At 30.9% G+C, this 144,179-nt stretch overlaps 11 protein-coding genes and 3 long non-coding RNA genes across 16 annotated transcripts in view; 3 read left to right on the top strand and 11 right to left on the bottom strand.

The window, feature by feature from the left end:
• Positions 1 to 458, bottom strand: part of LOC114185824 (65-kDa microtubule-associated protein 3-like) — a 5,004-nt gene extending 4,546 nt beyond the window's left edge. For both annotated transcript variants that reach the window (XM_028073757.1, XM_028073756.1), the window contains exon 1: positions 332 to 458. The gene's annotated coding sequence lies outside the window, so the exon portion shown is untranslated. The remainder of the gene's footprint in view (positions 1 to 331) is intronic.
• A 16,717-nt stretch (positions 459 to 17,175) lies between these two features.
• LOC114185875 (LOB domain-containing protein 18) lies at positions 17,176 to 21,017 on the top strand. Its single transcript, XM_028073816.1, has 2 exons — positions 17,176 to 17,990; positions 20,507 to 21,017. Exons 1-2 carry the CDS (start codon positions 17,676 to 17,678, stop codon positions 20,888 to 20,890), a joined length of 699 nt encoding a protein of 232 aa, XP_027929617.1. The 5' UTR covers positions 17,176 to 17,675; the 3' UTR covers positions 20,891 to 21,017.
• A 3,100-nt stretch (positions 21,018 to 24,117) lies between these two features.
• Positions 24,118 to 27,310, bottom strand: LOC114184282. Its single transcript, XR_003604571.1, has 2 exons — positions 27,176 to 27,310; positions 24,118 to 24,451 (listed from the first exon to the last, which is right to left on the bottom strand). It is a non-coding gene; the product is annotated as an uncharacterized LOC114184282 (long non-coding RNA).
• Positions 27,311 to 30,862: 3,552 nt separating this feature from the next.
• On the bottom strand, positions 30,863 to 31,596 carry LOC114184229. The gene is made up of 2 exons (XR_003604555.1): positions 31,510 to 31,596; positions 30,863 to 31,203 (listed from the first exon to the last, which is right to left on the bottom strand). It is a non-coding gene; the product is annotated as an uncharacterized LOC114184229 (long non-coding RNA).
• Positions 31,597 to 39,818: 8,222 nt separating this feature from the next.
• Positions 39,819 to 43,469, bottom strand: LOC114185894. Its single transcript, XR_003604914.1, has 2 exons — positions 43,367 to 43,469; positions 39,819 to 40,156 (listed from the first exon to the last, which is right to left on the bottom strand). It is a non-coding gene; the product is annotated as an uncharacterized LOC114185894 (long non-coding RNA).
• A 1,398-nt stretch (positions 43,470 to 44,867) lies between these two features.
• LOC114185078 (brefeldin A-inhibited guanine nucleotide-exchange protein 2-like) lies at positions 44,868 to 58,567 on the top strand. The gene is made up of 11 exons (XM_028072578.1): positions 44,868 to 46,247; positions 50,920 to 51,237; positions 51,438 to 51,783; positions 52,378 to 52,800; positions 52,887 to 53,179; positions 53,574 to 53,847; positions 54,671 to 55,176; positions 55,709 to 56,030; positions 56,140 to 56,521; positions 56,706 to 57,385; positions 57,701 to 58,567. The coding sequence occupies exons 1-11, from the start codon at positions 45,052 to 45,054 to the stop codon at positions 58,310 to 58,312; spliced, it is 5,352 nt and encodes a 1,783-aa protein (XP_027928379.1). The 5' UTR covers positions 44,868 to 45,051; the 3' UTR covers positions 58,313 to 58,567.
• Positions 58,568 to 59,767: 1,200 nt separating this feature from the next.
• Positions 59,768 to 72,263, bottom strand: LOC114185389 (kinesin-like protein KIN-UB). The gene is made up of 19 exons (XM_028073086.1): positions 72,125 to 72,263; positions 70,795 to 70,895; positions 70,542 to 70,664; positions 70,162 to 70,347; positions 69,776 to 69,997; positions 69,476 to 69,629; positions 67,991 to 68,140; positions 67,676 to 67,764; positions 65,383 to 65,586; positions 64,550 to 64,666; positions 63,292 to 63,426; positions 63,075 to 63,203; positions 62,591 to 62,717; positions 62,426 to 62,518; positions 61,764 to 61,889; positions 61,495 to 61,620; positions 60,699 to 60,842; positions 60,355 to 60,483; positions 59,768 to 60,267 (listed from the first exon to the last, which is right to left on the bottom strand). Exons 1-19 carry the CDS (start codon positions 72,261 to 72,263, stop codon positions 60,107 to 60,109), a joined length of 2,655 nt encoding a protein of 884 aa, XP_027928887.1. The 3' UTR covers positions 59,768 to 60,106.
• Positions 72,264 to 86,764: 14,501 nt separating this feature from the next.
• On the top strand, positions 86,765 to 90,367 carry LOC114185923 (4-hydroxy-tetrahydrodipicolinate synthase, chloroplastic). The gene is made up of 3 exons (XM_028073887.1): positions 86,765 to 87,030; positions 88,606 to 88,686; positions 89,205 to 90,367. The coding sequence occupies exons 1-3, from the start codon at positions 86,948 to 86,950 to the stop codon at positions 90,127 to 90,129; spliced, it is 1,089 nt and encodes a 362-aa protein (XP_027929688.1). The 5' UTR covers positions 86,765 to 86,947; the 3' UTR covers positions 90,130 to 90,367.
• A 786-nt stretch (positions 90,368 to 91,153) lies between these two features.
• LOC114183588 (protein LITTLE ZIPPER 2) lies at positions 91,154 to 92,338 on the bottom strand. The gene is made up of 2 exons (XM_028070662.1): positions 91,778 to 92,338; positions 91,154 to 91,651 (listed from the first exon to the last, which is right to left on the bottom strand). Exons 1-2 carry the CDS (start codon positions 91,888 to 91,890, stop codon positions 91,423 to 91,425), a joined length of 342 nt encoding a protein of 113 aa, XP_027926463.1. The 5' UTR covers positions 91,891 to 92,338; the 3' UTR covers positions 91,154 to 91,422.
• A 6,812-nt stretch (positions 92,339 to 99,150) lies between these two features.
• LOC114185377 (lamin-like protein) lies at positions 99,151 to 107,806 on the bottom strand. 2 transcript variants are annotated; one of them, XM_028073069.1, is made up of 13 exons: positions 107,486 to 107,806; positions 105,850 to 106,022; positions 105,638 to 105,741; positions 105,057 to 105,137; positions 104,696 to 104,799; positions 104,531 to 104,617; positions 102,449 to 102,651; positions 101,954 to 102,155; positions 101,817 to 101,867; positions 101,624 to 101,722; positions 101,473 to 101,532; positions 101,133 to 101,257; positions 99,151 to 100,427 (listed from the first exon to the last, which is right to left on the bottom strand). In XM_028073069.1, exons 1-13 carry the CDS (start codon positions 107,684 to 107,686, stop codon positions 99,308 to 99,310), a joined length of 2,610 nt encoding a protein of 869 aa, XP_027928870.1. In that variant the 5' UTR covers positions 107,687 to 107,806; the 3' UTR covers positions 99,151 to 99,307. The 2 variants fall into 2 exon arrangements, with proteins under 2 accessions (XP_027928870.1, XP_027928871.1); XM_028073070.1 differs by having other exon boundaries at positions 101,133 to 101,254; positions 107,486 to 107,805.
• Positions 107,807 to 112,467: 4,661 nt separating this feature from the next.
• On the bottom strand, positions 112,468 to 118,223 carry LOC114185663 (ankyrin repeat and zinc finger domain-containing protein 1). The gene is made up of 7 exons (XM_028073527.1): positions 117,860 to 118,223; positions 116,917 to 117,332; positions 115,812 to 115,926; positions 114,262 to 114,936; positions 114,059 to 114,136; positions 113,411 to 113,524; positions 112,468 to 113,221 (listed from the first exon to the last, which is right to left on the bottom strand). Exons 1-7 carry the CDS (start codon positions 118,178 to 118,180, stop codon positions 112,958 to 112,960), a joined length of 1,983 nt encoding a protein of 660 aa, XP_027929328.1. The 5' UTR covers positions 118,181 to 118,223; the 3' UTR covers positions 112,468 to 112,957.
• Positions 118,224 to 121,240: 3,017 nt separating this feature from the next.
• Positions 121,241 to 122,826, bottom strand: LOC114185520 (fasciclin-like arabinogalactan protein 10). The gene has a single exon (XM_028073279.1). The coding sequence runs from the start codon at positions 122,809 to 122,811 to the stop codon at positions 121,447 to 121,449; it is 1,365 nt and encodes a 454-aa protein (XP_027929080.1). The 5' UTR covers positions 122,812 to 122,826; the 3' UTR covers positions 121,241 to 121,446.
• Positions 122,827 to 133,280: 10,454 nt separating this feature from the next.
• Positions 133,281 to 138,828, bottom strand: LOC114186241 (spastin). The gene is made up of 12 exons (XM_028074284.1): positions 138,390 to 138,828; positions 138,188 to 138,299; positions 137,830 to 138,031; positions 137,661 to 137,756; positions 137,440 to 137,555; positions 136,986 to 137,066; positions 136,093 to 136,216; positions 135,267 to 135,316; positions 134,530 to 134,620; positions 134,130 to 134,165; positions 133,882 to 133,979; positions 133,281 to 133,773 (listed from the first exon to the last, which is right to left on the bottom strand). Exons 1-12 carry the CDS (start codon positions 138,710 to 138,712, stop codon positions 133,657 to 133,659), a joined length of 1,446 nt encoding a protein of 481 aa, XP_027930085.1. The 5' UTR covers positions 138,713 to 138,828; the 3' UTR covers positions 133,281 to 133,656.
• A 997-nt stretch (positions 138,829 to 139,825) lies between these two features.
• On the bottom strand, positions 139,826 to 143,823 carry LOC114183561. Its single transcript, XM_028070631.1, has 8 exons — positions 143,690 to 143,823; positions 143,547 to 143,616; positions 143,370 to 143,460; positions 142,873 to 142,934; positions 141,490 to 141,707; positions 141,282 to 141,321; positions 141,058 to 141,189; positions 139,826 to 140,257 (listed from the first exon to the last, which is right to left on the bottom strand). The coding sequence occupies exons 1-8, from the start codon at positions 143,735 to 143,737 to the stop codon at positions 140,064 to 140,066; spliced, it is 855 nt and encodes a 284-aa protein (XP_027926432.1). The 5' UTR covers positions 143,738 to 143,823; the 3' UTR covers positions 139,826 to 140,063.
• Positions 143,824 to 144,179: the final 356 nt, after the last annotated feature.

Raw genomic sequence — 144,179 nt, 5'->3', positions numbered from 1 at the left:
ACAGTAGATTTGTTGCAAGTTGACCAAATGTCACGTATCATGCACGCTCTCTGTTTCTCTGTTCATGTATACAGGCATATACTTACACATACACATGCACATATACATACGCACGAACATTCGAACTACATACATGCTTACATGTTTATTGGTTGTTTACTGAAAAAGAGTGGTTTGTCTTATCTCTCTCATGGTAAGACCAAGAAAAATTACATATAAGAAATTTTCAGAAATTTTGAAAATGCTCAAATAAAAATTGTGTCTTTTTTATACCTTCTTTTCTGGGATACAAAAAAGAGCTGAATTGTAAAAATTGAAGAGGAAAACTGACCTTCAGGTTTAACACAAGACGATGAGTTGGGAAACTTTTTGGGGTTTCAGAAATTGAAATGCAATTTGAAGAGTTGAATTTTTGACAGTGACGAAAGGGCAAAGAGTGAGAATCAAAATTGGTTGGGAGGGGGAAACCGGTGAATCATATAAAATGCAGTCACATTTATAATGCATTCAGTCATTCAGAGAATTATAACCGTTGGATATAGATCAACGGCTCTTGTATCAGATGCGTGTTTTAACTTCAGTTTACGGTATAATATACATACCGTTCGATTAATATAAACGGCTGGGATTCACTAAATTAGTAAATGCGTAAGAAATCCAGTTGCAGGGAACTACGACAGTAAAGGAATGAGCCGTTTTCTCGAGATTCAGAAACGAACCATATTGACACGTCATCAAGGAGGCACAAATATTGATGACATGGCAAGAGATCGTTACTTTAATCTATGGACAATAATAGCCTTTATTCATTTTGAATTTCAAAAAAATGAAACGTAATAAACTCTCCGTTTTTCTTTTACAACGGTAAACTTTATATTTATTTTCATTAATCATGGTGGAATATTTTTAATTAATGCCTCTTAATGATTAAATACTTAAATTTTTAATAAATGGTCTGATTTCCGTTTTCTAAAAGTATAATTTTTTTTTTGAGACAATTGAATAGTGTGGTTGGAAATATTTGTCTAGATTAGATGTTTAAAATAAATCTAGCTTTTTTAATTAAAACTAAATTAGTACCTACATAATCGGTATTATTACCAATAAAAAGACATGTCCGTATGCATGTGTATTTAATTCTTTATGATCATAAGAAATTAAGAAAATAATATTAGTAGTATAATTATAAAATTAAATTTAAACATTTTTTATAAATATTTCTTATTTATTTTAAAGATAACTTTATAATTAAAAATATAATTAAGCTTAAAAAATTTCAAATAAAAAAAATTAAAGAGAATAATCACCTTCAAAATTATTTATTTTTCAGAAATTAAAAATTTTATTTATTATGATTTAAACTACTGTTACTGTAAGGCCCCATTTTCATGTTCTGCCCTAAAGTTGATGGGCTGCCCTTGTGAGTGGGCCTAAGGCCGGTCCAATGTATAAAATTCTTAGGTCTGTCCTAAACCTAGAGTTCCTTGCCATTTTCAGAAAAAGTTTTGCCTTGCCTTGAGCTACAGCCGCCACCCCCTTTCCGCTAGGGTTCCGTTCGACTGTCACGCGAGCTTAAGGGTTTCTATTCCACGTAAGTAACTCTAAACCTATTGTACTTACCTCCTAAAGCTTTACATTCGTTTTCCACCGATTATAGTCCGAAAATAATCGTGACCACCGCTGTTCCGCCAGTTCTTAGGTCCGTCACTCGAGCTGCGGTGCTCCGGAGTCCAGTGCCGAGGTCTGTACGAACCCATTTCCAGGTACGGGAAATTAGGGTTCAGTCTTTTGGTGTTGTCTTGGCTGTTCTTGAGTGAGTTACTGATTGCATGAATAAACCCTTCGTTTCGGTGTGATTAAATGCGTTGTATGCTTAGTTGGTTTGATATTCATGGTTGTTGCAGTGAAGGACAGTGGCGAGACCTGTAAATCTCGCCCAAGCGAGTCAATCTCGCCCAGGCGAGATGAAACAGGGAGCTCGCCTAGTGCTATTGCACGAAAAGTCGCCCAGGCGGCTCGCTCAAGTTTTGAGCGAGCAGGCAACTCGCCCAAGCGAGAGGGATCTCGCTTAAGCTAGATCCCGCGTTGCTCCTGCCCATGTTTTTGCGCTCTCGCCTAGGCGAGGGGGAGGCTCGCCTGAGCGAGCATGTCTCGCCTGAGCGAGATGCTGGGCGAGACAGTGCTGTGATTTGGATGTTTGATGTTTCCTGAATGATCTGTTTTGGTTGAGTATGATTGTATGATGATTGACCTGTATATAACGGAGCATGAAGTATATTCTTGGGTATGATTCATGAATTGTGGATGAATGGGTTGGTATGAGACTTAGCATGTGAAACGAATGTGAAGTTTGAAATTAAAGGAACATGGTATTAACATGAGATGAGACACTAGACCCATGGGATGGTGAGGATCAGAGGTATGAATTCAATATGCGATGCGTATGAGGAATAAATCTCATGGACGGGTATGGAATTGTAAACATGCTTTTGATGTTCTCCGAATATATTGTTTTATGAATGTTGGTCCGTGTCAGCGTGTAATTCCTTAGGGTCTCTAGGTGAGACCTCCGGGGCTACGCTTCAGTGGTCGGGACGTAATTCCATGGCCTCTGTTAGTGGGTGTCCATGGTGGTGCCCCATCTGTATAACTAGGTAAGGATTCAAGGTAAGGTTGCATCCTGACACTCTGAGGAGCCAGTTAGTCTCACCTAGAGCGGACTGACTCCTGTGGTGAGAGTAGCAGGAGGCCTGAAATCCAGTAAGGGCTAACCTTGTGGTGAGGGAGATTTGATTTATCGTAACACTTGAAACACATAGCTCAAGATCGAGCAGCTCAGGGTCGAGCAGAGGTATCCACCACAAGTGCAAGCATCCGCTGAATCCGACCAAGTTATACGTATCCGGATGAGTCGAGTCGAGTCGTAGTGTATTGAATGAAGAGTCATGACATGTTTGGTTGTTATATGGATGTGAGATGATGAAAATATATTTGACTGTATGATGAGTATGTGTTGGCTCTAGCTTACCCGTTTTGTTGCATGACTGTGTTGTATGTGGTTGTTCTTCCTTGCGATGATCATCAACTTGGTTGATGGGAGCAGATGGGCGAGGTTCTCGTGGTCAGCAAGGAAGCGGTGATTCAGTAGCTTAGCCATCTGGGCTGGAGGCATTTTATTTACGATTTCTTTAGGGCTACGGCCCCTGTATCATCTTATGATTTCTTACTCTACACTCTTTGTTAGATTGGTATCTGTTTTATGTCGGCATCGTGGTGTGCCAGGTTGTAGGGGTTGCGTTAAGGACCCCAAGACTACGCTGCTATACTTTATCGCGTGACGTTTCCTTTAATTTCGTTTTAATAATTAAATGGGACGTTACAGTTACCTTGAAATTTTTTGTTTACAACTATTGTTGTATGTAATTTTAAGATATCATCATGCGATAAAATATTTATTATTTTAATTTATGAAGCTAAATCTTTTTAAATTTAAATTCCATAACAAAATAAATAAAAAGAACTCAATAAATACTAAAAATGGTACAATAACTAATTGTGGTTGTAAGGTTGAAATATGTAACAAAATATATATATATATATATATATATATATATATATATATATATATATATATATATATAAGTGATAATTATGAAATATAATTAAATAAAATAAAAGCTAGGAATCAATTGCATTAGCTAATAAGTTATTTTGAAAATTAGGATTTTTGGATAAGTGAAACTAGTTTATAAGTTCGTAACTTCTTATTACACCCATCTTAAATGTGTGTTTTTTTTTTAATGTTTTACCCTCTTAAAAATTTTAAAATTTTAAAGTCCAATTAATTTTTTTTTAAATGTATTCTTATTTCTGATGTACCAAAGATGCAACATTAAAAATAAATAAAAATATTAAGTGAGAATATTTTAATTAAAATATAGTACTGTTTTATTTTGATTAACTAAATATTTCTTTATATACGTGTTTAATCTATTGCATTAATCATTAAAGATATAAGAGAAACACAAATTTCATTCAAAAGCACTTACAAAATTTTATTCTATTAATTTACTACCAGAATTTATCACCATTACTCTGTAGATACCAGTGAATCCATAAACAAATCCATGATCTTGACAGAAGAATCAATTTCTTTGGCTGTTTGAAAAAAAAAAACCCTTTTCTCTTGTTCATCATCACTCCCTTCTGGCCCACTTGCTTTTCCCATTTCTCCATCTTACACAACTATCACTATCAGGACCAACACTGCGCTATTAATAATATCTCTTTTTCTCTATACTTTTGAGTATAAAGTAATGAACCCACATACACAAATATATAATAATCCCATATATGTCTATTGCATGCTGTGTATAGAAACTTATTCACCGAAAAGATCACAACATCATGAGAGAGAAAAAGGAAAAAAAAAAAACTAATAAATAAGCTGGGAACCACCACATTTCTGGATACTTTGACTTAGATGCATTGAGAATAGATACAATAGATATTCTTTGATGCACTCAGTGACTGATATGGTCAACATCATTTGCGAACATATAAATATATATGTAAAATATGAATGTTAAGAAGATGATTTCGATCTAATTCAATCTTATAAAATTAATTATCGTAAGATAATATATTAGGATTGATTTTATTTTTAATTGATATAAAAATTTTAGCATAACTCATCATGTCAAGATATATGAATATAGATATAGGATGTGAAACTAAACATCAGTGAGTTGTCGGATACTAACCTAATAACATTTAATACGATACATTTAATAAATAACAAATCTCCTAACAACAAATGATACAATAGGTGAAATAATCAACAGATCTCACTAAAATATACTATAATGCACGACTTTATATTATGTTAAAAAATAAATTTTAAACTTAATTCAATTTTACAAAACTGATTTATAAATGAAAAATTTTGTATTTATTTATATTTTATAAATTGATTTTATCTATAATAACTTTTTCCTATATGTGTATATATTTTGGGTGATTAGTTAACACATTACTATAATGATGCATAATCTTCTGATCTTAAAAGTTATAATTAATATAATGATTTGCACCAGATGAATAATTATTAGACTTTAGGTTATAGCAGCTAAGTTGCCGCATATTGAGGTAACATCCTGTAGTTGAAATGAGAAATATTGAAACTTAAATTCCGGCAAGTAATAATGATAATTATAAATTCCAAGGTGTTGTTGACCACACGAGTGGTGGATCATGGGATTCTCCTTAAACAAGAATAAAAGATTTCAACCCTTTTGCTTCTGTCTATATTTTTGTAGAGTTAGGAGAAGTCATAGGTATGCAGGTCTACTTGAAGGACACTAGTGAGACAAACTTGAAACTAATTCAAAGAATATATCTGTATCTCATGTGCTTTGGGACCATGTTGCTTCAACTACCTACATCATAATGACCTTTTCAAACATATACTTAATATTGGTTACACATGTTTGGTCTTCAAATGTGGTAAATTTATTTGAATGACTCATTATTTGTTTTATTAAATTCATTTTGTTTGACTTAATTAAGGATTGATGATTGATTGCTTAAATGAACCAAAGTGGAAACTTTATAATAACTCACAAGCTTGTTGTCAATGTGCATATTCATCAACTATTTGAATAATTATACTTGTATTACTTGTATCTCCTTTTAAAAAAATATATTTTAATTACTAAATTTTGACAATTTTCTTTTACAACATGATGTGTCATCTCTTAATTGGTTTTGAAATATTGAGGATGAAAAAAGTGGAGAAATGGATAACCATTTAGAAAATGTCACCTAAGGTTGTAAGAGAAAGTTGTTCAAATTTAGTAGTCAAAAAATTATTTTTCTTTACTTAAATGTATAATTTTTTTTATTCATATTTTAATTTTCAATAGTTATATAGAATATTAAAAAAATATATTATATTTTCGTAATTGTTAAAATGTTGTTTATGCTTTACAACTTGTTTTGTTTTACTATTTTGGATGAGTTTAGGGTTTTGATCAATTCGATGAAAATGACTAAATTATTATTATTTTTTTTAAGAAGTAGATCTAATGAATAACTCTAAAATAATAGGATCTAATTAATTTGATATTGAAATAAACTTAAAAATAGTTGCGCTAAATAGGTTATTAAAGTCTTGTATTTACAAATTTAAGGAATACAATTTTTTTAAAATTAATAAAATATATATTAAATAATATATTAGTTTGATTTTTCTACATGCACATTGATTTTTCACATATATTTTTTCTGTTGCACTAAAAAAAAAACTTTCCTTTTGAAGATCCCTTTATGTTATTGAAAAAACATCAAATTAAACATATTAATTAACTTATAAAATGTTGATCTATATGTTAGAATCATAGTGAGGATCAATATCTTTGTCTTGTAAGGTGAAACATATAACAAATGAGATTTGTGTCATGTATTGTATACGTGTCATTATTAGGATCTAATAATTATATATAGTGTCTTATGTTATACATGCAATTTCAACTTTTACTATTATGTTGATGTCCTCTCAAAGTCGTTAGGTAATTATTGTTATGCATATTGTAGATAATATTACATTAAATGATTTGATAGTTTTTTGTGTAAACTTGTTTCATTATCTTGAGCATAAACTTATTTTTCTTCCTATGTACTTAAATACTATGATTAATTTATTGAAAATTTATGTTATTAATTATCATCAAGATATATATTATTTATTATCATCAAAATTATATCTGACAAAACAATATTAATCAGCGAAGGTTAGATTATTCATAAGAGATCGCGACGTATGAAATTGTTTATGTTAGAAATCATTGTTAGAGATATTTTAAAGTTGAATTCACTAATCAATTATGATTTTTTTTTTATTATAAATATTATTTTAGATACCAACAATTTTTAATATATAAAATATATTTAAATTAATTAATATAGTGACTAATTATTTTTAACTTATAAACTTAGTTATTATTTAATATTTTTTTGTGTGGATGCTTCTCACTTACAAATCTTATTTTATTAAAAATTATTTTACACATTGTTGGTCTTATCTATTTTTTTTCATCTATACCTATTAATAAAAATAATTTATTGTACATAATTTATTACCAATTAACCTTTATTCATATATTTTATTTTATTATTTTAATATTTAAGTTTTACAACTATTTTTTAAACTCAATTTATTACTTAAAATGAAAATTTACATATGATAAAATTATAAAAAATATTTACTAAAAAAATCTTATGAATTTTTTATTTCTGAAAATGAAATAATATTTTTTATTTTACTAATTATATTAAAAATTATTTTCTTATTTCTTATCGTAATAAAAAAAATGGAAACACCTTCCAAGAGTCATTATATCCGAGTATATGTGCATGCATTTCCCATGGTCATTCATAATCAATGTATATTACTCTCTTAATATATATAACCACATATAACCAATAACCAATGGTCACTTTTTTAAATTTCAACTCTCCTCAATTGTTACAAGAAACTCATTATTTAAACATAGAAAATAGTTGGTTCATATATAATCAAAGTAACTATTTTTGAAAAAAAAAAGATAATGACGTAAAACCTTATAGAAAAAAATATTTAGGTTAATCGAAAAGTTTTTAGGCCATTAAAAATATTTAATTATCTTTTTCAGCATATTTCTCATTACAGATGCATTGTCTATTTTCTTTTATTTGGGTGATTTGGATCCAAATTAACTTACTTTTTTATTTATACATTAAAAAAAATACTTCAAAGTGAAGAACAAGTGAGTATATCTTTTTTTTTTCTTATGGGACAAAGTTGAAACTCCACAAATTTTCTCTATCATTTTGTAAAAGTGGTGGATCTTAATTAAGATTTTAGGAGAGCCAAAATAAAACAATCAAAATTTATATATTTAATTATTGTCATTAAGGCAAATATAATGAATACATAATTTAGTATAACCATAACTATATAAAGAAATAATAATTATCAATCATTTGTTCTTTAATATTTTTGAACTCATCAATAACTAAAATTTTTAACTATTTTTTTTTATAATGTAAATAAACAAATTATCAGCAAAAAATTCACCTTCCATCTTTATTCAACAATTTTGTTTTGATAATCTTCATTACAAAAAATAATTTTTCTATTATAGTAATGACTCACCTGTAACTTTTTTAACTTTTTAAGAAAAAAATTATGATTGGACAATTGAGTTAGTAGTATCATTGTTCAGAATATATGTGAAAAAGTTAAATTTGTCTTATTTTCATCTTCAAATAGTTTTCCTTTTTATCATTTTTAAAATATGAATTTGTTATTTTATTCTTCACCAATATTTTTTTTTAAGTTTAAGACTAAAGAATAATTTATCATAATCTAATAAAAAATTGAAACATAAATACTAAAATAAAAATTTATGATAATCAAGTTACAATTAAAAATCGATTATGAAAAAATACATAGTACAATATTTTTTTCCTCTATATTCCTAAAAATGAATATACAAAAAAACTCGTTAGATAAAAAATAATTTTAACTATTAAACTAATATTTCACTATCAAGTAAGATAATTTTTTTTTTTCAAGAATGGAAGAGAAGATATAAGAAATAAGAGTAGAGACAATGATTATTTTTCTCTTTAAAAATAATAAGCAAAACTAAAATATGAGAACAATATGTGAAAAACTCAAGAGACAAATAAAAAATATCTTAATAATTTTTTATTCTTTATTATAATTGATTTCAAATTTTATTATCAATTAATATTAAATATTATGATTTATAAATCAAATACAAAAAGATTTAATTTAATTTTCTTTGATTCTTGATATACTACACATGATTTAAAAAAGTTTAAATACTATATGTAATTTAAAAAGTTTCAAAATTTGTAATTACATAAATTATAAAAAAAAATCAAAATTTTTGGAAATACATAATTAAAAAAAAATTAACTACATAAATTAAAAAAAATAAAATTTTAAGGGGGCCATGGCCCCCTCTCCTATTATTCTTCGCCATTGCCATCTAGTATCCAGTTGATGTCTTAATGTTTCTTCACTTTGATGAAGCTCCTATCACGACACATGTGTGCCTGCAAGAGATACTCTGATCCTTAAGTTAGCACTAGTGATGTCAGGGATTCAGAGAATATTTTAATGCGTAATGCGTAATGAATGCATAGAATAATGTAGGGGTGGCAAAACGGGCTGGGCCCAACGGGCCAGCCCGTCAGCCCGTGCTAAAAGGAACGGGCTGGGTTGAAGATTTCAACCCGTCAGCCCGTTCTGGCCCGTCCCGTCCAGCCCGTCAACTTGACGGGCCAAAGTACGGGCTGGCCCGTCCTGGCCCGTTGGCCCGTTTTAAAAAAATAAAATAAAATAAAAATAATTAAAAAGATTAACTTTTTAGATTATATATTTTAAATGTAGAAATATATAATAGTATTGTAATTTAAATCATCACCACCTACAAATTAAGTTTGAATTATTAGTTATAATTGAATAATTTAATATGTAAATTTAATAATTATTTTAACTTATCTAATTAAAAACATTAACTAATCAATTAAAATTTAAAATAATATTTTATTTGATTAAATATGACTTTAATAATAATTTATATGTATATATAAACAAATTTAAAAAATAAAACAAATTAAAAAATTTGAAAACTAATTAAAAAAATTAAAAAAAAACTAGACGGGCCAGCCCGGCCCGGCCCGTTAGCCCGTCCTATACGGGACGGGTTGTGATTATTGGCCCGTTTCTATTTGACGGGCTGGCCCGTCCCGGCCCGTTTTTTGACGGGCCACATACGGGCCGGGCCAAAACGGGCCGGGCTGGCCCGTTTGCCACCCCTAGAATAATGTGCTATTTATACCTTTTTACTTGTGAGTCCTACCTAAAATGGGCCTTTGGACCCAAAACACCTCTTTAGCTGCTCTGAATCTGGTAAAAATGGGTGAGATTACTATAGTAACCCTTAATAGTCTTTGATAGACGACCTGTGGATTGATTGGACTGGGTACCGCATACGGTCGCATATTGATGTCTACTTATTGTGTATCAAGGGGTTCCTTAGTACAGAGTAAGCGGCTTAGCGAGTACTGACATATGCTTACTGTGTACTAAGGAGTTCCTTAGTAATAGTGAGTGGCTATGGGGTGCTGATGGTCACTTACTATGTACTAAGGTATTCCTTCGTACAAAGTAAGCGGCTTAATGAATCTTGATGACCGCTTATTCTATACTAAGAGTTCCTTAGTATAAAATAAATGGCTTGTAAGTGTTGATGGTCATGTACCAAGGGGTTCTTTAGTACAGAATAAACAGCTTAATGAGTGTTGATGACCGCTTACTCTATACTAACTAGTACAAAATAAGCGACTCAATGCTTATTGTTCATAAAGAAAAAATAACTCAAGTTTAAATAAGAAATACATTAAACTGAATTAATTACATAACATAAAAAATTATATACGTGATAAAATTATTAAAAAAAATTATTTTATGAATGTTTCTTATGATTTTTTACAAATCTAATAATTATTTTAAAATTTTTTGGGCATGTATTTGTAGTGGTCATATGTACACATATATGTGCAGGTCATTAATAATCAATTTTATTTAGCTGATAAATATAAAAGATATTATTTTTTGAGTCTCTAACGGTAAACAATAAATAATCAATATTTTGATTTTTTAAATTTGAATTATTCCGCTGATAAAAGAAACTCGTTATTTTAACATAACCATAAAATACTATTAAAATATTAGTTCATATAAAATCAAAGTAATTGAAATATATTTTTAAATAAGATAAAACTAAACTTTTAGAAAAATATTTAGATATAGAAAAGTTTATAAACCATTGGAAAATGATTTAACTAGTATTTTAACACATGTTTTTATCATGTGATGAATTGTATTTTTTTTATTTGGATCCAATTTAGTGAGTCTCGCAACAAGTAAGATTATTATACTAATATCATGTATAAATAATACTTGTTTAAAGTTAAACACATATTCATTTAACCAACTTTTACGATGGTGTTAAAACAAGTTGTCAATAAATCAAATAATCTCTAATTATTCAAATCCTAGTTGGTATCTTGGATTTGATTTTGATTTACATTTTTTCTTTCTTTAAATTTTAACTTTTAGTTTTTTTTTTTAAAAAAATTTAACTGAGTTTCATCATTATTATTCATAAAGAAAAAGAAATCAAACTCAAACTTAAAGAAATTTACCTATCAAATAAGTTAAGAAACTTTAAAAGATTAGTTTGATAAATGCAAGAGTTTTTAGACCATTTAAATAGTTATATAAACACAAAGATTATTTTTATATAAAGATTTACATATATTTTAAATATGTACAAATAAAAAAAATAGATTTAATCAATTTGATTCTTATATTTAGTCATATAATTTACTTTACTTTCTATTTATTCAATTGAATCCTAATGTGTTTTAAATAGAATTAATTTGATTATAATGTTAAATTGACCTTAACGTTATTTGAAAGGTGTTACATATCAAGATTTGGGTCATGTTCGACCTTAAGATTTCTCTAGTTTAACACATGGCAACTTTTAAATTTTGACATGTGATACATTCCAAACGGTTTGACATGTGACATTTTTCAAATATTAATTTAACAACAAAGTCTAAATTTATTATATTTAAAAAAATTTAAGACTCAATTGAGTAAAAAAAATATAGGGATCAAAGTGAATGATTAGCTAAATATAGAAACCAAAATTATTAATTAAGAAAAAAAAATATATTCTTGTTTTTTTTCTAAGTTGCATATACTCAATATGAGCAATGGTATCCAAAATCCTCTCTCTTTCTCTCTCACTCATTCACTTATACAATCCAACAAATCTGAATTAATAACCTAAAAACATGCATTCATACCAATTTACTACCATAACTTTCAAGTCTAGGCATTTTGTTTGTAAAGAAGACAAAACTAAGTGGCCGACTCAGTTGCAACAAAGAGTCATGTAATTTATCCTAAAAGTTGATAAAACAAAAATAACCATATACAATGCACTATTGATTTATTCCCACACTTAAGAAAGATTTATAATATGGACAATTTTCTTATTTAGTTTTTGTCAGCCCCTCTTAAGTTTCAACATAAATTTGTTGTGATTGAAATTAAGAAACAAATAAAATATGTATTGGCTTTCTATTTTGTTAATTACGATTTTTTTATATTTTTAATGTTGTCTTTCTATTTTTTAAATACACTGGTGTACATTGATTTTGATGTTTAAAATATTTTAAAATCTTTTTTATATGTTAAAATTAATATATTTTGTAAATGTGTCAAGTGAGTCAACCTGATTCATACGGGTGAACTCACTATGAGTTGAGCTAAAAAAGGATAAACTCAACTTGATCGACTTTCTGGTGAGTCAAAGTTTTTTTAACTTAACTTGACCTATCATGGGTTTGGTGCTTAGGGTTAGACCTGTGCAATTGATTCAAAATGTTGAGTTTGTGGTTGTGGCTTTGCCTTGAAATGTTGGACAAAGCGACATCTTTGTCAAGTGTTTAAATCTATTATGAAATGCTCATTTCAATAAGCTTGAAGCTCATCATGGTGTTGGTTCTGCAAGGGCTCCATGTCTTTATCAAACTTATCTTGCATCCTAGATATCGCATTTTGGAGATTCTCCTCATTTTATGGAGGAAAGCCTCCATAATGGGTTTTGATTGCACTAACGAGTACATGATCCATCTTAGGGTATGATGATGATGATACAATTGTTAGGTTTATAGAGGGGGTTTTATTGGGGAGATACAACACCAATGAGACCTGAGTCCAACCACATAAAACATTAACACCACTCTCAACCCAAAACCTTAAAGTAATGGGTCTTTATCCTTATATAGTGTTCTACTTTCTCATTTCTAGCCAATGTGGGACTTAAACTCACACTTGGATTCCTAACAACAATTTCATTTCTTCTAATAAGTGCAATATTGGTTGTTGTTTAGGAATTGATTTACCCGAACCTGTACTAGATGACAAATATTCTTACTATAGAGGAATATTTTCCTTTTAAGGTGAAAAGATTGAAGCTCTAAAGAGTTGAGTTGATAGTTGAAATTGATCGAAGAGGATCATCTATAGAAGATTTTCTGGTGCTAAACTCACTACAAATTTAAAGAATATTGATTGTATAGTAATTCATGAAAGAGAATTAAATGTCTACCTCCTGTAATGATATTTTGTGTTTATAGGCTTCTTAGGACCATGGGTAAAGGTTAAGAACATATTCAATTACTTATAATGCTTTAGAATGTAGGTAATTAATATTTGTGTATATCCTAGTTGATCGAATGTATGCTATCTCTATTTGTATATTCTTCTTCTAATATCTTGGCATCAGCTCTCGTATAGGATATATTTAAGGTGTAAACTTGAGCTGTCAATAAATTGAATAAGCTTTAATCACCAAAATCCTAGTTGGCACCATTATTGTTCATAAAGAAAAAGAACTGAAGCTTAAATAAGAAAGACACTCAACTCCATTAAATACTTAAAATAAAAAAGAAAATTATATATGATAAAAGTATATGGCTCTTATTTGATTTGCTCTTTTTCTTTCTTTAAATTTTAGGCTTTTTTTTTTTTTTTTACTTTAACTGAATTTCAGCATTGTTGTTCATAAGAAAACAAAACAAAAAACTCAAATTTAAATAAGAAAGACATTAAATTGAATTAACTACTTAAAATAAAATATTATATATGATAAAATTATAAAAAAATATTATTTTATAAATGTTTGTTAAGAATTTTTTTAAATATAATATTTAAATTTTTTTAATCATAATAAAAACAAATTTGTTATTATAATAAAAAAGTGGAAAGACATGTTGTGCATGTGTTTCTAGTGATCATTATATGCATGTATGTGTGCATATTATATACACGTATGTGTGCATGTATTTTCGGTGGTCATTAATAATAAAGATAAAAGATATCATTCTTTGAGTCTCTAACCGCAAATAACTACTAATCAATTTTGACGTTTTACATTTTAATTGTCTTCTAATTCTAATACCGACAAAAGAAATTCATTATTTAAACATAAACCGAAAAAACATTCAAAAAGTTGCTTCATATCAAATCAGAGTAACCGAAATGTATTTTTAAATAAGATGACGTTAAACTTAAAAGAAAAATATTTAGATAAATAAAAAAGTTTATAGACCATTGAAAAGTGATTTAACTAGTTTTTAACACATATTTTCATAATGGGATGAATTACCATTTTTTTTATTTGGATCCTATTTAGCTTATTTTTTTCATTTATATGACAAAAGAATATACTTTAAAGTGAAGAACAAGCAAGTGTTATTTTTAACAAATGAAGTTATTATTCCAATAGTTTCTCTAAGTAATACTTGTTTAAAGTTAAACATGTCCATTTAGCTAACTTTTATGTGTAATGGTATTATTCCAATTTAGTTAAACATGTCCATTTAGTTAACTTGTTTAGAGTTATTATTCCAATCTTTCAAAATTTCACTATTGTTCATAAAGAAAAAGAACTCAAACTTAGAAAAAAAATTTAAACAACTTGATCACAATCAATATGTTAGTAACGGAAATTTACCTATCAAACAAGTTAACAAACTTTAAAAGATTGGTTTGATAAACAATGCACAAGTTTTTAGACCATTTAAATAGTTTTATAGACACAAGAGATTATTTTCATATGAAGATTTAAATATATTTCAATATGCACAAATATTAAAAATTCAATATGCACAAATATTAAAAATAAAATGTTTAATTTCTCATTTAATTTTTATATTTAGACATATGATTTACTTTATTTCCTATATTTTTTTTAATTAATTGAGTCTTAATATGTTTTAAATAAAATCATTTTGATTTCTTAATGTTAATACCATTTGAAAGATGTCATATGTCTAAATTTGAGTCATCTTTTATCTTGAGACTCTTATAGTTTAACCCGTGACACCTTTTAAATTTTAACATATGATGTCTTCCAAATGATTTGACACATAACATCTTTCAACATTAATTTAACATAAGAGACCAAATTGATTATATTTAAAAAATATTAAGACTCAGTTAAATAATATATATATATATATATATATATATATATATATATATATATAAATGAATGATAGCTTAAATATAAAAATTAAATTTTAAATTAAGCAAAATAAAACTAATACCCTTGTTTCTCTAAGTTGCATATATTCAATATCAGCAATGGTATCAAAAGTCATCTTTGTCTCTTTCTCTCTCACTTGTTCACTTATGCAACCCAACAAATATGAATTAATGACCTAAACACATGCATTCATACCAATTTAGTACCATAACTTTCAAGTTTAAGCATTTTGGCATTTTGTTTATGAAGAAGACAAACCTAAGTGGCCGACTCAATTACAACAAAAAGTCGTGTAATTTACCCAAGTAAAAGTTGATAGAACAAACTAACCATAGAATGCACTATTAATTTATTCCCACACCTAAGAAATATTTTTAATTTGCACAATTTCCTTATTTAGTCTTAATCGGTGCCTCTCAAGTTTGAACAAAAATTGTTGTGATTGAACTTAAGAAACAAATAAAAGAAATATTGAATTTGGATTTTTTTTTAAATTTTTAATGTTATCTTTCTATTTTCGAAATACATTAATGTATATTGATTTTGAAGTTTTAAAATATATTAAATTTTTTTTTAATATGTTAAAATTAATGTATTTTGTAAAGGTGTCACAATAATCAAGTTGATTCATAGTAGATTGCGGTAAAGATAGATAAACTCAATTTGACTTATTTTTTAGTGAGTTAAAAATTTTGTAACCCGACACGACTCATCTTGGGGTTGGTAGGTTAGATGGGTTAGCTCATTTAAGAGCTTTTTTTTTCTTTCATACAATCAATGGATTGACTTGATTAATTGGAGAAAGACAATATTGTTCTATTTTGAAAGAAAAAAGTAATGATTAACAAAACATGAGTTAATAATTATATAATAACGTAACATGTTAAAAAGTCATTTTTAATAAAACATATGGGTATAACATTTATATAAATGATAAATTTGGTCTCAAATTGGAGAGATAATATTGCCCTATTTTAAAAGAAAAGGGGACAAAATTGAATCAAAGAGACATAGGTAGGGGTTAAATTGAATCAAAAAGACATATATAACATATATAAGGACTAAATTAAAATAAAGACAATGACACTTGAGAGTGACACCGACACATGGCAATGTCTTATCACGTGACGCTGACAGTACCACATATCACAACAGAGACCTCACATTGACACGTGGTAACAAAATTTTTTGAAAAAAAAAATTAAAAATTATAAAAACTTAAAAAACCACATATTGACACATGACATGTCGTTAACACCGTTGGTGATTTTTTTTTCTAAAAGAGATCTAATTGAGACACTTTTTCAAAAGTTGGGATACAATTGAAACCGTTTTAAAAATAAGGACCAAGTTAAGACACCCCTACCAAAGTGGAGATCATCCAAGTAATTAAATCTACATTCAAAGTACTAATTTATTTCATCAAACATGATTATAAAGATATATATATAATACTTTAAAATTAAAGTGTCAAACAAATAAATTAAACATTCAAACTATTTAATATTATTGAACAATATTATAATATTTAAAAAAATTAAAATGTCAACTTGTATAATTAAAAATAGTAAATAATTATGATAAAAAACTTATGAAAAAATGATAAAATAGTAATAAAAAAATCGTTGTTGATAAATTAGTGATTAACCTGCCTTGAACTTTGTTTAATCATTTAATTTAAATTAAATGATCGAATTCCGTTTAATCCACATTTATAATTGATTTTTTTCTTCGATCTAATCCGTCTCAAACCCGTAGTTAGGTCATGAATTTTAATGTTTTGAAGTCACAACAATGACAACACCAAATTATCATCAGCTCTATTGTTTTTCTCCACATAAAAACAAAATAATGCAAATCAGCACATTCTCTCTCATGTTATATCATATTATAAACGCGTAAAAATAACAAAAAAATTTGTTCTCATTAGCTTGGCTCGGTTACAAAACCCTCTTTTATGATTACATCATCTCTTGGTCCAAATTCAAAGCTTCCTCTCCCAACACATACCTTTGCACTCACATGATAACAACTAGGGGAAGTCTCAAAAGTGTGTGTGTTTCGGAGAGAGAGCATGTTTGTGTGTTGAATGAATTCACGATCACGAGAGGAACGAAGACAAAAGAGGGAAAAAGGTGAAGAAGTTTTGAGGGTAATTGTGAGCAAAGAAGCCATAGCTAGCCACCTTATACCTCATGTTTTTCTTCACGCAAACAGCTAAATGTGGATGTTAAGCCTTTGCTCCCTCGCGTGCCTTTTAAGACTTCTTCTTTCCTATTAAATCCCCTCATTAAATCTCCCTAACCCCACCAAACGTATCCTACCTAAATTCTTCCTCACAACACTCCACCCTTCTTCTTCTTCTTCTCTTCCTCTTTCCACCAAACACACTTCACCCCTCTCACAAAATCCTCTCTCCATAACCTAATCATTCCCATACCCTTCTCACCTATATAATTTTACTCCAACATGAGCATGAGCAGTGGTAGTGGCGGCAGCGGCGGTGGCAGCAGTACTGGTAGCCCTTGTGGGGCTTGCAAGTTCCTCAGGAGGAAATGCATTCCGGGTTGTATCTTTGCTCCGTATTTTGATGCGGAACAAGGTACAACCCATTTTGCCACTGTGCACAAGGTTTTTGGGGCTAGCAACGTGTCCAAGCTTCTCCTTAGCATTCCTGTGCATAAGAGGCTTGATGCTGTCATCACCATTTGTTATGAAGCACAATCACGCCTCAGAGATCCTGTTTACGGCTGTGTTTCGCACATCTTTGCCCTTCAGCAACAGGTAAACTATTGATTTTGATTATAACTCTAACTCTTGATTGAATTATATATGATCAACCATGGTTTCTTAATGTGTGTTTTTGGCATGTGCATTATATATGTCAATTAATTGCTTGCTTTTAATTTGGCTACCTGAATTATCAGTTTTCAATTTCTTCTCCCCAACACTAACCTAACCAGGTGAATCACTTCAATCGGTATGCTTTCAAGACGTTTTCTATTGACTGTAGAATGAGAATCATATCAGAAATTAGAAAATTATCAGATTGAGAGTGTTGAGTTTTTTTTAGACTTTCTGTTTCTAGAAACCGTAAATTAAACATATTATATATATATATATATATATATATATATATATATATATAAATATATGTATGTATATAATATATGTGTATGTATATAATATATATGTATGAATGGATGTATGACTGACTCATGTAACGTTCCAGTTTATTTTGTTTGTTTGCTGGCCAATAAAGTGAAACCTAAGAAAAGCCTAGTTTTATAATGTTCACATAACACCACTCCGCCATGGTTTTCAATCTCATTGTATTCTCAAAACAATGAAAAAGAAAGAAACCAGTTTTTGTTTTAGTTTTTTTTATTATTATTAAATATGATTTTAGTCTATAAATTTTATCATTTTATTATATATTTTAGTTTTTAAACTTTTAAAACGAATATATATAATTTTTCAAACCTAATTACGTTATTTTTTTATGCGTCAAACTGCATTTCAAAATGATGTTTGAGTCCATGATATTTGATATATTCTGACTCAAATATTAATAAAAATATCATTTAATACCTAAAATAATTAATGAAACAGAAATAAGAGAAACATCATTTCTATTTATTTTTAAAATTTTGAGATTTAAAATGTATTAAAATTTAGAATATAAATAAATTTCAATAATTTTATATCCATGTTTGAAGACAACAAATATATTTAATAAATTTTTTATATGAAATCAGTTTGGCTACAGTTTATGATGAAGCCGCTGGGAAAAGGGACCCATCTGTGTATTTTTTTTAGTTTCTTTTTCTCTTGTGGCTCCGATCCTTCAAGTGAAGGAGAAGAAAAGATTAGCATGCATTGTAGTAGAAGAAGTAGTAGCTTGTGGTTTTGTGCGCTGAGAAAGAAAGGTGAGGTTTGAGGAAAGTAAGGGTAGGGTTTGGAAGGCATGGAAATAAGGGAGACAGTTTGAATGCATTTCAGTTAATTCCTTAACTCTTATTTGATTAACAAATGATGTTGGTCGGCTGTTACACAAATGCCATGGGCCATTACCTCCTTGCTTCTTGCAGCTTTTGGGGAACTGGTCGGTTAGTTCAACCCTTCAACCCAATTTCATACACATAATTTAAATAAACCTTTTTTTTTTGTCTATATATATCTTTTCATAAAATCACCTTCGCAAATCAATCTAATATATATTCATATCTTTAGTAAAATTTAGATTATGAAATCTTAACATCTCAAATTTTCTCCACCATTTTTTTTTCTATATGCATAGCCTGTGTTAATTAACTATAGCATGTGTTCTGTAAAATGTATATAATAATACATTTTTTTTAACTACAGTGCTCATAAAAACTTACTAGCTAAATTGAAATAATTTTAACCTAATGATAAAAATGTCGAACTTTATTTGACAATTGGACAAAATTATAAGCTTGTTCAGAAGACTATTTACATTATTGTGAATGCACGATGCTAATACTTTCTTTTGATTTTGATAATTAAGTTTTGGAATTACACATATTAATCCACTAATTCTTTGATTATTTAAGATTTTCTAGTAGCGTAGAATATGGTTTCGTAGAAGGAAGTTTTTGTTCCTTTTGCAGTAGTCTACCTAGGATTATATTTTCTTTTCATCTCACCTTTGCCGTAACAGAGTAGGAAAAGAAATAAGTTATAAATAATTTTTTGTTGAGTTTCTAGAAAATTTATATAAAAATGTTAAAAAAGTATGCTTACCATTTCTCAAATGGAATTAATGTATTTTTGTCTCTCTCTCTCCATATATATCTGTTCTAAAATAATTAGCTCATATTTATGTTGTTAGTATTGAAATTATTTCATTATTGTTATTTATAGAATCTATGAATTTCTGATTTTTAAAAGAACCATATATTGTTTTCTTCCTTCAAGTTTAATCATGTTTATTTATGTATCTTTTGGAAGTACCTTTGTTTGTACAAAACTCTTGCTTGTACATTTTCTAGAAGTTTGTTTAAAGTTACCGTGTTGATACTTGTATTATGTTTTCCTTAATTAGTCTTAATCCTACTCGGGATCCTCACCTTTTTTTATCCATAATTACTAAATTAATTAGAAAACGCGACATAGATTGAAAATTACGTATTTCATTTATAAATAATTCTATCTTTCTCTATTTTTCCATTTGAAGAAAAAGTTATAAAATAATTCTATCTTTCATTTATAAAATAAAATCATAATTTATTCAATGAGTTACAATGTTCTAACATTTTTTTTTGTTCTACATAAAGGTGGTGAGCTTGCAAGCAGAACTCTCATACCTACAAGGCCACCTTGCCCAGATGGAGGTACCTCATCCGCCGCAACCTCCTCCGTCTCAACCGGCGACGGCACTGCGATTCTCAATGGCTGATTTGCCGTCGGCGGCGACCGGAGTGATGGCGCCGGCCACCACTTATGACTTGTCTTCACTTTTTGATCCGACGGGGCAAATTTCATGGGCCATGCAACATAGGGCCATTGACCCACGTCAATACGTGGCTGCTCCTCCGTCAAGTTCTACTAGGGCTGACGTGGAAGCAGTGGCACGTGACCTTCCTCGTAGGCACGGGTCTCCACCATCACCTCCTGCTTCAAGCTCCAATGCTTCACCATCTCTATCTCTTTCCAAATGATCAAACATGTTTTCGGTCTCTGAATGAACTAGTTATTATTATTTTTCTTTAATTTGGTTGCTACATTGGAAATTAGACTAGCAAAGGGATCTTCAACTATTTATTTAATATAATAACTATGATTATATTTGTATATGATTGTTGTTTTCTTTTATCTTTTATTTTTGCGTTGCAGTGGATTTACTAAGATGCACATGAATTGCTTCCTGGTTTTCATTCAGTGGATTTCATTATATTGAGTTTTTTTTTTTTTTCTCGAGTTATTGAGTTCCGAATTCGTTGTCGAGTTTGAGTAGGAGAAATTGCAGGAAATCTAAAAACTTTGGATTTTGATGGCATCAAAGTGCTCATATCAGTGATTGATCTCTTGATGCCACAAGGTATGTGACTGTGACTGTAAGCATGATTTTATTGGAAATTTTAATTTCGTCTTTGTTACTCAACTTTCACTTTCACCCTGACATTTTAACGTATTTTAGATTGGCTAGGGAATTTGTAGTTAAAAGGGTGTTTTCTCTATTACGAAAAATTAAAAGGAAAAACTTATTAAGTGATGAAAAGATTAAGAACATGAGAATAAAACAGAGTGGAATGTTATTCTTTTAGTACACTCAATAAGTTTGACATTGCTTAGGAGTCAATGTCAAGTGTAGTTTATATACTTCTTTCTCCTTCCACCTTTCGAGGTGTCTTTTAAAGACAAAATAGTGATGAAATTTCATGTTCTAAAGTGGACAATACTTCGGGAACGTGATAATTATTCATAATTTATAGTCAAAGTTGAGGCCGTGGTGGTTATTCATAACTTGAGGTCAAACAAAGTTTATATACTTCTTATTTTTTCCACTTTCTGATGCCTTTTAAGGACAAAACTATGACGGAGTTCTATCCTTCAAAGCGGAGAATACTTCGGGAAGTACATTGATCCTAATTTATATTTTCAAGTACCAAATTTTCTACATAAATTAAACATTTTTAACTATGAGTATCCATTCCTTGTAAAATAATATGTTTGTTTGAATTTTCATTAGAAGAATCTTTTATATCAGAATTATATTATAGTCGTTTGAGTTGAACACCAAATAAAATATCGACTTTGATATTAGTGATAATTTTCTTAAGAAAAAATTATCAATAAATGTATGGATATTTTTTTCTTATAAGATATTCATTTTTTTTCATTTTTACTTAATACCAAACTTAAATCCATATTTAAATTTATATATATATATATATATATATATATATATATATATATATATATATATAAAATGGATGTCATGAGTTACATATAACCACAAGCATGATTGATCCAAGTTTGGTGAAACCGTTAATTGTTTGTACTAGGGCTTCTTTTTTTTTTTTTTATAGGCTAAATAAAATCATATGAATAAAGTCTTTTACAGTATTATCATTTGCATTTAAACTGAGCAAAGATCCATTTCATATTTAGGGTGTTTTTTCTTTTTTCTTAAATATTTTGAGCTTGGATTTGTTGTTAAATAGATTTAAAAAGTTTAAATTTGCTGCATAGTGTGATTTGATTATTTTTTTTCTTCCTCAAATAAATTAGTATCTCTTATACATTTATGTACAAATCATAAAATCCGATTAGAGGTTACTCCGATATTGGGAACGACGTTCAAACAATAGTTCAATCATTGAAGTTTACAAATTCGTCTTAAAGTTTGAAATAAATGATTAAGATATCTAATAATCGAAAATACTAATTTATAAACGGATTCACACTAATTAATATGTCTTTTATTATTATTGAATTTATAATTTTTTTTATCTATTTTGTAGATATTATTGATTTATCTTTTCTAATTTGAATATATGATTTTTTTTCTTTTAATTTTAATAAATGATACTTTTAATATTTATTTTAAATTATTTAGATACAAAATTTCTAATATATTTAAATAAATAGAAAGTTACAATATTAACTTAAATAAATAATTTATATTATAACTCAAATTTTTATTTGTCATTATCAAATAGTTTTATCACTATTAAACAATTTAAAATATTATTAAATCACAAAATTTCATTACAAAATTTCTTAAAAGATAAAAAATAATTATAAAATGTTATTTTATTATCAACTGCAATTCAATTAAATGTATTATTTGATATGTTACATGATTATTCTAATAAGATAATTTCAATATTGAATAAGTTTTTAAGATTTTATTGATAATCTACGCTAATAAATTCTACAAATTAAATAAATAAAGCTAGTATCAAATAAAGAAGTAGGCACAATTGAATTTACTTAAAGAAAATATAAATTTAGATTCTAATTATTAGGGTTAGCTAAATTCCGACTCTATAGATTGGTTTAGAAGATATTACATATAGATACAATTATTGTATGCAGACTTGTTGCATATTTAAGAAATTAGTGTGATGTGAAATATGATTACATCATCATACTAATACTTCAGATTAAATTCAGCTTTACACGATGATATTTGGATTACTTTTAGGAGAGTTCAAAACTTTTTTTTTTAAATTATAATGTAAAAATTTATAACTAAAAAATTGTTAATCATTATAATAACTAATTTATATATCAATTTATAAAATAAAAAATTATCACTACAAGAAAATGTCTTATTAGTAACTAAAAGTTGTTAGTCACTATAGTGACCAATTTAGATACCAATTTACAAAATTAAAATTTATTGGTTACTAAAATAGTCACTAATATAAATAAAAAATTATAATTGATCACTAAATTTGTCACTAATTAATTAGAGAGCAATTTAGTAACTAAGTTATTTTGGTAGCCAAAACTTAAGTAGCTAATTTTTAGTGACTAATTTTCTTTGGTAGCCAAAACTATGGTAGCTAATTTTAAAAACCAATTTAGTGACCAATTATAATTTTTTATTCATAATAGTAACTATTTTAGTAACCAATGATTTTTTTCCTTTGTAAACTTGTATCTAAATTAGTAATTATAGTAACTAACAACTTTTGGTCACTAAAATTGGTTACTAATGAAGCATTTTCTTGTAGTGTATTAATTATTAAAATAATCATTATTACAAATAAAAAATATAATTAATAATTAAATTCATCATTAATTAATTAAAAATTAATTTTTGATAGTAAAAATCTTGATAATAATAATTATTTTAATAAGTAATGATTTTTTATTTTATAAATAATATTTAAATTAATCATTATAATAATTAATAATCATTCCATGGCACATGTTTAGTTTAGAATCGAAATCATAAATTTATTTCTGTTTTGATACAGTAGAGGCAAATGTGCATTTAGAAATTGATTAGTTACTAGGGTTTTTGAGCTCCTTTCAGACAACACAGAGAAGATGAAAAAAATCGCCATTTCTTGTTTTCTTTTCCCCCTTCAATTTTTTTTTCACGTGAGATTGGGTTTTGGAGAGATTCGTTCATTTTGTTTTGTGTACCCATAATCTTCTCCCGCAGATCAATTTTGATCATTTCTGAGCTTTGGTTCCATCTGGGTTCCATGATTGGAGAGAACCCAAAACTCAAAAAACTGTGAATTGATCAAATGCTTTACCTGCATAAATATATATATAGCTTTTAGAGAGCTCAATTTTAGAACATTTCAAAGATATGAAGGATTACTCCAACAACCTATGCATGGGTTTCAAAGGTGTCTTTTGGAAGATGATTCCAAAAATTATTTTAACTTTGTTATTTTGAAAGCTATTTAAAAAATAATATAATTTTTGTTATATTAAAATTAAAATTTGCATACTTAGGGATAGAAAGAATGTAGAATTAAATTGGTGGGAGTTTGACCATATTTAATTTTTTTTTTTTAGTGAAAGTTCGTATTCATTTTCATTATGAATACTTAAGTATGAAAGTTAGGTTTTATCTGTATTACCGGGCATAACAATATCCACCTATATATTTTATTAAATACATTTTACATATAAAAAATAAATGATCAAATTCAATATCAAATCATCTATATTTTCTTCTTTTTAATTTTAAACTACAAGAAATTAATTATAATTGAATAAATTTAAACTAAAGTACGAAAATAAATTAAGTGGAGTTTTAGTTAAAGTTAAAACTTAGTGCCATGTTTGACTATTTCATTTTTATCCTTGAACCAAAATTTTATTTTCAACTCCATTATCAATTTTAATGGATATGAAAATTTTATTTCATCGAGTATGACCGTATATCCCTATCCATCCCTTTTCTGTTTCATATATTAATTAAATATATCTTATAAAAAATAAAAGAATCTAAAAAAACATGATATTATCAAGTTTTTAATGCAAAAAATATATATTTTTTCCTGATATCAAATATTAAAAAAACAAATTATAATTATATAAATATTAATATGAGTATTAAATAACAATTAAATAAAGGTAAAATAACTATAAAAGAAAAATAATATCAAAAAATAACAATTGGATAAAAGTAAAATAATTATAAAAAATAAAAATAAAAATAATCAAATATATATCTTAGAAATAAGTCATGAAAATAAGGATAGAAGAAAAGTTAATATTTTTTAAAATTACTTAAAAAATTAAAGATATTTTAATAATTTAAAACAAGAATGAATATAAAGACATTTATCGATGTTGAGATGAATATAAAGAGAAGAAGGAGTTGCAAATGTACATAATCATTATCCTCATGTCCAATTTAAAAAATTAAATATTACTCATATTAATATTTATGAGATCTTTTTATCAAAATTGAAAGTCATCCCTAAGTTTCATAATTTAAAATAAGAATGAGAGCTAGATATTCATATAATTTCTTATGCCCAACTTTATAAGATCATCTATATTCTAGATCCAATCAATTATTTATATACACAAATTTATTTATTATTGCTACTTAAATTATCTCTTATTATACTATAGTAAAGATAAAATATGGTCCTTGTTGAAAGGAAGAATAGACTATACACCTTTATGGTGTGAGATAAGTTATTAGGTTTTGAGATCCAACAAAATTTTGCATCACTATTTTATCCTTGAGTCTCTCTCTTTCTTTACAAATATAAAAATTAACTTTTTTAATGACCAAAATACTCCTAAAGTGGATTGTCAAATTAAATAATGTCAAGAAAACATTTTCCAATTCTAAATGTAAGAAACCAAATGAGAACCGGATAGTTGCATTTACTTAACATAAAAATTTCAATTTTTATTCTTAAGTTTCATGGTTTCCTTATAGATTTTAAGCTTATCTTACTTGTACCTCTTATTTGGTAAGAATCACTTTTCTTTGGAGTGAGTATATTATGATATGTTTCAAACAAACCTTTTATCAACACCAGAAAAAAAAATTATTTTTTTCATAAATTAAAATAAACTTATGAGTTTAAAGAATATTACTTTAAAATATTATATAAAACAATTTCTACACTAATTAATTTTAGTATATGAAAAATTATTTAATTTATTTTTCTCTATCTCATAATTTACAAAAAAAAAAAAATCAAATATAACTTCAGTAAAAGAAAGAAAAAAAAAACCTCTCTAAAAAATATAGCTACTCCCTGGTATCGTGTAAGTGATGCTTTTTTCCCCTTTATTTGAAGACATGGTTGGTTGGTCCATAGTGGGCTATAAATCTCAAATTTTAGTTTTAATAAGGAAAAAAATATACAGTGATATTAGATTTTATATAACAAAATGACTACTTATATATATATATATATATATATATATATATATATATATATATATATATATATATATATATATGTTGGTTAAAGGTCTACACTACCATTAAAATTTAGTGAAAAGTACAAAATTAGAAGAAATTCCATTAATATGAAATTTCAAAATTCGAACAATTATAAGAATGTTTAAAAAACATATATGCTACTAACAGTTCTCCTCTTTTAAAACAAAAACATTTCTAAAAAACAGATCTTAATCAAGTTCTTAGAGAACCTTCTTGAAACATGACTAAAAAAAGCACAACACATGCATCTTTTCGAAGCTTTGAATATTAGAACAATAGAATGAGTCATGTTATAGCAGTCTCAGAAACTTTGAAGCCTATTTGAGCTAATATTCAAACATATAACTAAGGAAATAAAGCTGAAATCTAACGTTTTAATAATCTTCATATCTTGTGACAACTTTTTTGTTATCTTTCATGAAACTTTTGACATATAAAAAACTATATTAACTGAAGTGTTGTTAGCTTTATATACATATTAAACATCAAGTTGATGAAAAGTAATGAATAATTAATGAACAGAAGTAATGAAAATTGAAAATCTGAGTAGAACCTGCACAACGATGTAAATGGATTATTGCTTGGATCTGATGATGAAACTAAAGACAATAATATATTTATATCAGATATCTCTGTGTGTGTGACCACTTTTGAAGTAATAATCAAATGGTTCATATTGTTGGGTTCGTAAGAGACTCTATAAATACACAAACTAAGATTCTTCCCTCACTGACATGAACAACTGTGGAATCTAATTCTCTTATCTTTGCTTTACACTGCATCAATATTGCAATAATGGTGTTGCTTTTTTCTTCACTTTTTTTAATTCTTCTATAAAGTGAGGTTCGCTTTGTCACAGGTAATTAATCTTCCATACACAAAAAACATAGAAAACACCCATTATTAACTATGTTACATTCTCCATGAATATTGAACATGTACTATTTATCTTATAAAGATGTACAAAACGCAAAAACTATATGACATATGTACATTCAACTAAAATATAATAAAATAAAGGTTAAATATTTTTTTTCTGTTTTGTTACTATGGCGATTTTTTTTTAAATTTTATTTCATTGTTTTAACTTTCTCAAGTTAGTGTGTGACGTTTAGATAACGAATGACATGTTATTAATCAAAGAAACAACTGTCAATATTACAAATGTGTCATTGTCTCATTATAATAATGTTATTACTTTGGATTTAATGATAAAATTAATTACATTAACTCATCTTAAAAGTAAAATTAAATTGAAAACATCCAAATATAACTACAGGTAACAAAATGATTGGATCTTACAGATTGATTTTTGAATTTGTCAGCTCGGTTCAACTTATATAACCCGTCAACCTGTCACATTATGGGTGGGACAACAGATTAGCCAGATTTAATAAATTTGTAATTTTTAATACATTTTTCCGATAAATATTTTAAAAAATTGGTATCTAAGTTTAATTATTTAAACTCTATTTCTTTCTAAAATTTTGAGATAATTAAAGTGACATTGGATTTAATGTATAAAGTTATTGAAATGATTCCATTAGAAAGTGATACTTGAAAGTAACCTCGTGAATGGAGTGCATGGTGGAGTTTAGCAAACTCGTACTGTGAATGGAAATCACAAAATAAAATTTTTTGAACATGAAATATAGAATTTTTAAGATATAAAGGTTTGATATAACTCTATTTGGTACAAGGAAACACTAAAAAATTTCAGAATTTTTTTACAAATATAGGTATATAAACTAAATGCCTTACAAAAAAATAAAATAAAATTGTACTAAATGGACAAATTTTGCAGATGTTGGAGATTGATCAGCATATTTCTCACCTTTTTCTGAGCAACTCCAATGTATGCATCTTTATTCGAATTTTGTAGCAAAAGTTATAAGTGTTTGAAAATTATCTCTATTAAATTTATGTATATGAAAATCTATGACTATCATATAAAAGGCAATGACTCTAAATCAAATATACACTAAAAGAAGTTACCAAAAAAAATCAATTTTTAACTATTTTTTTATTGATGTTTACAAAATCATGTGAATAATAAAAACACAAAAATACATCAAAATGGTTACTACGAAGGATACGAAATGTGCATATGGAAAACAAAATGGTAAACAGTAAAAAACAAGTACAACAACGAAAGATATAAAATACCTACCTCAATTAAACACTTAGACCCACAAAATCTCAAATCAAATAAAAAAAAATTGTCCACTACTACAAAAGACCCACACCAACCAATTTAGACTAGCAAAACGACTTTTAACACTTCTACAAACACTCACACAGAGCACCACCAGAGAAAGAATATGAGAGCAAGAGAGAAAATATGTTGGAGTTGCAAAGAAGAAAGTTGAGAACCCCACCAGTGCAGTAAGGGCTTTAGGCCCCGGTTGTTTTTAAAATTCTGTCCCGATTTTAGAACTGAGGCATATTGGGATGAGGCCAAAAGGGTTGGTTTTTGGCCTCGGTTGTCAACCGAAGCCATAGAGGCGTTTTTCTGCTCTGGTCACGCCTGAACCGAAGCCATAGATCTGCTTTCCATATCTGCTTCTCGGCATTCCAGATCTGCTTCCCGACATTCCAGATCTACTTCCCAGTGTTCCAGATCTGCCAGATGCGCGTTTTAGTTGGCTGTGTGAACGTCGTTTATGCAGATCTGTGTTGATGATGTAGTTGCATGAGGTAGACTCTCCGGAGAGGCTTCTTGTGAACATGGAAGAGTGCTTCGTCAAAGGTGTTCGACTCCAGGCGCGGTGGTGGGCTGCGTTTCATTCGACTCTAGGCGTTGCAGTGGAGGTTTCGTTCTTCTCCTTCGAGGCATGGTGGACCTGCTGCGTTTTTCGTGGATGAGGTGTTGCAATGGCTTCGTGAATGGTGGCTGGTCTGATGGAGGTGCAAGTGGCTTGGAGAGAAATGGAGCGGCAAAGAGAAATGGATGAGGAGATGGAGGCAACGAAAACCCACAGACGGCGACGACAGCTGGTCAGCGACAACGTTGGAACTGGTGGTGGCAGAGGGCGGCGCAGCGTTCGTGCAGAGAGAATTGGGGAAGAAGATGAATAATGATCGGGGTTCACGAATTAGGGATTTTAACCAGCTTTATGGCCTCGGTTATTTAAAGAACCGAGGCCTAAAGTGGCTCAATGGCCTCGGTGAAAGGGGACCCGAAGCTAAAGGGGGCGGCGCTGATGAAATTATTAAATTAGGGTTTATGGGCAGGGTTATAGGCTTCGGTTCTATTTCAACCGAGGCCTAAAACACCCCAATATTGCCTCGGTCCAAAAGCACCTGAGGCCAAATGTGTTTTTGTTGGTGGCAATTTTAAAATTTTCATTTCTGGGCTGCCTAATAGGCTTCGGTTCTTAATGAACTGAGGCCTAAAACTGCTTACGACACTGGTTGTTTGTAGAACCGAAGCAATATAGGTTGATGAAATTGTAAAATTGTCACCGTCTCCTTATAGGCTTCGGTTATAGCACTAGTGCCCTAATTTAAACCGTTTTAGTCAGATTATTTATGGTTCAATATAAACAAGTTTCATCTATATTGCAGATAGTTAGAGGTGTCAATTTGACTCAGTCCACAGGGTTTGGTCCTGGTCCATATGAGTTAGGATCAAAAAAATTCACATTGAAAGAAAGTCTCCATCAAAGAAATCCACAGGACAAAAATCCCCACAAAAGTCCTATGGGTCAGGGCCAACTCATGGGCTTTCTACTTAAACATGAAAATTTTATTATTTTTTAAAATATATTATTAAACATTCCGGCGACCTAGAAATACTCAACGACCCTGATTGGTCGAACGAACCCAATAATCTGGACAAGTATGAGATAGTTATGATTGTGTACTTATACATAAACATATGATATTGCATATAGTTATTGAAGAGTTATTCACATTTAGATAAATATTATTCTTTTTTTTTCAATATATTTGATGTAGTCTAGATGTCTTTTGAGAAGAAAATCATAATTAAGTTATGAGTTAAAGACAATATCTTGAAAGTGATTATTGACTATAACAATGTTATTCTAACAAAGGAGTAGGAATACAATAAGAAAATATTGTTATACCGGTCTAGTGTCATATTAATTGAATTCAAAAGTACTTTTATTTTAAAAACTGTGTTGAAATTCATCATCATTACGATTTTTTAGAATAATTCTTAAACTTTAACCTAAAAATGGACTTACTTCATGTTTAGATTAAAATTGAAACAAAATTAAAAAGTAGTTTCACTCGCGAAACAATAAATATTGATTTCTGGTTTCACACACATGAATTTTCATCCCTTTGAAGCAAAGGTGCACTTAGAAAATTGATTACTAGGCTTGTTGACCTCCTTTGAGACAACACAGAGAAGTTGAAATAAACTGCCATATCCTTTTTTTTTTTGTTCTTATAATTTTGTTTCCATGTGAGTTGTTGTTTTCAAGAGCTTCATTTTCATGCCCCTTCTTCTTCGACCGACCAAATTTGCTTTCATTCCATTTGTGTTCGACCTTAGAGACGAATGGAGCCATAATTGAAAAATGATTTTTTTGAACTGATCAAATGCTTTGCCTGCATAAACATATAGCTTTAGAGAACCATTTTTGAGAAAATCTAAAAGACCTCAACAAGTTTACTCCGGGTATGTTTGGTTGAGCGTTCTTGAATTGATTCAACTTTAATTAATTCTTCAACACATAAATAAGAATCAGTTATTTTTCATTCAATATAAATTTTGTACTCTTTAATTAATTTTGAAGACCAAATATGTATTAATTATACGTTAGAAAATTAATTCTACATCAATTTGATATAACCAAACACATACTCCAACAAACCAAAAATTGAAAATCTACGTAAAAATAGAAGGACATGAACCTGGAAGTGCAACTCAGCTACTTCGATCTCATGAACTGAAGCGAAATATTATATATTTAGAGTTTAAGATTTAAGGTTAAGGACAAGAGATTCTATAAATACACACACTAAAGATTCTTCCCGCACTGAAGGGGAAATGTTAATCTTACACTTAATCTGGGTGGAATCCAATGCTCCTCTTCTATTCTATTGATTGATTCGAAAAACAGTGTTGCTTTTCTTTCCCTTTTTTGGATTCTTCTATAAAGTCAGGTTAGCTTTTGTCACAAAATTCATTTAGTAATGAAGAAACAAAATATTAAATTTCTATTTGAAATATATATTAACAGAAACGGAAACAAAAAATCAATCTTTTCTATCAGTGTGAAAGGACAATGAGTGTTCCAACAATGGAACTGAAACAAAAAAGGAAGAAGAAGATCAAATGAATTTCGATAAGAAACTCTCTCTTTGTTAGCCGATGGCCAAATGGGCCTGGCCCAAATCATTAACCTTGGCATCAACCTTAGGGTAATTACTTTCTGCACCCCCACAATATAAGGAAAACATTCAAATACCTTTCACCATTATACCACTCTACAAAGAAGAACAGAGAAAATACTGAAAATTTTCCATGTGTTCTAGAAAAAGCTCTTTCAGAAACACATTTCTCATAGGAGTGTTAAAGAAAATTCATTCCAGAAGATATTATATACGTTCTGGAAACTTTGTTCTCGACATTGGTTTCAAAAGAGATGTTTCGGAATATATTTTACACATTTTGAAAATATTATTTCAGAAAATTTTATTCCGAAAATTTTATTTTGAAATGCCTGTTCCAAAATTAATAATGTAAAAGTTACTTTTACTCATTTTCAAAAATTAACAGGGTGCTGGCAGAAATTAATGGGATGAAGGAGACATGGCCGAAGAAGGAAACATAAGCACTAAAGAAGACAAGACAATGGGAGGAACACACATGAAGCTTATCAAAACGTTAATTAATTGATAAAAAAAATTAAAATTAGCCATAATTTAATAACACGAGACAAATATTAAATTCGTGAGTCATACTTATGTTATATCATTCAATCTTTTTTTCGTTTACTATATCTATAGATCTCTCTTTTACTCTTTTTTTAATCACTCTACTCCACACACCCAACTATGGCACAGACTGTGATAGGACATAAAACTATGATTATTTTCATGTAATTATACCCTAATAATTATGCTTATTGTTGGCAAATAAGTAGACACAATGGATTTGACAGCTTGTAGATTGAATATGAGTTTGCATGATTGGAGCAGATGAAAGCATAGAGTTGGCATAAATTTAATTTGTCACATCAAGTTATCATCTTCCCTTAAAATATATATTCTTTTTTTCTCCTAAAGATGCTACTACAACTCACATTATTTATATTCTCTCCATAATTGAACGCAGAAATTATCATCTATGTTGCTGTTTACCTTCATACAACAACCTCTATTAATTTGCTTGAGTTTGACTGGTGAGGGAGTGAAAACAGAGAGAGGTGAATTTAGTTTCCTTTTTCAGATTGAAAATAAATACAATTAAAATTGAAAAGAATATGAGTACCTTTTATCATCTTATCATTGTTAACTTTTACGCAGCAGAGAGAATAGACAGTAGGATTCAAAGAGATGAATGTATATTCAAGAATGAATTGTATCACATACACATGGACTACAGTGCTTTATATAGCAGCACATTATACAGAGAAACAGAATACAACAGAAAAACTGATAGTTGTTTTTTTTTATTAACTAACACGGCTGATACGTATTTGACTTAACTACCTAACACTCCTCCTTAAGTCAAACTGGCTTTAATATTCACAATGCCAACTGCATCCTTTAGCCAACGAAACCTCTCTGTTCTAAAGGCTTTTGTGAATAGGTCTGCTAGCTGCAACTCAGATGTACAATGCTCAACCTTGAGTTTTCCATTGCATACTTGATCACGTATGAAATGGAATCGTGTTTCGATATGCTTGCTCCTCCCGTGCAATGCAGGGTGCTTTGCCAAATCGATCGCAGATTTGTTATCTACCATCAACCTAGTTTTGCTTGAGAGTTCCACCATCAATTCTTTCAGCAACGTTTCCAGCCACACTGCTTGACAGCAAGCTTCAGAAGCTGCAATATACTCAGCCTCACAGGAAGACAAAGCCACCACGGGTTCCTTAGTTGAGTTCCATGAGATTGGAGCTCCCCCAAGAAAAAAGACGTACCCTGCAGTGCTCTTCCTATCACTCCTATCACCACACCAATCTGAATCAGAATATCCCACTAACTCCAATTCTGAATCAGCTTTTCCATGTGGGAACAGAATCCCACTGCCCATCGTCCCTTGTAGGTACCTAAGAATCCTCTTGGCAGCACACATGTGTGACTCCTTTGGATCTTGCATATGTCTACTTATTAACCCAACACTAAAGCTCAAATCTGGTCTGGAATTGCACAAATATCTCAAACTCCCAACCATTCTCCTGTAATCTGTAGCATTAACAGATTCTTCATCTGGTGTGGATTCCAGTCTCAGTCCAGCTTCTGCAGGTGTGACTGCAGGATTGCTATTCTCCATCCGAAATCGTTTCAGCAGGTCCTGTGTGTACTTTGTTTGGTGCATTATAATACCATGCTCTATCTTAGTGAACTCAATACCAAGAAAATAGTTGAGCTCACCTATATCACTCATTTCAAATTCATCTAACATTTGCTGTTTGAAGTGAGTAATATCCTCTTCATTGCCTCCTGTTACCAACAAGTCGTCAACATATAACAACACGATCAATTTGTTGGAGAGAGAATCACCAGGCCGACTTCTCATGTACACTCCATGTTCTGAACTACACCTGCTGAACCCAATGAACTTGAGGAACTGGTCTATTCTCTGATTCCAAGCTCTAGGGGCTTGTTTCAAACCATATAGGGCTTTTTTCAGCTTATAGACTTTCTCCTCCTGTCCTTTCACAACAAAACCTATTGGTTGTCTTACATATACATCTTCTTCCAGAAAGCCGTTCAAAAACGCTGCCTTAACATCCAGTTGGTGCATTGGCCATGAGAAGAAAACAGCCAACGCTATTATGATTCTGACTGTCTCTATTCTTGCTACTGGGGAGAAGACTTCTCCATAATCCACCCCTGGTTTCTGCAAGAAACCTTTCACAACCAGTCTGGCTTTGTATCTCATTATCTCCCCTTTTGGATTCATTTTCACCTTGTAGACCCATTTTAGATCAATAGGTTTCTTCCCATATGGAAGTTCAACCAGATCCCAAGTCTGATTCCTTTCAATTGATGTTATCTCTTCCTTCATAGCTTTCCACCAATTGTTATCTGTTGCAGCCTCATCAAAGTTCATAGGTTTAGATTCTGCAATTAGAGCAAAATGCACTAAATTGCCATCTGTTGTTATATCAGCATCGTGCAACACCTCGTAATCATCCAAATGTGTAGGCTTTTGGATGATTCTTGATGACCTCCTTACACGTGCATTCTGATCAGCATGAACTACGTTAGTATTCTCTTCCTCTATCACGATTGTGGGTTGAGAAATTTTACTACTGTGATTTTGCTTCCAAATCCAAGTAGAGGTTTCATCAACTACCACATCCCTGCTGATATGAACTTGGCTATTTTCAGGATCCCATAGCTTGTAGCCTCCTGTTGAGTGGAATCCAATCAGGATCAGACGTATTCCCTTATCATCCAACTTACTCCTGTGCTGGTCAGGTATGTGTTTGAAGCAAAGAGACCCGAAAATCCTCAAGTGGGAAACATTTGGTCTTGTCCCACTCCAAGCTTCCTCTGGTGTAATTCCTCTCAACCTCTTTGTAGGAGAACGATTTAGCACATAAGATGCTATTAAAGCTGCCTCTCCCCACAATTCCTTTGGCAGGTTCTTACTCTTTAACATGCACCTAACCATGTTCATGATAGTCCTATTCCTTCTCTCGGCAACACCGTTCTGTTGGGGTGTGTATGGAGGTGTGATCTCATGCTCAATCCCAGCTTCATCACAAAAATCCTGAAAATCTTTTGAGGTATACTCTCCTCCTCCGTCTGTTCTTAAGACCTTGAGAGCCCTTCCACTCTGCCTTTCCACCAGATTTTTGAATTTTTTAAACACCAGGAGTGCCTCATTCTTTCTTTTTAGCAAGTACACCCACATCTTGCGAGATAGGTCATCAATGAATGTAATGATATATCTGTTACCTCCATACGTTTCCACTTGGATAGGACCGCATATGTCTGAATGAACCAGATCCAATTTTTCTGCAGCTCTTTGAGGAACAAACTTGCAAAAACTTCTTTTTGTTTGTTTACACTCAACACACTCCTTGCACACATCTCCAGGAGCCTCCAAGTCTGGTAGTCCTTCCACCATGTTCTGATTCTTCAACAGACACAAATCTTTGAAGTTCAGATGCCCATACTTGTAATGCCAAGTCCATTCTGTCTTATTTGTTGAAGCAGCGAAGCAATGATGCTTTAATGCATTCATCCCAACACGAAAAGTTCTATTCTGGGATAGTTCTGCCTGTAGAACAAGGTGTTCTTGTTGATCAAACATGCTTAACTGATTATTTTGCATGGTAATATGATACCCCTTCTGTAGTAGCTGGCCTAGGCTTAACAGATTAGTTTTCAAGCCTGGTACATATAACACATCTTCTACCAGGATTCTTCTTCCACTATCAACACTTAACACCACTCTTCCCATGCCTTCTGCTAACAGGCTGCTGTCGTCTGCAAATTTGATCTGACCATGGGTTGATTCACTCATCTTGACAAACCAATCCTTCTTTCCCGTCATGTGTGTTGAACACCCTGAGTCAAGATACCATGATGTGTCTTCTGCTACCTCATTATCAGTCTTTGCCATCAGAACTACTGCTTCTGAGTCTGAATCTTCTTGGGCAAGATTCGCGTGGTTGGTGGACTTGGTTTTCGACCCTTCTCCATTCCTGCATTCACGAGCAAAATGCCCCATTTTCTGACAATTGTAACATCGTACCTTTTTCTTGTCAAATTTCCAGGGTTTGTCACCATCTGCATTTTGTTTCTTCCCTTTTACGGGTTCTACAGAATCAGATTCTTGATTCTGCTCCTTCCAATTCTTGCCTCCTTTCTTCACTCCTTTAGGCTTACCTTTCGGTGTGGACCTCACTTACAGAGCTTGTTCTTGAATACATTTTCTTTCACTCAACCTGTACTCATGCGCCTCTAGTGAGTGTTGAAGTTCTTCCATCTCCAAAGTTTCAAGATCTTTGGTCTCCTCGATTGTTATCACTAGGTGATCGAACCTCGGTGGTAGAGACCGTAAGACCTTATGCACCACATGTTGATCAGAGACCTTCTCATTACATGTCTTCATAGCATTTACCAACCTTTGAATTTTATCAAGATACTGTGCAACTGTTTCATTATCTTCCATCATTAGAAATTCAAACCTCCTTCGTAGGGCCTGCAACTTTACTTTCTTGTGTTTGTCTCCATCCCTATAAGTCTTTTCCAAGATCTCCCACACTTCTTTGGCAGTAGTTGCCTTGCAGACCTTGTCAAAGATATTGGAGTTTACACATTGATACAGCAAGAACCGTGCCTTGCTATCAAGCTTTTGTTGTTGCTTGAAGTGCTTCTTTTCTTCCTCAGATGCCTTGCTGCTTAGCTCAACTACACCTTCTTGGATGATTTCTACAACATCTTAAAACCCAAAAACTGCAAGCATTTTGATCTTCCATTGATCAAACATGTTGCCGTCAAACACTGGTAACCCTCCCTGTATGAGACTCCCCATTCCAGCCATTCTTCAGTAGATCCACCTGACAATACCCCTTTACGTGAGGTTCTTCTATGGGTTTTCTTGATTGAGCAAGAAACCACTCTCTTCACTAAAGAATCACTCCTCTATCTGGAATACTACCCAAAACAGCTTTACAACACGTACTAGCCCTTTGTAACTCTTCACAGGTTCTATCGGAACCTTGCTCCTGATACCACTGTTAACTTTTACGCAGCAGAGAGAATACACAGTAGGATTCAAAGAGATGAATGTATATTCAAGAATGAATTGTATCACATACACATGGACTACAGTGCTTTATATAGCAGCACATTATACAGAGAAACAGAATACAACAGAAAAACTGATAGTTGTTTTTTTTTATTAACTAACACGGCTGATACGTATTTGACTTAACTACCTAACAATCATAATAAAAAATGAGCCACTCTGAAAAAAGAAACTATTTTTTAATTGACTCCGATCAAAAGATGATTTATGGAAATTTGTTGGAATTCAAATTTTTTAAAATTTATTGTATGTTAAATATAGAATATGTATATTGGTGGGAGATAACTCTATATAGATTTTTTATAATATTTTGGATATGTAAAGATGATAATATGTATCTTATTTATGTTTTGTCTTGTGGAAGTTTGGATGTTGTTTTTGAGTTTTGTATGTTAAAAAATAAGAGATAGAGATTGATTGATTTTGAGTAGAGAGAGAGAGGTGAATTTGGTTTACTTTGATAGATTAAAAAAAAATATTACTACTACTTTTTTTAGCATATTTTCACTTTTAGTTTTTCCTTTTTAAATTAAATAATTTTAAAAATTTTGCTTATTTTTATCTATATTTATTTATCCATTTATCTTTCTTCTATCTTTGAAATAGATTCCAAATAATTTGAAGTTACAAATTCATTTTTTTAGTTAAAAAAAACTTATAAACGTTTTTCTCACTAGCTAAAATTAACAAGACCATTGATTGTGTTCTTTCTTTTTCTTTATCACACAATCACCAATAGAAGGCTCGGATCTTGACCCTGTTAGCTGCAACAAAATTTTTGCTAGAAAATGACCACCAAAAGGTGATATGCACTAAGAATTTGCGAGTCTCTGGAAATTGTGGTATGGACAAGATCTACTAAGGTTGAAGCATGGCAAATTAATGGTTGAAACATCTATGGTCCAAGATCATGACTTTAATTACTTCATGCTTCATGGGCATGATTCTAAATGTATTTTTTTTAACATGTGTACTTACTTTTATTTTTTATATTTATATGGTTGTAATAGTGAACCATTGATCTAATTACTTTGGTTAATTTTTTTGTGTATTTTATATTATATATATATATATTTATTTATTTATTTATTTGTATTTATTATTATAAAAACTAGTTTTATTGAATAACGAAACTTGGATAATTATAAATAATATAATATTAAATTATGAGAATTCAAAATATAGTGCAAATAGTATTATTTTAAAATATCGTTATTTATATTTAAATTGTTTTCGATAAGTATATTACGACGATTTTAATTGTCATAATTTATCCTAAAGAACCACCACTTTATACAACGTAACAAATGACAGTTGTTGTGGCGATTTGTTTGAAATCGTCACATTATCTTTATGACAATACAAACTGTGGAGGTTTTTGAAACTGTCACAGACGTAAATTGTGACAATTAAAATCGTCACATTTTACGAAAATAAGTATGACAATTTATATTATTTTTTGTAGTTAAGTGTGTTTACTTATATAAAGTGAACATTGATATACATGTATAATATTTTTCGTAAAGCATGAATTATATATGGTATATTTTGTACATTACGAAAAAATTGTTAATTATCAACGAATCGTTGTTAAATTATACCTACTTATCGAAAAAATTGTCGTAATTATTGACGGTCTAGATTCATCGATAATTATCGATGAATTTTGACCATCGATAAAATTTGTTGATAAATATCAATTTTATTTTTCCTTATTCTTTTATTCATCTTACCATCTCCACTTAATTTATAAAATATCTTATTAAACTTGGGAGAAATTTTGCCTTTTTTATCCGATAGATTTACAAATAAAAAAAGTTGTGGTAATAAAAACTTTTTACCAAAAAGATCTTTAGAGATATAATTACCGATGAATTTTATCAATAAAATTTACATGAATTGGTGAAAATGTAAATAAAAAATAATTTTATCAAAAGATATATTATAAACTGATTTTGTAAGATTAAATTAAATTTAAAATAAGAAATATACATAGACAACCGTGTATATGTCAAATATTGTTATATTAATCTACTAGTATATTAGATGAAATGGGGACATCGTATTTACTTTGGTTAACTTTATATTAGTGAAATTCGAAACCATTTTTATTTTAAAAATTAGTGTGTTGAAATTCATTATTATACATTAGAATTTGTGAGACATTTTCCAAACTTTAATCCAGTATTTAGATTAGAATTGAAGAAAAATGAAAAAATAGTTTTACTCCCGAAACAATAAATATTATTTCTGTTTTCATAGTTTCATACACTATAATTTTCATCGCTTTGAAGCGAATTAGAAATTGATATTACTAGGCTTTCTGACCTTTCAGAAAAGACAGAAAAGTCCAAAAACACTTGCATTTCTTGTTTTCTTTCTCTTCTTCAATTATTATTACACGTGGGATTTCGGTTTTGAGAGATAGATTTATTGCTTTAGTACGCGGCTTCCCCGGAACAATCTTGAAATTTTCTGAGGTTTTGTTCCATGTGTGTTCCATGATTGGAGAGTGATCAAAAGTGAAAAACGTGTTTTCTCAACCGTCAAATGCTTTACCTGCATAAATATATAGCAGATACATGTATCACTTATCATGCCATTATTAATCATGTATCCTCACAAAAATTTGGTTTTCCTAAGTTTTGGTTCCATCAGGGCTTCATTATTGGATAGTGCTAACAGAGGGGAGCTCAAGAGTGAACACAGACATTTTAATAAGAATATAAATGTAATTTATAAAATATATTAAAATAAAAAAATTATATATTAATTTATATAAATATAAAAGAGGCATGTTAGAAGTTTATATCGATTAGAGATAAAATGATTTTATAATATATAAATGAGAGTTATCTTACAAACAAATTTTGTAGGATTGAATTAAATTTAAATTCACTTCCAAAATAATATCATTCTAATATGGTATCAAAACTTTCTAACAACACCTTTTTTTACTTGTTTCTTCCCCATAAAGATATTGAATAGAATGAACTATTTTTTTTTTTCCATTAAAATTCAAAAAATGAACGTTTAAATATCCCTCAAAAACAAGTAAATACATTTGAAACATATAAAATGCAGTTAATCCTGCTCAAGAACAAGCTATTATTGCAAAAATTGGTGAATACAACTAACTATCATTAAGAATCTCATCCCAAAAACAGGCAAAGGGTGGAATACCGCAAAGAGAGAGTGTACCCACTAAAAAAAGTTTTTGTAATTGGTACATGTTCTGTTAAACCGCCCATAAAAATCATATTTTGACTTTTAGCCGGAGAATATCCGAGAAGGGCTTCCATTGAATGAATAATGGATCCAAATCTTAAAAATAACAATGCTTTTGAATAAGCATGAGTAATCAAATCAAATAAAGCACCTCGATAAGATCTCATACCCAAAGCTAACATCATATAACCGAATTGAAACATTGTAGAATAGGCCAAATTTTTCTTAATATCTTTTTGAACAATAACTAAAGTAGCTCATAATATTATTGTTATTATACCTATAAAAATTATTGCATTCATTATTTTAGGTACCTCTACGAAAAGAGAAAAAAGACGAGCCACAAGAAATATTCCAGCGGCACTGTAATTGTCCGTTCCTAGTTTGAACATACAATCCATGACCCGTTAGGCCGCCAATTCATCATATGTCATCAAAAAAGGTTATTAAATAACAACTAATTTAAAAATTAAAAATAATTAGTTGTTATACTAATTAAGTTAAATATTATTTTATAAATTGAATTATTAGTATTTAAAATATATAGTCTCTATTATTAATATAAAAATTTATAAATCAAAATTTAAATTAGTATCTGTTTAAGTATCAATGTTTAATTACTTAGTATTAGTCTCTATTATTAATTAGAGACTATGGGAGCATAAAGCAAAGAAGTAAGAACAATGTAATACACATAAGTAAAGAAGAGCTAATTAATAATGCAAAGGTGCAGTTTTTTAAGGGGCTGATTTGCTGTGTGTTAGTAGAATATATACTAGATTAACCCATGACAGACCTATGGGAGCATAATATAGCTAAGAGTGAAGCAATACTTCACTCTTTAGCAATAAAAATAGAGTATGCAGCAGACCCCAATATTTTTGTGATAGTATAAATGGAGATTATTTGGATTTTGATATGAATTTGTGTTTTTTAGAGGATATCATATTGATATTTAGGGGCAATGAACTTTGTACATATTTTTTTTTGTAAAAGATTATGGTAACAAATGTTTTAATATTAATATTTTTTTTATAAAGAAAGAGACAATTTATAATTTAGTAATAATAAATAACTAAAACTCTAATAATTAATGTGAAATACTAATTTAGATTTTGATTCACATGTCAATTATAAATTCTTTTTTAATAATAAAAATATTTTAAATGCGAATAATTTTTAGTTTATATGATAGTGTGACTTAGTTCATACATAATCAATATTTTTTTTTGTCTTTAATTCATTGTTATTTAGTGATTTTTTTTTTCTAAGTTGTTATTTAATGATTTTTCTGTAATATTTACTAAAGTCACCATTCACATAGTGTCGGAACTCGTGCATTGTAAGGGGACTTGCCTTCTCCATTCCAATTTTTTTTCATATATATATATATATATATATATATATATATATATATATATATATATATAACAAAAACATTTTTTTTATAATTTTAATATATTTTATATGATTGGCCTTTCAAAATTTGTGTCTACATATTTTGTCACTCCAAAATAATTTATGAAGATTTGTCGTTGTTCATACAAACCATCTCAAGCTCAAGTGCAAAAAAGAGATCATACAAATGACTTGATTCGACATTTGACTTGGGTCAATTCATAGGTTAACAAGTCTCAATTTTTTGGTTTGGGTTAATTCATCTCGACCTTCAGTTCAAGTCAAACCAATTTGACCTAGATTCAAACTAATGGTCGAGCCAAGTCGACTTCAAAAGTCATCTTGAATCCAAGGTTGAGCCAAGTCAACTAACGTCTAGAGTCAAACTGAGTCGACCCAAGTCCCTGGAGTCGAGTCGAGACAAGTCAAGTTAATTCAGACTCAATTGACTCAAGTCATTGGTTGATGTTGAGGTAAAATAATTCAAATCCAAGTCAAGTCAAGTGAACCAAACTCAAATTCATACGAGTCGGCCTAAGTCCAGGTCGAGTCAAGTCGGCCTAACTTATGTCTAATATACTTAATAATAAAAGTATATTAGATTGATCTTATTGGATTTAATCTAATTGATAAAATGAGTTCAATTTAAATTTAATCCACTTTAAATTAGATTAATAAAATACAAATCTAATCGATTTAGATTTAATCTAATTTAAATTAGATTGATAAAATACAAATCTAATCGATTTAGGTAAAATGAGTGTAGATTATAAATCCAATATATATTTTATTGGATCTAGACTGGATTTTGAAAAGTCCAATCCTCACCCTTGAACACAATTAAAACCTACAACATGCCCTCATTGTGGGAGTATGTATTTAAAGACGTATAAGGAAAAAAGGTGAAACCAAATGGCCGCACTTGAATCTTCCCACCATACACACCACTATCCTCTTTCACGGAGATCTCAAATTTATCATGCATATATGAATTTCTTTATGGGGTGTTGCATGAGACTTCCCATGAGACTCACAACACAAACGAAAACCATAAAAAAAAAAAAGCAATGAAATGGTTAATTAACAGAAATGGAATGAAAATTGAAAACCTTTGTAGAAATAGATGCAGACATGCATATATACCTGCAAGTGCAACTCAGCGACTTCTATCTCATGAACCTGAATATGTGTCCATTCACTTGAACTGGTAATCAAATTGTCCTCCACTGCATTATTATGGTTCATAATCATAAGGGATTATATAAATGCACAAACTAAAGATTCTTAATCTTACACTTAATTTGGTTGGAATCTAATTCTCTTGTTAATTTTTTGTTTTATCGAATCATTCCAACAATGGTGTTGCTTTTTTCACTTTTTTTGGATTCTTTTATAAGGTGAGGTTCGCTGTTCATTTCTTTTGCATATACAACACTATCTTACAACAATGTCGTTTAAGCATATATATATATATATATATATATATATATATATATATATATATATATATATATATATATATATATATATATATATATATATATTCAAAGAAATGTTGCTTAAACAAATAATAACGAAGGTCTAATTGCTGTTATTGTCAACCTATTATGACAATATTTTTTGGGTGTATGTTTTATTTCAAATCATATAACTCAATAAAAATGTGAACCCATATATATGATGTTAAATTACGCACCGATCATTTAAAAATAATACACGAGTTTATTTTTTTTAGTAATGTTAGAGCTATAAATATGATCTTATTTGAGTGGTAATATGTTGGATTATATATAGTCATAATTTAGAATTGACGCACTCATGTTAATTACTGTATTGTTAATTGTATAAGATAAACAATGTTAGATTTATGTTTAATATTTGAAGCCCTTCGTTTAAAAGGATGTATTGTTTGTTGGAAAACATGCCTACGATCTTTGTTAATATATAATTATTCTATCATATATCCACTATTAGTTGCATATTGTAAGAAAAAATAAATTAAATGATTAATTTTGAAGACATAGTAGATGATATATTTATATGAAAGAGGAAGAAAAAACGAAAACATAATTGTATTATGGAGTAGTGGTGTGTGTGATTGTCTTAAGTGGACGTGTAATTTATCTCTATTATTCTTTTCATCATAATTTTTATTCTTAAAAGATGTTTTAGAAAAAATTCAGTGATTGTGCAATAGAACCATATTTATCAGTGGGTTTGATTCTTGCTCTTCGCATATTACCCTTTGTGTACCTTCAGCACTACCAATCATAGAGTAGAGGCTCTAAGCAGTGCCTTCTAAAAATGGTGCATTTTCTGCAGAAAATCATAAAATCTGGGTAAACACCAGATAGTACTGAATCAAAAATGGTGTTTGTGGAAACCAAAATACGCTGGGTTTTGGCATTATAAGTGTCCACTAATCAGAAAACCATTCAAATTAGTAACATTGTTATCGAGTAGTAACTAAATGTTGCTTCACTTCTTTGTATTCCAATCTGAGTAGAAATTGGGGTATACTCTTATCGTTGGAAAGAAAAAACAGGATAGAAATAGTAAGATCGAAAAGACATAGCTACCCTCAAACCTCTCTTATCACGGAGGGTAGTTAAATAAATTCACATGCACCGGAACCGTAATCTTCAATCCTAAACTGTTTCACTATCTGCCATTACTGCCATAACCTGCTTTGGATCCCCAAAGCGTAACTCCTTCTTCTCGTAACTCACTGAGTCAATACGCCGCCATTTCTCTGCCAGCTCCAACAGCCGGTAGCAAGAGGATCCTCTAGTTGCGTAACTGAGCCGTGACTCGTTCTTAAATCGGGAATGGCTTCTTCGGAAGCCGATTCCCGTCTGAAGCAGGTGCTCGTTCCCGCGCTCGAGAAAATCATCAAGAACGCGTCGTGGAGAAAACACGCGAAGCTCGCGCACGAGTGCAAATCCGTTATCGAAATCCTAACCTCACCGCCGAAGCCTCAGTCGCCGGCCTCCGACGATGCCGCCGAGCCGGAGGCATCGATCCCCGGACCGATCCACGATGGCGGTCCAGTGGAGTACTCGCTCGCGGAGTCGGAGTCGATCCTACGCCCGCTCATCGCCGCCGCGGGCTCCGGCGTCCTGAAGATCGCCGATCCCGCTGTCGACGCCGTACAGCGACTCATCGCGCACGGATTCCTTCGTGGCGAGGCCGACTCCAGCGGCGGCGCGCCCGAGGCCAAGCTGCTTGCGAGCTTGATCGAGGCAGTGTGCAAGTGCCACGAATTCGGCGACGACGCCGTCGAATTGCTCGTCCTGAAGACGCTCTTGTCAGCGGTGACCTCGATTTCGCTACGAATTCACGGTGATTGCTTGCTCTTGATTGTGAGAACTTGTTATGACATATACCTAGATAGTAAGAATTTGGTGAATCAGACGACGGCGAAAGCGTCGTTGATTCAGATGTTAGTGATTGTGTTTAGGAGGATGGAGGCGGATTCGTCCACGGTTCCTGTTCAGCCTATTGTTGTGGCTGAATTGATGGATCCTGTAGAGAAATCTGACGCGGACAACTCTATGACCCAGTCTGTACAGGGTTTTATCACCAAGATTGTGCAAGACATCGATGGAGTTCTGAATCCGGTGGCGCCGTCATCTTTGGGCGCACATGACGGTGCCTTTGAGACAACAGTGGCGGCAACGGTGGAGGCTGCGAATCCAGCGGATTTGTTGGATTCCACTGACAAAGACATGTTGGATGCCAAGTATTGGGAGATCAGTATGTATAAGACGGCATTGGAAGGGAGGAAAGAGGAGCTGGTGGATGGGGAGGTGGTGGAGAGGGACGATGATCTGGAGATTCAGATTGGGAATAAGCTCAGGAGAGATGCATTTTTGGTGTTCAGGGCGCTTTGTAAGTTGTCCATGAAGACTCCGACGAAGGAGGCGTCTGTGGACCCTCAGTTGATGAAGGGGAAGATTGTGGCCTTGGAGTTGTTGAAGATCTTGTTGGAGAATGCTGGAGCTGTCTTCAGGACTAGTGAAAGGTAAATTAGTGGGGTTGTCATAATTGCATTGCCTTTTTGGGATTTAGCTTAAACATTGAAATGCTAGCATGTTTTCTCAGTCAGGGTGTAGTAGACGGGCTTTGATTTAAATATGGTGATGTACTGTGATAGTCAACTACGAGGTGTAATTGTGTGTTGATGATACTGTAAAGTGGTAATGTGACTATATTTTGTCATAGTTCTGTTGAGGTCGATAGATCAAATTTTGCTCTCTTCACTACATTTTTAGCCAATTCGGTAACAAGTTTAGAATTTTTCTTGAGAGCTTCTCTACTAGAAATATGGAGCTTTTTCCAGTGAAGAAACTCTCTAAAACATTCATAGCTTTGTATCCAAACAGACCTTATGTCATTTGGATTGTTACTGTGAAAATGAAATTGTGGTGAACTATCTGGGAAAGTTAAGACTGATGTTTATGGGGTTATGATATATCTAGAGATAAGTATGAAATTGTGATTTTGTTATATTGCTAGATTAGGTTTTCAGGCGTAGGGAACATATTTGGAACTATGAAAAACCTGTTTGGTCCCATGATTTACATTACACAGAATTTGTTGATTTCTGCTTGAATAGAACATCTGTGTTGAGAGAAAATAGAATTCACAGTGCCAGGTGTTCAACTTCTTTTGAAGCCTTTTTCATTGCCCACTATAATAATAATATCTGAAAGCAATATGGTGCTTATACTAGTATTGTAACGGTTCTTGTTGTTGTCATCTTATCTCAATCCATTCGGCATACACTTCATACTTTCAAGTAGTGCAAGTGGGTCTTAGTCAACCTGTGAATCCAATCAATCAACTATAAATCAAATGCATAACAATTAACTAATTATCCTAATTCCATCAATATGTTGTGTGCGTCATAACCCTTAGAAAGAACATAGGCAAAACAGAGTTGTGGCCATGTCTTCAGCTAATTCTTGAATGCTTGTCCTAGAAAGAATATGCAATGTAAGTGGGCATAGTTTAATATCAACAAAATGTTATGAATGGCAGAAGAATTAGTCTTTCTCCAGCAGCAACTGTTAAGTAATGTAGTAGGGTGTTTGGTGATAAGAATGCAAAATCAGTGTAGGTTTTAATGGAAATGACTTTTAATTCATTAGTCACTTGAGCAAAATCTTTAATAGTTTTGGGTGTAGAGGGATTAGTTTTTAAATTGCACGGGTTAAAAATATCAATTTCAAATTTGAGGACAAAAAAAGCTTACTCCAAATTCTAAAGACTAAAAGCATATTTGATTGAGACTTATTTTAATTAGTTAACCTGATAACTCAATATGAACCGATCCAATTAAAGTTAGGCTGTTTGGGCCTCAAACAAAAAACAGCAAAATCGAACCAGACCAACTATGTTTCATTGGGTTGAATCTAAATTTAGACCAAATTCAACCCCATCCATGTCACTTAAACCCCTAGTATTTTCTTGAGTTAATAATCAAGATCTCTGAGCAAGCTAAATATGATTTTTAGATTCCAAGTACTCCTAGAGTTGATATTCCCTCCAATGAATAGACAATATTTTTTGTGGTGAATCTCCTGTCAATGCAACAATCAACCCAATCTGTATCACAATACCCTAAGATTTGAGTATTTCCCTTGTCGTCATACAACAATCTGGAGCCTGTTTTGATATATTTGAGAATGTGAATCACAACATTCTAGTGGTCAATGTGAGGATTCTAAATGAATTGACTAACAACTCCAATTGCATAAGAAATATCATCTCGGCACCATTAACTTTTGATTCGTGTTCATAGGACTATCAATGGGTTTGCCATTTTCCAATCCTATCTCCTCTATAGTATCAAGAGCATATTTCATTTGTGAAACTACAACACCTTATTTTGACTAAATAACTTCAATACCAAAAGAGTATTTCAGACAGCCAAAGTCCTTGATCTGAATATGATTGAATAAGTGTTCTTTCAATTGAGAAATCCTAGTGGCATTGTTTTGTGTAATAACTATATTATATAGACAATTAAAAAAACCCTTTTTATCATAAGCATAACCAATGAATATGCAGTTAGCACCTCTAGGATCTAACTTCCCACAGAACTGATTGTGAACATGGATAAACACAACACACCTAAAATCATAACTAGGAAGGCTGGACAAGAAAGGAACATATGGAAAGAAAGAAGATATCGATTCAACAAGACTACATTTGTCTAGAACCCAAGAGGGTAATTGGTGATGAGGTATGTAGCAGTGTCAAGGATATTATTTTGAAAGAGTAGGGCCATGTCACTTGAAGAATACACCTATTTTTTCTTTCAACAATGTCATTTTGTTGAGGTCATGAACAATATCCTTTTTTGAAAGGAATCTAAACACATCATGGTTTATACATTCTTTCCCAATACAAATGCTTAATTAACTTTTCAAATTGTGTGTATCATGCTGAACAATTTTACCAATAAGGGAAAATTTTCAAATTTTCATTTCTCTAGGAAAATTTGTGACATGGATGCAATCATTAGGAAAAGTGGCAAACCATTTACCACCAAATATACTAGAATTAAATGCAAACCCCTATACATCAGAAAAGAATGAATACTTTTTGCATTTCTAAGAGAATATGTGGCACCATGGTGCCTTGCAAACTGACATATGTCACACTTGACTGACTCAACAAACTCTTCGAAAATAAAAAAAGGAAACATAGACTTGAGAAAGTAAAATTATGAATGTCCTAGTGGTGTAGGATTGGAGAGAGAAGTTAGCCATTTGTTTACTGATATTGTCCTTGGTTCCTTGGCTTTTAAGACGATATAACCCTTCATCTTGTGACCAGCTCATAAATGCAAAATGAGAGGGATAGAAATTTATAAAGCAATTTAAGGTCATGAGTAAGTTTTTTAACAGAAACAAAGTTATTAGACAGGAATATATTTATGGCTAAGAGATGACAAAAGAAAAATATTACCATGTCTAGTTATTGGGGACAAGTTCCATTTGCAACAATAATGTGATTACAAAGAGGAACATATGATGTCAAAAGAAGGGAATGAGGTGTCATAAGGTTAGTTGACTAGAATCTAGAAGCCAAGAGTTCTCTCATATAGTTATAGAAACACTAAAAAAGGAATTGAAGTTCTTATTAATCATGATTAGAGAGCAAGTACCAAAAGATGGCCTACTGGTGGAATCCTTAAGAGGTTTTAGGCGTTCAATCTTAGCACATAAAGCATATATTCCTACTTCAATTGATGAGGATGAAGTAGCCTTGCCAATACTATTACAATTTGAATTGCTTGATGAGCTTTCCTTGAGGATTGAACTTGGAGTTTGCCAAACAAACAAGACTCTTCACCTTTCTATGCAACTTGAAGCAAGTCTCCTTGGTGACCAAATTTCTAAATTGAGAGAACTAGCAATCCTCCTTGCCTTTTGAGTTGAGCTTCTATTCTCAAGGTTTTTAGGTCTCAGGTTTGAAAGCCTTTCCAGGGAGCAAGGCTCCCTTCATTGGTGACTCATTCATCATGATCATCTAATGATCTCCTTTCCCTGAATAATATAGAAGACTTCAGAAAGAGAGATAATTCTTTCCTTGCCAATAATGTGTGCCCTAATGGGGTCATGATCATGATTCAATGTTGATAATAACAAAAATATAAGATTGCTCAACAAACTGAGCAAGAGTGACAATATTGCTACTATTTTTGAGTTTCAAGTTCTCATACTAGTCTCGTTCAGTTCATGGATCCTTTAGGACTCCAAACTATTCCACAATTGAAAATGTGCCTTGTTTGGCACCTAATATCTTACCTTCTAGCTCGTAGCAAGTAGAGATATACTGTCTTACTATGAAGCTCCAACACACATAAATGATTAAGCCTCCCCATATCCTTCGATGTGTGCCACATAAATGGAAGTAGAGTACTTTCTACTTAGGCTGATATTTGTGTGCACTTTTACAAGTGCAATGTGAAACAAGCTATGGAACTGCTGTGGTTTTGTTCTTTGTGACTGATGACAACTATCAAATATGTCAGAAAATCACTCATGTAGTTGATGTGTAGGATCTATTTACCAGATTATCCAAACTAATGAGTTTTGGTTCTATGTATTAGTGTTTATCTTGTGCAAGTATCATTGCTAAGTTTTGGTTTCCAGTACTACAATATTTGCATTGTTCACAGACTTTAGCTTGGGTATGATAGTCAGTAACAAAGTCTTTTTTCCTGCAATCTGTAAAAGTTGACCAGTTATTGTTGGATTGAGTGCATTAAAGGGGAAACTCAATCCTGCACTCTCTGCATGAGTTATTTTTAGGTGTGGTATATATACTAAACATTTCTCTTCTGTCCTCATAATATTTAATTCATAAGGAATTAGAGTAACTGAACAAATTACATAATTTTTTTGTCCATTAATTGATTCTATGAGATTAATGTTGTTTAATCATATCTTTTTGCACAAGATGTACTATTACTGTGTTGCTATTTTTAATTCCTGTACTGTCTTTTGAATTTTGTTTTTATATTTTTTTCAATTTGAACATATTTTAAGCTCTCGTTAATGAAATGTGAAATTGTCTTGTCTTTTAGGCACAAGTGGACACTTTTTCCTTCAATTTTATTATGTACCCTTCTGGGATGATATAAAACTCTTCTGATGGTTGCATTGACTGTGGTGAAGCAGGTTTTTGGGTGCCATCAAGCAGTACTTATGTTTATCATTGCTGAAGAACAGTGCCTCAACTCTTTTGATCGTTTTTCAGCTATCTTGCTCCATCTTCATTAGTCTGGTATCAAGATTTAGAGCTGGACTGAAAGCAGAAATTGGAGTATTTTTCCCCATGATTGTTCTTAGGGTTCTAGAAAATGTTGCTCAACCTAATTTCCAGCAAAAGATGATTGTGCTTCGTTTTCTGGAGAAGCTCTGTGATGATTCACAGATATTGGTAGACATTTTTATCAATTATGACTGTGATGTCAATTCAACAAACATATTTGAGAGGTCTGCATTATATTCTTTTATTTGGTATACTATGAACAATGTGTTTTATTTTATCTTTATGATACGGATCCCCAGTTTATTATAATTTTATGTTCTTGGACTTATTTGTGCGGCATTTGTGCTGGTGTGGACATGATTGTTTTTATTATTGCTTTGTCTATGTACTCTATACTTATATCTAATTGTTGTGTTCTCCCTAGGATGGTAAATGGACTCCTTAAAACTGCCCAGGGTGTCCCTCCTGGTGCAACAACCACAGTTTTGCCACCTCAAGAGGAAACACTAAAACTTGAAGCGATGAAGTGTTTAGTTGCTGTTTTAAAATCTATGGGAGACTGGATGAACAAACAGTTGCGCATTCCAGATCCTCTTTCAGGCAAAAAAGTTGAAGCAGTTGATAATGACCATGAAGCTGGAGTTCCTCCCACTGCAAATGGGAATGGTGAAGAGCCAGCCGATGGATCAGACACTCAGTCTGAAATCTCCAATGAGACATCTGAGGTTTCAACCATTGAGCAACGTCGGGCTTATAAACTGAAACTTCAGGTGAACAAGTCTTAAACTTTGGATTTTGACTTAACTAAACTTTACAAAACCAGTTTGTAAAATAAGGTTTGCATTCCATTTACTTATATATTTTATCTTAACTATATTGCTAGTTGATGTAGGACTAAGCAACTACCTTTTAGTTTGTAATTGAGGCAACCTCCAAAGTAGTCACAACTAAGGTGGGATTGTGGTCAATGCAATTAAGGGGGTTACCAATATTGCCCCTCATATCCAGGACTTCCATCCTAGAGTGTGGCAAATTCAAATGACCCATAAATGTATTTAGGGTGTTTTTTGCCACTATATTAATAATAGGATTCTGGAACTGAATCTATCCGACAAAGTTGGTTTGTAATATGAGTTTTGTGCTACATTTATATATTTTATTTACCATATCAGTAATTGATGAGGGACACCACCCTTGAAGTGTAATTAGGGCTCCAAATAGACCTCAACTAAGGTGAGTTAGGTAGGGGTGACCACAATTAAGGTGGACCAAGAGCAAGTTCTGAAATTTTAGAATAGCAAACAAATCTCTGGTATTTCTTCAACTATTTGACATATATGAAGCTAATGCTAAGTTTATGGCAGGAAGGTATATCACTTTTTAACAGGAAGCCAAAGAAAGGAATTGAATTCCTCATCAATGCCAACAAAGTGGGTAATTCACCAGAGGAAATAGCAGCTTTTCTTAAAGATGCTTCTGGGTTGAACAAGACTTTGATTGGGGATTATTTAGGAGAAAGGGAAGAATTATCCTTGAAAGTAATGCATGCGTATGTGGATTCTTTTGACTTTCAAGGGTTGGAGTTTGATGAAGCAATCAGGGCCTTTCTTCAAGGCTTTAGACTGCCTGGTGAGGCACAGAAAATTGATCGAATTATGGAAAAGTTTGCAGAACGATATTGCAAATGTAATCCAAAAGTCTTTTCTAGTGCTGATACGGCGTATGTTCTTGCGTATTCTGTGATACTGCTTAACACTGATGCTCACAATCCTATGGTGAAAAACAAGGTGCGGTTTTATTAATTCTAGAAGTTGATTTATATATGATTATGATAGATGTAATGAGCTTCTTTTTTGTTTATTGAGTTATGCAGATGTCCGCTGATGATTTCATAAAAAATAATCGTGGCATAGATGATGGAAAAGATGTACCAGAAGAATACTTGAGGTCTTTGTATGAACGAATATCTAGAAATGAGATTAAAATGAAAGATGTTGATCTGGAAACCCAGCAAATACAGGCTGTGAACTCGAACAGACTTTTAGGCTTGGATAGTATATTGAATATTGTGATCCGGAAGCGAGGGGAAGACAGTAATATGGAGACCAGTAATGATCTAATCCGACATATGCAGGAACAATTCAAAGAAAAAGCTCGCAAAACAGAGTATGTTCCCCAGTATTTTCCCATTACGTTACAAAAATAATTCTTACTCAAATTTTTTCTCAGGTCATGAATGAACCTTAATCTACATTTTTTATGAAGAACCTTTTTGTTGCTGCTTTTCAATCACCTTCCCTTTATAGATCAAACCACTTTTACAAGTATATATGTTGTTGCTTCACATTCATGTCAATTTCAAATGTGGTGTGTGAATCTGAAATGTTCACAAGTGTGTTTTAATGCTTTTGGATATATTCTGCCAATTAGATCACTTGTTTGGCATTTCGAAGTTGATTTATTCATCTTTCTATACTTCTTTTTTCCTTTTTATTACTGTTTGTTTTGAAATATTTTTAGGGGGACATGTTATTGATATTTATTTGCTTGAAAATTGTAGGTCAGTCTATTATGCAGCAACTGATGTTGTAATCCTCAGATTCATGATTGAGGTCTGCTGGGCACCAATGCTAGCTGCCTTCAGTGTTCCTCTTGATCAAAGTGATGATGAATTTACAATAGCACTGTGTCTTGAGGGATTCCGATATGCTATTCATGTTACTTCTGTAATGTCCATGAAGACTCACAGAGATGCTTTCGTGACTTCATTAGCGAAATTTACCTCCCTTCATTCTCCTGCAGATATTAAGCAGAAAAATATAGATGCGATCAAGGTTGGTAAATAATTCTTTCAGCTGGCTTATAATTCCCTGCATTCCAAATTGAGGGGCTATTATTGGTTTTAGTTTTGCTTTTATTTAAAATGTCATTTATTATTTTATCTTAGAAACTTGGTTATTTTGGAAACTTATATTTGAATTTGACACCATTGCAACTACCTTCTTCCCTCTTAATTATCTAAACGTGGGTAAGGCAACTGTCATACATAGTCTAGCTGTATTCCTTAAAATTTTGCTTTTCATGGCTTTCACAACTCCATCCTAACACAAATCAATCATAATTTCCCCTGATTTGATATGAAGTCATTATATATATTCGTCTGGCCCTTTGATTCTGTAAGAGGATTTTTCAATTCTTGCGTAAAAGCTTTTCTCTAATGCACTCTGTTCTACAACCGGTTTTGAAGTGCTTGTTAGGTTTCTTATTGTACATTTTGCATAAAGTGATTTCAGCATCAAGTTGTATGCACCACTTTCACATAGTTTGAACAAGTTTTACTTCCAAAATGGATCCTTCTTGATGGTTCAGAACTATCTAAAGCTTAATTCTCTGCAAGTTTTTTTCCACTCCATGCATATTAATTAAAAATGGCTGTCCTTTTTGTTACTGAATGACAAAAGTTTCTGCTGCAATTTTAGTAATTGTGGAATTAATGGAATGTTTTTTGGAAGTTTTCCTTCCTGAAGCAGTAAAGCAATCTCTGAAGATGCTTATACTTAATTTCAATGTATACTTATGGTGAATTATATAATGTCTAAAAGCATTGTTACACTGTTATGGATTTGACTTCATATTTTGCATATTAATTGTTCATAGGTGATTGTTACTATTGCTGATGAGGATGGGAATTACTTACAAGAAGCTTGGGAGCATATCTTGACCTGTGTTTCCCGATTTGAACATTTACATCTTCTTGGAGAGGGTGCCCCACCGGATGCCACATTCTTTGCATTCCCTCAAAATGATTCTGAGAAAACAAAGCAATCAAAATCAACTATTCTTCCTGTTTTAAAGAAGAAGGGCCCTGGAAGGATGCAATATGCAGCTGCCACAGTGATGCGGGGGTCATATGATAGCACTGGAATCGGCAGTAATACTTCTGGAGCTGTGACGTCGGAACAGGTGAACAGTCTAGTCTCCAATTTGAATATGTTGGAACAAGTTGGAAGCTCAGAAATGAGTCGCATATACACTCGGAGTCAGAAGCTGAACAGTGAGGCCATAATAGATTTTGTCAAGGCTTTGTGCAAAGTCTCTATGGAGGAGCTTAGATCTCCATCTGATCCACGGGTGTTCAGCCTTACAAAGATAGTTGAGATTGCGTATGTATTATCTTTCTACTAATACTTGCTGCTTCCTAGGTTCCTTCTGAAAAATATTTCTCTTCAGGCTCTTGTTACAGGTTGGGGGTTGGTATAAATAAATAGTAAATTAAATGGTATCTTTGGAACCTTAATCTTCTTGATTGTTTAATGTCCTTGTTGGTTATAATCAGAGAACATTGTTGCCCTGGTTGTATTTTTCTCATTTGACACGTTGCCCCAAATCTTTTGCAAAATTGTAGGTTGGGTAACGTTATCATTTGAACTTTGAACTAGTTTCCTGTCTAATTCTTGTTCTTGTAAAAAAATGTGGAATATTTGATTGTGGGATCATTCAGAAAGTGTCTAATTTTATTGGTGAGGTGAAGTTGCAAATGCCCTTAAAGATGACATTGGAAAGATGCAATTGATCTAGAAAAGAATAGTAATCAGACAGAATTCGGTTTATCATTTTATTGTTCATGAATGAATAATGTCTATGCACTGCTTTCTTATTTTATTGTTTGACTTTGAGGTGATTATTCTGTAACAGACATTATAATATGAACCGCATCAGGCTTGTGTGGTCAAGCATATGGCATGTTCTCTCAGATTTCTTTGTAACCATTGGCTGTTCTGGGAACCTTTCAATTGCAATTTTTGCAATGGATTCCTTGCGTCAGTTGTCAATGAAATTTCTGGAGCGAGAGGAATTGGCTAACTATAATTTTCAGAATGAATTTATGAAGCCTTTCGTCATTGTTATGAGGAAGAGTAGCGCTGTTGAAATTAGAGAACTTATCATTAGATGTGTCTCCCAAATGGTTTTATCTCGTGTCAACAATGTAAAATCAGGATGGAAGAGCATGTTCATGGTAGGCTAATTTCTGTTCCTTAGAGGGCTTCAATTTTCATGTAAAATGTTTGTCTGCTGTAAGTTTTTTTATTATTATTTCCACTAATTGCTTGTGGACTTGATTCCAGGTATTCACAACAGCAGCATATGATGACCACAAAAATATTGTGCTCTTGTCTTTTGAAATTATGGAGAAAATTATTCGAGATTACTTTCCGTACATCACTGAGACTGAAACCACAACCTTTACAGACTGTGTTAATTGTCTAATTGCATTCACCAATAGCAGATTCAACAAAGAGATTAGCCTAAATGCCATTGCTTTCCTTCGATTCTGTGCCACAAAACTAGCAGCAGGAGACCTTGGATCTTCGTCAAGAAATAGTGACAAGGAAACTTATGGAAAAGTATCTACTCCTTCACCTCGCACAGGAAAAGAGGGGAAACAAGAAAATGGGGAGGTGACAGAAAAAGATGATCATCTCTATTTCTGGTTTCCTTTATTGGCTGGTAAGGACATTGTATTAAGTATATGTCCAGGCACTAATTAGAGCAAATCTAGATGGTTTATATTTCGTTACTTACTCAAATGATTAGTTGCTACTTATTGCTATCTATAACCAACTTTTGTTTTAAGTTGTCGGAAGCTTAGTGGGTTATGTATGTACTTATATTCAACACCTATTTTTTGCAGGTTTGTCCGAACTTAGCTTTGACCCAAGATCTGAAATAAGGCAAAGCGCCTTGAAAGTCCTGTTTGAAACCTTACGCAACCATGGCCACCTCTTTTCACTACCTTTATGGGAAAGAGTATTTGAATCAGTCCTATTTCCAATATTTGATTATGTTCGTCATGCTATTGATCCTTCTGGGAATAGCTCTGAGGTCAATGAATCTGAGTCTGACGGTCAGCTTGATCAAGATGCATGGCTTTACGAGACATGCACACTAGCCTTGCAATTGGTAGTAGATCTTTTTGTCAACTTCTATAACACTGTCAATCCACTTTTAAGAAAGGTTTTGATGCTCCTGGTAAGCTTTATAAAGCGCCCTCATCAAAGCCTGGCTGGCATTGGTATTGCTGCTTTTGTTCGTTTGATGAGTAATGCCGGGGAGCTGTTTTCTGATGAGAAGTGGTTAGAAGTGGTTTTTTCACTAAAAGAAGCAGCAAATGCAACACTCCCTAACTTTCAATTCCTTGACAGTGGAGACATTATTACAGGAAATCATGAACATGCTTCAATGGCTGAAGATGACATGGATCCTGCGGAGTCTGGCTCACATGATAGTTTACAAAGCGTGAGGACTCAACATCTTTATGCACATATATCTGATGCAAAGTGCCGAGCTGCTGTTCAGCTTTTATTGATCCAGGTAGATTTATTTTATTTCTCCGTTGTTAAAATGCCCTATGGAAAGAATGTCCTAAAAATTGCCCAGTAGCGAGAAATATGACGAAGAGGCCATGACAAATGTTTCACTTAAAGATGCTTTTCTTAGTACATCCATGAAAATTCCTTTGAAACTTGTGGTCTTTAACATTACCGTCGTAGGTTACCATTTTACTGAAACATAATTTTAAAGTGTGCTCTAGAGATGAAGAAATATTTTCCATTTAATACCTCCTTTCTGTTAAAATCATCAGTATCTAGTTTTTGAAGAATGGTGTTAACTCACTGAAATTGGCAGGCGGTGATGGAGATCTATAACATGTACCGATCTCAGCTTTCAGCAAAAGCTATACTAGTCTTGTTTGAGGCTTTGCATGACGTGGCATTACATGCTCACAAGATTAACAGCAATCTTATTTTACGTTCAAAGTTACAAGAGTATGGCTCTATGACTCAAATGCAAGACCCTCCACTGTTACGCCTGGAGAATGAGTCCTACCAAATATGCCTCACATTTTTACAGAACCTTGTTGAGGACACGCCTCCTAATTATGAGGAGGTTGAAGTAGAGACACTTTTTGTTCAGCTTTGTCAGGAAGTCTTGAAGTTTTATGTTGAAGTTGCAGGTTCTGGAACAGTATCTGAATCTTCTAATGGTAGGGAGGTGCATTGGTTAGTTCCTCTAGGGTCTGGGAAGAGGAGAGAATTGTCTGCACGTGCACCACTTGTTGTGGCCTCTTTGCAAGGTATTTGTAATTTGGGAGATACATCTTTGGAGAAGAACCTGGATCATTTTTTCCCTCTTATCACTAGCTTGATAAGTTGTGAACATGGGTCAACTGAGATTCAGGTAGCTCTCAGTGATATGCTTAGTTTATCAGTTGGTCCTCTTCTGCTACGCACATGTTAATTGATTAGGGTAAGATCAACCCTGAATTTTGAGATATAGGGTATTTTTTCCTTAAATCTTTTTGTTCATATTGTCTTCGTTTCCTCGATAGTGTTTGAATAGTTGGTAGTGATTTTGTGCCTCTTCTATATTTTAGAAGCCTAGGATTACCGATCCGAATTTATCTGTACTACCAGGAGGTTTAATGTTGTATCTTGTATGCGTAATTATTTTATCCCCATTTTTGGAAAGAATGAGTTTTTCCATCTTCACTAATTTTGTTTGTCAACTTTAATATTTTTATTACTGTTCTTAGTTTTCTACTTGTATTGCAAGGAGCGGCAACAGAATTGGGATTCAAACACTTTATTTTCTCACTTTTTTCCATTTCAACAACCTTGAAAGGGAAAAGGAAATTTTATTATAATGAATACTTATTAATAACACCTTTAATAATTACATATTCATGTCTCCTTTTACATGTATCTTCTTAAGAAACTCATAAATACATAAAATAAAAGTATATTAACGTATAGTAGTTCATGAAAATAACTATTATTTTATAACTATTATTTTCATGAGATTAACAGGGATTTATATTTACTAACGTGAAATAAGAAAGTAGTGTATTCTTTCAAAATTTATCTATTACAAGAGTAGAGAAAAGAGGAAGGAAGTGAATCTTATGTTTCTCTTCTTTTAGGAAAATTAAATATTATTAAAGAGATTTCACTATAAAACAAAAATATGCTTACACTTCATCTTTTATTGGTAAAAATCATTGGCTGCATTCATTCAATGATTTACTTTTAATATTATACTTTTTATTTAAACTAATTATATTTTACTTAAACTTTATCATCATACTATAATATTCTAATATTATAAACTAATTTTTTTAAAATATATCATATGCATGAAAATTTTATCTCTAATGAAAAAAATAATAAATATTTTTATACTTTTTGGAATTAAAAATTATAATATATTAAAATTAAACGTAATATAAAATAATAAGCATTATTATTTTCTTTTTAAGAGTAATATAAAATAATTGACTTAAATATATTTTAAATCTAAATATTATCTGTCATCTAGTTTCCATATTTTCCTTTATACTTTCAAATCTTGGATTTTTTTTTAGTGGTTTAGTTCTTATTCAAAGAAAATTATTATATACAGCTTAGCTTATAATTATGAATTTATCATTTTGTTCATAAAACATATGTTAATATATTATGAATAAAATAATTTACATTAGCTTTAAGTTATGTAAAGAAAAAAAAAAGAATAAGTTATACTCCCCATTTATTAAAAACACAACATAGCATCATTAAAAGTTATTAAATGACGCTGAAAATAGCATATCCCCACAAAGTCTCAAACTTAGACTCGTATCATTAATAATAAAAAAAGTAAGTTGCTGAGATAATCTCAAAGAATTTATAGTGATAATTAAGATCAAATGGAATCATATAACATGGGCAAGAATTAGAATGATGATTTTCATTACTTACACAAATCAATAATCAATTACAAATAACAATATTGGGCAGCTCTATGGAATTTGTGGTGGTCAAAATTTGAGAAACCAATGTTAAACAACATATTTTCACCATTTCTTCTCTGCCCTGCCACAAAACCTCAAATTTCCCCCTCTATCAATTATACATACATTCATTCTGGTCAGTAATGGCTACATAACAAGTACATGCTAAACCCTTGCTGCTTCTCTTATCACAAAAATAGCAAGGTGGAACTATTATCAAGTACGTGCCTCACAAGCTGTGGAACAATAAATGCGCAGATTCATAATCAATAATCTACTCGTAGGCGTCGCAATTCAGATTTGAATGTTGAGACAGAACTGAGAGTCCGACGAGCAAGATTCCGTATATCCTCTCGTGAACAATCTCGTGAAATTCGAACAAGTTCCCAGAGAGCACCTCCACTAACCAGGTCCTTTGCATTCACTTCTGTAATGTTTTATTTTATAACATCACAATTTAAACATTGAAATGATGTATTATGAAAAACTGAAACATGATGAGAAGTCTCGTTACCATGCTGTGCCAAGTGGCAGAGCGCAAGCTCTATGTGACGCCTGATTGGTGCAGCTTCATTATTAGCATTTTGTACTATCCACGGAAGTGCACCATCTTCTATCAAGAAAGATCTGCCACTTTTTATCCCTGTGAGAACAGAACTATAATTGTAAGGTTTGAAGTTTGAAGTTTGAAGTTTTCAGTGACTAATGCTTGCTTAGAAACATTAAATACATCTTTAAATAATCATTGCAGGACTGAATTTTTTTGGTGACGTTCTTTAGTAACTATTTAGTGTATTTTCTATCTGACTTGAAGCTTAGTGTTCTAAGTGTTGAGAATAATATGGAGAAAAAGTAGACCTTGATTAGAAGCTCGAGACTCGCATTTTGCGAAGTTTGCAATTCCTCGTGCAACTTGGGAAAGGACATCGGGATGTCCACATCTTACGATTCCCAGTAAAGCCTTAATACCTCCCTGGGATCTCAGAGTCATCAATATTCTATCTGAAGAACATGGAAAACAAAAATATGAAACCTACAGAAAAATATATATTCATGGAAATACAATGATTTCAAATACAAAATCTACTAAAGTGCCATCTGTACTGAATGAAGAATTCTCAACTGGTTTTATATAATACGAAGTCAGATAACACAAGAAAGTAGAATGTGGGCAAGGTTCATGTATAAAGGGGTAAATATCAGCGAGGGCAGTGCAGACTATTCAGGATTAGTTGGCATTTTTCTGAGCGTTGGCCATTACAATTTTAGATAATCTTGACAAAATTGAGTTCCCTTAAATGTGGGCTAAAGTAATTTATATTTAGATATCTTCATTTGAAAATGATTTTAACATGATGATTGTTTGAGGAGAATAATTATCGCGAGAGAAAAAAATTCAGTATTCCATTCAAACCCATGTTTGGCCTTATGTTCACAAAGAAATGCCAAAAAAGATTTCAATTTCTCAACCCACAAGCACGTGGTACAAACAAATGTCCAAAGAAACTATTAGTAGCCAATAATGGAGATTACATCACCATCATAGTGTGGTTTGAAGAAACTATCCAAATTTAATTTATCTAATTGCTAAAATTATATTTTCATGCATTTATCGACATAAATAAATGACTTGCAAAAAAACAACAAACTGTACCATTTCCACATAAGTTAGCAATTGCCCCAGCAACCATTCGAAGTGTTTGTGGATCTTCAGCATCAGATGCAGTCATTGATAACAGAGTAATTCCTCCTTCAGCCATAATAAGTTCTTGATTCGCTTCTGATTTAACAAAAGAAAGCAAAACAAAAACAATTGTAACATTAGCCAAATGCACAACCACAAATAAACTGAGGTAGTACCAAAGTGATAAGCAAGATCCAATTGTCTATGACATGAAAAAAATATCTACTAACGACATTCACCATTCATAGCAAGATTGGCAATTGCCCCAGCAGCTACTCTGCGAACAGTTTCATCCTCATATCTTCGAAGAAGCATCAGCAAGGAAGTAAGCCCTCCAGCCTCAACAATTCTCTTTTGATTAGCCTCTGCATATCAGATTGAGAAAAACTACTATAAGAAATACTAGACATAAGAAAAGATACATGAGCATATAACAAAACGAGCTCAGTCTTGGTCTTTGGAATGTACCAGTGCAGAGAAAGTGTAGAAAGAAAGAATCGTCTAGTGGACAGTGAAAACAAGAAGACGAATTTTATGGAAAACTAATACAGTTGCTTTTCAAAAAAAAAATTGAAAAAAAAAATAGTAGAATTTTCCGGATAAATTATAACCAATACAATATCTACCATGATTTAAAAAATAAATCACGCTGCGATATATACAACTATCAGAAGACAATGAACATAAAAGATAGACAGGGACTGTTTGTTTATGAAACAATTTTCTATATACATTATTATTTTTTCTGAAAATAGGAAACGAAAACAGAATTTTTTTTTCTGAAACTAAACAGACTCCTAACTCAACAACAACTGTTTTAACAATTGTAATCATTGCCAGAAAAAAATTCACAGAAAGTAGATGATCGAATATAGAGCCTTAAGATGAGATTAGCTTCAACCTTCTGCAGCTAGGTTGGCTACCACTTTCACAGCATGAATTCGTACATTGGCATCATCTGACTCCAGCAATGACAAAATCTTTTGCAGTCCAACTGTTAAAATAATTTGAGTCTTTAACACGGATATGATGGAATGTTTCAGTTATAACTCAAAAGAACTCATACCTTGCTCAAAGAGAGTAGCAACAGATGACTTCTGACCATTTGCAGTGTCCTTGAATTGGGGATGCCGGGAGGAATCCATTGCAGAAAATGTGCTCCCAGAACTTCCATTTTCCAAACACCTTCTCATCTATAAACGTAAAATTGTATCATACTATACCAAAGATTCAAATTTAAGTAAAAAGAACATAATGTAACATACAGCTAGAAACAATGGAAAGATCAAAGAATCTTGATTTGACAACATCGACTACCTCATTAGTTCAGAATGAAATTATGTTTAGGACCTATATTTGGTGCTCTGGTTGGGCTTGTTACAAGAATTCTCTACAAAATTAAATACTGAAGAGTATTGTGCATTTTATGGCCACTTTCATTAAACCAAAGCAAAGTCAATGACTCAATGCATGGAATTACGATCCAAGCTAAAGTTTATTACTAAAGAATATCCTGAATGCTCAAATTTTAGTCAACATAAAACAAATACCTGGTCAGCTTCAAAGTTCAATTGCAATAATTGACTTCTCAATATTATTATTTCTTCTTCAAGTCTTTTTTTCTGATTAGCCTCATCCTCCAAGATGTTGCGAAGCTTTACAACTTCTGCATCTCCTGCCTAGTATACATAAAAGATTTTAGTATAGTATAAAAACATTCTAGATAGATGAAGAAAAAGAAAAGTTAGCCATTTAACTGAATCTCACCTGTGTTTGTGTGTGTTTCCCCAGTTGATTTTTTAGATGTTCTACCTCTTCTTCAGCTGCCTTCCTCCGACTTCTTTCGGTTTCAAGCAGCATTTTGACCTCAGTAACTTCACCTGCTGAAGATGATGCGGGCCCCTGTGCCAAAAAGGCACAAATAGCTAAATAATTAAAACCACAAATAAAAGATAAAAATAATAGCTCAAAGCAGCGATTCAATCAGGCAATTGTTAAAACAATGACATTGGGACTAATGAAGACTGATGCGTAAATTACAGTATCGAATTTACCACAAGACTGGTAAGAAAAATCCTAAAATAAATTATTGCTTAATATAAAAATTTGTCATGAAACAACAATCACAAAAGATTAACTTTGATGAACAAAGACACATTAATGAATTCATATTTTATCTCCTTTTGAGTTTCTATTGTGACATGTTGAGATCATACAAGTCAATCCCAGACAGCAGACAGACAAAAATGAGATAGCAGGATGATTTCTATTCTAATATTTTTCTTATTGTGTGTGTGTATCTTTGTATAAAGGAAACAATGTAGATGAAAGAAAAAATATAAAAGAAAACATAGACCTCTCTTCAACATGAACAAAATACACCCCGAAAGATGTTAAACAATGTAGTTAAAATTGAGAGTAAGGCTCTCCAAGGAACACACACGATAGCATCAAATCCAATCTGAGAATGATAGATATCTTCCACCCGGATTGAGGGGGACTGTTGGAGATTGCCCAAACCAATCAGAATCACAGATTTTTATTGAGTCCAGATCATATCTGAATTATTTGTAATTAGAAACTATATTATTCCTTCTGCTTATTTAGTTACAGCATTTACAAGGAAAATATTATCCTGATTTTCAGTGCTAAGATTGGTGTATAGATTTTTTTTTCCCTTTCCAATTTATACCTCTTACTGTATCAAGTACGAGTCAGGAAAAATATTCATATTTCCGGAAATACAAATGTTCATTCCAACCAAACGTACCAAACAATAGCATACTTGGACATAACCAAAAAATTAGGTTCATTCTACAAATACTTATAAAGAAATAAATCAAGATTGGTCCCAGAGACTTAGGACACAGCCAGCAACCAACATTAACCAAAAATGCTGAATGTGAAAACAGTAACAAACAATGATGTCTCAAAATATATGCGACCAATAACTTTCAAAAACAGTGGAACAAAAATCCACCTTCAAGATTTGCAGAGTGTTAATATTATTTAAAAAGGAATATACCTCTCCATTATCAGCCACAGAACTATTGCAGTCATGTCTTTCTTGATTCAAGACCAACTTCTGCTCCAACTCCTTTACCAATTCCATGTACTCCATCTGACATTTCAGTCTCTCTTTCTACAGGGTACAATCATAAAACTCCATATAAGACATTGAGAAAACAATTGAGATGTTGCCCCAAAAATCCTAAAAATTAGCCTCTTCGGTGACTTAAGTTTTCCACAGAATAGGGCATAAAGGTTTTGCACGATGTCTAATACTTGGTTAATAATAGAGACTAAAGATATAGAGACAGCACTACAAAAAGGCATATAAAAGAACATTTGATACCAAAATGATCAAATTTGAACAAGGATAACGTACAAGTCTCACATTATATCCATCCTAAAACACTTCGTCCAGAAAATATGACATTCAAAAACATACAATCTTCATAAAAGTACTCCAGCCACGCAGAAACCCTTTGATTTTAAATTGATCATTTTTAACCTCAAAACAATCTGTCTGAGACATTTTTAAGAAATAACACTTAGCAGAATCCATACTTCCTCAACAAGACATCAATCCAGCATAACTAAGGCCTAGCCCAGAATTACTCATTGTCTTTACGTTCTGTTCACAAGATAAGCTAGAACAATGCCTAAAACCAATTAGAAAGAGTTAAATAAATAATAATGATCCTCAATCACATACTTTAACAATATGTAAACCCTACATTATTAGTATACAGCATTATGTATACAATTACAAAACAGTTAAAAACCACAAAGACTTTGGCTTAAAATTTACTGTAATTTGTAGTCAAGATCTTTCATATGGGTCATATGACAAACCTCCAATGCATCAGCAAAGTTCCTCTCAACCTCGGAAATTCGACATTGTGCCTCCAAATTTATTTTGTCAACTTCATCCTCAAAAGATTTCTGCTGCCTTTCATTTTCTGCAATAAGCTTATCTAATTGTACCTCAAGCTTACGAGACAAGCTTTTATAATCAAATTCCTCCTTTATTTTCAGCATATTCTCAACTTTCATAGCCTGATGAAACAAAAATGTGTTAATCTCTGTCACAAAAACACAAAACCATATCAATTATCACCAAAAAGAATTCATTATAAATGATAATGACCATTATGATAAAATAATCATAATGAAATATGATTTGCATTCTTATCAGTGGTATGCCAATGCAACAGTGAAGCATTACTTGCCAGCCCTAGAAATTAACTTTTAAGGTTGAGAAATTATGCTTCTTTCGGTCTTCTCTGTTCTTGAATTTGGAGATGGTTCACACATTAAAGTTTGGGATGACACTTGTTAGAAATCTCACATCAACTAGAGATATTGTTAAATTATAGTATACAGTTGGTGCAAACTTCACTTTACAATCCCATTTTGTAACATTGAGTTTGGCCAAATTCCATTTCTAAAATGAACTCAGGCTCTAACCTAATAAGGTTTTTGGGCCTATTGTTCCACCTAGGGATGGCAACGGGTCGGGTCGGGCACAGATACTATGATACCCGTACCCGACCCGCTAAAAAACAATCCACCCGTTACCCGCCCGTTTACCCGCCGGGTATCCGCTTAAAAAATACCTGCGGATATTTTTAAAACCCGTGGGTACCCGTGGATACCCGATACCCGCAAATATTTAAAAAAATATGTATTTTATAAATTTTTTAATATAAAATTATAAAAATTAAATTATAATTATAATTATAATTATAATTATGATTATAATTAAATTTGACATAATAAAATATATTGTTACTTCTAATTTTAATTAAATTTAACTTAATAAAATATAAATTAAATTTTAATTTTAATTTTTTGCGGGTAACGGGTACCCGTGGGTACGGATAGTATGATACCCGTACCCAACCCGTTTATAACCGGATATTAAAATACCCGCTACCCACTACCCGCGGGTAATAAATACCCACGGGTAGTAACTATCCGTCACGGATTTTATCCGCGGATATCTGCAGGCACGGGTATTTTTGCCATCCCTAGTTCCACCCACAATCAAGGTGTTGTCAAACCACAAAAAATATCTAGTCCAAGATTCCACATGTCCAATCCCTGGTGTGAGGGTTTGAAAGAAATTTCACATCGACTAGAAATATGATCAAGTTATAATATGCACACAATTGAAAACCTCTTGTTACAACCCAATTTTATAAAATTGAGTTAAATCTAAATTTACTTTCAAAAAACACCAATGTGAGAGATGTTCCTTTTTCTGAAACGCTTCATAGACTCTACCTTCTTTCCAATTCTATTTCTAGAAATTTTATGTTTCTCAGAAATTTGAATAATAGGAAATTCTCTGATTGACAATCTCTTCTAATTCTCTGATTGACAATCTCCTCTAACCTTGTTATACTCTGTCCACATCTATTCAAACTTAGACCAGAGGATTAGGTCACTTGACACTCCAGATGTTTTTTATGTAAATCCTATCATGCATTTTCTCACTTCATCCAGCAGCGTAACTCCCTCCTTAGGAAATCAATCACTCCCTCAAAGGTTAAAACATTTGTATATGGGAAGAAAAGCTAGAATTTTCACTGGTCAATTGTTACCTTAGGAGATAATTTTGTGTAGAGTACTGCACTTAGCTGCTCTGTGTTATGCTTAAGGACATGCGGGTATTCTTTAGTAAATTTTCCGAGCTGGTGTCCAGCGGCACGTTTTTTGTTCTTAATTTTTAACTTTTGTTCTTGGATTAATTTATGGAGTTACCCTCTAGAATTCAAACCTCCTTTCTCTCAATAAATCATTTGCTTATAATGATGATCATGATAACTAAGGTCAAAAATTGGCTCTACTAACAAAAGAGCAAATTAATATGCCAGCATGAGTAGTTAATAAATGGCACAAGGACGCACAGTTGAATCTAAGGGGATTAAATTAATGAATTGTGCCAGTATTATTAACTTTTAATGCTAGAAATCTTAACAGTGATTTTTCAAAAGACATTCCAACACTAACATAACAATAAGAAATATAAATACACACGATGAAACAGATCTTAATGAGAATAAACTTAATATTGATATTTAGTTCATATAGAATGAATGTCCACATTTATGAAAGTACAAATCTAAATGAAGAAACTGACCCTTTGACCAAACAATATGGTACTAGAAGTCTCTCCTCGATGACGTGGTGATGGGCCAATAGTCACAATCAATGAAGTCCTAGCTGTGCCTGCAGATGATCAGAAAGCAAATAGAAAGAGTGTCCAAGAAGACTATTGGCATCTGGTACAAAGACTAAGACAAAGATACCATAAATATGTCCATCAAGGATTTAAGAAACCAGATTTGTAAACCATAAAGGACATCACACTCAATTTGTTTATCTTGTCATGTTGAAGAACAGGAGGATATGATATGATACTAAGATATCTAAACAACAAATTATGGCCTCTTACCGCCAAAAGAGTCTCGAAGCATTCTAGTAAGCTTTGAATCACGAAATGGAACATGAGCATTATTCTCTGCTAGAGCATTAATACATTTTCCCAGTGAACTAAGTGAAAGATTGATAGATTTAGCTTCCTCTAGCATGTGCCCTTCACTTCCTGGTGAGGAAAAAGGGTTAAAAATCAAAAGTTTCTGCACATATCAACATAATGACAGAAACTAACAAGGTAAGGTAAGGGGACTATCACTAAATGAACATACAAATTTCAATTCAAAGGCCACAGGAAACAGGGAATACTAAAGCTTGTTTGGTCTGAGGATGGGTTTGTATTTTCATTTTTTGTTTCCTCTTGAATTAAAAATGCCATTTTATTTTATTCTTTCCTATTTTCGAAGATTTGTATATAAAACAGTAAAAGCAAGAAGAAAAAAAAAACATTTTCACTATTACCTACACAAGTATTGAACACAAAAATGAAAACAAGACACTTTTGTAATTAAAAGTGAAAGCTAAAAATTAAAAAAACATTTTATCAAAGTAAACACACCCTAAAAGGGTAATGGCTTTTTTACAATTTGTATTTTCAAGTAATATGCTTTTACTAATACTTACAAAAATATCACACTGTTTACGTTTATCCCTATTTTCAAAATTTTGTGAAGGAAATAGAGAAAACATTCCTTCACAAAATCTTAAAAACAACAAACACTGTAAAACCAACGGTTGTTTCCAACTTTTCCTCCACAAGAATGTCGATACCAGAATAAAATGAATGACACTTTTCTAAAATATCTCTATTATCATTCAGGATGCTGGCAGAAAGCAACTGTTCCTTCTCAAAACTATCACATCATATATTTTATACTATTTATGACATTATTATAATAATTATATCAATATTAACACATGTGGTATACTTATACTGTGATATTATTATAATATTATTTATAAATATTATATTATTTAAAGCCTGAAACAAAATAAATAGTCACAACAAAAAAATGTTATTGTTTATATAACAAGTTTATTGTAGTTATTCTATTATTATATATTTTATAATTTAAAAAGTAATCAAACAAAACATTTTCTCATGCATTTTCCCAACCATTTCAATATTTTCACATGCATTTTTCCCGTTATTTCAATTATTTTTTAGCCATTTTACCTTGACCATTTGATTGAATTGTCTTCACCCATTTTCATCATTATTCCCACCTATTTACATTTTTTCCCACCAACTTGAATTATTCTCTCCTGCCCCCATTTTATTTCTCACTCATCTGGGGACATTTATGGGCCATTTGCAACTATTTCTCATAGTTTTTCTTCCTGCTCATTTGAATGAGTTTTCCTCCCACTTTCCAGTATTCTTCATGCATGCTAACACAACAAATGCTTCATGGAGAAGCCACTTTCAGACAATTTCACAAGAACAATTTATTTATGCCACCTAGATTTACACATATAGACAGCTTTTAAGTTCAGCACACACCTGACTTATGGACACGTTCTGAACCTGCCAAGTCTACCACAACCAACTTGCTCTTCCGAACAAGTGGTTTTGAAGGTTTAGTCAAATGAGAGGCATCACCATTTTGACTAGATACAATATCTTCACTTTCCAAGACAGACCTCTTAATATGAACCTGTGTGAGAAACGATAAACTTATCAAGATTGGATATTATTTTTAAGAAACAAAAAACAGTGAATAACTAGTTTCCTTGATTTGTGATGTTTGGAATCAAAGACAAAGAACAGAAAAGGTAATCCAAACAGGGAATATTCTTTCACCATCAGAATAGCATGACTGCGAGAAGATTCAGTATTCAATTTTGTGTTAGCAGCAATTCGATTAGCTTCCCCTACTCTTAACAGCTCCAGAAAACTATGTTGGTCTGTGATTTCTACAAGAGTTGCCCCAGGCATAGATACATCACCACTTCTTGGATCTTCCACTATAGGAATATTATCATTTGCTGGATTAAGCAAATCCTGGAGAGTCTCCATGTAAAGCTACACATTTTTTGCAGACATAATGAGTAAAATAGCCTAGAATGGTTATAATATAAAACAAATAACACTTTCTTGATCAAACAAAATGAAACAAAACACAATGGCCACTAGAAGATAAAAGTAATAATGATGCAAAAAGCAGTAATGCACATGTAAGTATCAACCTGCAGATACGAGACTGTGACAGAATCAGTATTGGGTGACAAGTCAGCAAAAATATCCTCCATGGAACGGACCATGATACCACGATCAGAAGCATCAACTTCCCCTAGTCGTCCAAGTGTAAATGTTTTCCCAGTTCCAGTTTGACCATAAGCCATCACAGTCCCATTATAACCATCAAGAACACTCTACAAACCAGACATCAAAAACGTGTTAAGCTATAGAGTATTGAAGAAATATGGCAATGGATAGAATCCATTAACAATTAAACCTAGGAATGATGTCATCAAATCCTAAAATCATTAACATTAAGCAGAACTGGATAAGGGTATCTCAGTAAAGATGTTCACGAACAATTAGGATATGCACCAGTACAACAGACCTCCACAACTGGCTTAGCCACAACTTCATAGACACGTTTCTGTGATGCAAATTCAGTAAGCACCTCATCAAACTCATATGTGTCAGAATCCCAATTGTTTCTACGAAGTTTCAGTCTTTTAAGCTGAAGGACAGTAAAAACACAAAAGGCTTACATTAAACAAGATCCGTGCATAAAACAATCCAAGATATCTATAAAGCAAAGAGAAACAAAACATCCACAATTAATAGTAAATTAAATAGAGCGAACGTACCTCTGGTTGTAATTCAACACAATCAGCAAAATCGGCATCAGCCATCATTTCTTCAGCATTTCGCGGTCTCAATCTTACAGCCACCCGAACTCTTCCTGGCACTGTACAAAGAAATGATAGCATGACAAGTGTACTATAGTAATACCCCCATACCAGATAGAAAAATAGCGGGAACAATTTTTAATAACCATTTTGTTTTCAAGCATTAGCTTTCACTCAAAATATAAAAAAGTACAAGTATAACAATGCTGCCAGGAAACTAAACTTCTAGGCCCTATCTAGAATTCAAGAATTACTGGTGGCCATACAGGGGCCCTTAAATACTACACCCTCCTCATACAATGAGCTGTTTTGTAGCCTTTTTCACTGATGTTAATACCAAAACCCTTCTTAGGAACCTCTATTTAAAGTAAAGGATCTACCCTGAATTGTGTTATTTTCCAGGATTTTAGGAGTGGTTTCTCCTCTACATCAAACGGTACCAAAACCTAGTTGATCCTCTCCCAACCACGAAAGGAGTCCTCCAGAGCTTCAGTCAGTGAGTCTCATATCATATTGGCATGAACAGGAAAACCCTATTAAAGTATAGGCTGCCACCCAACATCAATCAGGCTTTAAGGAATGGATTCTTCTCTTCACTACAACAGCAAGTTCCAGACAAGCTGAACATAACCACAAGATGCTACTTTGGGACTAACCTTCCAAGAAATGAAAATATGACCTATGTCATCTGGGTCTGGATATTAGGATTTCCAATTAATTGGGATTGTGACATTCACCCCAAACCCGCTAACATACAACTCTTGAGATTGACTTAGACCACTCGCATCTTCACCCCAAGCTCAAACCACGTAGCATATCAAAAATCCAGATCTAAAATACACGCGAAGTGGATCATTAACTAAACAATGTCCACACTCCAGAGCAAAACAACTAAACGGTTGGTCCTACCACATCCAAAGCTTGCTTCTGCTCCATCTAACTAACTAAAAGAATAAATTTCCAAAAAAACAGATATTCCACACATTGAAGACCAGAACATAAACACCGAAACACCGAGCAATGAGTGTTCAAAAAAATATGAACAAAATGAGGCGTATCTTAAGCAATCGCTCTCCGAAGTAACGAACTATCACAATTGTAGGCCATACGAAAAGTCACAATCATAATCATCCACAAATAGAGAAGGAGCGAGCTTCATTATTGCGACCTAAACGTGGTTACCAGTTAGTTAGAGCTTCATTACACTCTCTCCACCTACCACACTCGTAAATTCAAACACACACTCCCTATGTGTTTGTAAGAGTCTAGGGTTGTGAAAAGGACTGACCGGCGTCGGCGTTTCTGGCGGCGGGGTTGGCGCGGCGCAGGGCGGATCCCGGCGAGGGGGAGGAGGGGCGGGGGCGGGGCTTGAGAGGGCGATCGAACTTGGCGCTTCCTCTTTGGACGCCGTTTCGGTTCGACGCCATGGAGAAGACGGTGGTGAGTGAATGAGGTAGCGGTTTCGGAAACTGGAAGCGAAGTAAGGAAGAGAAGAAGTGAATGAAGGAGTCGTGGTCGGGCCCACGTGTGAAGTGTGGGGTAGGTGGTTCATTGTGGGGCCCACCCTGACTTGGATCGTGCCTTGATAAGGAAAGAGAAAGAGAAAGTGTTACTGTTGCGTGCGTCCGTGTCTTGTTCCCTTCCCTCTTCAATTTTATTCAAAAAATTCAACTGCTGTAATAATTATATTTCATTATTAAATTTTACTATACCTTAAATTTACACTATTTAACTATTTTACAATTAAAATAATTATTTTGAATAAAAAAAAATCCAAGTAGCTAATAATTATGTCATTTTTAATTAACTAATACCCTATGTATTGTAGTCCTACCGAAAATAAAATTAATTCAAATATTTTTGTTCCCTAATTATAAATCATGTTGAGTGTAACCGTTTTTAAATTTAAGAGTATTAATTAGTGGTGATAGATTATGTAAATGATAGAGTCGTTATGGTTTATACCGTTTTCTTGTTCATAACTAAGCATAAGTTTGACTTTGTGGAGTATTAATTAGTGAGGTGTATGTGGCAGAACGAAAAAAACATATTTAAGAAATTGTTAGAATGTGATTGACACATTCCTATTGAAAGGTTTGTGAATTGTTTGTTTGTTTGGTGAGAGTGTGATTGGTACGGAATAGAAGGAAAACAAGGATGTCATGTTACAACTTACAACTCACACACCGTGAAGTGTCCGCAGGTTGCTGTTCAACATTATGGTAGGAATTCAAATAATGTAATCATAAATATGCACCCTAAAATCGCTGCAGGATTGGATTAGGGAGAGAAACTAAAATAAATAAATTGATAATTTCATAATAATGTAATAAAAAATAAACGGATTAAATATTTTTTTAGCTTTTAAAATATGATGTAAAATTTTTGATTTCAACTATGTTCCAAATTTTGATTGTGTTTGTTCTTGAATTTTAAAGATAAATGGATGTAATTTTTGGTCGAAAAAAATGCATAATCAATTAAAAACATTACTTCAATAATCATCTTATTAACCCAAAATCACGATCATAATGAATGACATTGTGTAAAAATTTATACAACACATAATAAATTGAAAAATAACACTATGTGAAAATTTGTACAACACATAGATCACTTTTTCATGTCCTTTAACCCTCTTAAATATAAATACGCTCACACTTTCCAAAACATAAGTATATATAAAAAAAATCAACTTCTAGCTTAAAGTATGTTTGATTAGGACAAACAATATTATAGACTTAAAACTCATTATATAGTTTCAAGACGTATTATTTTCATTAACTCAACGTAACTTTAAGGATTTTTTGACCGGACAAATAACATTGCATTGAAGGTGCATTGTATACCTAATTTGTTAAAAACATGATGAATTTTCTATTTAATCCAATAAAAAAGTTTGGTTGTCATGAATGTCTTCTGTTTATAAAAACTTCCATATAAGGTGGGATGAAAATATTTAGCCTAATAATCATGGACCACATTTTGAGATGATTGATGAGAGAATCAATCATTTTTACACTAGATGCTCCATTAAACAAATAAGAAAAAAACATCTAAAGACAAATACTCAAAACTAAATCAATTCAAAAAATATAACTGAAAATGAAGCTCACTTGATATTTCTTAATTTTAAGAACTAATATTAGTTTTTAAAGATTGAGAGATTAAATCAAGCGTTTATTCCATGATGAAAATCGGATAGAAAAAGTTCTGATTTTTAACTAATTAAATATATATATATATATATATATATATAAACAAAACAAAAATAACTCATTTATATTTTAGAAGTAATTATATTTAAATTTTTATCATACATGTTATTTTTAGGATTATTGACCTGAATTAAAAGTTGCCCATTCCTTATTTTTAGGTCTGCCTCTACTACTTTTTATGCTTGTATATTTATAGAATATATTTCTATCATTGCGCAAGAAAAGACGGGTAGCTACAAACAACAAAATGTTTTTTTCTTTTTCCTTTACACATTTTCTTTTATTTTTGGTTTGAAGAATAGAAAACTATAAGTAGATATAGACAGGGCTGAGCAAATAAATAATGCTTCTTTGAATTTTAAGAAATAATTTTTCTAATTCAATAATCAGATCATAAATATTATACGTCAAAATCTGTGAAGAAAGATAATTTGTGTTGTTTTTATTTTTACGGATATTTTTTCTTTTATTATTTTATTTTTAATTGATATACTTTTTTTTTTAGTTTGAGTATAAAGATTAGGTTATCAAAATTTAATAAAAAATTTGAAAGGTATAATGACTAAAAGATCATATATATATATATATATATATATATATATATATATATATATATATATATATATATATATATATATATATATATATATATATATATATATATATATATATAATAATAATTCAGTCACAATTAAAAATATTATAAAAAAATATAATAAATAACTTTTTCTTTTATATATATAATATTAATTATTAAATTAATATTTTATTATTAAGTGAGACAAAAATTATAATATATATATATATATATAATTTAAAAATACATCACATGTCTAAAAATGAAAGGTTGATAGACTCACCGTCTATCATATAATAGAAATAGAAATGAAAATCAAAATTATGGTATAATCTAAAAACAAAAAATATAATTAACCCAAAAATACTTTTGTAGATATATTTTTTAAAAGTACAATTAATCAAAGAATAATGTCATATTTTATATACTTTTATTTCATTCAAGAGGATTTCTTTAAAAAATTCATATTAAATTTACACATTTAATTATAAGTAATAACATCTTTAATGTAAATATTTTAATTTCATATAAATCATTTTCGAACCTAAATTTGATTTTTAAACAAACATTTTTAAAAATATAATTCTTATAATAGTTTTCATAAAATATGATTGTGATGACTATTTTATTTTTTCCATATATTTTCATCATCTTATTTGTAACCCATTTACCATAGGCTTAATACTACTTTTAAGTCACAACAAAACACAATGATATACACAAATTTTAAAAAACAAAAAAGAAAAAGAAACTAGAGTATGATTAAAAAAAACAAAAGTAAAACAAAAACATAGTTAAAAAGACCATATATATATATATATATATATATATATATATATATATATATATATATATATATATATATATATATATATATATATATAAAGGAGTCTTTTTACAGCGTACACATTTTTTTCTAATTTAATTTTTTAATTAATATTTTTCACAAATTAAAATAATTATTTTATTAATTTTATCTTTTAAACAATTATTTTAAATTTAATTATATATTTTAAGTTGGCCATTTTTTTGAAATATAGCTATTTTTTTAAATAAAATAACTATTTATAGTAAAAAAATTATCTACGTACTACATACATATCTACAACCAAAATTGTAAATATTCTTAATTAGTTTTATAGTTATAATAACAATAATAAATATAATACATATATATATATATATATATATATATATATATAATATCCTAATTTCATATAAAATATATAAAGAGAAATAACATTTATAGTTTTATGTCTTGTTTTTCTAGTAAGTTTAATATTACTATTACAGCTATCTAAGCAATACAAATAAATAAATGATAAATGAGAAAACGTATTATTTACGTCAAATAATTGACAACCAATTTTATACTAAATTACTTTTAAAGAGTTAAAGTAAATTCTATTTACAAAAAAGTCACATTTTTTAATTAATTTGTTATAAATATTTTGGTTGACAATATGTATAGCATAAGTTGATTATTAGCATGAAAAGGATTTGGACACGTTAAACAGATGGTCTTAAATTTATCTCAAAAGTGAAAAAGAAAAACCTGAAAAAAACCGACTAAAGTTTTTTTTTCTTTCTTTCTTTTTTTAATCATTTTATCAAAAACATCTATTGACTTAGTAGAAAAAGTAATCGCCTTTTTCATATAAAACTTCCTTCAGACATGGAATATAGTTTTTACTAATAATAGTTAACTTTTATGTATAGTTTATTTGAATCTATCTTCTACCAGAAATATAAAACAGATTTAGATTTCTGAATATATCTATTTTTTCCACCTTTAAAACTTAAATATAAAACAATTTTATATTTCTTAATATCTCTATTTTTCACTTTGGAAAAATGACTTTTATATATATTTTATATTAGGTGTGAATAATTGAATTTTGGTTCATTTGCCGGGTGGATGTTTGATTTCATTTTTTAAATCTCACAATCAATTTTTAAAAAGGTTAATTGTTTAGAAAGATCCAAAATAAATTTTTAAAATCAGTTGAAAATGACAAATTCACGTCAAAATAAAATAAAAGTAACTCTTTTTATTTTTTTTATCAACCAAAATCAATTTTCCCCATCATTCCAAGAAAATTATTAAATAAAAATCAATATAAGAGATTAAAATAATTAGTCACTATAATATTGATTAAGTGAAATATCATTTTATAAATTATATTAGTGATTAATTTAAGCACTAATTGATTGATAGTTAATGTTAAAGAACAATTTAAACTTTAACTCTAAAACTAATTATAATTTTTATTTATACTAGAGACTATTTAGATACTAATAATTTTATTTTATAAAATGATATATAAATTAATCAATATAAAACTTAATTATTCTTTTTTCTCTAAAATGAATTGTTTTTTAATGATTTATTTGTAATAATTTATATAACAAAAATTAAAAATATAAAATATAATTAAAAAAATTGGCAAGTGATTCTTTGACGAAATGATCAAATTTTTCAAGGACACATGAAATAAGAATGTAGTAAAGTGACCTTTTTGCCACCCTAATTTTGATAATAATAAAAAAAACTAAAGTATGGTGGTTAATTAATAATTAGTAGTGAATCGTGTGAAGAAAACTAACATGAGAATGTATCAGCTTTCAACTATTTGTACCCCTTCAAGTAGTATTCAACACGTTCAGAGTTTTTGGAGTCCCATTTATGACTCCAAAACACGATGCTTCTAAAATTGGGCCTTTTAAAAGTACACTTTTGGAGGTTTTCTTCTTACACTCCCCATAAGATAAAGAAATACTAATATTTCCATCTTGTCATTTTTATATTTAATTTAAAATTACATTCTGCAATATATAGTATGAGATATTTTCATATTACATAATTTAAAATTAATTTGAAATATGTTTAAGATATATTATAAATTGATTACTTTTATATTATAGAGTGAAAGAGAATAAATATGAAGATTAGACTTAATTTTTAATTGATTACTTTTATATTATTAAGTTAATAAGTTTGTTGGAAATGATTTCTTAAGATTAGACTTAATTTTTAATTTTTTTTGGAATATTTTTCACTTTTAATTTGCATTATTCTGTAAGATTTAATTTATAAATGGAGGAAGCGTAACAACGTCTTTTTCTATGTTATATTTTAAACGAATTTAGGTGTTATAAATTTGAATCTGTAATAGGAAATTATAAATTTAAATATATAATTTAAAATAAGATTTTCTGTAACACCTCATCTAATTTATAAGCGAAATTAAACGTAGCGTCGCATAAAATAACATACAAGCGTAGCCCGGGAGTTTGAAACAAAGCTCCCAACGATCCATGGCACACTACGATGCCCAAAAGAAAACGGAATAAAGAGTTAACTAAAAGTATATAAATCTAAAACCATCTATTTTGTAGGTCGCAGCCCTAGATGAACTCATACGGAAAATATAAACTAGTCCACGCGGACTATGCAGCGGAATCTCCATATCCTGGCTGACCTCGGGAACTTCGCTCATCTGCTCCCATCAATTAAATTGATGATCATCGCAAGAAAGAATAACCACATACAAGACAACCATACAATAAACAGGGTAAGCTAGAGCCAACAACATTTTTATCATACAGTCAAATATATTTCTCACCATTCAATATCCATACATCAACCAAGCATGTTATGACTTTCAATCAATACACTACGACTCGACTCGACTCATCCGGATACGTATAACTTGGTCGGATTCAGCGGATGCTTGCACTTGTGGTGGATACCTCTGCTCACCCCCGAGCTGTTCACCCCCGAGCTATGTGTTACAAGTGTTATGATGGATCAATTTTCCTCACCACAAGGTTAGCCCTTAATGAATTTCAGGCCTCCTGCTACTCTCACCACAGGAGTCAGTCCACTCTAGGTGAGACTAACTGACTCTTCAGAGTGTTAGGATGCAACCTTACCTTGAATCCTTACCTAGTTATACAGATGGGGCACCACCATGAACACCCACTAACAGGGGCCATGGAATTACGTCCCGACCACTGAAGCGCGACCCTGAAAGTCTCACCTAGAGACCCCAAGAAATTATGCACTGACACATACAAAAATACGATCATACAATCAAATAATATTCACCATGCAAAGATACACTCATTATGTCAACCTTTAAAGCCGTTACCTTTCCCATTTCCAGATCCAATCCCATTCCAACTCATCATAATCCATCCATGCACATAGAATCCAACTCATCTCATTATCATGCCACTTTAATAACACCAATCTCATTTAGTTCACATGCCAATACTCATACCAAACCCATCATTTATAATTCATGAATCATGCTACGTATACATCATACTCCATTATATACATGTCCCTCATCATAACATTCATACCCAACCAAAACAGATCATCCAGAAATAAACAAACATCCAAACACAACACTATCTTGCCCAGCACCTCGCTCAGGCTGAGGGGCCTCGCTCAGGTGAGACGTTTTCGCTCAGGCGAGTCCCCTTCGCCTAGGCGAGGGCTCGAAAAGGGCATCAAGACGCAACGCGGGATCTCGCTTAGGCGAGACCCCTCTCACCTGGGCGAGATGTTCGCTCGCTCAAAATTTGAGTGGGTCGCCTGGGCGACCTCTCGCGCAAACTGGTTTAGGCGAATCCCTGTTTGTCTCACCTAGGCGAGACTGGCTCGCTTGGACGAGATTAACAGGTCTCGCCATTGTTTCACCTGCAGCAGCCATGTTTTTCAAACCAACCCAACATACAAAGCATTATCACGCATCAAGTGAAGGATTAATCCACACAATCAGCAACCAACCCAAGAACAAGCCAAAACAACACAAAACTGGAAACCCTAACTTCCCGTACCTGGAAACAGGGGTCGACAGGAACTTTGATGGCACGGCAGCGAGTACCGCAGCTCTAGGAATGAACTGGAGCGCTGAAAACAACAGAGAAACAGAACCAAGGGGGATTAATACGAAGCCCTAACTGGAATAATGCTAAGGAAAACATACAAGCTAGAAGGGGTACTTACGCAGAGTAGGAACTGGGTTTGGGTTAGCTCGAAGTGGACCTTAGGGCAAACCCTAGCAGAGCGTTCTGTGAGGGGAAAGGGGGGGTGACGACTGCTGAGTCTTCTGCAAGAGTGCAAAGTGAGGGTTAGGTAACCTTAAAAGGGTTTTATCAATTGGGTCAGCCCTAAGCCCAAACACAAGAGGACAGTCCTTAACTTTAGGACAGAAATGACCGGACAAACTTTAATGGGCCTTACATTTTCATTCACCATCAAGAAGACTTTATTATTATTATTTTTTTCTCTTTTATCTTTAACCGGTTTTCCTAATATTATCAATATGATGTGATATAAGTGGTTTTTGATAAATAATCATATTTCTAATTGACATACGAAGATAAGAGTTTTATTCCGAAACTCATTTTTTACTCTTTAGAATAAAATGCATTTATTCATCATGTTTGAATAATAAAATGTATTTAATTACCACAGGGACAGCTCAAGAGGGTAAAGCAGATAGAATATTTATTTTAGATTTCTGAGAAAAATAAGGTCTAAAAAAGATCTCAAAAAAATTTAATTTTAATATATATTTAGTAAATTAATTAAAAAATTATGTTAAAAATAAATAAGAAAACTTGAAATAAAATTGTTACTGATATATTTCTATTAAATTAATGGTTAAATATGTTTTTAGTCTTTTAATATTAATATTTAGTATAAATTATAATTAGTTCCTCCTTACTTAATTTAGTCCTCTAACTTTAGAAACATGTGAATTTAATCATATTAATCAAATTTTCAAATTTTGTTAAATTTATTTGACATTTCAAACGTGTTTCATTATAATATTTGAGTTGTTTATATTGTTTGTCCAAAGTTTAAAAAATTGACTAATTTTAATTTTCACTTAAAGTTAAGAGATTAAAAATATATTTGACAATAAAATTTAATTAAATTATTATTAGTGTCTGTTAAATTTATTTTTGTTTTAAAAGTGATATATAATGAGTTAAATTTTTTTTTTCAATACATATAAATTTGTTTAGGAAAAATAATAATTAGTATCTTTGTTTTTTTTTCTTTTACTCTCATTGACTTCAATTTTGATTATATATCTTTTTCTTTTATATGTGATTTTAATTTTGATTTTTTTTTTACTTCTATTTTTTTCTTTGAATTCTATGTGACTTCAATTCTATTTTCTCTTTTTTATCTATATATGACTTTAATTCTGATTGTATTTTTTTCTTTTATTTCTTTGTGATTTGAATTTGAATTTGAATTTTATTTTCTTCTTTTATCTGTTTGTGGCTTCTCGTATATTAATCTCACTCCATGCTTCTCATATCTTTCTTCAATTCTAAAATTCTAATTTTGAAAATTTTGGTAAATTTCATTCCTTAAATATCACATTGTCTATGTGTACCAATATTTTTATTCTTATTTTTGTTAGTATAATTTTTTTCTATTTGTGTTGATGTTATTTTTATTATATTGATTGAATCTGTATTAGGCTTAAAAATGCGTTTGTTTTGCTTGATATTGTTTATGGATCAAGGTTTAGGATTCTAGCTCAAAAACAATATTTTTAATTTTTTTATTAATAAATAATCTCAAAATAAACTTTTTAAGGATTGTGAAAAAGTTGAGACTTGAGAAATAGAATGAGACTTGAGACTTCAAGATACTACAAGTATACGATCGAGTTTACTTTCTTGATAACCATAACCATATTTTATTGTTTTAACTAATTATTTTTATACACTTATTTTTAGTAGTGTTTTTTACATTATGAATTTTTATTTCATATAAAATATATAGATATGTCAACTAGAAAATTCGAATCAGGCTATTAAAATATCTATAAGAAGAGAAAAGTTGAGATTTTAATTGCATTACAAAAATGAGTTATGAATAAATTTATAAAAATCGATAAAAAATGAATTAAAAAATTCAAGTGGATGCTCTTTGAATGAACCAAGATAATATCAATAATAACAATATAAATATAAGTGAAAATAACAATAGAGAAAGAAATGTAGCTAATGACGAACATAAGTTTGATTTTCAAATTCATGATAACGCAATTTAAAGTATATAAAAATATCAAACAGATTAACTTTATTATCTATTGAAAAATAGATGTTAAATAAAATTAATATTGAAAATCTAATAAATAATTTGCATAAACAAATCGAAAAATAATTTTTAAATAAAAAGTCTCATCCTTATATCTGTTTTAAGCCTCTTAAACCATTAAGCCACCCTTGTTCATCACAAAAATTAATCTTAACATCTATTTCTTTTGATTCATACTTTTTTATATTATTTTTAAAATGAAGGTTCAAAAGTATTTTAAAAAAGTTATCAATAAGTCAATGAAATATATTTTTGAATTCTTATTGTATTACAGTGTCCGTACACAACTTATTCTCAAGTTTTCTTCAATAAAACATAAAAATACTCTAAGTATAATGCAATTTAATATTTTTAAAATTTAGACTTGATTATTCCACATACAATTATTTATTTGTTCTAATGAATAAAAAAATGTTTTATTCTTGTTTAAAAAAAATTGTGAATTTTATTTAAGTATTTTTGAAGTATATACTTACATTATTTGAAATAATATTTAATATGAACTTTTTCTCATAATATTATCGTGTATTTAATATGTAATGTTTGATTTTGCTTATATTAGCTTAGGCTTTTGTAATCAAACTTATGAACCTAATTAAAGTCTATGCATGATTATTAAGCTCACATTTGCTTTAGTTTTCAAAGTCTATATAAGGTATAATTGTGTTCAAAATAAAGAGATATAAAACTTTTGTTAAAATGATTCAAAATGACATAAGACAACTATATTATTAATTTATCTTACTAGATATTAGAGAAGTTAAGTCGAGTCCACATGATTAGTATACTATCAGGTTAATATATAACTAACTTATATGCACATGGTAAACCATAAGTAAATATAATTATGAAATCACAATATTAACTATCAATCCTTATATACATGACCTAATGATACTTTTCAACTATATCATTTAATGCATATTTTGAGACAAACCCCTTCGATCTTTTATACAAGGTGGCATGTATGTCCCACAATGTGCAAACTTTTATGAAATATGTTACAATGTTATAATATTGTAGATTGTTTCCTAATAATTACGTAAGTCTTTCATACTAATTTTAAGCAACTTCTACAAGTTTTAATGACCAAGTTTCATATTGCGAATTAATTTCACCACCACGAACAATATTTTTCATACAAACTAACCATTACATATAAAGAAAACACATACCTATTATCTAATGTATTTCTTAAATGAATTACTTTATTAATTTATATCCTAACAAACTTTTTTTTGTGAAATTACTTATATGTCCTTCACATGTCCAATAAGTACAATGTCACGGTGAACAAACACCTTCAAAATGTTGAAGACAATCTTCTAATGATTCACAATTTGGTCAATCCATGACGCCTCTCAAAACATTCACCACCTACTCTTAAGGCTATGCAAGATGAATTAAAATCTTACATTATGCTTTAACACTACAGGAAAATGGCTTTAGGCAATGGACCAAAAATCATGGCCTAAAGTAAAAAAACAGTGGCCTGAAGATTAGACAACGAATTGGCAACGGATTTGCAGTCGTTGCATATGTGTTCGTGGCCTATATACTAGAGGCAACAATTTTTTTCCATTTAGGCCAGGAAATTCGAAAACCGTTGCTTATTATGCAACAATTAAAAAACATTGCCTAAAATGTTCCAATAGGCAACAATTTCTCGGCCAATATAATGCAACAATTTTTTTCGTGTTGCTTATTTCTATAGGCCACATTTATGAAAGTGTGGAACAAAATAGATTTATTTAAAAAGGGCTTATAAAAATTGAATGATATAAAATAATTTAAAATATAATTTTAATTTTATCTATACATTTAGACAATATTATTTTAAATGAAATATTAATAATTTTATTTGAACAATATTAATTAAAATAGATTTATTCTATTAAAATAATAGAAATAAAATAAAATAGATTAAATAAGACACTTCTAACATATAATATGGAATTGAAAATTATCATATATGGCAAAATTATATTGTAATATGGTGTACAATCCTATAAGTAAAAATGTTTACAACTAATTAAAAAATATTATGTTCTCCAAAAAAGAAAAAATACAATTTATCTTGCACTTTCATTCCTCTTCATCTTCGTATACTATTTGAATTTTTTATCATTCTTCATCCTCTTAATCTTCACCAACATCCTGAAAAAAAAAAAGTGTTATCAACTTCCTTCATCCTCTTGAATCCATGGTCCTTTGTAATTGCACCCAGAGCGTGAATATGCTTGTCTTGTAATCAACTTCCTTCTAAACATAATCTCTCCAACATAGTCTACAATTGCTTGATATGAAATCAACAAAGGTTACAAGCTTTAAGAAAACAAGTGTAATTGCATTCGTTAAAGCAAGATCCATACCAATGATCAAAATTTTGGAGAAGGATATCCACTATGAGAAATAACCTTTTAAGTCTTTCAAGAGTCTAAGTAAAATTGTTTTCTTGTATGTACACAAACAACATAAATGCTATATAGAAAGTCAATCTTATGGATGTCACACTAACAATCTCAAGTAAAAACAAATTATTGAAGTTAGCTTTGTATGCATTATCCTTTAACAAAACAATATTAAATGTATACAATAATTTCATTGATCTAAGTGTGTCCAAGAAATATCTATCACAACCCTTGAACCGTTCTATATACACACTTCATATTCTACACTTGTTTTGTATTTGTGACATTATCTTTGTTGTATCCTTTCAAAGTAAATAAAATTCTTCTAGACTTCACTAAACCCTCACTTATGTCATCGAACATGAGTTTCTCATTACTTTTTGATTTCTCAATATATGGTTGACATATTAATGTATCAACCAACTCATAGCTCCACAAAGTAACTTTAGAATCAATCAAGTAGCCTTTGCTCAATAGTTTTTCACACGAACTAAAATAATAATCACATTTCTTTATTTAAGTTACACTGAATTATAAATCATTTTCATGAATATGATACTTCTAACATTTTTTTTAACTTAAGATCACGTAAGTTTTTCTTTCGTATAAAATAGTTTATTGTATCTTATCTCATTATGATATTATGATAAAGACAAATCTAACCAAGGTACCCCACAAACTTATTTGACTAAATCTTCTTACATAAATACTCGTGGAAGTATGTCACTTGTTCATAATTTGAGTAAAAAAATGTTATTTACATTGTGAGTAATAAAGTATCTTTGCAATGTCCTTTAACTAATTCGTCTATAGTTGAATCAAATTTCATAATATTATTAATTTCACTCATAATAACACATAAAATTTATTTAATATTTTACTCCAAATTTGATTACTCATTACAATTCCATTAAACAATTTCGTCGTGTATATATATATATATATATATATATATATATATATATATTATAAAAATAATAATTTGAAAGTGTGAAAAAAAAATATGATTTTTACGTAATTCATAACATATACAACATTCTCTCAAAATGATAAATCCATAATTACTTAAATATAATTAAGACGGTGGTAGTTTGACAACTTCTACTCCCTATTGACACTCAAATAAATTAATATTTTATTTAGATAATAATATTTTATTAAAAAAATTGGTGTCAAAGTAACTTTTTCCATATAATTAAGATCGATTATTCTAGAAGTGATAAATCACCTTCTCAAATAGGTGATCCAAAAATACCTTACAAATTATATTATTCAAAATTGTCATATTGTCTTTGAATCTTAGTATTTTATAAATCACACATCACCTTTTAAGTTAGGTTATTAGGTTATTTAGAAGTATCTAACAGATAAATCTATTCATAATTTGTTATAATGACTTTTAAATTACACACTTCTATAGTTTTTTCTATTAAAAAACAATCAAAAACTTTTACCATCATATTCAAAAATAATAAATTTCATAACACAAAATTCAAAATTTATATTTAAAAAAGCGTCCTCACCAAAACTCAAATAATAAAATCCAAAAAGAAAATACCAAAGTTAATGTTGAAAAAAAATCTATTTTTTACTCTAAAATGTTTCCGAACTACAGTTTAACTCTTACCAATAATTCAAGTCAACACAAGGAACAAGAGTAGGTGTCGTAAAATAAAAAAGAGAATTAAAAGAACTCCATTTTTAAATTTATGTAAAAGTAAAATAGTTATAAAAAAAAATTTATACTTATAAAGGAAGGAATATATATAATGTAAGAGAAATTTAGGTGTCAAAATATAATCTCAAACACGTCTTTTAGTACACAAGCTATTAATATTATAAGGTATTATTTTCTATAGACATATACACACCAAAAATATTGTTAGATTCAACTAAAAAATAATAATGGAAGTAGAAAAGAAAAAAGTTAACAAAGATTCCATCTTTTTGTATGCTTTGATACAGAAAAAGAACAAAGAAATAATAGTACACGTCACTTCTTACTTTCCATTGAAAAGGGAGATAATTACTTATAAATGGCTTAAAAACAAAACAAAATATCCAAATTCAGTATACATACATTTGTATTTCTTTATTTCGGTTATGCGGTATTTCTTCATTTAACCTTCTACCCAATAAAATATCTTTTTTCTGAAATATATTTTCTAAACAAAGATATAAAATGGGAGTTGTTCCGTTATAGTTTCATATGAGTTATATATATATAAATCATACCGTTGAGTTTATATATTTTATCATATGTGTCATTAAAAAATTATAATTATGTATACATGATAATAGTTTTATACATATAAATTTTTGACGTTACTTTTATCTTTAAAATTAAAAAAATGATGTAATAAACTTTTATTTTTATATAATATTTAATTTTATCTATTACATCCTAACTTACGCTTAAACTATATTCTTCTACGGGGGTAATATTAAAACGAAGTACAGTCTGTATAATACTTAAGTTTGTAATATGATTTTTTAATTTTTAAATTAATTTTAACTTAAAAAAATATTTTATTTTATGTTTGTTATTAGAAGTTTAAGAAGTGTCGACGAGTAACAGGTGCAGTGGTGTGTGTCATTTTCCGTTTATTTTCCACAGTTCCCACAGAGAGAAGCCAAAGTACTCTTCGCCGCCATTTTCTACTCTCACTGCATACACCTTCTTCTCATTCCTCTTCTAAGATCTCTCTCAAACGACACCGTTTTACTCTTCCCATTCGGATCTTCTTCTCCACTCTCTTAACTCATGGCCACACTCAAAACCCTTTGCTTCAGAGCTGCCACCTTCCCCGATTGCCCCTCCAATGTCACCAACAATAAAAGCACCAGGTTCATTTTCCTCATCAATTTTAGTTATTTTTATGATTATTATTTTATTGTTTGTTTTTTCGTTTTCGGATTTTGTAATTTTGAAATTGGAATTCCAAGGTTCATTGATGTATTGATGGTTTCTGAAATCTGACTAACAGTAGTGTTGTTTGTGTATGGCCGTTGTTGCTGGTGTGGTGGTTGTTCGTTACTGGATTTATGTGTTAAATATGGGTTATTAGGTTTCATTCGCTGTTTGGTGGATTTTTTAAATTGTTTATCTGAAGTGAGAAAGTCTCTAAGGGGCATGTATGGGTGAATGATATTGGCATTTGGATTTCTCCGGGTTAATTGAGTTAGTGAGACAGTTGAATTTGAATCAACACTTGATTGAGTTACCCTTTGCAATTTAATGTGTAGTACATTCAAATATGCTGTGTCGTTTTTGTGTGTTTTAGCGACATTAAAACTTTGATGAGTTTTAAAAACCTGGCTTGATAACTTGTTCAGAGCATTCTATCTCCGGGTTCAGTTCTGATTGTCCTGTCTTTATTTGTTTATTTTTACATTCGGTTGTCAACCTCAGACCAGTTCTTTTATGTCTAGTACCATCCTCTTGGAGACTAACACTTATTTCATTTCTAGATTTTGTTCTTGTTGTGTTTAGGTCTAGTTGAGAGGGAAAAGAAATGAGAGACATATATCATGGATTATGAGTGTCAACTGCATAGTGGAGAATATTATTTATATATTGAGACTTAAAGAGTCATAGTTAAATACAAGGATTTACAATTACAATACATAACAATACTGACGATGAAATCAGCACTTGATTGATCTTTCACATCGTGTACTATGTTCTGTTTTTGAGCATTTATATGTGTCACATAAATTATTTAATTTGTATTTGTAGCATTCAGAATAGTGACCGTACCACTGACAGTTCCTTTTGGGTATGGCCGCAATGCATTGATAACTATGTTTTAGAGGGTTTTTTACTGTAAAGGATCGCCCCTTTTAATACCGTTTTGCTGTTGTTGTTCCGATTATTTTGTTTCTGCAATAATAGCCTCTTAGTCTAGCCATATGTGCTAATAATTGATTATAATGAGGAGAAGAATGAAATTTATAAAAGTAAGACGGTAATGAAATGGGAGTCTCTTGTTCTCCTCTTTAATGTACGATTTTTTGAAAGTTTTGTCCCTTTCTACTTGTAAACTTGACTAAACATTTATGTCTCGTGGTTACCTCTTTCCAGTTCTTCATGGGAAATAATGTTTCTTTGTTTGGGATAATGAAAGATAGTAAGATGATGTGATGAACTAGAGTGAAAAGGACTCTCTGTACATTCACCCATAAGTGTTGTGCTCTATGTCTCTGCCTCACTTTTGGGTATCAGTTTTTTACTTTTTAATCAAAAGTTTATTTTCCAATTTCAAATCAGTATTCTATTTGTGTTTTTAGTTGCAATATGGTTTTCTCTTTGTCATATGCATGTACGTACGACTGTGTGTATCAATCCCGATTACGTTTTTAAAATACCACTCTTTCCAAATTTTGCTACCTTTGATGTTAAATATTTTCTATATTAATCAGGAGCTCAAACTGGAAGCCTCCACAAGCAGCTGTGAAATCTAGTTTGCACCTCCCAATGCGCAGCTTTGAGTTGAAAAATAGGTGGGTTTTAAATTTACTGTTCTAAATCCATTCAATTTTCTACTAAATTATATATACATTTGTTTTCATATCTTTTCATTTCTGAGACTGTTTTTTTTCTTTTCTTTATCATGTGTACATGTGTGTATTGTCTAAATTAGGTGGGAACTGTAGGATGCATGCTCTGGGTAGGATTTCTGGACGAGACACAGATGATGAGATGCATCTAGAGCTTTAAGCAATGTTCTCTCACTAATTTACACTCTGAACTTAATTTTCACTTCTTATCTGGTCTGTCGTTCACTTAGCAAGGGTTTCATGTCATCTAGATACTAGATATGTATATTTGAACTGAAAAACTTTTTAAATCTATTTACACGGCAGTATATATTTTTATAGTGAAACTATATTTGTACATATTTTAATGTAATATAAAATTATTATTTTTGGCTTTTTATTTTCTTTGCTGCTTATTTGGGCTTTGCGAGTTTGGATTATAATAATTTGCACAAATAAAGCCATGTGTATTGCATTTACAGGACTTCCCCAGAGGACATAAAGTGTCTGAGGTTGATAACTGCCATCAAAACTCCATACCTACCTGATGGGCGATTTGATCTTGAAGCATACGATGACTTGGTGAATATGCAGATTGGAGAAGGGGTCGAAGGTGTTATTGTTGGTGGGACAACTGGTGAAGGACAATTAATGAGCTGGGAGGAGCACATAATGCTCATTGCTCATACAGTTAACTGTTTTGGTGGGAAAATTAAGGTTATTGGAAATACTGGAAGCAACTCCACCAGGGAAGCAATTCATGCCACTGAGCAGGGTTTTGCTGTTGGAATGCATGCTGCGCTTCACATAAACCCCTACTACGGAAAAACCTCCTTGGATGGCATGGTTGCTCACTTTCAAAGTGTGCTTCCGATGGGACCCACAATAATCTATAATGTGCCTTCGCGGACTGGTCAAGACATTCCTCCACATGTAATTGAAACCTTAGCTGAAAGTTCTAACTTAGCTGGTGTCAAGGAGTGTGTGGGAAATGATCGGATCAAGCAGTATACAGACAATGAGATTGTTGTGTGGAGTGGGAATGATGATCAATGCCATGATGCTAGATGGGATTATGGGGCTACTGGAGTGATATCTGTTGCAAGCAACCTGGTTCCTGGTCTAATGCGGGAACTAATGTATGGTGTAAATCCTAGGTTAAATTCTAAGCTCCTACCTCTGATTGACTGGCTTTTCCACATGCCAAACCCCATTGGGTTGAACACTGCTCTTGCTCAACTTGGGGTTGTCAGGCCCGTTTTTAGGCTACCATTTGTACCTCTCTCTGTGGAGAAAAGGATAGAATTTGCCGATATAGTGAAGGCAATTGGCCGAGAGCATTTTGTTGGAGATAAAGATGTTGAGGTTCTTGATGACGAAGACTTTTTCTTGGTCAGTCGTTATTAAGTTATCTTTTAGGTTTATTGTATCCTTTCTGGGGGTTTTCCAAACATCAAATCATGATGAGTCTGCTGTAGTGAATTGAAGGGATTACCTAGTTTCTTTTGACTGACTACTCTGTAGTTGAGAACTAGTTCAAATTTGTTCTGAGTTTGAATTTAAGTGCTACTGCATATTCTATTTATCGTGTTTTTGAACACTAGAACATTACAACGATGAATCAATCCCTAATTTTCTACCCTTACATTTCTCTGTGTGACAGTTTGGTCTATTTTTAGAATATATTTACATACAATAAACGCACACCTGGAGATGTGACAATTGCTTTCCCAAGGACCCCCTCATAAAAGATAGGGAGGAAAGTAGTGGATGAAGAACATTTCTTTGCTTTTTTCTTCTCCTCCATAGTTTTCTGTGGTAGATGGTGCAACTTCTATTATTTTGATTTGTTTGGACAACTTTTTCAACGAACTTTAAAAAAAATAGAAAAAAATGAAATGTTTTTTCATTAAGGTAAAATTCATTTATACAGTTAATTTGCAAAAGTTCTTACGCATTTTACCTTCATTGTTATTAGTTTTAATTTAACTAATTTTAATTTATGGAAAAGTTTGTATGAGAAATTTTACATCAGCATAATTTTACTAATCATAAATTTCAGTTCTTGGCCAATAATCTGCAATTAACAAGCACCAGAAACACCTCCGTAGGAATATTAGTTATGAATGATGCTAAATCATGAATCTCCTTTTTGCCAGTTCTTACTGTGTTTTTGCTGTTGATGACAAACTAACCATATAAAATCTGCTGCCATTTGTGAGTGCATAAAATCATAACTTATTTATCTCTCTGCACTACCCTTACATAACAATATCATTACAAAGACATGTGTAGTGTTAATTGACCCAATGAATGTAATACTTACCCAGTTGAAAAATGTTGCGACTTTATTATTGAAAGGTATATTTATAAACGAATTGATGAGCTTAATCAAATAGTTATGACATCAGGAAAACTAACAAGTGAGGAATTTAAAAAGCTAACACAAGGTTGCACAATTCTATATTCCATGTAATGCTTACAATTGGCATATTACCTATTTATCTTTATTACACCACTCTAAACTTATTGCTAGAAAATAAATTAATTTAACATCAGAAAAGGATGCAAACAAAAAAGAAGAAGATGCAAAGTCAACAAGATACAGGGCTAACATCAGAAAAGGATCATTGACACAGACCCTTTGATTTCTCCTACTCTCGCCACACTAATAAACTGTATATATAAATCAGCTAATAGCTAGTTATTATTGTTGGTATTGTTGGTCTGTTCTGAAAGCTTCTTTTGGAGCTGTGACAATAACACCTGATTCTCTTTGTGCAGAAGCATGGCTTGCTTCCTCAACTTCTCATTCTCCTCTATGATTGTCTGATTCTCCATGTACAATTTCAAGTTTTTCATCTGAATTTCAGCTTTCACCACAACCATCCTTTTCCTCTGTCTCACTTCTTTCAAGTGTGCCCTCCTTCTGCATCATCATCATCAACAACATCATAGAACAAGCCAATGTTACATCACAGACAAAACACATGAAACAACCTGTGAGGAACAGCAAAAAGACATGACAGAAAACTACTATACTATGGAACAGTACCTGTGGAGCAGGCCCAACCGAAGGTGCCTGTGGTGTCTCTTAGATGGCCATGGACGAGGAAGTGCCAAAAGGTGAGGGCCACAAAGGGTCTGTTTTGAAGAGAAAGAGCACATGCTGTTTCCCTTCCAAAAAAGCCAAGGCCTTTCAGAGAAGAAGAAGAAGAAGAAAAAGAGGTAGGAGCTTGAGAATAAAAGTTCACTCACAAAACAGAATAAGAAATAAACAAAAAATTGGATTGTGAGGTGTAACAAATAGGCTACAAGGGGTTTTTATAGGTGAGAAGAACTTGTTAGGAAACTACTAGGGTGAAAGAAAAAAGTGTTATAATATATCTGTGATCTTGTGTTTGTTTGAATGAGAGATAATGAGAGAGAAAGAAAGAGAGAGACTTTTATATAGCAATGATGGCACAAGGACTCATGATTACAAAGGGCAGCAATAGATGAGGGAAAGCAGAAGAGGATGAAGAAAAATGAGTCTCTTCTTTCTATCCCTTTTTGATTGCTTTGGTTCAGAGTCTAACATTGAGAAAATTGAGAAGCATAGGGGGGGCACATAGAAAAAGCACCGTACCCATTTGTAAGTTGAGTTACACTTTTTGGAATAGTTTAGAAGTTTCCCTTTCAGTTTGTGAGACAGTTTACTCTTTCCATGGGATCTTCAAACCACAAAAAAAAATAGTCATAAAAGTGATGTGTGTTGTGATGAAATTAGTTCTGCTAATTATGGTAGTAGAATAGAAGATAAGTGTGACATCACATTCAAAATGGGTAACATGCATTTATTCCAGGTTCATTTAAAATGGGCCAATGTGTGGTTGCTTGTAGTTTCCGCAGTTATTGTTGCTGCTAGCCCTGTGGTTCCCCACTTCCTTCACCTTCTTCTTTTCTCTCACAAAACAAACATTTTTCTTCTTTCACAGTAAATTTTTCTTTTTTTCCAAAGTTTTAGGGTGAAAAAAGATTCACTTCATCATGTCAACTGAACTTCCATGACAGAGATAGCATCAGTTTTCAACAAACTTCTTCTTCATCATCAGAATATTTTACACAGTTGTTGCATTGCATGTTCAGACACTCATGGTTTAATAACTTCAAGATTACTGATATAATTAACACAACTTTATGAAAACATAAAGTTTGTGGGTTTGAGTGGATGAAACAGGATTGATGCATATGGTCGTAGGTAGCTGAGAAGTGATTACTTTATTAACTTCACAATGAATTTATGTGGCCAAATATGATAACATCTGCAACAACCAATTGTTTCTGATAAAAATATGTCAGATATAAGATCTTCAATATTCTGCTTAATTTCATACTATTGGATGCACACCATCCTAAGAAATATGTATTCTTTATTACACAAAATTTTATTCTTTTTTGGGATAGAGGAATACTTTGTCTTCAACATGTTATTTTCATTCCAAGAAGATATTTTTGCTACTTATGTTATTTACAAAATGTTTTTTTGTTTAACATAAAAAAAATAGCTTTTGTGTGTGGTACATTCTCAATTGCATTTTTTTAGGATGTAACAATTTTCACTACATGAAAATTATTAAATATATATTAATTGATTAAGTTAGATATAATTTTATAAATTAAAAATTATTGATATCTAAAATAATTTTCATTATAAATAAAAAATTTAATTGATTTATATATTATAGTCTAAATTGATCTAACGCTAAAATTTTAATTATTTATTATTATTGATTCTAAATTAGTCTTTAACTTTATATTAGAGACTAATTAATTGGTAGCTGAAGTTTTACTCAATAATGTTATAGGATAATTTAGATTCTAATAGGATAATTTAGATTCTAACTGACAAATTAATTGTAATTTTTTATTCATAATAAAAATTTAGAAATCAATATTTTTAGTTTATAAAATGATTTTGTTTCTTCTTTAATATCAGAATTTGACAACCGATTCTTCTGCATAATTTTAATTTAGTTGTTCTTTTGTGTGTGCGTACTCTTAATTTAATTTCAATCCATGCTATATGCAATTTTAAGTTCATTCTTAACATGTATACAATGTGCAGTATAAATACAGTTTTTCCATTTATTTAGTTAAGATAATATTAAAAGATTATAATGGAATGAAGAAAATTAGAAAATAAAAGTGCAGATGCAATAGTGAAGAAAGTAAGAGTGGTTTGAATTTGACTGGTAAAAGCCATTGCTAAAACATGCACTAGAAAATTTAATGTAACATGTCTATATGTCTCTTTAAACCATAAATAATGGCACCTATTTAATTTAACTTCTATATGTTACTCTCTCCCACTTAAATTATTAAAATAAATTTTTTGGGACTCAAAATTTGACTACTTCTTGTAGCAAATAAATTATAAAAAGAAAAAAAAAAACCATGATTGAGGTCTCTAACTAAATTACCTTTTTGAATTTGTCAATATTTACAACCTTATAGTCTTGACCTTATAATTTTTTACATCAAATGCTATGAATGTATTTTGATTTTTTAAACTTGGTTTTACGAGAAGAAAGACATATTCATTGAAAAGAGTGAAATTTGAAAACTTGCTAGGTGAAAGATGTAAATAAAAACAAGTATTTTGTTTGTCATGTATTGATTAGATTAATGTAGCCTTTGCATATTTCAAGTTTAGGTTTATAGTATTAAATGAAACATTGCATTTATACTTACAAGGAATTAGGTCAACCCTATTCCACTATTATTGTAGGAGTGTGTGGGGATTAACATCACAAAAACTTTGTAAAAAAATAAATAAATTAAATCATTGTCTTATATTGGCCTAAATAATCAATTAACATCAAAACTTTGTCTTACCTTTGATTAGGTTAATTAGGTTGTTCTTTCACACTCAACATTTGTTGTACCATTGGAAATGAATAGTTGTTTTGGATTTTCAAATGTCATTGTTTTTATGTTCATCCTTTGATAATCATTTCGACCGAAAGAGATCACAGGAATTTTCAAAACCAACAACAACTTGGTCTGAACCTCTCACAGTAGAAGTTGACGGATCATTTCTTTATACCATTGATTTGTCAACATTTTTGTTTTTGTTTGTGTTTACTTGAACGTTTTCTTCTTTTTCTAATCAATTTTACAGACTTAAAAACAAACACATCATGTATCATCCAATATCAGAATTTACTTTATTCTTTTAATTCATGAATAGCCACTTTTAGAGTACTTCTTACGATTAATTTGTATGAAGTGAATTTTAAATCTAATTCAATCTTATAAGAATTTATATATATATATATATATATATATATATTATAAATTTATCTTATTTTTAGTCGATTTGATACCTAAAACACATTCATTATGCCAAAAAATATACATCTCAAGGATGAGATTAAATATTAGTAGGTCATGCGATAGTCATTATTAATAGAAAGTGATGTGATATACGTAAGAAATAACAAATCTTACTAGAATAGACTTTGATATTGTCTTAAAAAATAGATTTTAAATCAAACTTAATCTTACAAAACTAATTTATAAAATGAGATTTAGCTACTTTAACCTATTCTATTCTATTATAAGAATAAATCGTCAAAAAGTTGTTATTTGTTCCATATAAAATGGTTAAGACTTGTATTAAGGAGCTTTACATCTCGAAAGTATACCCAACATTTTCTAATTCCTGGCTTTCTCCTCGTTCACATTGAAAGTTTGTCTTTACGTGTTAAGATTCTATTGAACAATGAAATTATATAACATTGTCATTATGCTTAATCCTTCGAAAACACAACCAAAATCATTGTTTATTTTTATTATGTGTACACCTTATTAGACACGTAACCACAATTAAGGAATGAATTAATTAGTCGGATTTGGAAAACAAAATGCGACAAAATAGATATGTGGGTCAAAAAGGGGAATTACATTAGAAGAGATATAATAATGAAAAGAAATGGGTATTGGTGATACTTTAGAGGCACCAATGGAAGTAGAACTAGAAAAGAAGAGAGTCACATGGGGAGGCACGTGAGAGTCACGTGATTGTTGTTAGAAGGAGCCAAGGTAGAAATGAGTGTTGTATGGAAGGGAAGGGTTAAGTAGTCAATGTGGTTAGGTCCCTTATTTTGTCCCTTTTCTTCATGTAATTGAGTACCAAAGCCATGCTCATTTATTTGGAAAATGAACCCCATTTTGGCTTCATCTTCTTCCTCATCATCATGACCACCATGCCTCCTTCTCACATTCATTGGATGGTTTTTGTTTATCTATCATCATGCCATATAGTGGAAGCTAGTATATATCTTGTCCAACTTTGCCTCACCATTTCACATGCCCACCAAAAAAACAAAAAAAGATTACCTAAAAAATTTTGTGAATTTTTGCTAACTAAACATGATCATGGATTGTAGTTAACCAATATGATAAGATGAATAGATTATTATGTGCAACTTTTTTTTTCTTTTGTAAAAGTTATTTGAACAGAGTAAATTTCAAAGTAAGATGTCTCAAGGTGGCACGACTAGTGAAGTCGTGTCAATTTGGCATGACTAGTGAAGTCGTGCCAATTTGGCACGACTTCTTCAAAATTGTGTTACATTGAGATGAGTTGTTCACTTTTGTAATTTTATTTTAAATTTATCTCATTTTGACAAATTGAAAAAAAAAATACTTGTTTTTGTCCAAATATTGGAGTGCTAGATTTAGGGTGAAACTCATTAATGAGAGACATAGGTGGATATTGATGTAGCTAGGAAAGTGATGTGTCATGCTAGGGCAAAGTGTGTAGGGTTATTTTGATCTTGAGTTAAAGGGAGTCATTTTCATTTAGTAGTGAAGGAAGAAAGGAAATGAAAAGTAAATTGGCAAAAAATGTATGTGAGAGTTCTTTATATAGTGAAAGGGATTTGTAGGTATGTTGATGGAAGTGTAAATTTATAAAAAAAGTATTAAAAGTTTGATATTTTACCAAAGATGGATTGTTCTTGAGCCCCTCATTATACCCTTTTGAACAAGGAAGGTGTAGGTATTTGATGAGGGGAAGGACCACAACACAACCCTTCACTCATTTCTTGTATTACTACCACCAAAATACTTGCACTACGTGAGGAACTAGTCAACTATGATATCAAAATCCCTACCCATTTTCAACACCATTTTATTTTATACCCTATGTGTTTTTTTTTTTTTTTTGCCATTAGTTTATATCACTACAACTTATCCATATTTCTTTTATTTTTCTTTAGACAAGATTCTAAATTTTGGGTGCATGGGACATGTGGCATTTAAGATTAGTTGGCAATGTTATTTTGAAGGAAGGGAATAAACCTTTTTCTTATTTATTTTGTTTTTCAGCTAACACAACATTTTTTTTTCAAGTCATTTGCTTACATTAAATATTATAAATCTAGAAAAAAAAAAACAAAAAAAAGTGGCAACTTTTGTTAAATAATTGTTTGCAATCCCCACCTATCCACTTATTTCTCCCCAAAAATACTTCTTTACATATCATTCTCACTTAAATAAAACCACATGACCATATTGTAAGAAAATAATAATCTTATAATCTTATTAGATTTTTTAGAAAAAAGTGGTTTAGAAAATAATACATATATAATTGCTGAAACTCGAGTTTAATTTGGTTAATATATATTATGTGTTGTGTGTTACATCTCTTTATTATCATGTCTTTGGTTGAATTCATTATTTTCAATCTTGACATTACATCATCTAATATGATTCCTATGAGTTTAATAATGTCTCCTTATTTTTATGGTGTAATTTCAACTACTTATATATGTATGCATGATCTTATTACCGTTGTTTTTCAGGGGAATTAAGAAAACAGTAGTTAGAAATTTTAATTAACCTAAACTAACCCATAAAAAAGTATCAAATTAAATTATTTTTGGGTTTGGTGAAGTAATATTGCATGGGGAAAATTCATAAAAAGCAATAAAATAAAGGTAACAAACAGAATATCATAATGGAATAAATCACAAGTTGAAGTGAGTAGCAGGTGTAGTTTCACATGCACTATTTATGCATTTACTGTTTGCACATTCATCTCTCACCATCAGAACTCTCTCTCTCTCTCTATTTATATATATAATATAAATATATATGTGTGTGTGGTCCACCTCACCATCACAATTTGCATTGCATTCAAATAAGAAATCTATGATCTTACTCTCTGCCACTCAATTATCCAGTGGCATTGATTGCCTTCAAAATTGGTACACATCCTCATCATCATCAACATCACTCAGCTTCCTTCGTCTTCTATTACCATCATCATCATCGTCACATTTTTAAACGTCAACAATTATAGCTCTATGAATTCAATTCATTTTCCCACAGATTCTTACAGAGACTGGACTCTCTCATGCACCACAGTATCTGCCATCACCTTACTATCTTGTTTTTACATGTCTATTAACTTATTATACCATCTCTTCTTTTCCAACTATTGTAGACAATCTTAACGTGCATCATCAAACCTTATTACTTAATAACTATGTTTATAGTTGTTGAGAATTTGTTAAATATTTTCTTTTTTCTCAAGAACGGTTGTTTAATATCACTATTCCTTTTGAGAATGTTTAATGTTAGATTCCAAATAAATTATTATATGCACATTACTAACGTTATTTACATATATTTTTTTTATAAGATAAAACTGAAAGGATATATTCGAGCACAGATATTCTGGCATATATCTTAGACCTGTCCTTTGATTTGACATTAACACGTTTCTAAAGTGTTATCAGATAACGGACTGTGATCTTCTGAAAGTCTAAAACAGCTTAGAACACCAATATTTGCTAAATTATCTGAATATGACCAAGAAATTGGACAGTTTATTTAAATACTTAAAGTCTCATGCTCCTCCATTCATTCTAAACCAAAGAAGTCTTATATTAATAGTGGGAAAATGCGTTCGAATGGTCTTTTGCCCCTTTCAAGATTTCCGTTCTAGTATTTTTCTCCCTTCCTAAACCCAAGAATTAAGCAAGCTGAAACATCCATAATAGAAGGGAATATTTTTATTTGTCCAATTCATTTTCCCATTTTGCTCTAGACATCTTCATTTTCTATTCTTTTATCTTCCTACATACCAAACATCATAACGAATCCATTCCAGCACTTCCATTTCATTCCTAATACCAGACAACGAATAAATTTTATGATAAAGTTTAATATAATGGTCATATTCCACTTTTTAATACTATATACATATTATAACTAGCAAATTCGTCAGATGGTATGTTTATAGAATTAAAAAGTGGGATATGACCATTATATTAAACTTTATCATAAAATTTGTTCGTTGTTCGTTTGCATGTATTAACTAGCAACTTCATACTTTTTTATCACAGTATTTCCATTTAGCGAAGCAAAATCGCATTTAATAATTTTTCATTAATTAAATGCAAAAAAACGCCTTAATATAATTACAAAGGTGGGGAGCTAGGGAAATTGCAAAAATACAGGAGATTCCTTGGGTATCTATACAACTTACATACCAGAATAACTATGTACGATCTCCAACAATGCAGGAAAATCAATCTTCTTGGGTGGCTTCATCATCTTCATCCATGGTATCACCCTGCTTTTGATCCTCCTCATCATGGTAACTAACCTGAGTTTCATCATCAGATATCGATCCACCCTTTGCATCCGCTACGTTATCCATGCTAGTGTTGCTACAACTCTCAGTATCCGAGTCAGATGAACAGCCTCCGTCCTTCCTCTCTTGGTCACAATCGTATGCAGAACCTCCAAATTGCTCCCTCAAATCAGGAGCAACAATGCCAATCATCTCACTTAGTTCTCGTCGTGCATTTTGTCTGGCAACTGCAGCATCAGAAAGTGTATTCTGACTCTCAGCCACCACGACATTTGAATCATGCAATGCTCCTGAACCTTCATTAGTATCTCTGCTTCTTAGAGATTCATTTTCTTCATGCATGGAAGGGACTGTACTGCAAGCCCAACTACCAGCGACTTCAGAAGTTAAAAGGTCTGCTGTTGTGATTGTGCCTTCAACTTCTGTATCCTCAATGGTCTTCTGAGTGTCTAAAGGATTATTTGATTGATGGTGATGCAAACCTTCACGAGAAGGTATAGGGGCAAGCTCCTCAGTTTCTTGCACATTGTTATCATCATCATCAATTTGCATTGTGTCCCCACCTAAACACTTGTTCAAATCAATATTTTGTTCACCCTGGTTTATAGGACTTTCAGTTTCAAGAACTTTTTCAGTGCCTACAGCAGCATCTTTCTCCAATACATTGCCTGTGCCAATACCATCAATTTTATAACCATAGTCAGCGCTGGTGAATTCTGCCTCTTGTGTATTTTGACATTCTTCACTTCTTATATCACAGTCATGCTTCTCAGTGACACTTGCCTCATTGCTTGATGTTTCAACCTGATCTATGTTGACCTTTTGTGCAGGAGTAGATGACCCTGCCTTGGCATCATTGTGACTATGGTATCCATCATCTTCTTTTTCTCTGCCCAAGATTCCACCAATGACTCCATCCATTTCTACAGAAGTATTGTCATAATTTTCTTCATCTTCTAGAGTTCTCTGCATAGATTTCAATTGTTCCTGTTGCTTAGCAAACAGAATTTGTATCTCTTCAGTAGTGGAATAAAATGCTCGAAGCTGTGTTTCCCTGCAAGACATCACAGAGCTTCAGCTGCAAAATCTAAAAATCTACAATCATTATGAAGAATGCAAGAGGTGTACATGATGCATTACCAAAGCATAACTGTCAACATAGACTTCATATACTATTCATATACTTTGATTGATGAATGACAATACGTACTTATGGACACCAATATCCACATTCTCCACATAAATAACGTTGCTGAGTAGTATATATCCAAATCAAAGTAACACAATTAACCACAAAACTCCTTCTTTTGCAATCAAAGCCATCAACTTAGTCACAAACATTCTTGTACAGACATTCTCTATTGAGATGCCAATAGAAAAAGGTTTATAAGCAACAAATACTCCAAGAATATCTTCTACACAAGGCTCCCTAAACTTTTTGATACTCCTACTCTTGCTGAACATGTTTCTACATCCATTTTGTCTCATTTTACTTTTAGATCAGTTTAAAAGTTAGTTAAGATCCATCAGAGTAATATTTCATGATCCTTCTGAAGATCTCATTAGAAAGTTCCTATCAAATTGAATCTGCATAAAGGATAATTATTATAACACAAATGCCAGTAACTGTAGTCTATGTTGGGGATTTTACCAACTTTTCAAATCACAAATGTCCAGTGACTATAAATCAACATCAAATCCCCAACTTTTCAAATCACAAATGTTCAATGATTATAATCAACATCAAATCTAGTCTTACCGAAGCATTAGTCTTTCCCTAGCACCTTTTAACCTCCGCCTTTCAAAATCAAGATCTCTCATTGCAGCATTTATCTCCAGCTCAAGAACAGAAACTTTAGCCCAAGCCTCTTCTCGAGCTGCCTGCTAACAACATCAACAAAAACCTCGGCTTCAAATAAGGAAACTTGACCCACAAGAAAAAAAAAAAGAGCTTAAGGTAAGAAAACAAGATGTAGAACACACAAAAAACCCAATCAGAAAGCAAAGAAGCATATAAACTATAAATCTTTCTTCCTTTGGATGGAGAGCAGCATTAGTAATAGTCAGATAAAGTCAAATTTGTATTCACATATATCTACCTTTTCGCTCTCAAGCTCTTTCCTTAATCTTCTTGTTTCCTGTTGTTCAAGTTCTACTTTCTGCTCCATGAAATAAAATTTATTTTTCAGCTTGATATCAAGCAAAATATGATAAAGTAACACAATGATCTATGTAAAATTATCGGATTACCTTCACTTCATTTTCAGTGGCTAGTTTCTCTTCATGTACTTGGGTTTCCAATTGGCGAACTTTATTATCAGATACAACCAACTTTTGCCTGGTATCCTCCTGCAAAAGAAAAGGAATATAAAGAGGAAATTTATATACAAAGTGTAAGTGAAAAAACGTTCTTAAACTAACAAGACCAAAATTGAAACAATACCAGCTTGGACCTCAATGTTTCAGCCAGCGAAGACATTTCTCTCTCTGACTCCTACAAGATATATTGAGAAAGAATGTGAGCTCCTAATAGTAGAAAGGGAGCAGTTTCTTACTAATTTAGCATCAAGGATTTCAAACCTGAAGCTTATTTATTGCTTCCTGTAGCTCTCTTTCTCTTCTTAAGGCAGCATCAGAGAGTCGTTTTAATTCATCTTCGGCCTCAGACTGGGCTTTATGAACAGCAGCTTTTAGATCAGCTGCAGCCTTTTCTCGCTCTTCTTTGCGTTGAGTCCGCTCATCATCTAATTGTTCTTTCAGTTCAGCTATGTTTACCTTTTGACTACACAAGAACAAAGAGAGAATTACTATACTGTCAGCATAAATAATACAACTTTTAGAATTTAGATTCAGCACCACTTCATTGTAGGCTTAATAGATTACTATGACAGGAATAACTAAGGGAAACCATATCTGTATTGTCAATTCACTATGTAACATAAAACACCAATCAACCAAGGAACAGCTGAAACTAAATCAACATGAACCACTTAAAGTCTACAATAATTAAAAGAAACATTGAAACAAAATGATATTATAAAGTACAGAAGTACAGAAGAATCAACTAATTCATACCTACATATTATTGAATTTGCTTCAGCACACGACTGTGTAGAAGCACTAAGCCTTTCATTAAGGTCTTCCAGGGCATGTCTTTGTTCAGCAGATGCTTTGCTGAGATCCCCCAATTCCTTCTGTTTGAGATCCACTGTTTGCTGTAATTCTTTTAATTGGTCAAGGTAACATTTTGCAACTGATTCTTTGACCGATTTTAATTCCTACATAATATGAATCATAAAGTAGATAAGACATTGTCAATTACAGATTACGTGAATAATTAAGGTGATATGTAGATCAAAGATTTATTTTATAATCGACAAAATGCAGAGATAGTTGATGTACATCATATCTGAATTTCTTTAGACAAGGTAAAATCAAGAAGTAAAAAATTCAGTGGCATAGCTAGGGTATCATGGATAAGTTGGGGAGGGTAAGGGGGATCTTTAAAATAAAATTGTGAGAAAGAGAGAAAATGAGGACTCGTGATGAATTCTGGGTTTGAATCATGCAACAGAACACTTTTTTCGAGAAATCATAAATACAAATGATAGTTACAAAAATACGCAATTAATTAAGTAACAAGCAATCAGTTCTATTTATATTGTTAGTATGAGTACATTATTTCTAACACTCCCCCTCAACAAAGGAGCATACAAATCAAGCGTCAAGCTTGCTACATATATAACTAACAGTGGACGGGGACCTCTCAATGATTTCAAATTATTGCCCCCTAATGGACTCTAAATGAATTAAGAAAATGACCTACAATACTAACTGCAAAAGAAATATCTAGACAAGTGATAGTCAAATAATTTAGTTTTCCAACAAATTTGTTTTTATCTCTTTGGAATAGAAAATGGCTCCTCTTAACATGGTAAAAGTTTAGCACCAGGATCCATAAGAGTGTCAACGAGTTTAGCCTTTATAAATCCTGATTCCTCCAAAATGTGATACAAATTTTGGATCTTACTACTACTTTATTCCCATTCAGAAATCATTATTGGATCTTGGAATTTCTAAGTTACTTAACCATTTTGCAAATGTGATACAAATTTCATACCCTATGGAGACCAGTATGAATTTTTACTACAAGAATGAGGACAGATATAGTCAGACCCACATCCTCCCAGTTGCCATCCCTAGTAGAACCCTGATTGTCTATGTCATCAAACAATGACGTAGAATCACATTTAGGAGAAAACAAAACATGCTACAAAAAGTTATTGAACATTCCAGTTTAAGGCGAGTTGTTGCAATGGCAACAGTAGACATAATACAATTGGAGCCTGCGTCATTTGAGTGTGTCGCAAAAAACCTATCTGAAATTTGGGAATTTGTCCCATCGTTTGGATCAGATTTGAAACCGTACTTGCTCTGCCAATTGCATGGACACTGTTACGGAATAGCATCATCCATTGTTCACCTTTTCAACTAATTCCATTAGCATTTCCCCACATTTTCTGGCTATTTGTGCCAACCTTTACCATCTGCAATCGTTGTAACCCCATTTCTGCACAGTTTCTGATCATTCTTAAGACCTCTACCACCATTTTTTTGGCCATCCTATCATTGTTTCTGGCCAACCATTACTTTGCTGCCTTTGCTCTGTTCATTCCAGTGTTCTGCTTTTGATCTCTCTGAAACAGATTTTTCATCTGCCTTATTATGCTCCCTTCTGCGTTTTACCCTTTAATTTTCTTATTCTAATTGGTTAGACAAGCAGACATCCCACTATATGCTACAGCGATTTCAGGGTCAGACACTGAGTGCCTGTATTAGGGATTGATATCTATGGTTAGAAAGCAAGGAGTCCATAAAAATGTAGATAGAAGCTGAGCATGCACAACAATGGAAATGTAGACTCAAATAGAATGCTAAGAGAGAAAATAAGAGAAGTGAGATGAACTCTTTGTGCTTGACGGACACAAGATCATGAATACAAGGATAATTATCAGTGGCTCTAATTATCATAAGTATATAACATATTCTGCCCTTTTTACATCATTTTTAAAATTAAGGATTAAGTTTAAAGTATTTTTAGGGGAACCTCAGCTTAATCTAGGTGTTGTCCCAGCAAGTTCAACAATGATTACGTACGCTTTCATGACGTTCAACAGCAGCACGGTTGTCACTACGCAAAGTATCAATTGTAACCACCTGATTCTCCAATTGCTTTCTCAATTCCTGCAAGAAGATTGGGTACAATTAGAGAAAGAAAAAAAGTTTACAAAACTAAAATACAATCCTTCTAAATTAACACACCGTGTTTGATCTTTGAAGGCTTCGAAAATCATCTAGAGATATCGGACCCTCTGGAGCACCGATGCCTAAACCTTTCAATCTCTTGTTTTCAGAAATAAAATCCTCTACACGTTAAACAAAAGAGAATTGAAGAAAGAGAAAAATAAAAATGTATTAGAGAATGAAATAAAATTAAACATAAGATCAATATACTATATATCTTAATCATCAATAAAATGAGGTAATTTGCAAAGAGTCAATCATGTGTAAAGGAAATTATGAATGTCAGCACACACATAAAACTTCAAATCAACATAAATTTACAAGCTTGATTCAACTTACACAAAAATCAGAGTAGAATTGCAGCTCGTTATTACACTACCTGCTTTTCGTTTAACAACTGCATTATCTGGCATGGGGCTAGACACAAGCACATCTCGATATACAAAAGCAAATGCCAGATCTGCATGATAAGACCAAGTTATGATAATTTGAAATAAAACAAAATATAGAAGGCAATAATATACTCTCAAAAGCAGCCATATGTCAAATTTATAACAAATAATTACAGTAGTTGTTCAACTTTAAAGTAAAGATTCATAAGCAAAAGCAGAAATAACAGAACTTGTCGTACACTAAATAAAAATCTTTATATGGGACAATGTTTTATTTTATTTATTTTCACAAATACAAATGAAATCATAAAATTATATTAACTTTTCCTATGACAATTTGCAACCAAGTAGCACTAAAACATACATTTTCTCAAATATTCTGTAAAATTTGTATACACTTTTCACAATTAAAGGAAATGAAAGAAAAAAAAAAGTAATGGAATATAGAGAACAGAGCCTCAGCATTAACCGGTAAAAAAAACCAGTTCTACAACTACAGTGAGACAGGAGGAATAGAAATAAAAAACTGAAATATTACGCTATTGTAGGAAAATAAAAATTACAATACCATGCTGCGGAGGAGCGGCAAATGATATAACATCACCATGGCAGACTTTCACCGCAGCACCATTCTTTTTCAATTTCTCCCAGTTTAGGTAAGTTCCATTTGTGCTGAATAAAATTTTACAAAAATCAGAATATGAAGAAAAAACGGGGAAAAACTCTTTAAATTCCTATTAAATGATGGGTAGACCTCAAGTTCCAAAAAGATATCAACACCTTGTATCTTTCAAGAGTACCGATGTGGCATTCTCCATATTTTCATTAGTAACCTTCATCCTGTATATTCGGCAATGATTTGCACTAACAGAATTGGAATCAATCTGGAAACGCACATCCTCTACCAATCGCCCAAAGCAGTGTTCATCAGCACTTAATATAATGTTAATTCCCTGTTGCAACCGTTTATGAAAAATTTGTAAAAGAGCAATGAACACTTAAACCAAAAAATTGAAAATAAAAGAGATTATCACTCAGTAACATTGGTCACAGCGAAAACAAGTAGGAAAAAACTACCATGCACAATTTGATTAGCAAGTTTGTAAATTTGAAAGCACGGATGTTTGTGGGTCTGGGCCAAATGCTGAAATTGAAATGCCACTAATTGAATTGTACCTAATTGCCTGACATTTCCCTTAACAAGTAGTTTGGATGACCAGTAGTATATTTTTAGTTGACTATTGTAAAGGAGCAACAAACGCAATCCTCATCTAGTGGGGTCTGGCCGCCTGGGGAGGAAATATATACACAGCCTAACTCAGACTAGCAGAGAAATTATTTGATGAGTTGTCCACCCATGACCTTTAAGTCACAAGGCAGCAACCTAACCATTGTGCCAAGGCTCACCCTCATACAGGAGGAACAGAATTTCCACTAAAATTGACAATACAAAGGACATCAACAAACAGCTCACAGTCTAAACAAAGTAACAAAAAATTCCTTATGATAACCTTTGTTTCATGTTTTTAACCAGTCCCTTCGTATGGTTTTTGTTTGCAGTCGACACAACCAACACCTTAAAGGACTCAAGGTAGACTACATTTACCAAAAATAATGAACAATAGGGTCAATTCCCCAACACTACTGTTACAAAAAAAAAAAAAAAAAAAGTCAACAACATACACATATTAACCTCACCATCAATATAATAACAAAAATTCAACTAGTGCAACCATTTTACATTCTAAAATCATAAATCATTAAATAAAAAGGGGTAAATGGCATATTATAACCCAAAGTTAACCTACAATTCATTCTTTTTCACTTAAGAAGGGTTTTCCCATTCCCTTTCTTTCTAGCAAAGGCAATGGCATCCCAAAGCAACTCTATCACGTGCATCTTTCTCACAAGCAATAATAATACAAAAACCTTAAGAAGCCTTTAAAATTATTTCACCGTTGTCTTCCTAAAATACGACAAAACTACTACTCCGTGTTACACAACACAAGATTATTCCATCCGTCCTTCATAGTTCAAATATAAACAAATATTTACCTTTAAATAAAACAAAGACTACTGACAAAATATCGGCCGCTAATTCCCACAAGTACAAAAACTCTCGTCTATTGGGTTTCAATCTCTTCAACAAGACGTTGTGTTGAAGACTTGTACATGGACAAAAAAAAAACATGATTGGGATAGAAGAAGCTGACCAATCACTTTCCCCCGAAATATTAGTTATCAGAAAATTGAGTAAATAATTTAAACTAACAACATATAATCATGAAAAAAACTAAGCATTCATACTCAAGAAACTTGAGTTAAAGAGATAGAAAACAACACAACAATGGAAGCTTGTACATAATAAACTTTTGGAAGAAGAAAGAAAGAGAAAAACAGGAAGAAATGGGGAAACCTGGTGCCTTTTGCGGGCATAGTTGGAGATGGCAGTGAGAACGCCCCAAACGCGAGGATCAGAGTTGTGAAGAGGCTGCGAGGCAATGTTGGAGGCAACGGAGACAATGCGCGCTCTAGGGCTTACACTCGCCGAACATTGATCACTGCCATTGTTGCCTCTCGGCGCTGGCGACGGGGTTTCCACCTTCTCCTCTTCCATGGCCGCGTCGAAACCCTAGTTCACTGCTACTTCCAGAATTGAATTTCTTTGTCCTCTTCACCACTGGAAGTGTAAAGAGTGTGAAGTGTAGCGAAGAGATCGGTGAGGGTTTCCTTTTGAAACAGACAAGAAGCTTCTCTTGAAAGCTTTGTAACTTTTTTTTACTCCCCTCTCTGATTTACATTCCGTAGGTAAAATTAGTTTTTGATTAAAAGTATTTTAATTAACCCCTTTTAATTTTTTTATTAGAAATACTTTAACGGTTATCATTTTACAAATTTTACTTTCCAAGTTTTTTTTATATGTTATCAGAATTTTTTTAATTAGAAGTTAGTGAATTCGTGGCTTTACAATATATACGATTGAATAATATTCTTAAATACAAAATAGAGCTTGGCTAGATTTGAACTGAAATGATTTTTAACATAAAATCTGAAAATTGATTTCATTCAATTAAGTTTTTTTTTTTTTAATTTGTATAGTCTTTTAGTATTAGTTTAGTAACTTCATTTTAATATTTAAAAAACGATAAAGAATCAAAATATATCATAGATGTGTATTTGTGATACAAAATGTGATGTGTGAATATACACCTTAATTTTTACCATGCATACACATTTATTGAACATTTTGGTAGACACATATTTTCATTTAGAAAAATGAGTTTTTGATAAAATAAATTCTTACAAATTTAACACACTTCCTATGAATAAAATTAGAATAGATTAATTTTTTATTTTTTAATTAAAATAAAGTAATAAAATAGTGTTTTTTTTTTATCCAAATAAGTAGTCTGTCATTAAAATAAGTTGTTAAAATATATTTTCTTTCCATTTATATTAGTAAAAACTTATGTATTGTATTTTTTAATTTTTATAAAAATTTGAGTTAAAATAAATAAAAAACATATAATTAATTTTTAAAATAATTGTTAAATGTAAAATTAAAAAAATAAAATTTGTATATAAAAAAAGTTTTTAAAATAAATATTAAAGACAAAAAATTAATTTTAAGATAATGGTTAAAAGTAAACTATTTGTAAAATAATTAATTTTTAAAATAATAATTAAAATTAAAATTGAAATAACGAAATATAAGAGGAAGATATCATAGATTTATAATATTATATCCCTGCTTTATATACTATTATTCGGAAAAGATCGAACCTTTTGGTGTATACAATTTTTTTTTCGATTTAACCACTTAATAAGTAACCGTTTACTACCATTTAAACGATTATTTTTCTAAAACCAAATAACCTTTTTTTCAAATTTTATATTTTTAAAATTTAACCGTTTTTAATAAAATATTATTTAAAATAAATAAATTCTAATTATAACAAAATTATAATTTTATATTTATTTTTATAACATAACTATTAGTGACGAGGATTGCTTTTAGTAATTGTTAAATAACCATATTTTTTTACACATTTCATTGCCCCGTTATTTATATAAACTACTTTATGAATTATTTTACTCTTTAAATTTTTCTTATTACTTTGTCATAATTATAATTATTTTTTGAAAATATTTTTTTTATAAATTTAATGAAATTTTTTATTTTAATAATAATTCATTTTTATTTATTATTATAAGGTAAAAGTAGACACAAGAGGAGACATTTTAAGTTCTTTAAATTGTAAAGACAAATAAGTACTTTTATTTTAAAAAATAGTTTAAGTAAAAAAAAAAAAAACATATTCAACAACAACATTTATACGAAGACACATTTATTCTTCCACGTCGCAAGTTACACCAAATCCATGTACGTAAGTTGCAAACCCTGTTGTTGCAGAGAGTTCATGTTCCATGATCTTAATCTCCATAACAGCGTTAATCTCTTCAAACAGTTATTCTCATGCAAGAACACCGAGACCATTACCATTTCATGCAACTCAACCACCACAAGTAAGACATAAAAGATGCACTTGACGAGCCACCACGAATCAGAAAAAAGCAATGACACCAGAGAAGCCAAGGAAAAGGAGCGAAATGCTGCCATGGCAATGTTTAACTGAGAAGCATACGAGGGCAAAAACAGACATGCCCTGAAGGCCAAAGAGTACCCTAATATGCCACACACACAAGCTTTTGTGGTGAAAGGGTACACTTGGAAGGGAGAAGTTTGAAGTTGAAGGAAGCACAAGAGTGTTGGAAGTGTAAATGCATAGATTTTGTGGCGTTGTTTGGTGAAGGAATTGTGAACAAAGTTGCATGGAGGAGTTGTTAGGTTGAAGGTCTGCTGGTGAATGAAGAAGGTGGTGGAACCTGCCATAGTGTTAAGTGTCATGTTAAGATTTCTGCTATTTATAAGTGATGGAAGTTCTTCGACAGAAGATAAAGTCAATTTTGTAAGGTTGAGAAGATAAAGTCAATTTTGTAAGGTTGAGTTAGACATAAAATTAACTTAATTATCGTTAGAAATTCAAGTATGAGTCTAAATCTCATATTGAGTAAGAATGAGAAAGTTGAGATAAAGTCAATTTTGTAAGGTTGAGTTAAATCGAGTATTTATCACTGGACCAAAAACTATAACTATTAGTCAAGACACAACTCTTTTTACTTCAGAGCGTAATAGTCCAAACGCGTAATAGTCCAAACACTACGGTTTCATTATAATTTGACCTACTTAACTTTCACCATGAGACAATTGATATTAACTACAAAATTATGTATAGTAACAAGGATGTTCGTTTATCATGAAATTATATGCATGGCAATATTTAAAGTGAACACAAAGATCTCAAATCAAGAAAAAAAATTGTAAGGGTATCATATGATATTAAAGTTTGTGATTCTTGTCTTCAATTGAGCATCATCACCTTAGAATTGTCCATGAAAGAATTATTCAAACATGTTAATTTGGTGACATAGATTTTATGAACTGACATTATTTCTTACAACTTGCAGCAACCACTCAATAGCAAGAAGATATTGACAACAGTGGAGGATTGTCGACATTCAAAAGTTCCAAGACAGAGATATACTAGGGGATCCAAGTTGAATTTGAAGTTTTCATTGTTTATGTTTTGTGAGATTTGGAATTAGACCAAATTTCTAAGATTTGAACTTCCACATGTGATAAGTTAGATAAACTGTGATTTGTTTTTTTATTTTATGTTGAACGAATCTTAAGATATGATATGGGTATCTGATGTTAACCTTACAATCTTGTTTTATAACGAACTATCGTTAAAATAAAATAAAAAAATTGAGTTTATAAATTATTACAAAAGTCAAAATAATTTATATCTAACTCGACTCAAAATCTACTAAGATGGAATTAAGTCACTTTGACACCCATTACAGTCGCATTTATAAATTACACTGATATTGAAATGAATTAAAATTAATTAAGACTTTATAGTTAGTTTCAATTTTTCAGAAAATACTGTGTAAACCAGATCTTTACAACAGCATATTTGTGTATATATGGTGTTGAAATATGTACATGAATCAGACGTAAGACACAATTAGTTAATGAGTTAATTAATTTCATTCAAAGTATTACCTGCCTAATGATAAAAGAAAATGAAGCATAAGAACGAAGAACTGGTCAAAGAGATTCACTATTCAGATATATGTTAATGTTTTTGTGCAGAGTAAAATATGAAAGTAACAGCAGATAGTTTTTGCATGATGCCACAAAATTATGAACCAATTGTTTTTTGTTAACTCGAACATATGTTTGTATGAAAAATGGATGATTGGATTGATAATTTTATTACTATATTTTTTTTTATGAAAGAATTTGAAATTATTCATGATAAAATATATTATTTGAATGCAAAATTAAGAATACAAATTTAAAAATGTATGAAAGTAATTTAATTACTTAAATTTCAATCATTCTAAATTTCGCGAAGAAATTAAGAATTATAAATCTTTCATATTGTCTTTTCTCTCGATACTTACAAAGTCATTAATTAAATTGAGTTATTTTATGGAGAATGTTGGTAGCGTTATTTTTCACTCAAAATTAATTAAGTTTTTTTCTATTATCATATGTAAAGTTTTTTTTTTCAATGTCTTCATGTTTTTTTATCCGCGTCATCAATGTTATTTTTTTCTCTAAAATTGTTTAAGATTTTGTTTTATCAATGTCTTCATCTCAATTTTGTTTAGTTAACATTAAATCTAAAAGTAAATAAAAAATTCTCTACGAATTAAAAATAACTTATCAGCCACTAAATATAATAAGTATTATCAATATCTACTAAAAATAACAAATATTAGTGAACTTAATCCAAACAATGTTTTTCAATATTGAATGAAAAACATTATAAAAAATATTTTTGAATTTGTAAGTATTATTTAATGTCAAAACATTCATAATTTGGTTGTAATTGAAATGTTTATTTAAATAAGAAAAATAAAAATCAATAAATTTAACTTATTTAGGAAAGATGTAAAATAATCTTAGGTCGAAAACAATTTTTTTCGTTTTAATAATCATTACAATAATAGATTTTTTATTTCTTATTATCATAACAAAATATAAGTATTCATACAAAGACACTAAAGTTTTCACTAGTCAATATAAAGCATTTAAAAAATTAATTCATATATTTTGAATTTCTTAAAAAACATATTTAAATCAAAATTAATTTAAATTATATATTTGAAATTTCAAAAAATTACAAAATTCCCTATTTAAATGCAGGCATGTGTTTGCAAGAAGGATATTTAGAGAGTTATTCATCTATTAGAGAATTTGAAATATTACGTGACAAATAATACTTATTACCTTTGGAATAATACTATACCAAATAATCATTTAGATTTAAAACTAGATACATTGCTAGATATAAACCATCAATGGAGAGAGTATGTTATACAGCTCTGGTCCTTAACTAATCTGGTTAATTTAAAAATAGGCAATTCAAGCCTGAGAAAATAGAGTAAAAAAGACTATACTTCCAACAAAAAGCCACATTCGGAAAATGAAAAACAAATAATACATGCCCAATGCCAAATTTTCACTTGGTCCTTTGCTGTGTTCATGCTTGACACAACACAGATTGGGAACGTTCTGAGATGGCTGTTATGACTGTAGCTGAATCAATGTTGCTTAGAAAAAACTTTTTATTCCTTTCAAAATAATCAGCTCATGTTATTTACCATTCAGTCCTTCCACCACGGTTGCTCCACCTTTCTCACTTCTTTTTACCTTTTTGAATCCAAGATAACTTGCAACCGGATCAAGAAAATGGATATTTGGAGCAATCTTGACTTGCAAAAAGGAAATTTTAAATATCTAACCACATTGTCATTGATCATCCAGGATGTCCTTGTGTACATGCATGCATGATGTGCTGCAGTATTTGTAATTATACCGGTGGAAGGGAACTTTGCCAGCAAGAGATGAATTGCAACAGGAACAGTAAATGTCACCGGCTAATCCACTTTTTGGCCCTGACATGCTTGGTGCAGCGGTTGTACTGTTAGCTTGAATTTTGAGGGCAGCCATTCTCCTCTCAGCAGCAGCTGCTCGCTTTTCTCTTTCGGCAGCCTGTGCCATTCTTATTTGGTCCTGTTTTTAAAAACTAAAAATGTTAAACAACCCATTTACAATTAGCAGAAGAGTGGAAATTATTCAGATGGAAGGGTAACATAATCTCACAAATGCGTAGCACAATTTCAACACATCATTAAAGTTACAAAATGACGTGGCCTTTAAAGATTTTCGGCTAGCACGCATCATCAAAATTAAGTATCTAACCTCTTTGGATAATTGCACGCCACTTTTTAGTTGAGATTGTCCCTTTATCGATGTTGAAGCAGTTACTAGCTTCTCCACAGTTTTGGAATCATTCTTTGCCACGGTGGCTTCAACCTGAACACCACGATTCCTCAGAATAATTTTTTTTTACCACAAGAATGATGAATAATGAGTAAAAGAGTGTTTGTGCGCGCTTGTAAATGAGAAATATGGAAAATCAAAGCAGCTTCTGAATAAAAATTCTTCAGAAATAGGTATAAACTGGGACTGAATCCAAAAACAACAGACTAAAGCACAATAATAGAACTGATCATTCCCAGAAAGTTCATTTGTTTGTGCGTACTTGCCAAAGACTCAATCATCACAAGCTAATTGCATTGCGTTTGGTAGTCAATGGTGGAAAGGCAAAATAGGGGAATGTTGATCAAAGGATCAGGTACCATTTTCACTCTAAACAACTATGTCAACACTACCAAAGATGTCTCTAAAATATTTAGGGTAAACATTAATAAAATGAAATTACGATGATTTAAATCTGTATATGTTAGGAGACTATCAATTAAATAACATTTAGTAAACCAAGGTGAAATGCTTTCAGAAACAGGTCTCAAAAAATGAGGTAATCATATAAGATGAGAAGAAACGAACCTGAGCCTTCTTTTCTTTTGCTTTACGCAATTTCTTTAATTCTTTTGCTCTTGCTTTTCTCTTAGCATCTTTTTCAGCCTGTGCTACCATAAAAGGAACTAATGATTAGTTTAATCATAGAGAAAACAAAGTGGACTATACAAAAATGCAATTTTTATTTAAAATCAGTATTCAAAATTTGTTTTGACATATAGCAGAATCACCTGCTTAGCAGCTTGTGATTCTTCCATTTCTTTGGTCAATGCACTGGGCACTTTGGCAGCATGCCAATCCCATTTGTCAAGATTTGATGCCATAAACCTTCTGAAATTATTCCTCACTTCTTTGTCATGTGCCAACATATATGGGGTCCGTCCCCTTTCATCTTTGGAGCAAGGATCGAAGCCCTGTTCCAGGAGTTCCAAAACCTTTACAGAGTCTCCAGATTGGGCTGCTTGATGTAAAGGAGTTGATTTACCACATAGCTCATTCTCACTTTCTCCATTACTCGAAATGGAGGGTTCATCATTTTGTCTACTTGAACAAGCTTCAGCTTTATCTTTGTCATCCAACACAGCCCCATTACCTTGGTTGGAGATTTGACTGCCATTTATTTTAGAAATGTGAACTGATACCAAATCCTCTTGTTTGCTTTGTAAAACTTCCTTCTCATCAGCTTCGTAGGTTACCTGAGTCAACTGACTATATACACGCTTTACTTCCCTGAAAGTAGGCCTCCGAACACTCAAAGCAATGTTTCTAACAGCACACTGCTGATTACCAAAATATGGTCTTTCTCCATCATAAAGCAGTTGACGACTACTTGAAGGAGCATGAATAAATACGCAGTTGGAGGCATCAAAATAGGGTTTCCAAGCAGTAAACAGTTCATGCACTTCCTAAAATAGTGACATGCCAATAATCAGTGCATATTTAAAAATCGGAGGTGCATACAAACAAAGAAAGCAATAAGTATGAAAGGTTCTGTATCCCCGCGCATGTTTGAAAATGAATAACTGTAAGTAAAATTGGAAGAGAAGTCATGGCAACAGTCAATTTGTAAAATTCATGACCAATTATAAGGATACATTTTTTATTTAATAAAATGTTAACTATTCTTCTTTCCTACTTTCACAAATAATTAAAAAAGAAATGTATACTCAATTTTGTTTCATTTCTTACTTCCAAAGATTCATACAGAAAATTATAAAAACAATATTTTGTAGCTTTCACTGTTTTCTTTAGAAAAGTGCAAGCAAGGTTACATAATTTTGTAATTATCTTTGAAGGCATAAAATGTTTTCTCAAACCAAATAGACCTTAAGTAATCACACAGATGATATCAGAGGTTTTAAAATTTTTTACAAACCAAGACTAGTAGCCGTTACCATAGTTATACATAACTGAGAGAAAGCAACCTGTGCTTTAGTAGGATATATTTTAATATAAATATGGGGCATTTGGTAAAGGGGAAACTTTTAGGTTTTGAGGGATCTGAAATTGGAGAGTATGCTTCCCATGTTTGGTTTACTTATTAAGAAATAACATTCTCAAAAAAACTTCCAAGTAATTATAATTTTAAAATTCCCACTTCTCACACTTTGAAATGAATTAGTATAAACAGCATCATTTATTAACCTGCATATGACTAACTCCAATTCCAAAAATATATATAGGATGCTAGTCAGTTGATTTCAGAACACAAAAATGCAGCAATTACTAGCATGCAAATAAAAAATTAGCAAGAAAAACAATATAGCTAATATTTGAACACCTTCTTTAATGCAAGTTCATTATAACGACGAAGTGAGGCCCCAGCAGAATGTATAGACCTGCCAGAAGCATCTTTAGATGATTGTTTTTTTCCTGCCTTGGCCCGTACAACATATCTGTATAAGAATGATAACAGCATATGAATAAAAATAAAATTAAAAAATTGAACTACAACTTTTAGCAAATAGAACTAGCAATCATAAAATGGGTAAGAAATAGTGAATGCGTATTTGGTCAATAATTGAGAAGTACATTGCATGCTTTCCTGCCTTAGGAAATAAAGAAAAAAAAAAAAACAGCTGAAAATGTGAATCAAATAGTATAACATTTCATACGTTCCTACCAAAAGTTAAACAGAACACAGGAAGAACATACATTTCCTCTCAGATAGAACATATTGCACCTAGTCACTTGTTTATCCGTTCCTAATAATAATAGATAGCTAAGACAAGAATAACTGAATGTTATGCATCATGAATTTTAAACTAATTCTTATTCTAGAAGCAAATTAAAAAGTCATCCGCACAAATCCGTAATTGAGCTTTAAATACGTGTAATACTCCCACTCATAAACGAATGACTTACAATGAAAAATAATAGTACAAAAGTGTTGGAGTCTGCCTATACACATGCGATGGTGTCTAGAATAAGCTAGAAGGGTTCAGCTGCAGTGTCAACAGTAGCTAATCTATACCATATATTCTAATGCAGAGAATGTTGCACATACATATAGAATAGGCTTGCAACATTACATGTCAGGAAAGAAGCATCGAGGTCTGATAGTTAATGCTCGTGCTTGACTCATCCAGTTAAAAAAAATCAATTGTGGGTGAACAAGAGCATAGTTGACCGCATGCCCTAACACAATACTTCCACCAGACAAGACACCCAACAGGAGAATAATTGACAAAGATAAATACTTCATTGATATTCTAATATCAGTCTTTGTACACGGTTTAGTGGTGTATGCATTATGCATATATTGCTATTCTCACTCCACACAGTCTGCCTAAATGAAATTTCGATCATATTCATCTTTTGCCAAATAATTTTAAGAAATAGTATAACAAATTTCTGTTGTTAGGTAGCAAGAATCATATTCTGACCTGTGAAATGTCTTGTGAGCCACAACAACATCACCGTCAAAGACACAACCTGCAAAGTGCCCACCAGATGCAAGCAGAACAATCCTCAATTGGGTATTGTTTCTGGGCTCAGCAGTCAGAGATTTCAACTTCTGAACAACTTCATTCTCTGCCTTTTCATCATCATACAATACATTTTCAGTCACATTCATAATCAAGCTCTTCCAGACGGAAACTCTCTGCCCTGTCTGAAGAAGGAAGAAGAGTTTCTGTTTAAAATTTTCACTCGACTTGTCATGCAGTACAATTTCACTTTCTGAATCATCACTTTCTGATCCCGATATACTTGACATATCATAGTCTTTGACAAATTCAGATGTCAGCACCTCAAAATCTTCTTCCTTCACAATATTCTTTCCCGCAATTGTCAGCTTCACCTATAATCAATACATCCCCGTGATCATTAACAAGAACCACTAGAATCCACACTCACATCACCAAACCACAACGCACATGGTTAATTTGTAAACATTTTAACTTACACAAGAGCATACCAAGCTTCCAAAAAATAAACTCTAGCTCTTCAAAGCAAATTAACCATTCTAAACTTGACATAATATCAACGAAAATGGGACCACTCTGAATTTGTTTTTAAATAATGATAAAACCAAAAAAACAAATTGCGATTTCAATTTTTTTAAAGTGTCTAATTTTCACGCATTATCACTAAAAAGGTTTTTTACATTCTCAACTAACTAGAAATCAACAAATAACAATTTTTAGTAGTTCCAATAATCCTCAACAAATTCATCACACACAAGCTATTTAGTTTACAATATCTCGCACTAGAATGAAATCCTTTTTTTTCAATGCAACAATAGAAATTCTAAATTTTACACAAAAAAAAACACACACACACACACACACACTGAAAAGGGACTATTCTGGATTGGTCGAGTCTTACGTTGAACCGATGAATGTCGGATTTGAAATGGGCACGCTGGTCTTGGAGGGAATCAAATTGAGTTCTGCAGGTATTGCAGGTCAACCTAGGCGCAGCAACGACAGCGTTTTGAGAGTCATCAAAAATAACGACGTCGTTTGTGGAGGATTCAAGGGTTTGGGTTTGGCCTACGGGGTGGTGATCGGAAACGGAAGAGTGTGGAGAAGGGAGAAGGCGAGCAGAGTCGAAGAAATTCGACGGAACATCGAAGATGGAACGGTGTCGTTTATCCTGAGACGACGTCGTCGCGGTGGCCTTTGCTGCAGCAAGATGAGTAGCCATAGTTGCCAGCGATAGCAAAAGCCTCCCAGATGAAACTCATAAAATAAATACTCAAAAACCCAAATTTTAAATATATATATACACGATAACTGATATATGATAGTTATTCATGATAGATATCATCTTTTATTTTTAAAAAAATGTTGAATATTCGTTTAAATTTATTTGCTGTATTTATGTTTAGTAAGAAATATTACTTTTCATTTAATTTTATTTTAACTTCTTTTAATGATTTCTTTTTGTTTTCTCAAATAAACAGCTTTTATTTTTTAAAAGAATAGCCAATTTCATTCTTCAAGTGTTTCATCAATTTAATCTGGTATTTATCAGGAAAAGAAAGGGAACAAAATTAAAATAACAAATGCTAAGAACAAATATAAAGTTGCGAAAATTTATACTTGTTTTTATTTCATTATATTCGTATGATGAAGTATTTAGTATGATAAAATGTTGAGGGTAGATTAGTGATAAAGTATGAATATTTTATTAATTACTTTTAATTATTATTTTTTAAATTGTTTGTTTTTAAAATACTATCATTGTTTATGAATAAAAAATAATAATATCATCAACTTATGTATAATAAAAATACAAAATTAAAGTATAACATTTCTAAATATTTGATTCATTGATAAGTAATGATTAAATTTTTAGTTAACTTTTGAGGAAACATTTTGTTGAATTCAAATATAAAATTTATAAAACAATATACTATTTAAAATTATCTAATAAAAAAATTAAACCAAAATATAAATTTTATTAAATAATATATCATTTTACATTATCTAATAAAAAACAAAAAACAAAATTTAAGTTTTTATTATTATTTTAAAATATCCAATAAAAGTAATATATTATTTTTAAGTTGATCAAGTATTTTTATTTTTTAAAATAAATCTTATATTAAATTTAAATTTATGTACATTTTTAGATAATAGCCAAGGATTATTATATTCTATTATCATTTTGTTAAGATTAATGAAATTTAATTTTCTTTAATAATATAATTATTTATTAATATTTTATAAGTAACGATATATGGACAACAAATTTAATCGTGAAAAATATAAAAGTTATAATGACATGATCTTATAACTAAGGTCAATAAGAAAATTTATAATGAACTTAGTCACATTAATTTCTGCTATGTCGAAGACTTATACTGACGAGACCAAAGTTAATATGAAATGTACTCAACTAGAAGCTAGTCTTAGCAAGACCAAGGTTGGTATCGACCATGGCTCGACAGAAATTGACCTTGATAAGATCAAGGTCTATATTGAGGTTGGTCCTGGCAAGACCGAGGTTAATATCGGCTATGACTTGGTTAAAGGTTGACCTTGGTAAAACTAGCCTTGGCAAGACCAAGGTCATTATCAACTTTGTCTCAGCCATAGGTTGATATTGACAAATAGCTATGTCAATATTAATCCTGACTTGGTCAAAGGTTGATCCTTACAAGTACTAAGTTTAAAATCGACCTCAACTCAACTGGAAGCTAATATTAGAAAAGTCAAGTTCAATTACTACACCATTGAACACCCAACTCGACTAAAACTAAGATCAAGTTTAAATTCACTACTTGAAATAGGGAAATTATATTACGAAAAGCAAAATAAAATAATGAAGATGGGTTGAGTCGACTTTGTACTATCACGATAAGAATAAGATTTTTTATCACTCTGGTCTTTGTGTCTTACTTGACTCAATGTCTTGGGATTGTGATTAGTCATGTTAACATGTAGTATGGAAATGTTCAACTAAGTTTGATATGCATATGATGTTTAAACATCGAGTTAGGGTCACTCAAGCTATAAATCTTTTTTAGCCAAATTAAGAAATATACTTAATGATTATTATTTTGACGTATTGTTCCTGAACACCTTTATATTGAGTAAGGAACATTTAAAAAAAACAGTCATGGATTGATGAAATGATGATTTAAGAGTTTCTCTCTGATTTACACGATGTTTGAAAACTTGATAAAAGTCTAAATACAATTTTTAAGTCTTCGTTTAACTATCTCATACGTTAAAGACTAAGCGATTGTGATAACATTACTAAAGAACAATTTAATATCAACATTAACATTTACATTAATAGATAAAGTTGATTTTAAAAGGATTAATGGTAACAGATAAAGTAAAACAAATATTCTATAATCTTAAATATATTTAATAAAATATAAGACAATTATAACTTTTTAAAAAATAATTTAAAATTATGTTTTCAAGATTTTATATCTTTTCTTATTTTAATATATTCATATATTCATAAAAGATATTGAAGTTTTTACCGAACTTGCAATCCTATTTACCATAAATAGAAGGGTAGTTAAAAGTCATGAACACTTGAATTTTCTAATTTAAAAGAACACCAACTTCAAACCGAAATATACTTTAAACCAAACATTCATAGCCAATCATTGTAAATTGTTTGTTCTTTGATTTTTAAAAATATATTAACTAGAGTTATAATTAATAGGGTGAAAGATGTCGACGAAAAATAGTATACATCGATACATATTTTGAGTGTATTAATTATTTTCCTAAAATAAAAGAATCTATTTAAAAAAATATTTTTAAAATACTGGAAAGTGAATAATTTCAATATTTGTCGTGCCTCAGAAATTTCTTACAAATACCCAAAGGCCAGAATGAAACTCTCAATGTCCATTGATGATTCTCTAAGTGCAGTCAAAGTACATTCCTTCCAAAAAGCCAAAGACAGAAAAAAGCATATATCCATCAAGGCGTTGAATGAGCGCGTTAAATAAACGCAAACGCCCAGCGCGTCACCTAAATCCTTAAACCATTTAATTTAGCAGTAAAAAAATGTTGTCGGAATTGAAAAACAATTCGCCGCACAGTCCTCAGAACTAGATCTGAGTTCTATTTTTTTTTTCGTAAAAATAAATATTAAAATGAGATGGTTCTCACCAAAAGAAACACGTAGGACCCACTCACACTCCTCCACGTGGCCTCCCTCGTATGCACCACTAATCAAATGCCAGAGGATAACCCATTTCACATAACACTAAATAGAAAGTGCCACACCAGATACAACCACCACAATGTTCATAAATAACTCAAAAATTAAATTAAATAAAGAAGCTAAAATAAAATACAGCACTACCACGTCGTACATCACCACATGCCTAATTTAATTTATAAGAAAAAAATAAATAAACCAAACTCCCCCGTCCAATCATAATCCGGGAAAAAAAAGGCAAAAACTCAAACACTTACAAAACAAAACTATTAAAATTACATAAAAGTAGTGAAAATCAACAAAGCCGACAAAGCAGTCACTGTAACAGTGAGAACCGCAGAAGCTTTCACGTGAACACCGTCACTCTTGCCGCTGGAGGTGCTCCGCTCAGCCGCAGCTGACGGCGCGTCCGCTGGTGCGCCAGCTGGAGTCTCTCCCGCAGGAGCCGGAGGAGACGCTGGAAGTGGAGAAGGCGCTTCTGCTGGAGTTGGCGCCGGAGATGGAGAAGGCGAGCTAGCTGGTTCCGGCGCCGGAGCGGGCGACGGCGATGTAGCGAAAAGCTCCGGCGGAAGGAGAAGGTTGTCGACGGAGTAAATTGTGAGCGGAGTGGAATCTAGAACAGTGTCGGCGATTCTGGAGTTGTCGACGCCGGTGTGGATCGTTAGAGAGTCGCCGGCGTTGGAAACGGTGAAGTCGAATTTTCCGGCGCCGTTGGAGGCTAAAGTATTGATAGCATCTTTGGTGGTTTTGAGAGATCCAACCGGAAGGTATTTGGCGGTGGCGTGGTACTGTAAGAGCGAGACTATTTCAGCGTTGGTGAGCTTGCTCAAATCAGGTACACCACGCGCCTTGAACGCTTCATCATTAGGTGCGAAAATAGTCAAACCTTTATCCGCCGTTGACTGAAATGTTTTAACCAGTCCGTTAGTGGAGATGAGTGAGGCGAACGTTTTGCATCCGGCTTTCTCGATGAGAGCCGTAATGTTTAGGTCGGCTGACGGCGGAGGAGCCGCGAGTATCCCCGGCGCGATAATAGGCGCGCTGATTTCGATGACGGAGATGTTGTAGGGGATTTGTTTGACCGATTTGGTGTAGCTCGAGTCAAGCTTGGATCCTGAAGCCGCGGAGCCGAAGCCGACTTTGCCACCCTTAAGATCGGTGATGTTGACCGATCCGACGTTGCCGCTGGCAGTGCCAGTGGTTTGGTAGAGCGTGGTGGAGAGCGTCGTGCCGTTGGTGATTTGGTGGAGTTTGGTGTTGTCGAAGTAGTCGAGGAGGATGTGGAGGCTTAGGACGTTTTTGACGACTGAGAGGGGGTGCTTGTCGGCGACGGCGGAGAATGCAGCGTTGTTGAGGACGAGCACGGTGATGGTCTGGCGCGTGTTGATTTCGTCTGCTAATCTGGTTTGGGTGAGGAAGTTGTTGAAGTCGCTGTACTGCGGGTCGGCGGCGAGAATGTCGGTGATGTTGTGGGCGGAGACGACGGCGAGGAGTGAGAGGAGGAGGAGCAGGGGGAGGTGAGAGTGAGCAGCCATAATTGAGAGAGAAGATAGCGTGGGAGTGTGGAAGTGAGAGTGAGAGTGGGAAGAGGAGTTAAAAGATGGCACGGGCACTGATAGTGGTTTGGTTAGGTTAACCATGGTTAAGGATTTAAGGACAAAATTTCTAAAAGTAAATAAAAGAAAAAAGACAAATATGTAATTGGCTTTTAGTTATTTTTCAAATAAAAATACTGACTTTAATCTAGTATATAGAAATAGGGAAAATAATATATATGAATGACGTATATAAACACTTTAAAATTATATATTTTACTTGATAGATATTTGCCATATGAATTAATTCAGCCTTGTATTTTGTTAACGTATTCGTATGATTTAAAAATGTAAGTATTTTCAAAGACTTATATTAATTAGAAATACTTTCAAAGCATAACTATTTTGAGAAAACATATGTTTACTCTTAAAACAAACTCTTAACATATTAAATATACTCAATTTTTATTTAATATTTTGATAAATTAAAAGCATATTAAATTTTTTTTACATGGCCATTGATTAATAATGACATTACAGAAATGTGACTTTTATTGTGTAATTATTAAATGCAAGTTTGAGCGAGGGTCTATACTCTTTTTTTTTTTTTTTTCACATAGAGCATATTTGAAAATTGAGTTGAGCTAATTTCAAGTCCTTTTTAACGAGTTGAAAAGTCTGTTGATTATTAGTAGTCTTTGGTAAAACTTCTTTAAAACAATTTGTTAATTTTATTATTATTATTATTATTATTATTTTTATTTTATATAGCATTTTAACTTCGTTTGATTATCTTTTTACACTTATTATATTATTAAATTTGTTCTTTTGTCATTATTTATTTTAATTATTGTACTATTTGCATTATTTATTTTTACTATTGTACCCTAAATTATTAATAGTTAATTAGTATGAATACTAACTAGTACATAATGACATTTAAAAATATTTTACGATATTGAATATGCTAATGAGGCTAAAGTATGAAATATGCTAAATGAACATTTATTTTATTTTAAATTTGATTGGAAATAACATGAGATATAATATATGATAATAATAAAAAAAAACTAAACTTATAATTAAATTTCTATCAATGAAAGAACTAAAGTTTATATAAAAATATTATATAGAAGCACATCTATATTCTAACTATTATTAAATGATATAATTTTCGCTGACATTTTAATATTTAATTTAACAAATTTTAGTTTTAAACTAACTTTAACATTTTTAGTTAAACACAGTTTTGGTAAGTATCTGGGTTCTATAAAACGACAACAGAAAGCATTTTTTTCTAAATATATAATAGTATCTATTATAACGTACAAAAACAAATTTGAGAAATATCAGTTTTCTCCAGAAAAATTAAACAAGCATTCTCTAAATATTTCGAACATTACATAAGATGTGCATAAATATCGATGAATTAAAATGTAGAAGCGAATTTAGAAAATATGAATTGAAATAAAAATGCGATCATTCCAAATTTAATTTAACTAATAAAATGTATTTTAGCAATGATTTGCTAGTAACTTATTATATCGTGGTTTATAAAATATGTCAAGTTGACTATATTTGGTGCATCATCTATCAACTAGAGTGGCATAATGAAGTGCTGCATATATAATATAGATACAGTTACAATAATTCATTACGAATTTAAAATAAAATTCTAAAAAATATAATTGCATGGTAAAAATGTAAAAGTTATAATTAAATGACACAAATAAACAAACAAACATGATTAAGCAAAGAAAATTAATAGCACTCCCAAAACCTTTATCCATACACAATTCACTTCAAGATATGTTTCTAAATTTTTTAACTTGTTCCAAAATCTATGTATACATAAAACAATATAATAGTTTTTCAACAATATTTTTCTATAAATGAATCTGATACATTTAAGATCATGATATGTTCATTGAATAACAGTCAGTTAATTTTAAGTATATTTTTGGTTATTGAACTCTTGAATAAAAATTGGAATTAGTTCATCTTTGAAATTTTGGTCTAATTTAGTCCATCAACTTTAAAAATGTGTGGATTTAATTATTTTAATTAATTTTTATTAAGTTCAGTTTCAAAAATGTTTTTTAGCAAATATGAAGCAAAAATGTGTCAAACGATATAAATAACTCAAATATTATTATGACAAATATTAGAAATATCAAATAAATTTAACAAAATTTGATTAAAATGATTAAATTTATACATTTTTAAAATTTGAAGATTAAATTGGACTAATTTTTATAAAAAGTTCAAAAATAAAAACATATTTAATCCTGACTATTAATGATGTATCTTAGACTTATATATAAGCTTATTATTCATAAACAAACCCAACATTGATCTTTTATGTTTATGGATGTGATGGTTTGACATACATAGAAGGTAATAAAGAAAAAAAAGTAGAAGATGATGGTTAAGAAAATGGTAAGAAAGTAACGATGGTTGAGTTAAGGAGAGGGCCATGTGAGGGGGGACAGGGATGATTTGGTCACAGCTGGAAATGGAAAGAGGAAATGGTGGCATTTGTTGGCATGGTTACACTTCTTTCTGTGAATTTCCACATGTGCCCTTGTCTCTTTCTTCTGTCTTTTTCAAAATTTTTAAATTGTTTGGGTCTTATGGAACACTGTCTTGTGTGTGTTTATAACGTTCTCAATTCGAAAACCACGGCATGGGTTTTCTAACGTTCCAAAACATTTACGATTAAATTGAGATATATCTTTCACAAATATTAGAATACTTTGTTATTACAAGATACCATGTTTTTTTTTTAATAAAGCTACATTCTATTGATAATAGGAATGGTCTTTTGTTACGTACGTTCTCCTCCTTGATTAGTCGTAACGTATACATGTGATAAAACTTACATGTTTTTATGTTTTATATTTTCACTTTTTTAAATTTTGACAATTTTTTCTAACAATATGAGATGACATTTTTTAAGTGATTTTGAAATATTGAATATGAAAAAATAGAAAAATAAAAAATCACTTAAAAAATATCATCTAAAGTCTAAAGTCGTAAAATAAAGTTGTCAAAATTTAATAATCAAAAAAATATTTTTCTTTTCATAATTTATTCAAATACTTATGGTGTCTTGTATATTTCTATACATTTAATAATAGATTTTGTTTGTATTTTCTATCTTTTCATCTTTATAATCGATATAAAAATTCAATTTTTTATGTTGCAAGTCTTCATCCTTTTATAATTTTATAATACTTTGTAAAAAAATTAATACGGAAGTATGAATTTTGCTTCAAAATTTCTATGTTGTGTATATTTTTTTTAATAGACATGGTCTAAACAAACTAACATAGAATTTTTTTTGTTATAATAGTGATAATCATTATTTGTAATTATTTTATTTTCTTTAAATCATATATCATTATGTAAAGAAATTTATCAGATAAATAAAATATGTATAATAAATTAATGTGAAGTGTATAAAAATTTATGAATTTTTATGTGATGATAAATAAATAATATATTTTGAAATGTTAAAGTTGATAATAATCTTCAACATGAACTTATTTGGAACACGTTAGTTAAATAGTAAAATATGTAATTAAGCTAAATATTAATAAAAAAGATATTTAGTTTCTTATATATAAAAAAGTTGCTTATTATTTAAAGTTCAACGTTAAAAATAATGGATTTAGATCTTTAATTCATTAAAACATCTTTCAACCACAAAGGCGATCATGGAATTGATTTTAAATTTTAAAACAAATAATATGTCAAATGCAAAAATGGGACAAACTCTATCCAATAGACTAGTAATAATGAAACAACTAAAATTACAAAAAATATTAATATCTGAATTCTCAAATTATTATCATGTTTTAAGAAAATAGGATATACGCCATTCTTTCTTCCTCATTTATATTTACACATATTTTAAACTAAAATTTGGTAGTAAATAGTTATTATTTTGAAATCCATCGATTAATTACATTATATAAATAAAATATCTTTTAAGATAGATGAAACTTATTATTATAAACATGCATATTATGCTACAACAACGGTAACGGGGCTAAAGGAAGAAGACACAAGTAAATAATTTATTAAAAAATTGGCATATATTATTTTACCAACTAACCCAACCGACACATTCAATTGCAATAGAACAACTATGCAATCTTGTTACGTTCCTTTGGAATAATTATAATTGCCTAGTACAATTATTCACACTGATTATAATTTTATTTTTAATTAAATTGAAATATAACTTCCAACTCTCCCTATCAATATAATACTTATTCTAAAGTTAATTATATTTTTAGTTTTTAAACTTAAAAAGAAATTGGATTTCATTTGTATGATATTCTCTGTAACAATACCGTTAACCAAATTAAAATATGACAAAGGATATTAAAAAGTACATTAAAATGAAAGAATATTTCGAAAATGTAAAAACCGAGTAAAAAAAAACGCCGATTGTCACATTTACATCGTTCACTGTTATATTCTATTTATCTATAAAGTGTAAGATAAAATTGACACAAATTAAAAAAAAAAAAGATGAACACTTAAAATGATTAAGAATTAAAAATATAATTAACTTTTTATTTTAAGCATGACTATCTTAATTATTGATATAAGATTAAATAGTTAAATCACTTTCTTTGAACTATTTCCATGCAATTCATCATTCTAAAATACACTTCTAACTTTGAATGACATGAAAAAAAGAGTAAAATATTTGAGAGGTAACTTGTACGCAAAATCTGATCCTATATAACACATTAACTTTTCTATGAAAAAAAAATGCAAAAATCTTTTATGCATATACTTAGAAATATAAAAGGTGAAGTTAGCATAGCCTCATTAGGAACTACCACACGTCTTCAACTTTCCAATCTTTATATAAATTTAACAACACTATTTAAAATATGCACACATAATTAAATATAAATATATATCTTTCTATCTTCAACAAAATATGAATAATTATGCATTAAATATATATAGAAATGTTGAGACACATGGGAAGAAAAAGATACCCTAATGATGCCAACTTTAGTGATTGTAATGTTAAAATAAAGAAGAGAAAATATTAATGCGAAATGGTAGAAGCATGGAGAGAGTGGAATGCACATGATGATGATGATAATGGAAGCATGAAAACTTTTTCACATGTTGATCCCAACAAAACCATTATCCATTTTTGTAATATTTTTCTTATTTATCACAATGACATGACACCATGCTTATGCATGCTACCATGATGAGGCTTCTTTTATGGCTTTCTTTTGGCTTCACAAAAGCTTCAATGTCAATAAAATATGACAGTTGTCATCTTTTTGTTAATTACTTGAGAATGGTATATAAGAGAAATTCCCTTAATGCATGGTACCTTTGATATGTGGACAAATATTTGTGGGAGTACTTGTAAAAGAAAAAAATAAAAAATAATTTTTAGAAAATTGAGTTTTTTATTTTTGCCTTTAAGTTAAAATAAGCTTGTTTGTAAAATAATTTGTAAAAGTTATCACGTAATATTTATAAACTTTTACATTTAATTTATAAAGTAAATATATTCCACTTTTTTTTCCTATAATAATTTTGTTAGCAAATTGTTTAAATTTATGTAAGCGAGGAGACTGATACACACGTAGTTAAAATTTATGATAATTAAACAATAAAACTTATTACCTGAACTCATAAACTTTTTAGAAAATAAATATGTTTTTGTCTCCAAAAGTTTGACTTCAATTTGGAAATTATTCCTAATCGAAATTTGTTCATTGTTTGTCACTATCATTTCAAAATTATTATTTTTGATCCATATATTTTTGGACGACGTTAAAAATAATCTTGTGTGACAAATGACGTTTCTACATCATTAACAAATATCATGACAAGTGTTTTGACACATTATTGACACGTATTTTATTTATTTATTTTTTCAAAATTTATTAGCATTTTTATGTTTAAGGTTTTTAATTTTATTTTTTTCGAAAATGAAGGTTATTGAAATGCATGTTTAAGGCTCTTGATATTTTACCATGGTAAAATTGATGGCTAGATAAGTAAACTGAAATCGTGACAGAGGAAATGGTTTGTGGTTGCTGGTGTGAATGATCATGGTGTTTTTCTATAACTAAAAGTGTGCAAACATTTTGTTTATTAATAATCATCGATTACAAGCAGCTTCAAATAATTGATCGATCCAAATTGAAGAATTTGCCACAAGGATCAATCATATTATTCAGGTTCTTCAATCAGATGAACAAAGAGGATAAACTCTTAGAGAGAAGTTAAAAAAATATAAAAAAAAAAATATTTAAATAGATGATGTGATTTAAAATAATGAAACTGTATAACAATCTTATTTATACTAAAAATTTTTAATAAAAAATATTAATCGAATCTCACCATTTTTAAACCGCTATTAATTCTAAAACACTATTTTGTTGTTCTTTACACCAGGCCTAATAATTTGAATAACAAAAGTAAGGATTTAAGAGTTTTATATAAAATAGAAGCAACAATAAAACAAGCGTTACTAAATAATCAAAGTTATAATCGTAATAAAAGTTGTGTACTAGTGTGAGAAAGATGAATATTACCTGCTTGTTAACTTTTATTTTTTTACAATAATATTCACGATTAGGTTTGAATAACTATTATCTCATTTAAATTAATACATTCTCTCTGTAAGTATAATAACAAAATGCATCATATCTATTTATTATATTTGTTAAATATAACACATAATTAACTTAAGAAAGTTATCAACTATTATATTAATAAATTATAATATATTTCCAGACTTATTATTATTATTATTATCAATACTAATAAAATTTATTGAAATCATTATTAAAGAAAACATCCTTTTAGTATTTAAATTAAAAATACTCTTTTTTATCCTTAGTATAAGACATAATTAAAAAGAAATTAGTGATTGTTATTTTTTCGTTAAAACATTTACACTATTAACTTCGTTCCTACTCTTAATAAAGAATATGAAAAAGTATAAATACATAATATTTTTTAATGCTATTTAGTGTTTTGAGTATTATTTAAATTTTTGGTTATATTCCATTTATTTTCCAATTATCTCATTGGTTAACCAGTCACTTTTAGTTATCAATGGAAAATAGACGTTAAAATAAAAATAAAATAGATGTTAAAAATTCGATTTGAGTGAAAACTTAAATACAAGAATTTCATAAATTTTAAAAAATAATAATGTTTAATATAATAAGTCTGTAATCATTGAAAAAATCATTTAAGAAATAATAATCTGATGTGATGTTGATGACAAATATATAACATATTATTGAGCACCACTTGATCATAATTAAATACATAGAAAAAAATTTAATGATTTCTATTGGCAATTACAATAATGGTTTGCATAAAGAATTGAAAAAAAGAAAAGGAAGTTTCTCATAAATGATTTCTTTTGTCACTTTTGGAATTTGAAACAAATAAAAAAGATATACAAAGCATATTCTGAAGCACATGGTTGTAAAAGAAAAAAGAATTAACAAAATTGGCATAAATACAAAATGAGAAGCTGTCTTACACTTAACTCAATCATAGTGTGCCAAAGTACTTTTTTCTTAACTTGAAAATAAAAAGTTATCAAAATAAAGTAGTATTGTGTGATATTGTTTATTCTTAAAAATATTATCCAGAAAGAGAAAACATAAAAAAAAGAAAAAGAAAAAAATATTTTCATACAAGTTCATTTTCTCAAGTCTTTTTGGAGTGGTGGTGAATTACTTGTCTATTTTAAAAAGTAAATTGAAAAAAAATATTTAACTGAAATTAATTTTAAATAGTTTTTTGCATATTTTTTAAATAATAATTATTTATGAATATAGTTTTGAAAATATATAATTTTTCATCACCTTTCTCCTTTTTGATAGTTCTATAATTTGAAAAATGATTGTGAAATTCAGTCCCACTTTGAAACTAAAAATCTCTAAAATGGTCTCATCTATATTGAGCATTCCTTCTATATAGGACAATATTTATAGACTACTACTTTATATTTTTTTTCTTAATTACTATAAAATGTATAAATCTTTAAATATTTTATATTATATTTTTTATTGATTTGACTTGTGACTTTTATTACTTTTTTGTAAAGTCAATTGAATCCACGTATATAATTTATCACCTTTTGCTTAAACAAGTTGTTCAATAACTGTTTTTTTACGAGGTTATCTTTATTACTGGGTTTTGCAATATATTATGAAAGATTGCATAAATATAGTATGAGTCACGAGGTTGCTAATTTGTCATCACGGTTAAAATGGGATTGACATAAAATTTTATAAAATTACAAAAAAGAAGAAGAGAAAACTACAAATTAAACACCCATTTTTAAATACTTTTACCATAAAACTTAACTGATTTTTTTAAAATTATTTAAAAAACTAAAATGCTAAATTTTTAAAAGTTAAATTATAATTTTAGTTCCTAAATTTTCAACAACATTTTATCTTTTTCATAAACTTTGTAACAATTTCATCTTCATACTTTATGAATGAATGTATAACTTCTTGGACAACCAATGACATCAAACAATTTATGACGATGACAAGTTACACAATGGATTAAAATTGAATGTTCAAGTGACTATGATGTTCAATTTTAATTTACTGTACAACATTGTTTGCTACATTATAAATGGTTTAATGTTATTGACGATGATATCATATATCGTTTATAAAGTATGTAAATGAAATGAATACAAAGTTTACGGTAAAAACAAAATTTCAATTGAAGGTTTAAAAATAAAAAATATAATTAATTCTTTTCTTTAATCTTGCATAAAATAAACAAACTACATTTAAGAATCTAGAAAATAATTAAAAGTAATAGTTGTTTTAATGATAATACTCAATTATTTTATTATATTTTCTATTAATCCTTTTCTTAAATAAAATCCTACATAAAATACACAAACTACATCTAAGAAATTAAAAAATAGCTTAAGAGTAGTAGTTGCTTTAATGATTATACTCGATTATTTTATTAGATTTTCTATTAATCAGATTTCATTTCATAAGAATCACCATCTTTTTATTAATTAAAACTTGTTGAGATTTTTAATTAGTGGTATGTGGTTAAAAAAATACATCTCGCAATTTTGATATTTAATGGAAATATTATAATTGAATATTATACTAATATAATAGAAAATAAATGATGTGTTATTAATATTTCACTCGATATATAACATATGTGATGAGTTTGAATGGAAGTAAGATACATATGTATGTCATAGTATAATGATTTAAGATTACATGAAAATGTGATGTATGTATAAATATTGTATGTACTTGTATTTTTTTTCCGTTTAATATAATGATAGGGTAGTCATTCATAAGGTGAGAATTCTATTATTTGGATGACGTGTGAAGTGTATTGATATATCTATATAGTTTTTATGCTTAATACCAAATTTGAAATGCCTTAATTAATAAATTATTTTAATAATAGAAAAATATAGTAATATACAAAAACACAATATTATAATTTATGGTGATAAAAACTAAAATGATGCATAAACTCATAGGTTCCAAATATTTAAAATACACATGAAAGTTTAAATAAAATATATTATCGTATTTAAATTGAAATTTCAACAATTTGCATCAATATTTATTAATCATAGCAAGTTTATATATAAAATAAAAAATAATAATTATTTTAAGGTGAAGTTTTATTTTTTAAGGAAAAAGAGTAAAAATGTGTACTATTAAGGTTTATGTTGTTTTTACCCATTCTACCGTTTTTGTTTGTTTTTTGACCATACTTTTTTATGAAATCGGTTGTGTAGTCTGTTCAAACTATCACCAATATAAAATAATAATGCCAAGTTTCTAAAATGAAACAATTATATGTTAATAGGTTATGAATGCAAGGAAAATTGGGAATGAATCAAATTTTGATTCTTTGAATGCTAATTTAACATAAAGGTTGAAACACAAAAATAGACTTTCCAGAAGCATAAGTATATGTCACTTACTACTTGTGCTTATATTTGCCAATTTTGAAAAAAATTACTAGAATGACTAAACTATAATGGTTTCTCACTTTAGATATTACTTTTTCTTCCAAAATAGGCATTTTTCATTTTCGTGAACGTGTATGAGTATCCATTGGAAATTGCTTCTGAAAACGTTCTGAAAAATCCTCTAAAAAGTTGTTTCTGAAAATCTCATTCTAAAACTTATTCCAAAAATTTCTATTTTTTTTTTCAAATATGTAACACGGATGCTACTTTTACTGAAGACAAAATGGTTATTTAAGAAAATTGTGGGGGTGCACGAAGAAATTGTCGGGGTGCAGGAAGTAAAACCATTATTCCACTCTCAAGCATGAAATAAATTGGATTAGGCTTGTTAATTTCTTCCGCGTAACAAATCCTCAAAACTGTGCGATTTATACATAAATACAAATATTGATTTAGTTGTGAGACTTACATTTTATAAGTTAACTGAAAAAAGATGAAACAAATGTTACAGCCAAAGATAAAAGAAATAGAGGAACACCCCAGAAGTTGAAAAAAGACTTGTCCTCATAGATGATGTCCAATAAACTCTCAAAATTAGGTTTATCAACTTCAAAATTCATATGCTGACATGCTTATAAACTTTTCAATATTTCCCCCCCGGGGAAGGAGACATTGGTGTTACAATCACTAAATATGTAATCTTAAAGATGTACAAAGAATAAAAGTTAAAATGATTAATGAGGCCATTTGAAGGTTTCTACATTGGAAACCATGGTGTGGCTAGCAGCTAAATTGGATTTTAGGATAGTCATTTACAAAATAAGCAGCACCTATTTTATAGCCACTAACCTTTATGTCTTTGTCTTGTCTAATTTTAGTTATGTACACATTACTACACTGGTTTATTTTCTTCGAATTTCATGCACATGGTGTTTAATATCATGACTTCAATTAGAGCCAAATTCCTCATTCCACCGCTCAAGCTCTTCCCACTTGCTTTTGATTAAGCTTGGTCTAATTACAGCCATTGCCTTCTTAAAATCCTCGTACCTCAGTCCTCTTACCTGGTAGAACTTAAAATAGTTAACTTCTAAGAATGAGAGAAAGGTTTTCATTTACAAGATTGTACTAATCTGCATCTAAGATCTAGTAATTCAAATCAAATAGCATGCCTGATTAGCCTTAACAGTAAGAATGTCAGCACCCAACTCTCTAATTGGCATCATTGCAGCTTCTTCACACAAGGCTTGCAGATCACTACCGGAATATCCTGCAAACCAAGAATAACAAACATTATGGCAAGTCTGAAAAGGGAAAAAAAAGGAGAAAAAGAAAAGAACATATCATTGTTCTAATTTCTTTCTCATCACGAGTCAAATTAGGAAGAAGCAAAACAAGTATTTTAGCTACAAATAGTTACCTTCTGTCTCTTTTACAAGCCTCTCTAGATCTCTACCTGCAACATAAAAATCCAAAGCTTTTAGTTGAAAGCAGAACAATGCAAATAATAATAATCTGGAGCTTCTTTCTAGAAGATTTCAATGACAAAAGTTTAAAGCAAACAGAAAATAACATCTCTAACAAGTAATAAAACTTTTGCATTTTCAAGTATTTGTTTGGCAAACCATAAGCATTAGATCAATTCGACCAGATTTGGCATTAAGTTTCAGATGAAACCAGAATATATGAAGGTACAAGCTAGGCACAGTAAACCCAGAACTACCCTATTGAAGAATAAATAACCAGGAAATACACTCTGTAGCACCACCGAGATATCTAAAGAAGTATCATAAAACATAAAATATGAGCACATTACTTACTAGGTAAGGAGAATGCTTGACCCTTGAGCTTGTGTTTTAACAGAAGCTTTCGAACATTTTCATCTGGTAAAGGTACGTATATTCTCTTTACCTAGTAAAGATTTAACAGCAAACCCAAAAAGTGTTAGCAGAGAAGCAGCATGTGTGGTTCAAAGATCATTATTAGTTTAAAATCAGCGTCCATCCATGGCATACAATCATGCACAGATTTCAATGGGAATAAATGACATATCTCTTGAAAAATATAATTCAATATGTTCTAACGATTTTTTTTTTGAAGACTAGTTTTCCACAAAACATTTCGGAAATGTTGTTGGAGGAATCTTAACAGAGAGCATAAGTCTGGGTTAAAGAAACAAATGAATGCCACATTGACATGCAAATAGAAACTCCCTACAAATATAAAACCAATATATACAAGATAATACTGATTATTAGAATAGAAGTTTATCGTATACTAAATACAGACATGTTGCAATTAACAAAGGTATACAAGCAAAATAAAATTATCTACAAATGGGTTTCGATTTCATATGATGATATGACCATTTTAAAACCAAAATTCAAGACAGAGTGATATGATCACATCATTTCTTAACCTATTACAAGGTATACTAATCATTATGCAAAAGATAAACAGCAAGTTATATCCCTGTACAATATGTCACATGAGCAACATGACATTCTAGAATTATATTTTCTACATTTCCAGTATAGGACACTAAAGAAATTCTTACCAGTCTCCTAAGAACTGCATCATCCAATTCTTGTGGCTTATTTGTCGCACCTAAATTAAGGAGAAGGGAATTTATGAATTTAGTAAGACTAATATATTCATAGACACATGACCAAGTATTCACTTATATCCATATTCAGACTCATTATTGTGTAATATAAAAAAAAAAGAAAAAAGTATGAAGATAAACATGCAATTCCACATACACAATGGCCTAAATCAGTCTAGCATCCCATTATATACAGATGCCACGTTTTTAGGACAGATTACAATGCAGGCTAGCTAGGAAAGGAATTAATATTGTTCTTAACACACTACAAATGTGAGATTCAGCTGAATTTAAAAGGGAGAAGAGAAGTAATGGCCTCATGATGTTCCATTAGATGAGATTAAACCATGATGTTCCACCAGATGAGATTAAACCATGATGTTCCACCAGATGAGATTAAACCGCTATTTCTGGAATAAGCCCAAAGCCCATCTATATGGGGCTAATAAGACGACAACAATCTTTGGAGGACGAATGTGATGACACTTGAAATCTTTGAGGGACTAATATGGTGACTAAAGCTTTTAAAAGACTTATGTGACGACACATAACTTCTGATGACTAAATTGAGGCTTTACAACATGAATGTCACAAATTCCAACATTCCCAGATGAGCATACATCTAAACTATCAATCGTCACTTTCCAAAGGGGAACTAAGACCAGCAACTGCAACTATTACCAAAGGAACACTAAACCAGTGTGTACTAGGTCTAAAATCTAAATCTTGCTTGATTTTAGAAAGTGAATAACTAAGTATCTTTAGATGTAATGCTTACCAATTACAATCACAATATCATCAGGATTGGAGGTCACCCCATCAAACTGGATAAGAAATTCAGATTTTAATCGTCTGCTGGCATCATTCTCATTGGCCAACCTTGTTGACATTATACTATCAATCTGTTATTAGTTTAAGAGAAAAACGACCACTGTTAGTGAAGAAAAATGGAGATGCAAATATAGCCTTTTACTTTCTGCTTTGTAAATTCTCCTTTTTATAAAGAAGGACAGACTAATGTGATAAAGAAATAATCTGTTTCACCAAAAATGTAGACACTGGAAGTGCTTTCACAAAATGTAGATACTGGAATTGCTTATGTGCATCACCAATATTAATAAATATTTAGCCTATTTCAGTTTAGAAGATAAAAGATACCCGATACAACTTTTATCAGAAGGGATCCTTAACCATATAATTTTAAAACAAGCTCTCTATGCTGTTAAGAATGATAATTCAATGAAAATTGTTAGAAATGATGTAAGTGGGGTGCGTGGATAAATTATTGTTATTATAATTATTATTATCCACTGATAAAGAAAATTAAGTTTTGGATAACCGTAATCTATCTATTTATGACACGACACATATTGTATATGAAATCATCACATTCTCTTATTTTCTTTCTCTAAAAAAAAATCAATTAGTATTGTGCTGTGAACCAAGTTTCAAACAAAATAATTGAAAAGCAGGGGGCATTTGGACATGTTCAAAACTTCAAAATAGTTATCAAACAAAACTCTGGAAAAACTGATTCTGAAATGGTTTGTTGCTTTTAAAGCAAGCTAAAATTTTTTCCCTATTCTCTAAACATATTCTTCTATGATGTCTTTCTAGTAATATTTCTTATGGGGAGAACAGTAACTCTATATCTATACATGAGGGAAATACCTCATCAATGAAAATTACAGATGGCTGTCTTGATATAGCTACCATGAATAGTGTCCGGACAAGCTTTTCACCTTCACCCACCTATTGAGCACAAGTCAATCATGGAATGAAGTCTTAACCTTTAAACATATTAACAGAAGAAATAAATGAGATTAAAAAAAAGGAAACTGCTAGAATGTACGAAAATTATCCAATAATAACCTCACCCTATTTTAGAATAATTTAGAACATCTAGGATTACCTGGTCGGGATTAACTTCCATACTTTGAAATGTTTCATGATTTGTTTCATTATATAGTTTGGATTCTATTCTAGCATTAGTCTAAATAAGGATTTTGTAAAAAATATATAACATTTGTCAAATATTCATGTATTAAGCATGTTTTATTTCCTTTTCCTCCCGCTATGCCTAAAACCCTGTAATTCCAACTGATACGCACAGATAGAGACGAACCCATTTTGATGTCAAGGAAGCTGCCGTGACATTAAAAAATGTTGCTTGTGATTCTGACGCCACTGCTTTGGCAAGCATGGTTTTTCCATTACCAGGTGGACCAAAGAGTAGCAAACCTAGAACAAAAAGGGTTCAACAATTTCAGTATTTGGCATTTTCATACTTCAATTTTCACCACGATCCAATATATAGCAAAATGTTGTGAGGTCCTTAGGCATTACCTCTGGCTGGCCTTCGAAGACCCGTAAACAAGTCTCTTCTCTTAGTTGGCAAAATAACCATCTCCATTAAAGATTGCTTTGCCTTTTCGAGCCCGGCTGCATTTCCACACTAATAATCAAAGAAATGATAACATATAAAACAAAGAAGCATACATGCATAGATTCTTACCAACATCTTCCCATCTAATAGATGGACTTCTATCTACTATGGCAGTGTTAATCATTTCAACTAGTTTGGTATCAAAATTCGCACCAGATGCTTGACTCGATTTTGGGCTTCCAACTTTATTCACCTGACCTGTTCTTAGAGGGGGCTTTTGTAACACGTTTTTTCTAGTACCCACTGGCTTAATCGGTACTGCAGCAGTGCTCTGTAAACATTTTTTGAGGGAAAAGAAAAGAAACATTAAAGGCTCATTATAAATTATAATCATAAAATTAACATCCTATGACCAAGATAAAGTAAGAACTCTCGATCATTCTAATTTAACAGGATAGAAACTTTCAAACACCAAGAACATGGGTACCTGATTGGCTGATGAGCTACCAGCTCGTCTACCGAGAGTCTGCAATCTCTCAGAAACTTGACTCTGCCATTTGGATATCTTCTCACGATATGACTGCACCTTCTGCAGTTCACTGCCACAGTTTCCATCAACAAAACATTCATATTATTAGAATCCACAAACCCTACTTTTGCTCAAATGATCGGCGTGAAACAGCGAGAACCTGGAGGTGATGTAGGAAGGAACTGGAGTTGAATTAGCTTCGACGAGGATCGATTGTGCGTTCCTGTAGTGAAGAAGCGCGTCGTCGGCCAAACCCCATTCCTCAGCCCTAACGGCCTTCGCGATCTCCTGCGTCGCCAAATCGAAGTAGCCTTTGAGCTTGTAAGCGACGCGCTCGTTCGAAACGGAAGGAGGAGGAGGAGCTTCCATTGGATCCGTTGAAGAAGAAGAAGAAGAAAGAGAAGGAGAATTTGCGGTGTTGTGATTGTTATCTGGCACGAAGATGGAGTTAAAGGAATCAATAATTCCCTGCAAGAAACTCATTCCTCAGTCGCAAACGCGATTATCCGTTTTCACGTTTCATCACTCGCAAAAGCCCATTTTGATTTGCGTGGGTTTAACTTATTACTGTATTTTGATTTTATTAGGTATTTTCGTGAATACGTTGGAATTGATTTCTAGCAAAAGTATAAGCTTGTCATGGCTCAAACAGTCACGACAATGACGTGCTTCGGTGACAGAAACAGTAAGCGTGTGTGTCTTTTGGAGTAGAATTGATGATGATTAAGCTTAACAGGTTATGCTTCCTAATTATTTCAAAATTTTGATTAGGCCTTTAAATTAAAATTGTAATTAAATAGCCAATCTACTATATTTTTGAAATTGAGATTTGAAACTAGTAAAATTGGCAATTTTTGTTTTTAAAGATCGTAAGTCAGTATAAATAAATTTCAACGGTTCAATTACAAAAATAATAAAAGATTAAAAACTTGATTATAATTTTGCTTTGCCTAATTAAAATTTTCTCAAGAAGTTCAGGTACTTACTGACGAATTAATTTGAAGTGATAGTGATTTATATTTGAATTATTTTGTTGTTCGTTGTGAAATTCGTTACTATAACAAAATCTACTAAAAGTTATTTTTATACACGAAATCAATTGTTAAATTGGTTACCATAGCAAATTTCTTTTTTTTTTTTTTATCTAAAATCACTTTAACTAATGCACCAAGAGCAGGGGAGGCTAAGAATTTGAATATTGAAAATTATAAAATTAAGAGTTTTGATAATTGAAAAATAAGGCCCATAAAATTATAATTTTTAATAAATTTATAATAATAGTAATTAATGGTTAAAGAAAATATGCTGTTAATATTTATTTAGGTAAATAACATATGGATTTTCATAAGACAATATTGTTATCGAATCACTAGAAGTGTAAATGTTTTTTACATCATCATCTAGTATAATTATTGGCCTTGTTTTATCTAACTATTTGCCTTAAAAATTTGATTGGTTAACAATATAACAAATTTAATTTTTTTATACCAACAGCATATTGAAATAAATTTATAATTAAAATATATTTTAATTAATGAAATTACAAAGTATTTGTAATTAAAATATTGGACAAAATGTGTATCAAACCTGTTAATCTATGAAGAAATATAAGTACCTTTAATAACTTAATCACACTCTTGCTGCTATACGAGCTCTGTAAAACCTCTTCTGGAAAACCTTACAAAGTCTTTGAATTAAGAACTGGATTAGGAAATGGAAATGGAACTGGAGAGAAACAAGCAAATCTACATGCAATAACTCTTAGGACTCTCCAAGCAGGAAATATGTACAGAAAATCCACATGGGGGGGCAATGGAATCAATGCTACAAAACATTAATGGTTCAACTTAGTAACACGAGATACCCTTTCGAAGAAGATGGGGCACATGCTGGGGCTGAACATGATGTCCTCCCTCATCCATTCTGGTGCCACTCTTTCAAATGTGCCTAGAGATATGACATGGTACAGCAGCTCTGCGTCCTCATTACTAGGTGATTTGCTAATGCATGATATGCTGAAAGAGTAACCTATCAGGGTTAAATAAAAGAAACATGTTAACCAGGCAGTTACATGTATCTGCAAAACGTTGAATGGATAGAACTTTATTTAGAACTTGAGAACCAGATCAGTTTTGTCAAAAGATGGACCACAAATCAAACAAAGATCGTGCTGAACTGAATAGAATAGCTTTGAATTCAGAGTTAAAAATTAACGAGTGTCCAAAAAGTGACAATGGTTATTTTAGGCCCCAAAAAGAAAATCTGGATATTTAAAGAGAAATCATGAGAAGGCAGGAAAATGAGGAAGAGTAAAATTTGACGGGTAACTGAGTGTTTTGTCAGCTCAGCCCTCAGCCCCATTCTATAGTCATCTGCTGTCAAAGGTACAGATAATGACAGAATATCTCCACCTTTCTTCTCGTGCAGTGTTTTTATGATTATCACACAACTAGATCATTGTCTTAAAATAAATAAATAAATGGAACCCAGTAATTCTCCCTATTTGTACCTTTATAAGGGTACTTTTGTTATTTGTATGCAATTTGTATTTATGTTACTATATGGTGTGTTTACACACTGGACAGGATAAGAGCTGATCATGCCCATTTTGTTCATTTTTGTTTCGCTGTCATCCTTACCTTACTTTCTCTTGAGCCTTGTCCACCAAACAATCCATCAGAATTCCAGAAATATGTCCACATTTAAACACTATAACTCAGAATCTTAATTATGAACATTCCAACGAACTATTACCTCAGAAACAATGTATAATAAGACTAGGAAAGAATGAGACAAAAAAATTGTTACAATCCAAAATTATGAATTACCACTCGATTGATGCAGCGCAGAAAGGCACATTTGTCCAGATTGATCAATAATGGATAGTTTCATGCCCAGTGCATACTCAAAAAGAACATGAATGAGCCAGTTATCATGTCCACTTTCCTGTAAATCAATGCCTGTAAAACGCAATGAAGGACACATTGAATGTACCAAAATTCCAACCAAATGGTTCCCACATAAAGCACAAATTGCAAGTGCTAATACCAACCTGATTGATGATCATTAGCCTTGGTACAACGCTCCAGCAGCTTTTTACAGCATATTAAAGTGATTACATTTTCCACCCAAATGAATTAAATCGAATACATATATATATATATATATATATATATATATATATATATATATATATATATATATATATATATATATATAAGCACATAATTATATCAATTTTTAGGGTTTTAAATTCTCACCTTACCAGAAGCAGTCTCTTTGCAAGTCTCCACAGAATTAACTTCATTTTCAAAAGATATAAACCTTGCTTCTTTCTCCAAAGCATTCTGCCTTTTCCGTTTTCTTGTCATTCTTATAGATGAGCGGTTGTTGGAGTTAGCCTTCTCATTATTTAAATCAGATGTTCTCTCCTGGTGAAGCTTTAGAAACTTTTCCACTTCTTCAGAAAGAGCTTCATCTGCCTCAGTTTACAACCAAATCATCAAGAAGAAATGAAATTGAAGTACATTCAAGGACAGGTACATAGAAATACTGTAGTGAACTTGCATTCACAAAAGAGGCAATGAAACATAATCAAACTCCAACATCGGATATAGATTCCCGTCAAAGTTCCAACCAAAAAGATTAACTAGGTAAGCTATCATAATGGTAAACCACACACCGTGATTCCCTTTTCAGTAAGGAATTAATCAGTAAAATACGAAAAGTAACTAAAGCAGTTTCAGACTCAAGCAATCAACTAAAAACTAAAGTTAGCTAACTAAATTCTGTTGCAAATCTAAACAAGTCCGAAATATTAATAACTACTATATTCTTTGTTTCTTGAGATGAATAAGTAAATCACAATGTAACTTTAAAGAATCATGAAAGGCTCATTGAAAGGAAAATCAGATTCACTTTGCCAAGGCCAAGAATACTGCCCAATATAAAAAAAATTGGGTCAGACAACCTAACTAATATTTATGACTTTGCTTGAAACAGAATCCACATTCAAAGTACCAGCATGAAGGGGAAATTTGCCAATTTTTCTTTCAAGTAAATGCCAAGTAGAAAATATGGCATCATTTGATCCACGAAACTGACACTAATTGTGGCAAAAGGCTTTTGGTCATAGTAGAAGGGACAAGGTAATGCAAACTGTCTATATATAAAGTCCAGTATAAGACTAATAACAGATCCAGAAACCAAAATTGCAGGCATAGGGTGAAAAGATGGAATGAACAAATCCAGTGAAAAGGGAACAAAGAAAACATTACAAAATCAAAGGATTATGCTATATTACACTAATAGTCATATGTTCCTTAATATACTGATTGAATGTGCTACCAAAAAAATTCAACCACATTCATGTAGAAATTAATTTATTAAAGCAACTTCTGATAATATATTCCACCAACTACGTACAATGTTTTCAATAAGAGAAAAATAGGTTCAACTTCAAAACTATGAAATCTTATTTTCAACAAGTACTTTATTATTATTATTATTATTATTATTGTCGTCGTGTCATCGTCCATGTACATGACGAACTTAAAATAAAAACTGTCAAAATCCATACTAATATTTTTTTAACAAGCATTTAAGTTAAATTTAAGAACCACAAAAGCAATCGAAAGTCTCACTTTTCTCTCTTTCCTCCATCAAAAGCATCTGACAATTTGTAATCTCTTTATCCTTCGCTGCCCTGAAATTTAAAGTAAAAAATTTGAGTATACCAACAAAATAAAACATTCCTTAAAAATCAACAACAGAAAAGGTTAATCGCATAATTCAGTCTTATGAGTTGCAGATTCTCAATTTGGTCTCTAAAGATAGAAAACTTCTTCAGCCAATCCCTATACTAGTAAGCGTTAATGGTTTGGTCCCTGCCAACATCAATCCCCATATACATTCTTAACACATTTGTAATATGGTCCCTATACGTGCAGATCAAATTAAGAATTAGGGATAAGTAAAAGGTTAACAGTCAAAGTATGACAAACTGACTAAACCAACAAGGTACGTGTAAGAATCGATTGAAGAAACTTTTACATGTAAAGACCAATTTGAGATGTTACGACCAGCATATGAACTAAATCATATGCTTAAAAATAAATAAAGCTGCATTTTGAAAACGTGCCTAAGTGAAGCCAATTCAGTTCTCAACTCATTGACTTGTCCAAGAAGCTCTTCCTTTTCGCTCTTCAAGTGCTCAATCAACTCTTCCGCAGCTGCAACACCCAAAGTCTTCGAAATTCATAACACGTTCGTTGTTCTTCCGGTAAGTCACGCAGAAAGGGACGAAGAAGAAACGTACCGGACAAGTAATTCACGAATTTAACTTCTTGCTCTTTGTTTAGGTGATCCAAATCTGAGAGTTTCTTGGACTTCAACAATAGATAAAACGAAGGATCAGCAATGAAGCTTAATAATCTGTCAGTTATTGATGAAAGAACAAACCTTGAGTTTGGTGTACTTGTCGTAGAGCTTCGAATACAGAACCTCCATTGCAGATACACACAATTTTCACTGCACTGGTTTGGGACTGGCGCACAAATTCAAATTAGGGCTTGACAAAAGCGATTCAGTTTGAACAATTGATACGCACCGTTTTCTTTTTTTTTTTCCTTTTTTCTCCTTCTAACTCTTGGGTCGGGTCCCAATACTTCAATCGGAGTAACTTGACCCGTTTGTAATTGGATATCTTTTGGTGAGTACAATTCAATCCATTCAAATTTTCAAGTGTTTTGTACAAACTTAGTTGGACTCGTTAATTTTCAAGATCACCCTTTTATTATTATGTTTAACAGTATCTTTATGTCAAACCATTTAAATAAACACAAAAAAGAAGTATGAAGTGAGGTACATTTCACATCATATTCATAATGATAAGAATCATATATAAGTGAAAAATATTTTTTGAAACTTAAACAATACTTTTAAAGATGAT

The sequence above is a fragment of the Vigna unguiculata genome, chromosome 5, assembly GCF_004118075.2.
Source record: "Vigna unguiculata cultivar IT97K-499-35 chromosome 5, ASM411807v1, whole genome shotgun sequence".
In the NCBI taxonomy this organism is placed as follows: Eukaryota; Viridiplantae; Streptophyta; class Magnoliopsida; order Fabales; family Fabaceae; genus Vigna; species Vigna unguiculata.
This window is presented reverse-complemented; position numbering and strand designations above follow the sequence as displayed.

Bases quoted from the DNA above. Each gene is read 5' to 3' on its own strand.
- LOC114185875 (XM_028073816.1), top strand. From the start codon at position 17,676: ATGAGCATGAGCAGTGGTAGTGGCGGCAGCGGCGGTGGCAGCAGTACT. The intron at 17,991-20,506 runs GTAAACTATTGA...TTCTACATAAAG, and splicing joins TCTTTGCCCTTCAGCAACAG to GTGGTGAGCTTGCAAGCAGA.
- LOC114185663 (XM_028073527.1), bottom strand. From the start codon at position 118,180: ATGGCTACTCATCTTGCTGCAGCAAAGGCCACCGCGACGACGTCGTCT. The intron at 117,333-117,859 runs GTAAGACTCGAC...TATTGATTATAG, and splicing joins CCGACATTCATCGGTTCAAC to GTGAAGCTGACAATTGCGGG. The intron at 114,137-114,261 runs GTGATTCTGCTA...ATGGTAGCACAG, and splicing joins AATCACAAGCTGCTAAGCAG to GCTGAAAAAGATGCTAAGAG.
- LOC114186241 (XM_028074284.1), bottom strand. From the start codon at position 138,712: ATGAGTTTCTTGCAGGGAATTATTGATTCCTTTAACTCCATCTTCGTG. The intron at 138,032-138,187 runs GTACCCATGTTC...AAATGTTTACAG, and splicing joins GTAGCTCATCAGCCAATCAG to AGCACTGCTGCAGTACCGAT. The intron at 137,067-137,439 runs GTTCGTCTCTAT...TGTGCTCAATAG, and splicing joins CTTCCTTGACATCAAAATGG to GTGGGTGAAGGTGAAAAGCT.
- LOC114183588 (XM_028070662.1), bottom strand. From the start codon at position 91,890: ATGTGCTCTTTCTCTTCAAAACAGACCCTTTGTGGCCCTCACCTTTTG. The intron at 91,652-91,777 runs GTACTGTTCCAT...ATGATGATGCAG, and splicing joins CGGTTGGGCCTGCTCCACAG to AAGGAGGGCACACTTGAAAG.
- LOC114185520 (XM_028073279.1), bottom strand. From the start codon at position 122,811: ATGGTTAACCTAACCAAACCACTATCAGTGCCCGTGCCATCTTTTAAC.
- LOC114183561 (XM_028070631.1), bottom strand. From the start codon at position 143,737: ATGGAGGTTCTGTATTCGAAGCTCTACGACAAGTACACCAAACTCAAG. The intron at 143,617-143,689 runs GTTTGTTCTTTC...CTATTGTTGAAG, and splicing joins ACAAGTACACCAAACTCAAG to TCCAAGAAACTCTCAGATTT. The intron at 140,258-141,057 runs GTAATTCATAAT...TAACCCTGATAG, and splicing joins TGCGCTGCATCAATCGAGTG to GTTACTCTTTCAGCATATCA.
- LOC114185078 (XM_028072578.1), top strand. From the start codon at position 45,052: ATGGCTTCTTCGGAAGCCGATTCCCGTCTGAAGCAGGTGCTCGTTCCC. The intron at 53,180-53,573 runs GTATGTTCCCCA...TGAAAATTGTAG, and splicing joins GAAAAAGCTCGCAAAACAGA to GTCAGTCTATTATGCAGCAA. The intron at 56,031-56,139 runs GTAGGCTAATTT...ACTTGATTCCAG, and splicing joins GATGGAAGAGCATGTTCATG to GTATTCACAACAGCAGCATA.
- LOC114185923 (XM_028073887.1), top strand. From the start codon at position 86,948: ATGGCCACACTCAAAACCCTTTGCTTCAGAGCTGCCACCTTCCCCGAT. The intron at 87,031-88,605 runs GTTCATTTTCCT...TATATTAATCAG, and splicing joins ACCAACAATAAAAGCACCAG to GAGCTCAAACTGGAAGCCTC. The intron at 88,687-89,204 runs GTGGGTTTTAAA...TTGCATTTACAG, and splicing joins AGCTTTGAGTTGAAAAATAG to GACTTCCCCAGAGGACATAA.
- LOC114185377 (XM_028073069.1), bottom strand. From the start codon at position 107,686: ATGGAAGAGGAGAAGGTGGAAACCCCGTCGCCAGCGCCGAGAGGCAAC. The intron at 102,156-102,448 runs GTATGAATTAGT...GTTCTTGTGTAG, and splicing joins GCAAATTCAATAATATGTAG to TCAAAAGGTAAACATAGCTG. The intron at 100,428-101,132 runs GTAAGACTAGAT...GATGTCTTGCAG, and splicing joins AGGGAAAGACTAATGCTTCG to GGAAACACAGCTTCGAGCAT.
- LOC114185389 (XM_028073086.1), bottom strand. From the start codon at position 72,263: ATGGCGTCGAACCGAAACGGCGTCCAAAGAGGAAGCGCCAAGTTCGAT. The intron at 70,665-70,794 runs GTACGTTCGCTC...ACTGTCCTTCAG, and splicing joins GTGTTGAATTACAACCAGAG to CTTAAAAGACTGAAACTTCG. The intron at 67,765-67,990 runs GTAAGAGGCCAT...GATCATCTGCAG, and splicing joins GCTTCGAGACTCTTTTGGCG to GCACAGCTAGGACTTCATTG.